We start from the raw sequence: 144,179 nt of genomic DNA, 5'->3' as shown, positions 1-144,179 counted from the left end.
CGTTAGCTGAAATGATATTTAAGCCACCTCTGAATGTTACTTATTTTTCCCCAGGTATCTCCCATATATACATCATGTATATACGCCAATAAACTTCTGTTTGTTTTTTTCTTGTTAATCTGTCTTTTGCTTTCAGGGTTTCCAGCTAAGAATTTAGAAGAATTATAGGCATTGTTTTTTCCCTCTTCTACAATGTCATTAGATTGTGGCCACTAAAATAATCCAGTATATTCTTCCCATCTCAAGGACCTAATTATATCTGCAAAGTATTTTTTCATGTAAGGTGATATATTCACAGATTCTGGTGTTTAAGGCATGGATATCTTTGGAGGGACTATTATTCTCCCTAATATAGGCTGTTAAATGATGTTAATTGCTAAGAGAAGTAGAAAAGTTTGATGAGTGCATAGAATTTCTGAGGGAAAATACTTGTAGTTTGAGTGTAATAGAACATCACTGGTGTATTACTCTCCTATAAGGGCAAACATTAATTTTCTAGGCAATGAGTTATATAATCTGTGTAAAAGTTATCTGTCAGAATGATGGGTACCAAGCAGTATTTAGGAAAAAAGAAAAGTACTTTGTACAATCTACAGTTTAAAATATAGGGAGGGGATTTTTTGTTGTTGTTGTATTTCTTTTATTGTATTACCTTTTTGAGTTTTGACTGCATTCACTAATTGGCTACTCTAGGCTCAGGGTCTACAGAAAATAATGATGTCCAAAAATTAGCAGATGCCATGAGAGTTAATAAATATGTTTACAAGTAAATAAACAGACTCTCAGTCCCCATGGAATTGTTTATTTCTTTAACTCATATTTGCATGGACTTATGAGAAGCTATGTGATTTGATGATTAAATTCAAAAGAAATTTTTTTAACTTTTATTTTTTACCTACTTCTCCATAATTCAGGGTACATATGAAAGAAATATTGTTACCAAATAGGTAGGTGAATTATTCCCTATTCACAAATCATATACTTGAAAATTTAGGGCCACTGAAATGCTTTATACAAAAACAAAATTCCTTTCAAATTTCATCAAATTATTTGTGAGAAAAATTCTGAGGATATACAGTATTATATGCACTTTAATGAATTATAAGGATAATATTATAAACAATGTAAAAGCTAGTATGTATTATGTATTGATTTTTTCATGCCTCATTCCAAAAAAACATATTTTCAGGAAACATATAACTTCGAACTATTTAGAGTTCTAAATGCTGCCAAGATTTCCAGGCTGGGAAACTATAAATAATAACATTAAAAAATAGAAAAACTGTTATAGAACATAAACATGATAGATATAATCATGCATCTTTGGAAAAGCAGCAGACAAAGCAACTAATCTGCCTGAAGTAGTTGTAAAAACTTCTCTAAGGATGTGGCACTTCAGCTATCTTTAATAACTTCTGAGAGGTAAGGGAACACTGCATGCATGAAACAAAAAGAGGGTTCTAAAAACATCAGGCAACAGAAGAGCTCTCAGAAATTGCACATATGAGAGAAATGAAACACTCAGTAGAAAGACTGGAGGATAAAGTTGAAGAAATCTCATATAATGTACAAAAAAACTTGAAAAGTTTGAATATAAAAGAGGAAGAATTAGAATATTAGGGGACAAAAAGGAGGATTATTTTCATTCTACAGTTCTATACCCTGTCAAATTCTCACCAAACGTGAAAGTAGAATGGGGATAATAGATCAATAACTTCGAAATTCTGAGGGAAAATTATTTTTAATCTAGAATTCTCTACCTTGCTAAATAATTTTTCAAATTTAAATTTAGTATAAAAGCAATTCCATATATATAATTTCTAAAACTAAAACAAAAATTTTTCCTGCCCTCTCTTGCAAAGCTCCATGGGGTTATGCTCTGCCAAACAAAGGAATAAAACAAGAAAGGGGAAGACAGATTCAATGAAAATGATGATCCAATACAAGAGAGGGGTAAAGGTATAAAATCTACAGGATTCACTCAGCAATTCAAATAATATTTATTAATTATCTTTTCTGCACCAGTTACTGTTGTGGATGCTCTAGATACACCAGTGAACAAAATAGAAAAAAATTTCTACCCTGATGAAACTTACATTACATTGACTATTGAAATAATAGTTATGGGAAATTCCAATATGAGTGCTTAGTAGAGAGCTGAGAAAGAGAGAAAACTTCACTCCCCAAAGTGGAATTAAACAGATAATGCAAAGTTTATGCTATTTTGTGTTATAGAGATAAACATTAAAATAATTAGTTAATGTGGTTAAATGTGGAAAAAGCAGATGAGGTTGTCTTGAAATACTACTGTTTTTTTTGTTTGTGTTTTTGTTCTAGAAAAACAAAACTGTGGTTCTATTTGACTTGAAATTATGTACCTATTTTGAGAAAACTAAAAGTTAACTAAAAAACGAAAGAGAGAGATCTTTGACATAAACGCTAAAAGGCAGGGAGACAGGAATTTCAAAGGATGAAAGATGGTCAGAAGTGCAAAATTCAAAAGAGAAATCTAGAAGGATCTAGAGGGCCTCAAACTTCAAGGATACTAGCTAAAGGACCATCATACATCCAGAGACTTACCACTTACTTTGTCAACTCTCATCAATGGGACACAATGTTCCTGAGCCATCGCCTTTGATGGATAAAGCATTCTCTTCAACCAGATTTCATTTGCTGTTGAGTTCAAGACTTTTGACCTTTAAAATTTAACTCCTTTGCAGTTAAACATTGAATTTTCATGCAAAATAATATTAAAAAGTTTTGTAAACCAAAGTCTAAAAATTTTCACTTAGCTAATAAAGTTGACCTAAATAAGATTACCTTTTAGAAAAAAAAAATACAGATGAAAGGGGTTTATATTATACCCTATTCTCCTTTCTATTCAAGACTAAAATAAGTCTTTATTTTAGACCTACAGTGTCTTAAACTAGCATCATGTTTAATCCTCTAGAATTTACAGAAAGTGTAGTCACACTGCACTTTCCATTTCCATAGAGGTAGTGCACATCTGTTTATTATTCTCACTTATGAAAATATCAAAATCTTCTAAGGATTTTTCTCCAGGCAAGTTTCTATGTGTGATCTTTCTGATCTAACCATAGGCAATTGCAGAGGCATGGTAGGTGAAAGCTGCCCTCCTCACACCAGACTCAGTGCATAGCTAGTGCATTATAATCTCTGGAGGGAATTGTGGTCAAGCACTCAGCATTCCTCACTCCCAGGCCAGCCATGCTCATAAACTTATCTGGATTCTAGCATATGTGCCTCCCCTTGGAGGTCTCCTTATTAGGAGACTTTGATTAGGCCATTTTTCCCCACTCTGACTCAGTGCTTTTCTATTCCCTAGCCCTTCCCTTCTTGCTACCCTTGGTTCCCTGGTGTCTATAAAATGGCAGAGAATTTTTTCAGGGCTCTTCAGCAGTGAGAGGATTCCCTGTACTTACGTTGCCTGCAGTCTGACTCTTCTGGTGCTCTTCTGCGGGGAAACATGGAATATTAAGGAGCTGGCACTTTACTTTTTCTTTTCTCTTACCTGACCTATTGCGGTTAAATAAATAAGGCTTAAGTGTTATTTTCAGCTTGACATATTGTCCTAATTGACCACCTGGACACCTAGCAACTTGATATCTTTCTTATTCTAGTAAGTAGCCTGTAACTGAATGCTTACAGATTAAAAATAGAGGCTAAACACATTTAAATTTTTTTTAAAAGCCCTTCAGGTGAATATTCAAATTTCCACATTTATAAATTTGTCATTATTAGGAATTCTCTTTTCCACGCGTACTATGGAGAATCCGAAGTAAAATAATTATGTAATGCAATATTATGAAGGAAGACATCATATAATTAATACAACTAAAGTAAGCATTTTAGCAATGTGGCAACATTGGCAATTAAACTTTTGAGTATTTCAAGCTTATATATTTCCTATAAAAGTTCTTCAGGTTATGTGTTTGCTTCCTGAATACTGAAAATAAATAAGACCATCTCCAGCATTTATCATTTGTAGACTTTTTAATGATGGCCATTCTTACCAGTGTGAGGTGACACCTCATTGTAGTTTTGATTTGCATTTCTCTAATCATTAACGACGTTGAGCATCTTTTCATGTGCCTATTGGCCATCTGTATGTCTTCTTTGGAGAAATGTCTATTTAGGTCTTCTGCCCATATTTTGTTTGGGTCGTTTTCTGTTATTGAGTTATATGAGTTGTTGGTCACATCATTTGCAAATATTTTCTCTCAGTCTGTAGGTTGTCCTTTTATTTTGTTTATGGTTTCCTTTGTTGTGCAAAAGCTTGTAAGTTTGATTAGGTCCCATTTGTTTATTTTTGCTTTTATTTCTATTGCCTTTCGAGACTGACCTAAGAAAACATTGCTACGATTTAGGTCAGATAATATTTTACCTATGTTCTCGTCTAAAAGTTTTATGGTGTCATCACTTACATTTAAGTATTTAAGCCATTTTGAGTTTATTTTTGTGTATGGTGTGAGGGGGTATTCTAACTTCATTGATTCACATGTGGCTGTCCAGCTTTCCCAACACAACTTGCTGAAGAGACTGTCTTTTCTCTATTGTATATACTTGCTTCCTTTGTTGAAGATTAATTGTCTGTAGATGTGTGGGCTTATTTCTAGGCTCTGTATTCTGTGCCATTGATCTATATATCTGCTTTTGTGTCAATACCACATTGTTTTGATTGTTGTAGCTTTGTAGTATCATCTGAAGTCTGGGAGGGTTATGCCTCCAGCTTTGTTCTTTTTCCTCAAGATTGCCTTGGCAATTTTGGGTCTTTTATGGTTCCATATATATTTTAGTATTATTTGTTCTAGTTCTGTGGAAAATGTCATGGGTAATTTGATGGGGATCACATTAAATCTATAGATTGCTTTTGGTTGTATGGCTGTTTTAACAGTATTAATTCTTCCAATCCAAGAGCATGAGATATCTTTCCATTTATTTGAATCATCTTAAACTTCCTTTATCAGTGTTTTATAGTTCTCAGCATATAAGAAAAGGGAACCCTCCTACACTGTTGGTGGGAATGTAAATTTGTGCATCCACTATGAAGGTTCCTTAAAAAACTAAAAATAGAGTTACCATATGATCCAGGAATCCCACTCCTGGGCATATAACCAGAGAAAACTCTAATTTGAAAAGATACATGCACACCAATGTTCATAGTGACACTATTTGCAATAGCCAAGACAAGGAAGCAAACTAAGTATCCACAGACAGTTGAATGGATAAAGAAGAGGTGATTTTATGTATATATATATATATATATATATATATATATATAATGGAATCTTACTCAGCCATAAAAAAGAATTATATAATGCCATTTGCAGCAACATGGATAGACCTAAAGATTATCGTACTAAGTGAAGTAAGCCAGACAAAGACAAATATCATATGATATCACTTACATGTGGAATCTAAAAAATGATACAAATGAACCTTTTTACAAAACAGAAACTGATTCACAGACATAGAAAACAAACTTAAACAAACCAAAGCAAAAGGGAGAGGAGAGGGATAAATTAAAAGTTTGTGATTAGCAGATACAAACTACTACACATAAAATAGATAAACAACAAGGACCAACTGCATAGCACAGGGAACTATATTCAATATCTTGTAATGCAAAATAATCTGAAAAAAATATGTATATGTATAACTGAATCACATTTCTGTACACTATAAACTAACACAACATTGTAAATCAACTATACTTCAAATAAATAAATAAATAAGACCAAATTTTTCTCCCTACCGTGGGGACATAGTTTGAATAGTAGTGTCAAAGAGTTGAATTTTTCAACATTTTCCTCAAAATTTGAATACTTATTTTTGCAGGGTGTGCATATTTATTCTTTGCCATTCACTGTACCTTCCATATATTAATTCATATGATTTTCTCACTAACCTATTTATTCCCATTTTAGAGATGAAGAAACTATAGCACCAACAACTTAAACAATTTGCCTAATCAATGTCACACAGCTAGTAAGTGGTGGAAACAGGATTTGTCCCAGCTAAGTTACTTTTCCAAATTCCTTAAAAAAAAGAAAATAGAAGTAAAAAGAAGTATTAATAGAGTCACATAAACTTAGGGGTTAGAAAGGACTTTAAAATAATTTATTATTTATCCAATTTAGGGGTAACTTTATTCAAATCCTCTTTGAAGAGTTATTCTGCCTCTTTTGAACACTCCCAGTGGTGAGAAATTTACCACCAGCCAAGGAAGTTCATATGATGTTTCTCATCTCCAGGTCCCTCCAATTTTTAAAAGTCTATTAATGATTTCACTCCATTTGTCTTAGATCAACAACATCCCAGAGGCTATACAGGACACATGTAATATCTTTTTACATGACACCTTTTCACATGTTTGGAGATATTTGGCTTTACCCAACACCCTGATCTCTTTCTTCTGAACATTATTCAAGAGCCTTATACCTCCTTTGAGGTGTTGCATGTAAAACTAATATTTCTAACATTATAGGAGGAGAGATGAGTGGACCATCAATTTCAATGAGATTCTATTCATTTTTTTTCCAGAAGTCGGACCACATTGTTCATATTATATTGAAATTGCTGTCAAGTATAACTTCTGAGTCTCTTTCCTCTATCCCACCACTCATTTATATTATTCTTCTCTATTACCTTTGAAATTGGTTTTGAAGATCCAGAGGCTCTATATAATTTCCTCTTGTCAAGTTCACTGTATTGTTTTAGTTGATCATTCCAAGTTGATCATCCAATTGATATGCATTCCTTTATGATTTGGAGTCCTCCGTACACTTGATACACATGTGCATGAGGTCTTCAGCCAAGTCAGTCAAATGAAATCCTGAGCAATATAAGGTTGAATCCTTTGGAATATCCTTCTATACACTTTGAGCACTATTACTCACATATTGATTAAATATTCTTCATATAATGATTATGAGTTGAACACAGCATCAGTCACATGAGATATGCCTAAACAACAGAGACATGGTAACTTCCATCAGGAATTTACAGGCTAGCTTCCACTTCCTGCAAAAACAAACAAAAAAATCCCCTTCCAGATTCCAATAGATTTATTAATAATTAATTTTTAGATATGATCATTAAACTGGGTACTGATTTACCCAATTGCACTATAATTCAGTCTGAACTCTACACCTTGAAACTTAAAATATGAGACATTGTAATTTACCAAAGTTACTGAACAAGTTTTATTCCATATTTTTCCAGAGCTAAAGACCTTCTAAAAGGAAAACAAGTTTAATCTTATTACTGTATGGCTTATACTCATTTTGAATCTGCTTTTGCTGAAACACTTCTGTTTCTGAAGCCACATCTGCTTTTCTTTTGTTATTAGGTAATATTTCATTACCCAGCTCAAGTAAAGACAGTAACTCACCATCTTTGGGCCTCGAATATAAATCAAAAGTGTTTTTATTTGGTTGTAACATTGCTTTTGTTTGTTTTTTTTGTAAGCCCTTTTTGTGATTTCAGCCTTTTAACTTTCTTGCACTTACAGGTTCATGTGCTTCCTTGAAGCATTTAATTGTTTTTTTTTTTTTAAATCTTCAGTTTATTTATTTATTTAGGTCAATTCTAGGTAATTTCTTTTTTTTTTTTTCACACACACACTGTATTTTTTATTTTTACAAGAGACAAATAGACTGACACCAAGCATTGTAAATGGATGACCACAACAAAAGCAACAATGATTGCAATTACCAAACACGAAACACACTCATACTATGTCATAATTTTGACATTCAGTCCAACAATCCTCCACTGTAACAGCTCCTTTACTTTGCAGTGAAAATTGATTTTCATGTTTTGCCTCTGAGTCCTTGTGGGATTTTTTTTATATATATATTCAAACAGACAGTCACAAAAATTATAATCATCTTCATCAGTTCACTCAGTCCCATGTAATTAATTTTTTTTCTCATCTTGATCTTTTGTTAGTACTTTTATGAGTTCAGTTTTCCATTAGAGTTCTGAAAATGCTTATTCATTCAATTCAGCAGTATAGTCAGTTACCAGAAACCTGTACTTGTCAGAGTCTTTTCCATGAATTCCTTGAAGATGAAACCCTTCTATAGGGATATTTTTGCAAAAGCCTCAGAGTACACACAGAGTTGTCTGTAAATGACAAAAAATGTAAAAATGACCATGGTTAAAGATTTGATGAAAGTTCAAAATAATGCAATTGACAAGGAAATTTAGTTATATCTGAGATATACATTTTAAAGTAATAACTAGAATTATGACTTATAACATTGTACCAGAACATATAAGATTATTAGAAATTTCATGTAATGTCTGAAACATTTATATTAACATATTCCTATAAAAATAACCCAAAGAAAGCTTAGTATTAGTTGTTTCTTTGTTTGTTTATACTGCAGGTTCTTATTAGTCATCAATTTTATACACATCAGTGTATACATGTCAATCCCAATAGCACAATTCAGCACACCACCATACCCACCCACCACGGTTTCCCCTGCTTGGTGTCCATATGTTTGTTCTCTACATCTGTGTCTCAACTTCTGCCATGCAAACCAGCTCATCTATACCACTTTTCTAGGTTCTATATATGTGCGTTAATATACGATATTTGTTTTTCTCTTTCTGACTTACTTCACTCTGTATGACAGTCTCTAGATTCATCCATGTCTCAACAAATGACTCAATTTCGTTCCTTTATATGGCTGAGTAATATTCCATTGTATATATGTACTGCAACTTCTTTATCCATTTGTCTGTCAGTGGGCATTTAGGTTGCTTCCATGACCGGCTATTGTAAATAGTGCTGCAATGAACATTGGAGTGCATGTGTCTTTTTGAATTATGGTTTTCTCTGGGTATATGCCCAGTAGTGGGATTGCTGGATCATATGGTAATTCTATATTTAGTTTTTTAAGAAACCTCCATACTGTTCTCCATAGTGGCTGTATCAATTTACATTCCTACCAACAGTGCAAGAGAGTTCCCTTTTCTCTGCACCCTCTCCAATATTTGTTGTTTGTAGATTTTCTGATGATGCCCATTCTAACTGATGTGAGGTGATACCTCATTGTAGTTTTGATTTGCATTTCTCTAATAATTAGTGATGTTGAGCAGCTTTTCATGTGCTTCTTGGCCATCTGTATGTTTTCTTTAGAGAAATGTCTATTTAGGTCTTCTGTCCATTTTTGGATTGGGTTGTTTGTTTCTTTAATATTGAGCTGCATGAGCTGTTTATATATTTTGGAGATTAATCCTTTGTCCGTTGATTGATTTGCAAACATTTTCCCACTTTCTGAGGGTTGTCTTTTGGTCTTGTTTATGGTTTCCTTTGCTGTGCAAAAGCTTTGAAGTTTCATTAGGTCCCACTTGTTTATTTTCATTTTTATTTCCATTACTCTAGGAGGTGGATCAAAAAAGGTCTTGCTGTGATTTATGTCAAAGAGTGTTCTTCCTATGTTTTTCTCTAAGAGTTTTATAGTGTCCCGCCTTACATTTATGTCTCGAATCCATTTTGAGTTTATTTTTGTGTATGGTGTTAGGGAGTATTCTAATTTCATGATTTTACTTGTAGCTTTTCATTTTTCCCAGCACCACTTATTGAAGAGACTGTTTTTTCTCCAACGTATATCTTTGCCTCCTTTGTCATAGATTAGTTGACCATAGGTGCATGGGTTTATCTCTGGGCTTTCTATCTTGTTCCATTGATCTAAGTTTCTGTTTTTCTGCCAGTATCATATTGTCTTGATTACTGCAGTTTTGTAGTACAGTCTGAAGTCAGGGAGTCTGATTTCACCAGCTCCGTTTTTTTCCCCTCAAGACTGCTTTGGCTCTTCGGAGTCTTTTGTGTCTCCTTACAAATTTTAAGATGATTTGTTCTAGTTCCATGAAAAATGCCATCGGTAATTTGATAGGGATTGCATTGAATCTGTAGATTGCTTTGGGTAGTATAGTCATTTTCACAATATTGATCCTTCCAATCCAAGAACAGAGTATATCTCTCCATCTGTTGGTTTCATCTTTAATTTCTTTCATCACTGTGTTATATTTTTCTGCATACAGGTCTTTTGTCTCCCTCCATGGGTTTATTCCTAGGTATTTTATTCTTTTTGTTGTAATGGTAAAAGGGAGTGTTTCATTAATTTCTCTTTCAGATTTTTCATCATTAGTGTATAGGAATGCAAGAGATTTCTGTGCATTAATTTTGTATCCTGAAACTTTACAACATTCATTGATTAGCTCTAGTAGTTTTCTGGTGGAATTTTTAGGATTCTCTATGTATAGTATCATGTAATCTGCAAACAGTGACAGTTTTACTTCTTCTTTTCCAATTTGTATTCCTTTTATTTATTTTTCTTCTCTGATTGCCATGGGTAGGACCTCCAAAACTATGTTGAATAATAGAGGTGAGATTGGACATCCTTGTCTCGTTCCTGATTTTAGAGGAAATGCTTTCAGTTTTTCACTGAAAGCAAATGAGAATGACATTTGTTGTGGGTTTGCCGTATATGGCCTTTATTATGTTGAGGTAGGTTCCCTCTATGCCCAGTTTCTGGAGAGTTTTTATCATAAATTGGTGTTGAATTTTGTCAAAAGATTTTTCTGCATCTATTGAGATGATCATATTGTTTTATTCTTCAACTTGTTAATATGGTGTATCATATTGATTGATTTGCGTATATTGAAGAGTCCTTGCATCCAAGGGGTAAACCCCCCCACTTGATTATGGTGTATAATCCTTCTAATATGTTGTTGGATTCTGTTTGCTAATATTTTGTTTAGGATTTTTGCATCTATATTCATCAGTGATATTGGACTTTAATTTCCTTTCTTTTTTTGTATTATCTTTGTCTGGTTTTGGTATCAGGGTGATGGCGGCCTCATAAAATGAGTTTGGGAGTGTCCCTTCCTCTGCAATTTTTTGGAAGAGTTTGAGAACGATGGGCATTAGCACTTCTCTAAATGTTTGATAGAATTCATGTGTGAAGCCATCTGGTCCTGGACTTTTGTTTGTTGGAAGATTTTTAATCACAGTTTCAATTTCATTACTTGTGATTGGTCTGTTCATATTTTCTGTTTATTCCTGGTTCAGTCTTGGAAGTTTTACCTTTCTAAGAATTTGTCCATTTCTTCCAGGTTGTCCAATTTATTGACATAGAGTTGCTTGTAGTAGTTTCTTAGGATACTTTGTATTTCTGTGGTGTCTGTTGTTACTTCTTCTTTTTCATTTCTAATTTTACTGATTTGAGTCCTCTCCCTCTTTTTTTTTTTTTTTTTTTTTTTGATGAGTCTGGCTAATGGTTTATCAATTGTATTTATCTTCTCAAAGAACCAGCTTTTAGTTTTATTGTTCTTTGCCATTGCTTTCTTTGTTTCTTTCTCATTTATTTCTGCTCTGATCATTATGATTTCTTTCCTTCTGCTAACTTTGGGTTTTGTTTGTTCTTCTTTCTCTATTTCCTTTAAGTGTAAGGTTAGATTATTTACTTGAGATTTTTCTTGTTTTTTGAGGTAGGCTTGTATAGCTATAAACTTCCCTCTTAGAACTGCTTTTGCTGTATCCCATAAGTTTTGGATCATCATGTTTTCATTGTCATTTGTCTCTAGGTATTTTTTTTAATTCCTCTTTGATTTCTTCAGTGACCTCTTGGTTATTTAGTAACGTATTGTTTAGCTTCCATGCGTTTGTGTTTTTTTATGTTTTTCCCCCTGTAATTCATTTCTAATCTCATAGCATTGTGGTCAGAAGAGATGCTTGATATGATTTCAATTTTCTTAAATTTACTGAGGCTTGATTTGTGACCCAAGATGTGATCAATCCTGGAGAATGTTCCATGTACACTTGAGAAGAAAGTGTATTCTGCTGTTTTCGGCTGGAATGTCCTATAAATATCAATTAAATCTATCTGGTCTATTGTGTCATTTAAAGCTTCTGTTTCCTTATTTTCATTTTGGATGATCTGTCCATTGGTGTAAATGAGGTGTTAAAGTCCCCCACTATTATTGTGTTACTGTCGATTTCCTCTTTTATAGCTGTTAGCAGTTGCCTTATGTATTGCGGTGCTCCTATGTTGGGTGCATATATATATATATATATATATATATATATATATATATATATATATATATATAAATTGTTATATCTTCTTCTTGGGTTGATTCCTTGATCATTATGTAGTGTCCTTCCTTTTCTCTTGTAACATTGTTCATTTTAAAATCTATTTTATCTGATATGAGTATAGCTACTCCAAGCTTTCTTTTGATTTCCATTTGCATGGAACATCTTTTTCCATCCCCTCACTTTCAGTCTGTATGTGTCCCTAGGTCTGACATGGGTCTCTTGTGGACAGCATATATATGGGTCTTTTGTTTGTATCCATTCAGCAAGCCTGTGTCTTTTGGTTGGAGCATTAATCCATTCACGGTTAAGGTAATTATCGATATGTATGTTCCTATGACCATTTTCTTAATTGTTTTGCGTTTGTTTTTGTAGGTCCTTTTCTTCTCTTGTGTTTCCCACTTAGAGAAGTTCCTTTAGCATTTGTTGTAGAGCTGGTTTTTGTGGTGCTGAATTCTCTTAGCTTTTGCTTGTCTGTAAAGCTTTTGATTTCTCCATCGAATCTAAATGAGATCTTTCCTAGGTAGAGTAATCTTGGTTGTAGGCTCTTCCCTTTCATCACTTTAAGTATATCATGCCACTCCCTTCTGGCTTGTAGAGTTTCTGCTGAGAAATCAGCTATTAACCTTATGGGATTTCCCATGTATGTTATTTGCCGTTTTTCCCTTTCTACTTTCAATAATTTTTCTTTGTCTTTAATTTTTGCCAATTTGATTACTATGTGTCTTGGCGTGTTTTCCTTGGGTTTATCTTGTATGGGATTCTCTGCACTTCCTGGACTTGGGTGGCTATTTCCTTTCCCATGTTAGGGAAGTTTTTGACTATAATCTCTTAAAATATTTTCTCTGGCCCTTTCTCTCTTCTTCTTCTGTGTCCACTATAATGTGAATGTTGTTGCTTTTAATGTTGTCCCAGAGGTCTCTTAGGCTATCTTCATTTCTTTTCATTCTTTTTTCTTTAATCTGTTCTGCAGCAGTGAATTCCACCATTATGTCTTCCAGGTCACTTATCAGCTCTTCTGCCTCAGTTATTCTGCTATTGATTCCTTCTAGTGTAGTTTTCATTTCAGTTATTGTATTGTTCATCTCTGTTTGTTTGTTCTTTAATTCTTCTAGGTCTTTGTTAAACATTTCTTGCATCTTCTTGATCTTTGCCTACATTCTTTTTCCGAGGTCCTAGATCATCTTCACTATCATTATTCTGAATTCTTTTTCTGGAAGATTGCCTATCTCCACTTCAGTTAGTTGTTTTTCTGGGGTTTTATCTTGTTCCTCCATCTGGTACATAGCCCTCTGCCTTTTCATCTTGTCTATCTTTTTGTGAGTGTGGTTTTTGTTCCACAGGCTGCAGGATTGTAGTTCTTCTTGTTTTTTCTGTCTGTCCTCTGGTGGATGAGGCTATATAAGAGGCTTGATGGCAGGGACTGATGGTTAGTAGAGCTGCCTGTTGTTCTGGTGGGCAGAGCTCTGTAAAACTTTAATCCACTTGACTGTTGATGGGTTGGGCTAGGTTCCCTCTATGTTGGTTTATTGCCTGAGGCAACCCAACACTGGATCATTCCTGGGGCCTTTGGCGGGGCTAATAACACACTCTGGGAGGGCTCACGGCAAGGAGTATTTCCCAGAACTCCTGCTGCCAGTGTCCTTGTCCCCAAGATGAAACAGTGTCACAATCTGCCTCTGCAGGAGAACCTCCAACACTAGCAGGTAGGTCTGGTTCAGTCTCCCCTGGAGTCACTGCTGCATACCCTGGGTCACGATGCACACACTACTTTGTGTGTCCCCTCCAAGAGTGGAGTCTCTGTGTCTCCCAGTCCTGTCAAAGTTCTGCAATCAATTCCCACTAGGCTTCAAAGTCTGATTCTCTTGGAATTCCTCCTCCCGTTGCCGGACCCCCAGGTTGGGAAGCCTGACGTTGAGTTCAGAACCTTCACTCCAGTGGGTGGACTTTTGTGGTATAAGTGTTCCCCATTCTGTGAGTCACCCACCCACCAGTTATGGGATTTGATTTTACTATGATTGTGCCCCTCCTACCATCTCATTGTGGCTTCTCCTTTGTCTTTAGATGTGGGTTTTCTTTTCTGGTGAGTTCCAGTGTCTTCCTGTTGATGATTTTCCAGCAGCTAGTTATGATTCTGGTGTTCTTGCAAGAGGGAGTCACATTTAATTGATTTTTGAAGCATTATTTCTTTGGGATATCTCTTAACTTTATACGAAAAAAGAAAGTGACTAAGAAAAATTAATCTGCATATAGTGTACCATGAAATTTTAATTCAAGTTACTAAACATTAAGCTATAACTAATTCAGGCTATCCATCTTCAAGGTAAAGAAATCATTCATCATCCTCTAGAGCAGAGAAAGAAAATACAAACAAGAAAGAAAAATCAGATAAGTCACATAGATTTTCTGCAGCAATATTTAGTACCTAAAGACAATGATGCAATGTCTACAAGGAAAGGAAAAGGATTGTAATCCAATAATTTTATAACCAGCTAAAACATCTTTCAAGTGTAAATAGAGCATGGAAACGTTTGAAAAAATGAAAAACCCAAAGATTTAATGCAGTGTATGACTGGCATAGAATTAACATATAAACACTACTGTATGTAAAATAAACAACAAAGACCTACTCTATAATGCAGGGAACTATACTCAATAGCTTTTAATGACCTATAAAGGAAAATAATCTGAAAAGGAATAGCTATATGTATATATATAACTGAAACACTGTGCTGTACACCTGAAACTAACATGATATTGTAAATCAACTATACTTCAATAAAAATTATTAATTAATAAAAAAACAATTTAAGTATAGAAAGCCTTAAAAATTGCCACTGATGAAAATCTATTTCCCTTAAAAAAGGACTAAACATCCTTGGAAAACATAATAGTATAAAAATTAAACATGAGTAGTGTAAATATAATAATGTATCTCACAAATGTTGAGATATAGGCAGATAAGAGTTTGAAATATGTGACATGTTTAAATTTTCCTCATTTATAACAGGGAGTTAATAGATTTCTTAGAATGAAACTCTCTGGTTAAAGCTATTGATTCATAACTCTTAAATTTATGAATAAAATATTTTCTTAAATTCTAGTTTTTTAAAATATATAATAGCACTGTGGTAAAGAAACATTTATATGAACTCTGATAATATATTTATATTTCATTTTCAATGTCTTTATTCTTAAAAATTAAAATAAAATTTAATTTAATAATTTTACTATAATGTTTTAATGGTAATTTCCTGTTTTCTTAAACAAATTTGTTTTCCATTATGTTATATATCTGTATATGTGCATAGAAAAATACCTGAAATGAAGTTCAATTATAGTTAAAATTGTTTATTTCAGTGTGAAAAGATTTGCAGTGATTGTTGTACCTTTATTGTGATTATGCATTTTTTGAAATCTTTAAAATCAATATGGGATGTATTGGGTTTTCTTATTTTGCCATCTGACCCCAATCTGCCTTCTGTCTTTGTATGCTCTTTTTTCTGCACTGGGAAACTGATTCCTTGGACTGTTACCTGGTTATTTTACTGTCTGGCATCAGATTGCTGGGTTCAGCCAATGGGAGTCGCTGGTAGGGGAATCATAGAGCAAGAGGGAAGGTTGGGGTATTTGTTCCCCACTCCCTACCATGTTTGACAGCATTTTCTCTTTGTGTTTAGTGCCCTCCATGACTGCAGCTGCAATCAGGCAATCCCTACATTAAGCCTCCCATTCTCCTCAGCTTTAGTTTGACCTTCCTTTGCCCTTCAGACTTAGGGGTGATAATGGCATCTCACTGTTGCTAATCTCTGGATGCTTCAACATCCATTGTCCATGCCCCTATTCTGGTGAAGCTTTTCGAACTATCTGAGCTAGATTCTGTTTACTGCAGGACTGATAGAATAAGTAACTAATGACATTTTGTTTTGTATTTTTCTGATATTTTTAGTTTAAAAATTGAATTACAGAAATTGCTTGCATACATTTATTGTGACAGGCTGTAGGTTTTTTCTTTAACGTTGGAGTTGTGTAAACATAACTCAGTTCTAGGACACAAAAATGAGCATTTTTACAGTAAATAGCAAAAAATATTTTATGCACATAAATATAGTATTTCACAAAACTGTGCAAGTACTTTATTTCACAGATTGGAAAATTTATTTATTCATTTCATTTTAAAGTGCTACTACTACTTATTATTTTTTATCATGTTATAGGTAAGATAAAGTAGGATAAAATTTTGCTTGGCCAATTAGTCATTCTCTGGTATCTAATATCTGGTTACTTAATCTACACAGAGTTTTACAAGGATGTTTCTCCTCTAGTATCAGGGCCTTTCACGAATGCTATAGTGAATTTATATATGCTGAAATATTTCAGGTAAACTGACAGGAGATAACACTGAATGGAACCTTTTAATTCTTGCCCTTCCCCCACTGCCATCAAACCCTTTTCCCCTTTACCTCTTAAAGTCTTTGAATTCTGCTGGGATTTTAGGTAACTGCTGGGAAGTATTAAAAAGCATTATTTGGTTGACCAGAATATTTGCCCTCTCTTATTTTCCAATAATGCTCTCTGAGTGGTTTCCTTAATACTTTTAAAAGATGTATGGAAGTGAAGCAGAGTACAACATAGGACAGGAATTATACTTATCGTTTCAGATGAGGTGTATTGAAAAGGTTCAGGATGACGCAGTTGGCAGTGTTCAGGCCTAACCTCCTTATTATTACCATCTGTGTCAACTTGGAACCTCTATTACAGAGAGGACAAAAATAACGAAGCTGTGGTTGTGTTTTGGGAAGATTTTTTTTCATTATGATTGACCCTGGTATACACACTAAGTAGATGAATGAAACAGAAACATTGCTCCAAGCTTTAAAAATCCTTCCCCTGTACACAACTTTTTACATGCATCTCTTTAGAGTAATAGCAATAGTGATGATAAAAATATATCACTTTCTTTGTGGGACCTGGTGAAATTTACAATATAACCTTTAGAGCAAATATATTATTACTGGAAAAAAAATGTGGTTAATTTTTATAACAACGCACATTGGCAGTGGAAACGAGCAAAGAATAAGGATTGTGCAGACTGTATGAAGTGCTTGGAATGCTAAACTATTTGGAAGGAACCTACTCATTTCAGGGAATTTATGTAGGTCAGAATCAACCACAAAATGAAGAGAGCAAAGAAAATGCTGAGAGTCAATTTTTAGGTTTCTCATGTTGGATTTATAAATAAATGACATCATTTAAAGCGTTTGTTGTAAGAGCACGTGGAAAAACATCAAATGCATATTTAAGTCATAGGGATAAGAAAGCTAAACTGAGTAGTTTATTCTTCTAAACAATGAACACTAAATCATTTTCATACAGTAAGACCAGAATAAGATTTTTTTTTCAGCACCAGATGATAGGAAGTAATGTTTCATATATGAGGAAGGTATGGAATTTAATACCAGAAATACACTACAGAAGTGTGTTTATATATATTACACTTAGCTTAAATAATCAATAAAAGGATAAATTTCTTTTTGGAGAATATGGGTCCAGTCATCAATGCATATTTTCATTGCTAATAAAAAGTCCTGAATACAGAGTGTTAAATATGAACTATTAAAACCAGGTTCACCTAAATAAGAGATAGTGTTAAAATTCAAATGTGTAAACATGTAAAATTTAACTGGTGTTAGTCCTAACATCATGTGTCATGTGATAAAACAGTTAACAAAGAACCCTATTTCATATGTGAAATGATTCAGTATTAAGATCAAAGAGATAGACCCCTGAAGAATCAACAAGATCTCTCTCAGCAGTGGATCCCACTATCATTTATGTCTGACAATTTTACAATGTTTTATGGTTCTTTTATGTTTTAACTTATTAAGTTAAATTTTTAATTGAAGTATAGTTGATTTACACTATTAAATTAGTTTCAGTGGTATAACATAGTGATTCAATATTTTTATAGATTATACTCCATTTAAGGTTATTACAAAATAATGGCTATATTTCCCTGTGCTATGTGATATATCCTTGTTGCTTATTTATTTCATACTTAGTGGTTTGTGCTTCAATCTCACACCCCTATCTTGCCCCTTCCCTCTTCCCTCTCCTCACTGGTAACCACTACTTTGTTCTCTATATCCATAAATCTGTTTCTGTTTGTTTTATTCTTTAGATTCCAATATAAGTGATAACATAAAGTATTTTCTTTCTCTTTCTGACATTTCACTTATCATAATACTTTAGGCCCATCAACACATGGCTCTTTCAGTTAAAAAATAAAATAGAAATGCCAAAATATTCACTCACAAAAATCATCATAATTTGTAAAAAATGTCTATTTTGTGCTAGAATACAAATTCTACAAACATGGAAATAAATACTGGTGGGAATGCTGGTTGAGTTGAAGATGTTGTTCTGATAAACCATTATATGAAGAATATAATCATATAATATCTCCTTCCTAAGATATCAATGGACTCATTCGTTGCTTTTTTTTTTTTTTTTTTTTTTTTAATGGAGACGTTTAGCCCATGAGAAGCATGAATCCTACCCTTGAGTTCATTCTCAACTACATATTGATATGTCTCTGGAAACCCAAATGATGTCTTTGAAAGACAACCTATAGCAGAAAGATACATCAGGTATTACAGGCTTTATGAGTAGATGGAGAATTGCTCAAATAATATCTGAGATTGAAGATTCCTCACAGTGCCAAGTGTTGGGCTGAATGAGAGAGTCATCAACATGATGGATGGGTACAATTTTAAGTGACAGGAATTGGATGATAAAATGATTCTAATCACCAAATTCCAGTGTGTGTTTGTGTGTGTGTGTATGGTGTGGGAGAGAGGGTTCTCCACAATATGACAATTCTCCAGGCGCCAGCCGTATGTGTTCAACTCAGTTCTGATACTATATACCTGGAGAGAGCATCAGATTTTGCAAGTTAAAGACTCAGTCCCACAAGAATGCCCTCCACTTCAGACACCGTCACAATATCAGTGCTTCTTATTTATACACAATATTGTGCTTCTTATCAACTGGCTATAAATCAAAGGTTTCCATAACCAGCTCCTTGGGTTCAGTTAGTTTGCTAGAGTGGCTCACAGAATTCAGGGAATCCATTTACTCACTATATTACCAGTTTATTACCAAGGATAGTAAAAGATGTAAATCAACAGCTAGATGAAGAGACACAGAGAGTGAGGTCTCCAGCAAAGGAACTTCTGTCCTCATGAAGTTTGGGCCCAGCATGGGGGCACATTGAATTGTTCTGGTTTCCCAAATTCTCTCTGAACCCTCTCCTTTTGTGTTTTTATGAAGGCTTCATTACATAGGCATGGTTGATTAAATCAGTGGTCGTTGGTGTTCAATTTAACATCTAGCTTTTCTTTCCTCCCCAGAAATCAGGGGAAGAGACAAAAAAGTTCCACCCTCTATTCATGGTTGGCTGCCCCCAGCCTTAGGTGTTTTCCAAAAGTCACCTTATTAATATAAACTCAGCTGTGGTGGAAAAGGGTTTGTTGTGAATAACAAGACACCCATTTCACCTTTATGGGTTTGAAGTGATTTCAGGAACTGAGGGCAAGAGACCAAGTATTATATAATAAAAGATGTTCCCATTGTCCTTTTCACTCAGGAATCTAAATGACCAAATATATATTTTGTATAAAACATAATATTGCAGGTGAGCACTGCAAAACTCCTGGTGCAAATGCTTCTGTTCAACCCCCTACACTGAGAGGGAATGCCAGCCTGGCTTCTTCTGGTCCAAGACCATTTCCCTAGGCTGACCCCAGTTCTCTTAAAATGGACTGCTTGAGAAAGTTCAGCATTGCCAAAAACATTTACTATTTGTTCCAGCCAAAACTTAACTATACAATGCTAACTTCCCTTTTCTTAGAACATTTACTTTTGAAAATTTATGATTGTAAATTCTTTCTCTTCCCCTTTGAGATGTAAATCTCCTACTACTCAACACTGTTTCCTCAAAGATCTGGGAGCCCTGTCTTTGAAATCCAAACATCTAGAGAGATAGCCTCCTAATTTCTTAGATCCTGTGGGAGTGCAGAAGTCTAACTTTGATGTACTTTGCAAAACTACCTTCTGTCATGACGATAAGATAAGTCTGTTTCTCCTCTTTGGATAAATGTCAATTAACAAACACAGGTGGCCTAATCACATTGTCCAATCTTGCCTTCCCAGTATCCTTCCGTGCTTTATCTTTAGCACATCCCAGTGTTTAAAAAGCCTCCTGCCTTTTTTTTCAAGCTCTGTTTATACAGAAGTCTCTCTCTCCTACTGCAGTAGTCTGAATAAAATATGTCTTGCCAGGTCCAGTGCAAAATTCTTCTTTTATATAATGAAAAAGTTATGAGTGAGACTCTGAGAGCTTCATTGTGAGAGCCCTAGTGATCATGGACAATTTCCAGGAGGCCTGTACAAGCAGCAGCTAAGACCAACAAGTAGCTGTGAAAAGCTGCATCAAAAGATACATGTAAAAACCATTCTGTGACCCTTTTGGCAACTCCCAGAATTCAAGGATAAGTAAATACAGAGGCATAAAAATAAATTTGATTTTTCTTACTGTATCCATCAAAAGGGAATAGAATTGTAATTGGGAAGAACAAAATCTGACTCCATGTTGCATCTTTTTCTTTTACTTTAAGCTTTGCTCTCTGTTGCTGTTTGTTACTATAATCACTAAAAGGATGTGGTCTATAGCTGTAAGCACGTGTAATGGTCTGCTTTGGGGAACCCTACCCCTCTGATTGAATGTTAAACTAAAGTGCCTTTGTTCAGCTCACAGAGAGACATTCTGACCATGCCCACCTATGAATGGCTGCAGAAAAGAAGAAATTAATACATCCCCTCCTGAATGCTGATCAAGCCAGGAGATATTTTGTAAGACTAATGACCTTTTTACTTTACTTCCTCACTGCCTCCCCCTGTCTGTTCTATAAAAGAAACTGACATCCAGACCCCACTAAGATGGTGCTCTAGGGCATTAGTCCACTATCTTCTCATATGCCTGGATTTCTGAATAAAGTCACTATTCCTTGCCTCAACACCTCTTCTCCCGATTTATTGGCCTGTTATATGGCGAGCAGAGAGAGCTTGGACTTGGTAACAGGGTGACATACATATTTCAGGTGCTCAGTAAAGTTTATTAGATAAATAACTGTTTTGTGTCTGTGTCAGCCTATTGATAGTGATGCCATTGGCTGGAAATGCCTGTGGGAACTCACCTGGGTCAATACTATGTGTAGGAAGCCCTCACAGAGATTTCCTTCCCTGGTGCCAATGCTGTGGCTGGACTGGCCCGTGTGGTTCTTGTCGTGATTGCAAGATGCACCTCTCAACAACCATCAGGGAACTTTGAAAAGACAAGTTTATTACTTACAAGTCCTAGAGGGTACAAGTCACACCTAGGGCTAAAACAGAGAGGTTGCAGATAGAGAAAGAGAGAGAGAGAGCAGATCCATGATTCTGTTTTTATTGGGGTCAAGGTTGGGATACCTATGGTTTTGTGAGTTCACTTTTTTTGGTGAATTTAAAACATAAGAGCAGTTGTTAAAGTGCAGGAAGGGAAAAGCAAGAAGTCAGTCAAATGGTCAATTAAGTCAAGCAAGGCTCTCAAAAAGTAGAATAAAATAAAAAAGGAACTTCATAGGTGGATGGCCTGGCTCTTTATCTAGTTGTGTAGTTGGCAATGTGTTTATTCCAGGTGAATATATTTGACGTGAATGGATCAACAGTCAAAAGTTTAATGTCAAGCACTTATATTACAGTCAAAAAAGCTAATTGTCAGACAGGTACACTACAATAAAAATCTATGCTGGACAGAAAGTGAATACACTCACTTCAACTGTGAGCATCCATAATACAAATAGGAGTTTGTGCTACTCTATTAGAGTTTAGTGAACAGATGTGTATCCCATTAACTTTCTTAAGACTTTATTTTTTTAGAGCAGTTTTAGGTTTACAACAAAATTGAAGAGGTAGTATAGAGATTTCCCATATACTCCCTGCCCCCACAATGTATAGCCACCCCCACTATTAACATCATTTGCTAGAATGATACATTTTTTACCAAGGATAAATTTACACTGACACATCTTAATCACCCAAAATCCAATGTTTATACCTTAAGTTTTACTCTTGGTGTCGTACATTCTATGGGTTTTTACAAATGTATAATGACACATCATTATAATGTCATAATATCATATAGAGTATTTTCACTGCCCTAAAATTCCTCTGTGCTCTACCTATTCAACCCCTACCCCTCACTCCCCCAGGAATCACCAATCTTTTTATTTTCTCCATAGTTTTGTCATTTCCAGAATGTCATATAGTTGAAATAATATAGTATGTGGTCTTTTTAGTTTGACTTCTCTCACTTAGTAATTATGAACTTAAGGTTCCTCCATGTCTTTTCACAGCTTGATAGCTTACTTATTTTTAGTGCTGAATAATTCCATTATTCCATTAATTATTCCAATAATTCCATTATTGAGATGTACCACATTTTATCTATCTATTCACCTACCAAATGACATCTTGGTTGCTTCCAAGGTTTGACAGTTATGAATAAAGCTGCTATAGACATCTTGTGCAAATTTTTGTGTAGACATAAGTTTTCAAATCCTCTGGGAAAATATCAAGAAGCATGATTGCTAGATTGCATGGTAAGGGTATGTTTAGTTTTGTAAAAATCCATCAATCTGTCTTCCAAAGTGACTGTGACAATTTGCATTCTCACTAAGAGTGTAGGAGAGTTCCTGTTGCTCCACATTTTCTCCAGCATTTAATGTTGTCAGTGTTCCAGATACTGGTCATTCTAATAAGAGTTTAATGGAATTTACTTACTGTTTTTATTTGCATTTCCTTGATAAAATGATGTGGGGCATCTTTTCATATGCTTAGCTCTCATCTGGCTTTTTTGGTGAGGTGTCTGTTAAGGTCATTGGTCTAGTTTTAAATTTTGAAGTTGTATTTAGAAAAGTATCACTATACCCAAGGTCACCTAGGTTTTCTCCTATGTTATCGTCTATGAGAATTTTATAGTTTTGTGCTTTACATTTAGGTCTCTGATCCATTTTGAGTTAATTTTTCCTAAGGGTGTGACATCTATGTCTAGATTCTTTTTTTTTTTTTTTTTTTGCATGTGGATGCCCACTTGTTCCAGCACCATTTGCTGAAGAGACTAACTTTTCTCCATTATGTTGCCTTTGCTCTTTTGTCAAAGATCAGTTGACTATATTTATGGGGGTCTATTTCTGGGCTCTTCAGTTTCACTGATCTCCTTGTCTATTCTTTTGCCAATACCACACTGTCTTGATTACTATAGTTTTATAGTAAGTCTTGAAGTTAGGTAACAACAGTTTTCCAACTTTTTTATTCTATCATGTTCATTTATTACTAACTCTAGCTTAATCAAAACCACTTTTAAAATACAAAGTTACTTACAAACAGCCAATGAATGCATAGAAAAATGAAAGAAAAAGAATATATGTACAATAATTCAGGTCATGCCCTGTCATAAGTCATGGTGAATTACTAAAGAATTGATTCAAGGTTTTCCTGATTACTACCAGCTGGAAAAAAGAACCAATCCAGCCTTTCCCAGAGTTCTCTATCTCAAAAATAGAACTGCTACTGATCAATTCTGCACCGAAGGAAACACTCTTGATATTTCTTTATTACATCATCCTTCATATCAAACGCATCGTGGAGTCCTACCAATTTAACCTGCTGTATGTCTCTTAAATCTATTCACTTCTCATTATCTCTATCATCACTAACATGCCAAACCATTGCCTCTGTCCTGGACTATTTCAAAAGCCAACATTCAGTTCATTTTTCATCTTCCCCTGAGAAGTGCATCCTTACAAGGCAAAGTAGAGTATGTCATTGCTCACTGTTGCCCCCACCCCACTTACTCCTGACCCTTTATCCTCATCTACATTTGCATATTATTTTTCACCTGCAAACATATAACATCATTTACGTACTTATTGTCTCTGCTAACACATATTTGCAAATATCCAAATGATGGCCTATCATAGACAGGCAATAAATATTTGTAGAATGGCTGTTGAATGCTCTTAGAATGAAAACCAAAGTTCTTTACATGGCAAACAAGTTCCTGCATTGTCTCATCTGCCTTCTTTTCCATTCCCATATCACCAAAGCCAACTTCTCATTTTTTCTACTCTAAACTCACTAGACTTCTAGATTTATTAGCAAGAATTGGGTAAAGGATGGTGGAGGGGGTTGGGGGTGAGGGAGAGGAATTCTTACATTCCTGGGCAACAATCTGTGATGGTGCAAAAAACCATACAAATGCAGTGGGTAGTAGGTAATTAGAGAGAGCAAAATTACATTATGCTATTGACAGAAACATTTAACCTCAGAAGTACCACTGCATCTTTTTTCTTTGACAAATCCCAATTTTTTGTCTTAATAAATTTCAAGGATTTTATACTTCCCCTATCAATCATCAATTTCTTTTCTGTGTGTGTGTTTCCCTCTTTTTTTTTTTTTTTTTTTAATTGGGGTTTAGTTGCTTTACAATGTTGTGTTAGTTTCTGCTGTACAAGGAAGTGAATCAGCTATATGTATACATATATCCCCTCCCTCCTGGACCTCCCTCCCACCCCCCCATCTCACATGTCTAGGTAATCACAGAGCACCAAGCTGAGCTCCCTGTGCTATACAGCAGGTTCAAGAACAGAGTTTCTCTTCTCCTTTCTTAGTTATTTCCTTTCTTAGGACACTGTTTCTTTCCAGAAGAAATTATATTTCTACTTATAGGGAAACATGATTTTATGAAATTAATAGTAAAAGAGTTGTCATCTGTATTGGAATACAAATTTCATGAAAACAATGGCATATTTTACACTTCTTAGCACTAGAAAATAATTAATATTTATTTATACCATTTCCAAATATTTGAGGACAAAGGGAAGAAGGAAAGAGAGAAAAAAGGAGAGAAAAAAAAATAAGAGCATATGGCTCACCAATCATAGTTCTTAAAGAAAACAAAGAATGCCTTCTCTTAACTGAAAGCAAAGAAATAATTGTAGAGAAATTATCATGGATATTCATCTATTTCCTATTCATTTAAATTATTTCTTTGGCGATGCTAACACAGCATAATAGAAATGATGAAAATAAGGAAAGTCTTTTTGTTTCAATGAAATCTCATTACGAACCTCATGTATGAGAAGGACAAAAGAATGTGAAAGAGAAATGGCAGCTTGGAAACCTCATTTAGTTTCTTCATCATCCATAGTTTTATTTTATTTTTAAATTTTTTTTTCGGTCTGTGGGCCTCTCACTGTTGTGGCCTCTCCCGTTGCAGAGCACAGGCTCCGGACGCGCAGGCTCAGCAGCCATGGCTCACGGGCCCAGCCGCTCCGCGGCATGTGGGATCTTCCCGGACCGGGGCACAAACCCGTGTCCCCTGCATCGGCAGGCGGACTCTCAACCACTGCGCCACCAGGGAAGCCCCATCCACAGTTTTAATACCATTAATCTGAGTAATATAAAGAATCTACGTTATATATCTGGGGAGTAATATGGTAGATACTTGCTATTAACCAATAAAGACTGCATTTACACATGTATTCATGGTGCAAATCTTTTCAACAGTCAAATTTTGTTGCACTGAACTTTGGAATACATGAGGGATGGCCTCCTTGAAGGCTGATAATACTTTAAATGTAATCTCAGGGTATTCTCTCTTGGCTTCATGTCGTTCTATAGTCAAGTCCCTAAGAATGCAGGAAATCAACAAAGCTAGCTGTGGGCATGAGGTATCCTTCTGATGACCTCCACACCTGAACTCACACTGAAAGAAAGCATAGAGAATATGAAGGTTTGAATGCCTGACAGATACAGCAACCAAACACTGTTAGGATAAAACCTAATGTTTTGAATCATTTTCCACAATGAACAGAGAGACAGTTAAATTTGCCTCTTTGACTTTACTTCTATGGACTAGTGCTTAATGAATTTTTATTTTTACACTCAATTAACTATTTCTTTCCCATTGGATAATACCATCTCTATGAATTTTATTTCTAATTCATTTCATCTGAAAGTTTCTGAATTTTTACTTCTTGGTCTCTTTTATTTTGTTTTTGGTTTAAATCTCCCTCTATTATTTTTTTTCTTCAGGCTCTGGATATAATCTATTTCTATCATATACTCAGTTTGGCTTGCTTTTCTTATATTGTCCTAGTATAACTCTCTTGTCTCTTGGTGGAAAGATAAAAATATTGGTCAGGTTCCTTTTATGGACTGGAAACTGCTTATTTCATAGGATAATTTGTCCTCTCTTTGCTTCCAAGAATCCTAAGCAATACCCTTCAATTATTGAAGACTGTGGAGAAGATGTATTCATATAAAACAACAAGATAATAAACTTTCTCCACTGCAAACCCCAATAATCACTGCTGAGGAGGGAGGATTTCTAGCAAGCCTTTTTGTTTTGCTGAATTTGATGAAAGGTAGATATATAATTGGGAAAAGGTTTGGTTGGTCTTAATCACAGAATATTGAAAAGAGGTTGACTGAGAAGATGGTTGAAAAGATCTGGGAGAAAGCATAAATGTGGCAGCTGTCATGAGAAAAGAACACTTGAGAAAGACAAAAGAGTTTAAGGGAATTTATAGGAAGTGCTTTAGTGTAAAGTAATTTTCTCTTCCATCTTTCCATAAAGCCTTTAGAATTTTTAATATATACATCCATGAATGCCTTCAGTGTTGGATGTGTGTATGCACACATGTGCGTATATGTGTGTTATGTGACAAGTTTCATAAGACAGTCTCCTAGATGCGAGCTGGGTGAGAGCTCGCATATTCCATACCTCTTAGCACATAGTCTCCATTACATAATAAGCATAAAATCAACACTCATTTCTCCCACACATATTAATTGAGTGTCTACTACATACCAGAATATTTTTCTAGGTGCTTGGGATACACCACTGACAGAACAGACAAAGCATTGTCTTTGAGGAGCTTTTATTCCAACTGGGGAAGAAAGACAGTAGAAAATAGAGATCATAAAATAATAAGTAAATTAAACAATAGCTTAGGTGGTTATGGTTAGTGTGAAAAAAGGAAAAGGCTTGCAGGGGAAGCAGGATAAGGAATTTTGAGGGGGAGGAGATGGGATGGAGTTTTAGATAGGTCCTCAGGGTTGGCCTCACTGAGATGACATCTGAGAAAATTCCTGAAGGCTGTGCAGAAGCAGGTCCTGAAGAGAAACTTGGAGAAGAATTCTCCATGTGAGGGAGCCATCAGTGCAAAGGGCCTGAGGTGGGTGTATGACTGGTATGTTTGAGAGAATCAGGGACAGGGTGGCTGGATTAGAATAAGAAAGGGAAGAGTAGTAAGAGATGATGGTAGAGAAATAAAAGGGAGGGAGAAGGGCAGATTATGCAGGGCTCTATAGGGCATTTAAAGGATTTTAGCTTTTGCCTTGAGAAAAAGTGAGTCATTGAAGGTTTTCACTAGAGTGATATTACCTGGCTTACGTTTTTAGAGGATCTCCATTAACTAAAGCACTGCAAGGTATTACACTGACGCATATGTCCAAAAGCATTTTGCTTGTAAAACAGCTATGTGAAAATGCAAAATCTAGTTAAAGCAGATATAATGATGTGCTTCAGTTTACATGTACTTGGCTTACTAAATCAGCACACACTGGAGATCAGGTAGATCTGCATACTAGTCCTGACGTGGCTCCTAAGTGGCTCTTGAATTGATCCAATCCTTTCACCTCTGTAGGGCTTGGGGCTTTCAACTTCAAAACAAGGGTGCAGGGCCAGGTTGCCTCCCATGAATTTCTCACTTTCATACCACACTTAACATGAAGTGTAAGCTCCAGGAAGTGTTGGATTTTGTGGTGTTCTTTGCTGTACTTCCCAGGCAGAACTTTCTGTTCACCACCTAACAAGTGCTGAATAATCTTTGTCAAGTGAATTCTTGGTTTGATTATTTAATTAATATTTGTAAATAAATGATTAGTGTTGATGAGTATATTCTCCTTAATTATGTTTTTTTTTTTTTTTTTTTTTTTTTGCGGTACGGGGGCCTCTCACTGCTGTGGCCTCTCCCGTTGCGGAGCACAGGCTCCGGACGCACAGGCTCAGCGGCCATGGCTCACAGGCCCAGCCGCTCCGCGGCATGTGGGATCTTCCCGGACCAGGGCACGAACCCGCATCCCCTGCATTGGCAGGCGGACTCTCAACCACTGCGCCACCAGGGAAGCCCCTATGTTTTTATAATTGTTATAATTATTATTCACAGTGAAGTACAATGTATTTCATAAATGAAATTAATGTAAAAAATTATTAGCACCTTTAACTGAGTCATGTATATAATTTTTCACCAATGCACAGAATTTTGAAGTGCACACATCTTATGAACTATGTTAGCAGTCATATCTAATCACTGCATTTGAAAAGAGCAGCTGTAGAAAAATATGTACAGTTTTTATTTTCTTATTTTTATCCTGGTAATTGTCCCAAACATGTGATGTGTATCCAGGAGAAAAAGTTGCCCTCAGCACAAATGAAACTCGTGAGTAAAAAAAAAGTTCTCAGTATCCTTTTGAAACTAAGAGTACATTTCTGCAACTAAGTTTAACTGGTAAAGGCAAGTAATGAGTCTGTGATGTAAAGTTTCAAGGCTACCAATAAAGTTTGCATCTGATTCCTGTACACTCTTTTCAGCTGTGTATGATTTTATACAGTAGAATGTCAATAGGAAAAACAAAACAGAACAAAACCTAACACTTTGATTCTTAGCAAAAGCATGCAAGCTATAGTGGTTCTGTGGCTCCTATAAGCAGTAAATAAATGGAAGACTGTGTTTTTGGAGAGATGTCATCTACCATCTTTGAAGGTCTTTGAGACATTATTTAATATTAGAAATATGTATGGTTTCTATTTTAAAGTTAAAAACTTCTTTCACATCTCTTACTGTTTTTGATCTTAATAGTAGCAATTGAGAGCTTATTAAATAAGCTCTATTTTCTTGCCTTGACAGAGTGTAATAGCATGTAACAGGCTGCCATGATAAACCTGAAGGAAAGTATTATGAGACCCAGAGAGACAAAGCAACTCTTAAGATACACAGCTCATAAGTCAAAGCTCAGGGTTTCTTTCTATTATACTACAATTCCATATTTACTGATAAGAAAGTGGAGAATCAACTGACTGTAAATGATTTACCCAAAGACCTGATGTGTTAAGTTTGGAGCCAGTACGTGAACCACCATCTCTTCATTTGAATTCCAGAGCTTTGCCTACATCTGAAAGATACAGTCTTAGGTGCTGGAAAGACAGAAGGATATTTAATATATAGACTTAAAAACTAATAAGACAAAATTGAATAAAAAATCTTTCAATGATCTAGACACACAGCATATTTTGACAGTTCAGATAATAATAGTAGTAATAATAATAAAAGTTTGCATAGACTGGACTTGTAGAAAGTATTAAATGTTAATACCATAAAATGAATAAATGCAAAAATGGCAATATACACATAGAGTAAAAACATGAAAACATGCTTAATTATAATTCAATAGAACAAATCAGGAGGTTAGCAAACTTTTCCATATAGGGTGAGATAGTATATATATTTAGGCTTTGCAAGCCAAGAGGCAAATGGAGGATGTTATATAAATATTTACAATACCACTTAAAATGTGATCACTTAAAAATATAAAGACTATTCGCAGCTTACAGGCCATATGAACACAAGCAAAGTGCCAGATTTTGGTCCATGGGCTGTAGTTTCTGACCCATAGAAATTGTATCTAAGGGGGTGTTCATCTGAGATCTGTATTCCCATTCCAATGGCTGTATTCCCATTCTTGTAGCTGAGGTTTTGATTCCTGCTTTTGAAGTTAGACAGTCAGAGGGCTACATGTACCATATAATATTGTTCTCTAACTGATATCTGTGCTCTCTGCTCTAATGTATTGGCCTGGGCTTACTTTTATCTCCACTGAGGAAAGGGGAATGCTCTCTAGAACTGTCTGTTTCTGGCATATGGTAAATCATTGAGAAAGATTAGCTATTTTTACTATTATTAGTCACTATATTAGTTAATGTCTATGGATGGAAACTGCTGTGAGAGGTTTTTTCTTAGCTGTATTAGGAAAAGCTTTGTTTCTGTGGAGGAAAAGATGAGCCCAGAGCTAGCTTGGATTCACAGACATGTGATCTGTATACTAGTACTGTGTCCCATGCTTAGAAGGTCTGCTCTTGGTTATAATGTTTTTCTGTTTCTGTCTTGAAATACTACATAACTTTTGCATCTGCATTTTTATTTTGCACTGAGCTCTGAAAATCATGTAGTAGATCTGGATGAATCTTCATGGTTAATGTACCTTGTACAGATGATCATTTTTCCATTTTTGCATTTTTGTGTTGGTTACCCTGAAACTCAGAGTGAAGTTTGCAGCTCAACATTAACAACAATTTAAGAATCTATGAGTCATATACCTAAAAACAAACTTTCCTCCTTGATGCCATGTCCTTTTCTATCTATATTTTCCTAAGCATCTTTTTTTTTAAAACTTTATTTTCATTACATGTATTTTGGAATGCCACTGACAATTATATATTGGAGCAAGGTACACTATAAATATAAATGCATTTATAAATTACAAATGTGTATAAAATTGAAATACCATGCAAAAAAATTCAAAATGGATTAAAGACTTAAATATAAGACCTGAAACCATGAAACTTCTGGAAGAAAACATAGGTAGTATGCTCTCTGACATCGATTACATTGATTAGTAATATTTTGGGTATGTTTCCTCAGGCAAGGGAAGCAAATGCAAAAATAAATAAATGAGATTACATAAAACTAAAAAGCTTTTGCACAGCAAAGAAAACTATCAATGAAGCAAAAAATACCACTTACTGAATGAGAAAATATATTTGCAAATGATATATCTGTTAAGGGGTTAATATCAAAAATATACCCAAAACTCATACAACTCAACATCAAAAAGTGAACAACCTGATTAAAAAATGGTCAGAGGATATGAAGAGACATTTTCCAAAGAAGACATACAGATGGCCACCAGGCAAATGAAAGATTTTCAGCATCACTAATCATAAGAGAAACACAAATCAAAACTACAATGAGATAACACTTCACACCTGTCAGAATGACTATCATCAAAAAGACAACAAATGACAAATGTCGGCAAGGTTGTAGAGAAAGGGAACTCTTGTACACAGTTCGTGGGAATGTAAACTGGTGCAGCCACTATAGGAAACAGTATGAGTACTGCTCAAAAAATTAAAAATAGAACCACCATACGATCCAGCAATTCCACTCCTGAAGGTAGGGGGGGAAGCACTAATTTGAAAAGACCTATGTACTCCAGTGTTCATTGCAGTGTTAATTACAATAGCCAAGATATGGAAACAACCTTAGTACCTATTGATAGATGAGTGGATAAAGAATATATTAAAATATATATGTATATACACACATATTTATAATATATGCAAATATATGTAAAGTAGAATATTACTCAGCTATAAAAATAATTAAATCTTGCCATTTGTGACAACATGGATGGACCTAGACAGTATTATGATAAATGAAATAAGTCAGATGGAGAAAGTTAAATACCTTTTGATTTCACTTATATGTGGAATCTAAATGAGCAAACTAACAAAACAGAAACAGTTATAGATTCAGAGAACAAGTAGGTGGTTGTCAAAGAGAATCGGGGGGAGAAAAGAAAAAGATGAAGGAGATTAAGAGGTACAAACTTACAGTTGCAAAATAAATAAGTCACAGGTGTGAAATATAGAGTGTGGGGAATATAGTCCATAACTACATAATATATTTGTATGGTGACATATTGTAACTAGACTTATCATAGTAATCAGTTTGAAATATATAGAAATAGCAAAACACTACATTGTGTAACAGGAGCTAGCATAGTGTTGTAGGTCAATTACACTTCAAAAACAAACAAACTCATAGAAAAAGAGATCAGATTTGTGTTTACCAGAAGAGGGAGTTGGGGGAAGGGAGAATTCCATGAAAGCTGTTGAAAGGTACAAACTTCCAGTTATAAGATGAATAAGTACTAGGGAATGTTATTTACAACATGATAAATATAATTAACACTGTTCCATGTTATATATGAAAGTTGTTAAGAGAATAAATCCTAAGAGAAGAGTTCTCATCACACACAAAAAGTTTTCTATTTCTTTAATTTTGTATCTATATATGAGATAATGGATGTTCACTAAGCTTACTGTGATAATCATTTCACGATGCATGTAAGTCAAGTCATTATGCTATAAACTTTAAACTTACACAGTGCTATATGTCAATTATATCTCAATAAAACTGGAAGAAAAACAAAACAGAAAAAAATAGAATTTATCATTGATGAATAAATAATGCAATTAATACTGCAGTCATTCAGGTGAGCCTAAAGCCTACTAAAATAGCTGAACTAAGTAGATGACCCTTAAGAATCTATTTCTTATGTTGATATGCTTGAAGGAAGGGAAAATATCATTACTGACTGATGCCTAAAACTGAATGAGAGAAGACTTATGTGGAATAAGGTGTAATGGTACTTACTTCCATTCTCACTTTCTTTTACATTTTTTAGTGTATCTAAGAAGGTAGAAAACTTAAAACTACATTGCCCATATCCTCTGATAGCTACATTGTTTGATGCAAATTAGGTCTGCTAATATATCCACTTATATTTTAACACTGAAGTCAAGTGGAAGCTATTTCCCACTATGGCTGGTGTTTAGAGACGTATGCAAATTTTCTGTGATCGGTGCTACATTACAATGTTTGGTAAAGGGTATAATGGCAGTGATAGCCACTATAGCTTCTTTCCCTCTGGATCAGCTATGGTCACACGACCATGGATCTATCTTCCATCGACAATCCCTTGAATTCTGCTTTTGTAGCCCTTTCAATTAATTTTTAAGTGCCTAATTACTCTTATTGGATTTTTTTTCCTGCTTAAAATACTGAAAATAGTTTATGTTTTCTTCATTGAACTCTTAATGAATTGGAGATATAGGAAGAAAATTAAAGAGTTGTTTTATTAAATAAAACTCCGTAAGACATTGTGGCATGAGTAGAATTCGTGGGCAACCATACATCTTAAGGAAGTGAAACATACCAATAGTAATGCATTCCTCCCTTATTTCAACACCAGTGATCTAACAGTTTAGGCACTAGGGCAAAATTGGCCAGGTATTCACCAATGTTATTTCTTCATCCTGGACACATAAAATCATTACATTTCTCAATCTCTTTGCAATTAAAGTGAGGCCAAGTGATTGTGTTCTGGCCAATAGGAGGAGAGTGGAAATGATGTTTTGCAGTGTCATGCTGGTAAACCAGCTTCCTGGAAAAAGAAAAAAGGAAAAAAAGAAAGAAAAAAAAAAACCTTGTTTATAGTATTTGCTGATTTTCCTCGTATAAATACACCATGGCTAATAGTGGGCTAAAAATGTGGCATCAATAAACTTGGAGTTGGGAAGAGATGCACAAATTTAATCTTTCAAACCATGGTGAACTAGCTGCAGCACACCACCGGACTTATGTAAGTTCAGGTTTTGTCATTAAACCCAAGAAATGACCACCCATGCTCTCTTCCCCTATCATGGATACCACTGAGGTCATATTTTGAAGGCAGGCAGCATCACGAGTTGGAGGGGAGCTAGAATCCTAAGTCCTGTACCAGACTGTGGTGTGAGAAAGAGATCCCATTGTATTAAGCCACTGGAATTCTGAAGATGTTTGTTGTTGCAGCATAACATAGCCTGGCCTGACTCTATCCTGACTCACGCTGCTGCTGTGAGACATTGACACATATTGATGGTGATACCCAGTGGTAGTCTTTAGCAAAATCTGTAATATCTGGAAGGAAATGGAGCATCAACCAATCCTCAACTAGACACTAATGTCATATGGAACAGCAATACAGGCCAGCAGAGAAACAATAGATTCTGGGTTTTAAAAAAACCTGCGATGACTGGAAGCAAAGCAGAAACCTTCAGTCACAATAAACTTGTTTATGAGTACATGTTAAATAGCACGTAGAGGATTCCCAGAACACTTAGGAGTTGGGCTCCAGAGAAGCTTACTTTTTGTGTTATGTAGGTTTGGTTTTGAATCAGTGTTTCCATTCTATGAATAATATTGTTTATACCTACAGCATGTTAAGAATGTAAATCATGCTTGTTATTTGTTGTCTTTTTGATGATAGCCATTCTGACAGGTGTGAGTTGGTATCTCATTGTGGTTTCGATTTGCATTTCCCTGATGATTAGTGATGTTGAGCATCTTTTCACGAGTCTAATTTCTCAAATGGTTCTAATTTTAAGCAGGAAAAAAGGTGCTGTTATTTTGGCCTCACTCCAAAAATAAAATAGCAAGCTGTGAATCTGGTTTATAGTTTTTAATGCAGTACATTTGCAAGAAGAGAAAAGTATCCTCTCTTTAGGCTGCACTCCAATGGCATACAAACTACCAAATAACAGTAATATTAAAGTGAGTGAACCAAGTGCAATCAACATCAAATGACATAGTTGAGGGTCTAATAAAGAAGATAACACAAGTTCCTGATACACAGATTTTGTTGGGAATGCATATATATAAGGGGCTGTTACAATCACATGGAAATGTCATCTTGCTAAAATGCTTAGAAGCAGGAAGAAAGAGAGCTTAGAGAGGAATAATAAAGAGTTCTGCCCTGTTAGATTTGAAATTGTGATCAAGAAATGTGCTAGGAGATAACTTATCTGTTATGGGTCAGTGTTACCAATTAAGGAATAAAAGTTGAAGTGGATCTTTTCATTCAGAAATATAGTGGAAAAAATGAAAGTACTGATATTTAAGGTTGGGTATAAAGAAGAAATATATCATACTGGTGTTTAATATTGAAGTGAAGCTGGAAGTTGGTGAGTCAATACATAGCAATTGTCCAACTCAAGACAACTAATGACAACTGCTACAGAAATAGAAATTGATTTCTCTTCCTCATTATTCTGAGTTAAAGGGAAAAATATTAAGCAGATGGGCATCTCAGAGACATTGGAGAGTAATTAATTTCATATCCATTTCATGGTTAATATTTCTTTAGCTGATTAGCAACTTGATGAGAAGTTAAATAGAATTTTCAAAATGGACATGGTGAATATAGTAAGATTAATAGATTATCAAAACTAAATTTGCAGAAGACTCTGTTTTCAGCTCTGATATGTAAAGATTAAAAGACATAATTTCCATCTCCACAAGAAGAAAAAAGCTGGAAAACTAAAATTTAACAATTTATGTTAGACACATCAGAGAACTGAGTTTGCAGGGCAAACCACCACCCTAAAATCCAGAGAGACACAGCCAATATATGGTTATCTGGAAAATAAGTTGATGGACCTATGAACAGGTGGGAACATTTAAATAGTAATTTTGACAAAATGATGGACACTGAGAGTGCTACCGATGATAGTGAGAAACTCTCAGTGGACTTCACTCTTAGAGGAGCCCCTCCCTGCTTTCATGGCTTTACCTCCAAGGGCTCTATTAAATTCTCACTATGAAGAGCTGGGAAGAGTCCCATGGTTCTGGCAAAGATAAGGGAAGAGTCATTACTGCGACATAGATCTAGAGCGTTTTCAAAAAAAAAGTATACTCCAGAAATAAGTTAGAGCTTTATCCAGAGGGCAGGGGAAGAGATAGGTCAATAGGAACTTCCCAAATTGAAAAAAAAAGAGAAAACAGAATTATTTTAAAAAGAGAGAAGAGAATAACAAAATCCCAGAGCAGAACATGAAAGACCTGTAGAACAATACCAAAAAGACCTGTAGAACAATACCAAAACAATACCACTTGTTATAAATACCAAAAGGAGAAGAAAGAGAAGACAGAGCTGAAGAAATATTTGAAGTAATAGTGACTGAAGACTTTCCAAAATTAATGTCAGACACCAACAGGATATCAAATTAACTTAGAATACTAAGAATGATAAACACTGAACAAAACAAATCCCTCAAAAAACCCTAGGCACAACGTATTCAAACTGCAGAAAACCAAAATATGAGAGAAAATCCTCAAAGAAGGCAGAGGAGACAACAATAATCTTATTTAGCAAGAAAGAAGGATAAGATTACAGTGCACACATTGTCAGAAAATATGGAAGGATGCAGAAAGAAGAGAAACATTTAGAGTATTGACAGGAAAAAAAAAGCACCATCTTAGAATTCTATATTCAGTGAAATTATCCATCAAAAATAGTAAAGGAGAAATCAAGACTTTATCAGAGAAACAAAAATGCAGGGAATCCGTCATCAGCAGATCTGACCCACAAATATATATTAAAAGACATTTTTCAGGCGGAAGGAAAATGAGGTGCATCAGAAAACAGATTTATGTAACGAATAGGAAAGGTGTTAGAGAAGGAATAAATGAGGGTAAATTTAAAACATTTATGTTTCTTATTCTTAACTTATATGAAGGATAATTGTTTGAAGCAATAATAATAATAGCTTTGGTATTTGTAGCTTTATGGTAAGTGAAATGAATGTAGTAATGTGACACTGGTAGGATGGAGAGATTAAGAATACTCCCATAACCCCCTGGCATCACAAGTGAAGTGGTATATGTAGTGCCGTTTGAAGGTAGACTTAAATTAGTTTAAAATGTATAACATAAATCTTAAACCATTAAAATAAATTTTAAAAGAATATAAATGCTAAGTGAGGTGATAAAATGGAATAATATATAATGCTTAATCGTGAACACAAAAAACAGAATTAAGATAAGAATCTTAGGCGCCTCAGAACAATATATACAACTTAAACAGTGGCTAAACAGGTGACAGAAACGTACAAAAAGGAGGCGGGGGAACAGCAAAGCCAATAGGGAAAGAACTGGGTACCCCTTTGTCAGATGCTAAGAGTTTTCTGGAACTACAGAGGCAAGTTGTGGAAGAGATGAGATGGAGGCAGTGGGGGCAGGACACACTCAGAGCTCCTCACCTATCCTTTGCTACAGATCCCATCCTGCAGGACCTGGGACCCCTACAGGCTTGGCCTGGCTCTCACGATGGGGGAAGAACAAGAGTGGGGAACCCAGCCCCAAGCCAAGTCACAAGGTATTTTTTGCCTTGGGAACTCTGTCCACTGAACTAAAGGGAAGCAGTTACAGAGGGGGCTAAGCATGTTGACACCATGGCTCATGCCAACCTAAGATGTTTATAACATTATTATAAACAGAAAAGTCAGAAAAAGAGCAGAAATGAAATATATGGCAAATACAGGAAATAAAACCAGTTACACATGGTGGATATTAATCCAAATATATCAATAGTTACTTTAAATGTAAATGGTCTAAATATGCTGTTACAGGCTGAATATTTTTGTTCCCACAAAATTCATATATTGGAAATTAAGCCCCAATGTGACGATATTTAGTTGCAGAGGCCCTTGGGTCCCCCGACCTTCCAAAAAAAAAAGAAAGAAAGAAAAATCCCTAGGTCTAAGGGATGCTGAGAAACTAAAATTCTCATTCCTTTCTGATGGAAATGTAAATGGCACTTTCATCTTGGAAGACAGTTTGGCTGCTTCTTAACAAAGATATGTTTATAGCGGCTTTATTCATTACCATCAAAACTTGTAGCAATCAAGATGTACTTTAACAAGCAAACTAGTATAAACAAACTGTAGCACATCCATACGAAGAAATATTATTCAGTGATAAAAAGAAATGAGCTATCAAGTCATGCAAAGACGTGGATGAATTTTAAATGTGTATTACTTAGTGAAATAATCCAGTCTGAAAATGTTACATACTGTATGGTTATACTTATATGTCATTCTAGAAAAGATAAACACTTTAGAGATAGTAAACAAGTCTAGTGTTTGACAGGGGTTCAGTAGGGGTGGGTGAGAGGGAAGGTGGTTTTAAGTAGATGAAGCACAGGGGACATTTTAGGGTGGAAAAGTAATTCTGTATGATATTGAAATGTTGGACACATGCACTATGAGTTTTTCAAGGCCCATAGAACTTTACAGAACAAAAAATAAATCTTAATGTACACAATTAGAAAGATTATATAGAAGGTAAGGAGATCACAAGAAGAAATGCAGCAAATGCAGTCTGTGACCAAAAAAAAAAAAAGAAAACATTCTAACTGCATTACAGAAGTACAAAACAATCTCTGAAAGGGGTTGGGGTGGGGGGAAGTGGTGATCTAGATAACTTTGGAAATAAGTGGAATGGAGTCTTTAATACTAAAGCAAAACTGTACATAAACACTATACTCTAGTTGAAGAAGTTATTTTCACATGGGTATGGGTTAAAAATTCTCATACCATTATAGAAATATAATGGAATTGAACAAGTATGTAAATGGTTGGCAGAGAGAGGGAGGCAGATTTTTTAGTTTTGGAGTGGGAGGTTACAGATAACTAAGGTGATATGCTCCATGTGGTAATTGATTACAATTGGATACATCAGTATGAACTCGTGTTTTGCTTAATATAGATGCTGATGGATACATATAAAAATACAGACATGCACATATATATGAACTAGTAAACACACATATATTTTCTTGCTCTGTCAGCTGAGATGGTCTAGAAACATCAACACTCCAATAGCAATGTGTAAACTTAGCACCTAGAACATGGTTCCTAACTGCATTCTCCAATAAAAGGAACTAGGACTCTGGAGAAATGACTGACTCTAGGAGTGAAGTAGCAGATATAGATAATAAGCTGGGAACATCTTGTAGTACCTGAAATAAGGATAGTGCTAGAAAACAAAACAAGTGAAAACATCAAGACAAGGATGAAGATAGGTCAGAGACATGCAGGTAAGATGGAGCCAACTGAAAGAGCTCCCAATGACCCAAACTGAAACAATTTGAGCAACAAACTAATACTGGAAATCACCCAGAGTTTAAAATCAAAATCTATGAGTCCATATTATATAACTATAAATAATTGAATGTATAAATAAATAGGGGTGAAGGGAGAAATATCTATTTTATTTCTAAAAAACAATGGTGGGTGCAAAGGAGGAAAGGAAGGTATGATCACTCTTCTCTTTTGATCATTCTATCTCATTTATATTAGATATTAATATATTATATTGTATTACAATATTAGGTGAATGACTGGGGAAATGGTGAAGTACATGACAAAACGTTCAAGTCCAGATCAAGCCTAAGATTTTACATATCTATTGCTCAATGTTCCCTATTTAAAGATATTTTCCCTAGGAAAAAACTCTCCAAAGAAGTACTTGTTTTCTTTAGGCTCATCAATATATCTAGATAGTGTGTTTTATCAATGAATGAAATATTTTTACTAATACATTAAATTTTATAGGAAAACAATAAATATTAATACAGGCTGCTTCTATTTTAAAAAAGTAAAACATAAAATCACCAATACTTTTGAGGGGAGTTAACCAATGCAAATATTTTCATTTTTTATTGGCTTTCTAGACTCATTCAGAATTTATATTTTGTGTGTTTCCTTTACTTATTGATATAACACCATTTAAAATACTTTCAGGGACATTAAATATTTTTCAACACATATTCAATAGCTAGAAAATATTGCAATATTTGAATAGATCTTAATTCAAATGTTACTTTTAAATCATTGGCTATTTAATTATTTTCCAATTATTTGCAATTTAAAGTAACGCCAATATTTATACATAAAATGTGTCTATGTGGTGGTGAAGGCAGAGCAGTATTTATTCAAATGGTATTGGTGAGCTCTTCTCCCCTGATTGATTTGGAAATGGGTAGCTGAAGAATCACAGTGGGCTCTTTAAACTGGTTTAAAGGCAACTTAATATCTCTGACAGGCTTTAAGGACTTTTTGGTCCTAATAAATCTATTTTCTTTGCCAGTTTCATGTTTTGTTACTTGATTTTACTTTAAAATATCTCTTTAAAAACCTTTCCCTTTGTGTCAATAAACTCCTTATTACCTATAGAAAGATGCTGTGTAACATCCAGTGATCAATCATAATAGGCACATTTGTGATATACGTTTTGTAATTCATACTACCAAAAGTTTGAAAATATTGGCTGAAAATTTTATAATTTCATTCAGTTTTTTGTTCTTTTTAATTCAAGGAATGAATAACTTTAAAACTAGCAGTTAAGTGTAAAAACAAAACACAACTATTTTTCACACATGATCTTAGCCAAAAGGCCGAGAAGTAATGCAACTATTCTTAAAAGCAATCATTTAGGGGCTTCCCTGGTGGTACAGTGGTTGAGAGTCCGCCTGCCGATGCAAGAGACACGGCTTCGTGCCCCGGTCTGGGAGGATCCCACATGCCGCAGAGCGGCTGGGCCCGTGAGCCATGGCCGCTGAGCCTGTGCGTCCGGAACCTGTGCTCCGCAACGGGAGAGGCCACAACAGTGAGAGGCCCGCGTACCGAAGAAAAAAAAACAAAAACAATCATTTAAAAGGCAAGTCTCCACTGTAAGTTTGACTGAGCTTTCTTATTTAATAACAGGAAAAAGAGTGTGCAGTGATCGAAGAGGGTATAATTTTTAACCATACAGTAAATGCTTAATAAATGTTCAGATTTCTTTCCAAAAAAATGATCCAATGTCATGAATATATATATTCAGCAACTTTAATTCATTGTGTACATTGACTTAAATGCCATCATTTTAATAAAGCCAAGTTAACCTAGGTAACTAGTCTTTTCACACATTGTAAATACTTTATGTTGGTTATACAAATACGTTTCATTTAAGTCACTGTTAGCACATTAGGAATAACTCAGCTAGTACATTGTAAAACCCATAACTCTTCTTACAAAATCTTGACCTGAATTTAAGATTATTGGAGGACAAAGAACACTAGAGAATATATACAAGCAAATTAAACATAACAATCATATATTTGTTACTGGGCACATCTGTACTTTGTTTGCAGATTCTACTCAGTATTGTGTGGAACTAAAACATAATTTCCACATGTAAATGAAACGAGAGACCTGACATAGTCATTACACGAATTTCAGCCTGCAAGTGTGCTGGTTTCATGTTTTCCATTTCCTTTGACCTTTTCCTTTCCATCAGAACTATAAATGGTGAACAGCTTGCTTATTTTTATTTGTTTTACTCTTTGAGGCTTTTGATATTCAATGAAATCCATTTTAGGCATAATTTTGACCCAAATTAAAAAATAAGAAGTCGTAATGAGAAAGGAAGGAATAATTATAGGGAATAAAATAGTTTAAGAGAGTTTGGAGATTGCAAAATGAAGAAGGAAAGAAAGCAGGAGAACAAAAAAATAATAAATAATTTAGCAAATGAAAATTCCTAGAGACTAAGAGTGTTTAAGCATTTCAGTGAAAGTAAGATGGAAATTATAGGATTTGGAAAATCTAATTTATTTGTGCAAGAGACAATGATCAAATTATTTTTTAAAAATCTCAAAATAAAGGAACCACAAAATACAGAATTTCAAGTTATGCCAATGACATTTTCAATGCAGCAGGTAGCAGGATGTTATCTTGAAAGAGAAGTAGATTTAGAAAAGGCTATTAAGACATTATTACCACAATTTTTCTATTACCATTATTGCTAATGCATTTTTAAATTTAAAAGTATTACTACTTTATTTGGAAACATAAACACACATCAAAGGAAGTCTTGTTAGAATAATTTTGTCACAAACATTCAAGGAGAATCATAATTTATATATGATATAAAATAATTAAATAGCATAAAATTATAACATTTCATAAGTATGTAAGGTTTGTTAATGTGCAGTGTTCATTTGATGGGGGGTGGAGAGTAGAAAGCAAGTTCCAGAATACTACATGCTAAGTGCAGACATTTGAGTATAACAATTCTTTTTTCTTTTTTGCAGTATGCGGGCCTCTCACTGTTGAGGCCTCTTCCATGTGGAGCACAGGCTCCGGACACGCAGGCTCAGTGACCATGGCTCACGGGCCTAGCCGCTCCGTGGCATGTGGGATACTCCCAGGCTGGGGCACGAACCCGTGTCCCCTGCATCGGCAGGCGGAGTCTCTCCCACTGCGCCACCAGGGAAGCCCCCCAAAATTCTTTTACATTTACAGAATTTCTTTGGAAGGATCCATAAATGCACACATATGCAAACCTACACACACAAAGCTGGTTTTAGTGGTTGACTCCTGGGCAGGCTGTGGGAGAGAAGTAAAAAGGTGTTTTGATTTTTACTTTGTATCCTTTTATGGTCTTGTAAATTCTTTTAAGTGAACTACTACATTTTCTTAATTAGAATAATTTTTAAAAATCTTGCTGCCAATATATTTATTGTATTTGCTATCAAAATTGTGCATAAATTTGTAAAAAATAACTTCTATTGTATCATTATACCTAACTACACCTTATGGTGTAAAGTAACTGTCCAACTTCATTATTGTGAATGTGGATATCCACTTCTCTGAGCACCATTTATTGAAAATATTTATTTTCCTTTCTTTTCTTTTTTTTTTTTTTTTAATTTTTTGGCTGTTCTGGGTCTTTGTTGCTGCACGCAGGCTTTCTCTAGTTGTGGCTAGAGGAGGCTACTCTTTGTTGCGGTGTGCAGGTTTCTCATTGCGATGGCTTCTCTTGCTGCGGAGCACGGGCTCTAGGCTCGCGGGTTTCAGTAGTTGCGGTGCGTGGGCTCAGTAGTTGTGTCTCGCAGGCTCTAGAGCACAGGCTCAGTAGTTGTGGTGCACAGGCTTAGTTGCTCCGCAGCATGTGGGATCTTCCTGCACCAGGGCTCAAACCCATGTACCCTGCATTGGCAGGCAGATTCTTAACCACTGTACCACCAGGGAAGTCCCTCTTTTCCTTTCTTTGATAACCTTACCAAAAAAAAAAAAAATGATTGAATGTAAATAAATGAGTTTATTTCTGGATTATCAATTATATTTCAGTTAACTATATGTCTATCATTATGATAATTCTACAATTTCTTGATTAATATAGCTCTGTAGTAAGTTTTGAAACCAGGAATTGAGGGGCTTCCAACTTTGTTCTTTTTCAAGATTATTTTGACTATTGTGGATCTCTTGCATTCCTTATTAATCTTAGTATAACATTGTTAATTTCTGAAAAAAAGAAGCTTGGATTTTGACAGAGAATGCATTGCATTCACAGATTAATTTGGGAGTTTTGCCATTTTAACAATATTAATCTTCTGATACATGAACATGGGATGTCATCTTTTATTTAGGTCATCTTTAACTGCTTTTAACAATATTTTTTACTTTTCAATGCACAAGTCTTTTCTTTGTTTGTTAACTTCATTCCTAAATTCCTTTTTTCTTTTTAATGTTGTAAATGAAATTGTTTCCATTATTTCATTTTTGGATTTTTCATTGAAAGAGTACAGAAGTACATTATTTTGGCATATTCATCTTGTGCCTTGAAATCATACTGAATTTATATTTTAGTTCTAAGAGACATTTTTGTGTGTCTTCATTAAGATTTTCTGTCTAATATCATGTCATACACTAATAGAGTTTTATTTCTTCCTTTCAATCTGGATGACTTTTATTTATTTTTCTTGCCAAATTGACTTGGCTAGAACCTGTACTACAGTGTTGCATAGAAGTGGTGAAAATGAACGTCCTTGATTTGTCCTGCACTTAAAGGTAAAGCGTTCAGTCTTTCACCATTAAGTATTATGTTGGCTTTGGGTTTTAGTAGATGTCCTTTATCATATTTAGCAAATCTCTTCTAGTTATATTTTGTGGAGTATTTACATTGTTTTTAGTTTTTTGACTGTTGGATTCTGTCAAATGCTTTCCCTGTGTCTATTGAGATGCTTATGTGTTTCTTGCCCTTTATTCTCTTGATATATTATATTATGTTGACTTTTTAAATGTTAAACCATGTTTGTATTCCTGGGATAAATCCTACTTGGTCATAATGGATAATCAATCCTTTTTTATATATTGCTCCATTTAGCTTGCTAGTTTGTTTGTTTGTTTGAGAATTTTTGTGTCTGTAGTCTTAAGGTATTTTAGTGTGTAGTTTCTTTCTTTATGATATCTTTGTCTGCTATTGGAATTAGGGTATCAGTGGCCCCATAGAATCAGTTGAGAAGTGTTTGCTCTACTTTTATTTTTAATTTTTGCCATCGTTTGTGAAGGATTAATACTACTTTCTAAACATTTGATAGAACTCACTAATGAAGCCATTTGGGCTGGGGTTTTTCTTTGCAGCAGTGACTTGATTACTAATTCATTTTCTTTATTATTAGTTTATTTATATTTTCTATTCCTTCTTGAGTGAGTTCATTAGTTTTTGTCTTTCTAGGAGTCCATTTCATCTAGGTAATGTAATCTGCTGGCATACAGTTGCTCATAGTATTCCCTCATAAACCTGCCTGTGTAGTGCCTGTAAATTCAGTAGTGATATTTCCCGTTTTCATTCTTGATTTAAGTAATTTGAGTCTCCTTTCATTTCCTGCTCAGTCTAGCTAAAGCTTTGTCACTTCTGTTAATATTTTCAGAGAACTATCTTTTATTTCATTGGGGCTTTTTCTTTTCTTTTTTTTTCATTCTCTATTTTATTTATTTCCATTCTAATCTTCATTATTTGCTTCCTTCTGCTCATTTTGGTTAGGGATTCTTCTTTTATTAGCTTCTTAACAAGAATTGTTACATTATTGATTTGAGTTATTTTTCTTTCTTAGTATAGGCATTTACCACTATAAATATTTCTCTACACACTGTTTTAGGTATATCTCTTAGGTTTTAGGATGTTTTAATTCCATTTTCATTCATCTCACAGTATTTTCTAATTTTTCTTTGATTTCTGCTTTGACCCATTGATTATTTAGGAGTATGTTTTTTTTTTTTTTTTTGCTGTATGCGGGCCTCTCGCTGCTGTGGCCTCTCCCGCTGTGGAGCACAGGCTCCGGACGCACAGGCCCAGCGGCCATGGCCCACGGGCCCAGCTGCTCCGCAGCACGTGGGATCCTCCCAGACAGGGGCACAAACCAGCGTCCCCTGCATCGGCAGGCGGACTCTCAACCACTGCGCCACCAGGGAAGCCCAGGAGTATGTTTTTAATTTCCACATATTTGGAATGTCTTAGTTCAATTCGGACTGCTACAACAAAATACCACAGACTGGGTAACTTATAAACAAAAGAAATTTATTTCCCACAGTTTTGGAGTCTGGAAGTCTGAGATCAGTGTGCCAGAATAGTCAAGTAAGACCTCTGTTCCAATTTCTTATTGTATTCTCACATGGTGGAAGGGCTAGGGATCTCTCTGTATCTTCTTTTATAGGGAACTAACCTCATTCATGAAGGTTTCCTCTTATAATTTAAGCACCTCCCAAAGGCCCCACCTACCATCACCTTTGGGGCTTAGAATTTGAACATACAAATTTTGCAGGGACACAAACGTTCAGACTATAGCAGGAATTTTCCAAATTTCCTTCCGTAATTGGTTCGTAATTTCATTCCACTTGGTCGAAGAACATGATTTCAATCCTTTCTATTTATGGAGTCTTATTTTATGACCTACTTTATAATTTAGGAGAGAGAATGTCCCAGGTGCACATGAGAAGAATGTGTATTCTGCTGCTTTGGGATATGGTTATTCTTACGTCTTATAGTTCTAGCTGGTTTTTAGTGTTGAATCTTGTTAATTTTTGCCTAGTTGTTCTAACCATGATTGAAAAGGGAGGTATTGAAATCTCCAACTATTGTTGAATTGTCTATTTTCCTTTTCAATTCTTTCCATTTTTGTTTCATATATTTTAAATCTCTATTGTAAGGTGCATATACATCTATAATTATATGTTTTGCCAACAAATTTACTGACTCTCTTATCACTCTAAAATGTCTGCCTCTAGTAACAATTTTTATCTTAAAATCTATTTTGTCTATATTAGTATAGCCACTCCAGCTCTCTTTTGGTTACTGTTTGCATAACCTTACATCCTTTTAATTTCAATGTACTTGTGTCTTTGAATATAAAACATGTCTCTTTTAGACAGCATACAGTTGAATAATATTTTTAATTTATTCTTCTAATCTCTGATTTTTTTTGTTTCCAGAATATTTTTATAAAATGTAAATCTGATTTTGCTGTTTTCCAATTTAAATTAACCAGAATAAATTAAACAAGATAAAATCAACATTAGTTAGAATAGCATATTGACTTATTAAGACCAGAACCTCACCTGTTCTGCTTTACTTTTCTATATTTTTACCTTTGTTTACTGTGGTAGAACATACATAAAATAAAGTTTGTCATTTTAACAATTTTTATGTCCAATTTAGTGGTTTTGATTACATTTTTTTTTTTTTTTTTTTTTTTTTTTTTGCGGTACGCGGGCCTCTCACTGTTGCGGCCTCTCCCGCCGCGGAGCACAGGCTCCGGACGTGCAGGCTCAGCGGCCATGGCTCACAGGCTCAACCGCTCCACGGCACGTGGGATCCTCCCAGACCGGGGCACGAACCCGCGTCCCCTGCATCGGCAGGCAGACTCTCAACCACTGCGCCACCAGGGAAGCCCCTTGATTACATTTTTAATGTTGTGCAACCATCATCGCTATTTCTAAAAATCTTCATCACCAAAACAGAAACTCTCAACTCAGAAACCCATTAAGCAATCATCTTCATTCTCTTCTTTCTCTAGCCTCTGGTAATTTCTAATTTATTTTCTATCTCTGTGAATTTGCCTATCCTACATACTTCATATAAGTGGAATTATACAATATTTGCCCATTTGTGTCTGGCTCATTTCACTTAGCCTAATGTTTCCAAGGTTCATCAATGTCGTAGTATGTGTCAGAACTTCAACCCTTTCTGTGGCTGAATAATGTATGTATATACCACATTTTGTTTATTCATTTATCTGTTGGTGGACATTTGGTTTGTTTCTACCTTTTAGCTATTGTGGATAATCAACATTGGCATACATGTATCAGTTTGAAACTTTGCTTTCAATTATTTGGGGTATATACCTAGGAGAGGAACTGCTGGGTTATATGATCATTCTATGTTTAATTCTTTAGAAGCTGCTAAACTATCTTCTACATAGGCTGCACCACTTTACATTCCCATAATCAGTGTCAGAGGGTTCAAATTTCTCTACACCCTCATCAACACTTTTTATTTCCCCTTTTTGTTCTAATTATAGTCATCCTGGTAGATATGAATGGATATCTCACTGTGGTTTTGATTTGCATTTCCCTAATGACTAACAATGTTAAACATCTTGTCATGTGGTTATTGTCCATTGTATATCTTCTTTGGAGAAATGTTTATTCAAGTCCTTCACCAAATTTTTAGTTCTTTTCTTTTTTTATTGTTGCACTGTAGGTATTCTTTATATAACCTGAATAGTAAAGCCCTATTAGATATATGATTTGTATATACTTCCCTTATTCTGTAAGTTATTTTTTCACTTTCTTGATAATGTCCTTTGATGCACAAAATTCTTAATTTTGATGATGTCCAATTTGTGTGTCATATTTTTTGTTGCTGCTACTTTTGGCACCATACCAAACAATCCAATGCCAAATACAAGACTGGGAAAACCTACCTTTATGTTTTCTTCTAAGAGTTTTATGGTTTTGATCTTATATTTAAGTCATTAATCAATTTTGAATTAATTTTTTATACAGTGTGAAACAAGGGCCCAACTTTGCTCTTTTGCCTGTGGAAATCCAGTTGTTCCAGCACGATTTGTTGAAGAGACTATTCTTTCTCCATTGAATATACTTGGAGCCCTGTTGAAAATCAATTGTCCAGAAATATATGGGTTTATTTCCGTACTATTAACTTTATTCCATTGTTATTTCTGGACTCTCAGTTTTATTCACTATGGGTAGTACTGGAATCATAACAATATTAAGTCTTCCAATCTTTCCGTTTATTTAAGTTTCCTATAACTTCTTTCACAGCGTTTTGTAGTTTTTAGTGTATAATTGTTTACCTCTTTGGTTAAGTTTATTCTGAGATGTTTTGTTCTTTTAGATGATTTTGTAAATAGGATCATTTATTAATTTCCTTTTTGTATGTATATTCATAATGGATATTGGTTTGTAATTTCCTTTTTTCTTTTATAAGTCTCTGTCTAGCTTTATTATCAGGATAATGCTGGCCTTCTATAATCATTTAAGAAGTGTATTCCCCTCTTTTATTTTTGGAATAATTTGAAAAGGATTTGTTAATTCTTTTTTAAAAGTTTAATAGAGTTCTCCAGTGAGACCATCTGATCCTGGGCTTTTCTTTGTTGTGGAATTTTTGATTATTGGTTCAGGCTATGTAATTATTATAGGACTATGAGATTTTCTATTTCTTATTGAGTCATATTCGGTAATTTATGTACTGTTAGGAATTTACCCATTTCATCTAGGTTATCAAATTTTTTGACACACAACTCTCCATAATATTTTCATAATCCTTACTGTCATTAAAAGCATATTTTAATTGATAAAGAGAAAAATGTGGGTTTTTTCCAATTTCTACAACTGTCAAGAAGAAATCATTCAGTTTTTAAAATTTTTCATTATGCCCTATGTCTCAATCTTAACATTATCCCTTCTTGAAGGTTTTGGTGGGTGAGTGTCATATAGAAGGTCAAATTGTGGAATCTGATTTTGGAAAATCATTGACAAAATTCTGGCTTGTGACAGACACTAGTGAAAATTATTGACAAAATTCTTGCTAGTGTAAGAGAATTTTATTCTTAGTGAAAACATTCAATGAATTTTCATCTTTTACTCTAGTATGATTAGTGTTCAAAAGCAATGTGAAAACTGATGCTATTATATTGGTGGTCAAAGATGAAACACAGAACAAGGACATTCTTTACCTTCAGCCACCATTCAAGGAATTATGAAAAATACAGATGATCTGTGATAAATCTCTCTTGTAAACTTATCATTTGATTATGTATCACAAATGCCTCCCAACACACACACACATTTATCTCTCTCTCTCTATTTCTTTCACTCTCGCTCTGACTCTTTCTCTTTCTCTCTCTCTCTCACACACAATCTTAACCAGAGATTAGTGTCTTAACACAATAAAAAGTGTCCTTCTTTCAAAGGTCTTTAATGAGTATCAATGTAAAAAAAATTTAAAAAAAGCAACATTTGCTTGGGAACCTTTGGATGGATAATTATGTGATAAGGGATGCTAGACATTCAGAGGTATTGATTTGTGCCTAGCTAGAGAAATGATTTGAATGCTTAACTCTGCCACCTGTAGAGCATCCTGTCATGTCCCTAAACTGACCAAATCCAAGATGATCAGTAAGTTTTCCACTGGGTGGAAAACTCTGATGGTAGAATGACTCAGATTTTCTTCCAATCTTAAGTTTCTGTCATTTAAAATAAGTCTGTGTTGTCTAGGGTTATGAGATCAAATTGTGTTTCTTTGTCACTGGAAATCCCCACTATAAACCTAAGAACAGGCCATTCAAAAGCTCTCACTGAGGCAACACACTTAGTAGAAAAGCATGACTTCATTTTGGCATGGTTTGTCTTCAAAGCAGGTCAGTGAATTGTATGAATAAGTGGATTGTTCATGGGTGCTGGATCAAATTAGACTTTCATTTATTTTTAGAAATTCATTAGACCAATTATGACAACCACAAAGGGATGTCTTATGACTGAGAAGTGCAAATTATAAGAACAGTAATATTCATTGTTAAGTGTGAGATGAAAATTTCTGTGTAGCTTACTCATTAAAACTTGTTTCCTTTAATGGAAATGTCTTTTATAAAATGCAGATTACAGGTAAAAGTCACTGTACCAAAACATAATTATTGAGCTACAACATGCTGGTAAATTCAAACTGTTTGTAAAATAAATTCAGGTCAGAATTTATAAAGGAAACTGGAAAAAAAACAACTTTCTCTTTTACCATTGTGTTCTCAGTTGTGAAAATTCACTCAATGAGTTTCATATATGTAGAAACAGAAACTAAAATTATTATACACTTGGGATTTTGATGCCCACATTTAAGCAATTCAGATAAAAATACTTAATACCTATCCTAGTCTAGGAAAATTGGCATAGGCTTTGTAGTCTGACTAATTTATGTCTGATTCTAGTGCTTTTTGACTTTTGGCATCTCTCTTATATTCCTCAACCTTAATATACTCATTGGTAAAATAGGGACAACTGTCTTTATTTTTTAAGAATAAAACATCAATCAAGTGAAAAAAAGATGTGTGTTATATACCTGGAATATAATTAATTCTATATAATATTAGCTAATTTAATGTAACATCACATAATTAAGCACATATCTGTAAATGGGAAAATATTAGCATTGAATTTATACTTTTCTTTACAAACCCTTAGAAACATCACAAAGCAAGCATACACTATTTATACAACTACTTTTCATTTGCCATGGTTAATCATTCCCTAATCACTTAAATCTCTCCTTCAACAAATAGCAAAGTATGTATAAGGATTTTTAAAAACAAAACATATTGGCATTGAAAAAAGACTTCCCTAGATTTTATATTTTGTTGTAATTGAAATGTTTCAGTTAAAGACAAAACATTAATCATTTTGCCAGACTGAAAACAACTTACTAACATATTCGCAGCCCACACAAAAGGGTTTGGTGTTTAGAGAATTATTTTTAAGTTTGAATTAGCAACTTAGATTTCTTCATGTTCATCACAGCCAAATTACTTAGGCAACTAGAAAAATAAATTTCTGAATAGTATTAGTCTCCCTTAGCTAAGTGTCAGATTATGGAGACATCTTGACGCTTGTTTGTAAGTAAACAATTTAATAAAGAACAGTTTATGTAATAATATATTTTTTATTTGGTGATTTCAGTGCAAATGCCTGCACATACAGATCTTGCAGTACAGTTGCGCTGTATATGTTTGATTTGAGGAGTTCTCTCGTAATCTGAGAACTCTGTTTGTTAAGCAAATGTTTTGTTTTATCTTGAAGAAACAAAACCAGGCAGCGGCAGCACTTATGGCAACTGGAAGCCAATATTACTGTATAAGGTAAAGTTATCAAGTGAGATTGTCTTGGTTTCTTACAAATACAGTTCTAGGCTCTAGTTCCTTTAATTGTGAGACCTGTTTCACATTAATATTAATATGTATATAAAAATTGATGATATTATGAGATAGACTTTAGAGTCAGATCAATATGATCTCAAATCAGGGGTTCAAAGGATTCAATTTCTATCAGCTTCCCTTTCCTGAAACTGAATAAACTTCTGGTTTTGTTGAGGAATATGATGATTGATGATGGTCTTGATAGAATTGTTAGACAGGTCACAGATTAAAAAATAACAACAGAGACTAAGCTCCTTTTACAGCTCTAGAATGACTACTCAACTAAATTTTTCTTGGTTTGTTGTTTATGAGTGCGTCAATTATAACTCTCACTAAAATTTCCAAAGCCTTTACAACTAACAAAGAAGCTGTGGTTTCCATTGATCGTACTTCTGGGTAAGCCAGTAAAAATGGAAAATTGTTAAAAAAAAAATCCTGCATGAATAGCCAAGACAGTAATCAGAAATCACATTTTCATGTAGATTTCTCAATTGGATTAACTTGGCAAGAATGTACCAAAAACCAAGTTACACTCTATTGGGTTTTTTTTTTTTTTTTAATAGGAATGGAATAATATCTTTAAACAAAGCAGACTCAGTGTCTGCTTAGGACCTTGTCTAATTACCTGCAGCAAAACAAGGAAGAGTGGGAAAGACCCAGAGATCAAATCACCCTACACCCTGTAGAACAGAAAGCACTGAAAGGGCAGACACTGCCCTTTTGAAAATAAAAGCATAAGGTGCCAAAGTTTAACAGAATATAAAATAAAAGCATAAGGTGCCAAAGTTTAACAGAAGTTTGAATTCCAGATAAGCACATAGAAAATTCTAAGACAGTCAGAGAGTATAGTCCTCTAGAAAAGAGGGTATTAGCCAAGAATTCAAGGCCACAGACAGAAAGTATGTCCTTTCACAAATGACAATTAACATTTGAGAAGAGAAAGTAGGGACTGAGGTGTTCAGTCCTCTACTAAAACAGAAACTCAGACCTAAGCCATAAGATTGAGGTCAGGGGAAATTTTACAAAATCATACACTGTCTTTTGTGTCTTTGCTGATTAAAGAGGATGGCATATTTTCTATCACGGAGACAAGGTGTCAGGAAACTATTTCTGTAGAGGCCCAGATAATAAATATTTTAGGATTTGTAAGTCATGCTGTTTTTATCACAACAGGTACTTGGTAAATGAACATTCTTGGCTGTATTCCAGTAGCAATTTATTTACAAAAACAGGAGGCTGGGCCAGACTTTGCTAGTGGGCCATCATTTGCAGACCCCTGATTTAGATGCTAGAACAAAAACATTACCTGTTCTATGACAACTTTGGTCTGAGCTAGTTAGACTAATGTGATCAGCAGAATTCTGTGCTGGATTTTGGAACCAGAGGAATGGAGTGCCAGGAGTAGTGAGTTATCAGACCACATTTATTCTCTGGCTTTACCTCTTACTGCTCAAATTCTTGGTTGCTCTAATTGGCCATGCTAGCCTTCTTGTTGCTTAAATATCCAGGAAAGCTATAATCTCAGAGTATTTGATCTTGCTGTTGCCTTTGTCCAAAATAATCTTCTCCTAGACAACTTCCCTTAAATATTTTGTTCAAATATGCCTATATTTGTTAGGGGTATGTCTGGAATCAGATTTCACCTCAGATGTTCAAATGAGGAGCATATAGTCAATAATCTACTAACACAGTTGTGGGAAAGATGAAAGGAACAGGCAAAAAATGATATGCAGGATCTAACAAGAGCAGAAAGGGAAGATCAAGGGAGGAATCCCAGTACTTTGAACTAAAAGAGCAATAACAGAGTCACAGTACTTGAGTGAGATTCAAGAGTGGAATAGACACTGGTCTTCATTAAATTGATTTCCTTGATTTTAGAAAAGAAAAATCATGTAGATGAACACATGGGGTTGGGTAGAAAGTGTGTGAATTGTTATCTGTATCCCTTAGAGACACCCACTGAGAGTAGACCTTAAACAACTGGGAGAATAGGATGATTGGCTCAGCAAGGGTCAGCCAGCATCTCTTTCAGGCCAACCCTGCACATGCACAATTGGCTTATTTTAGAGGTAGCCATGGTGGCTGCTGACAACCTCAACAGCATGGACTCCTTCTCACAGAGGCTGATATAGCTATTGCTGATGCAAAATATCCATTATGCTGTCATCAGAAACCAATGCTGCTGCCTCGATATGACACTCCCTTGAAGAGGCCAACCAACTCCTTGGTTGCAAATTGATTATTCTGGATCCTTTCCTAAAAGGTCAGCCATTGGACTCAGGTGAAAGTTTGTTTTTCTTGCTCCCAGTGCATAGGATAACACTACTTACTACCTGAGGATTCACAGATACTCTGATACACAATTCTGTATTATGTAACCTCAGGTAAGGAGCCTATTTTATGGTGAAAGAGGTATAACAGTGGACACAAGCCATTGCATACTAATGCCACATCATCCAAAAAGAGGTGGCCTGGGAAAGTGTTGTAATAATTTTTAAAAGTGAAGCTAAGCAGAGTCTTGAAGGTAATATTCATGCAGCTGGAGTGATGTCCTTTGTGATACAGAATGTACCTTCTTGACTCAATGGTCATTAACTAATAAGATAGACCATGAGATTCTAGGAACCAAACGATAAAAGTAGAAGTGTCCCTATTTTCCTTACTTCCAGTGCCCAGTGCTTAATTTTCAAGAGCTGGCCAAAGGCCAGTCCTGAAAACTGGCATTTTGGGAGAGTGTGAATGATTTGAACGCCTACACCTATTAAGTTAATTCTTTCTTATACAGTTAGGAATATGGAGATAAATATCAAATGAATACCAAAAAAATCAGAAAATGTGGAAGTGTTTGCTTCTATGTGGAAAACTGAGGAGATGTAAAGGGTTAAGAATGATATTCCTGGTTTGGGTAATAACTCTTATGAGTGGCAAGGCCAGAAGGCATTATGGTACAAGCCATACATAAAACAGTTGTGTATTTCTCTATTACACACTCTAAAATAAGCTATTATCTCGTGTCTGTTCATAATTGAGATTTGTATCTTTAAAATGACTTTCTTATAATAGTTAAACTGAAATTAATAAATAGTTTTTTTTTATGGTAAATTATTTCAATGTGTTTAACCCACTGGCAATTTTCTAGACATTGCCTAATCTCTTCCTTGATCCCACTTCCATATGTACACAAAATACTGTACTTTGGAACATCAGAATCATACCTTGGTACTTTAGTATGCATATAAACCTTTCTGAATATGTTTAAACAAACAATTTATATTACTAGCCTTAATATTGGTTTTCTATGCTTTTTAAACAAAACTACTTAGATATCTAATGTTATCAAAGGTATGATGTAAAAACCTTTTCAATCACTATGTAAGCTGTTGGAAAGAGTGTCAATAGAAAAAAAATATGTCATTCTAAATCTTTCCTTTAGCAAAATACAACCTATAATCTGTGATGAGTCTCATGCTAACTTCTCAATTCAAGCATTTGCACTGAAAAGATACTGGTAACATTATAAAGTAAAAGGTAATGGAAAAATAGTTTTGCAAATCACTGTCAAGAGAAGAGTCTTCTTATGGTTTTTGCCAACATATCCATTTCCTTTGCCAGCAAATCTTCTTTAGCATTAGGTAATCAAATTTACATTTGCCACAAGGAGAGAAATGCTTTTGATCTCTTAATAGTGAAAGGATTCTGGTCTGTAATGGAGCAGAACTTTAATTGGACTCCACAAGGGGTATTATAATAGTTTGTACATATAGGTTTCAAATGAAAAAAGGAATAGAGAAAGAACTGCTTTTGTGGCTTGATAACACATTTTTATATAGTTTTTATAATGAGCAATGGTTCTTTCACAATATTTTATATAATTTATTTGACCTTCTCTGAGACTAAAAAGAACTTGAAATATAACCCTATCATTTTAATATTTGTGTCTATATGTGAAGAAATGAGGCTGAAACTTTTAATAAGAATGTAAATTATTTTATTTTTGTGTTATGTATTATAATACATATCAAAATAGATTTCTAGAACCAAATATTTCTTGGAGAAAATACTTTTTTCCTAATGCAAAGGATAGAAGTACTAATAAAAGAGACACTCTCATCCAGTTGCTGGAAAATGTTAACACTCATACATACCAAAAGGAACAAGTAGACTTTATAATGGAACAGGATTCCTAGTATGGTACATAGTTTTGTGTTTTCGTTAGTTCTTTTACTTTTATTATGTTTTGAATTAATTTTCTCTTCCTCCCAGGTATTCAACTCATCTCCCAGGTAATCATCTGAGCTAATGAGTGTAATAAGAATAAATACAGGCATGTGGCAAAAATGGACTCCGGAAAATTACAGAAATGCTGGCATGCCTTCATTTCTTATGAAGGCTAATGCCCTCAAATGATTAAGTCACCTTGAAGCAGAAACAAAAATGTTTATTGGAATGTCAAATATAAAACACTTTTACAGAAACAGCAAATGTAATCCCAGATTAGTTCCAGTGTACCACATCTCAGTTCCAAAAGGTTTTCTTTGTTGGAAAAAAAGAAAAAAAAAAGAAAAACACTTTAGATATGTTATAGAAATCAAATATCCCACAACTGGTGACTTTGCAATGGCTAGGTTTTTAAAGAGCCGAGTTTATTTTTCTCTGTGTATGCTTCAATAGTGAAATGATTTATTTTCTTTTCATTTAGTGAGGGAAGTGAAAGAAGAAATATAATGCAAATTCAGCAAAATAGAGCTAGATCAAACTTGCATAAAATAACAAAAAATATTGACTGATATTTTGTGTAATGATTTAATATAAAGGGTCATTCTTGTTCTTGTGACTCTCTAAGAAGATGAGTAACTATTTTTTTTATTTGTAATAACAAAGATCATTTTATATCAGTACATTAGATTCTTGTCTGCTTGTGGGTCCTATGATTTTACTTACTTCCATTTCAATGTGACTGAGAGACTAAAATATGCCCTTTACAGCAGATTGAGACTAATTAAATCAAATGCAGAATCAAAGGTCTTTTTGCTTTTGGGTGTTAAGAAGGAACATGAATTTGAAAAAAGCAAATTATGTTAAATAGTTGAAAATTGTCCTAACTACTTTGGGATGCCAAAGTATCCATTCAGTTCTTACTTTGTCATCTGCAAATTCATTCCCTTGAATAACAGGGCACTAGCACTTCTGAAACATGAAGCCAAGGATAGCTAGTATGCTAGGATAAAGTGTACTTCCGAAAAGAATACAATTTCCCTTGTAGATTTTTGTTGACCTGTTTATTTTTAAATATTGTGTATATGTACAAGAAAGCAGGATCTCTCAAGAGCTGTCTGCCCCTTTGTCTGATTCTTGTTTGATGCTACTCAGTAGTTTTGGACTGGTTTTGAGAGAAATTGTATTTTTATAATTGCCACCTATAACTGGCAAAATCACATAAATATCAGTATTTTTACTGTCTAATAATTTACTCCATCTCTCTCTTCTTTCCTTCCTTCTTTCCTCGTTCCTTCTTTCTCTTTTTTTCTTTCTTTTTCCCTTTCTTTCTTTCCCTGTGTCTGACGGATGGTATGCAGATCTTTGTGAAGACCCTGACCTGCAAGACCATCACCCTGGAGGTGGAGCCCAGTGAGCCTGAGAATGTGCAGGCCAAGATCCAGGATAAAGAAGGCATTCCCCCGGCCAGCAGAGGCTCCTCTTTGCAGGCAAACAGATGGAAGATGGCCGCACTATTTCTGATTACAGCATCCAGAAAGAGTCGACCCTACACCTGGTCCTCTGTCTGAGGGGTGGCTGTTAATTGTTCAGTCTTGCATTCATAATGCCCAATGATGATATCACTCTGCGATCTAGCCATTTGCCCCAATTTAAGATTAGAAATGATCAGTTTCAGTAATAGCTGAACCTGTTCAAAATGTTAATGTTTTTCTTCCTTCTTTCCTTCCTTCATCTTTCCTTCCTTCTTTCCTTCCTTCCACTTTTTTTTTCTTTCCCTCTTTCCAAGGCTGTCTGAAAAGGAAAATATAGGCAAGCAAACAAATATTTTGTGATATCATCACAAGTCATGAAAAAGACTAATATCATTATAAATCACTATAAATAACAAATCAAACATGTCACTATACAGTTGTGTTACAGCAAAATCAATACAACATTTCTTATTTGTATGGGTTTTCCATATCTTTGGAAATAAAACTACAACAGGAAATAAGGAAGAAACATTCTTAAATGACATATATTTAATTCTTAAATGACATATATTTACACAAAATCATACATAAAATAATGATTTTATAGCATCACAAAATTCATCTTCCTCAAATAAAGATTGATAGTAAATGTAGTCTGCATTTTAGTCCATGTCATTTGCAGTGAATTAAATTATTTCCACACATGATAAATGCTTGAATAATTTGTAACAGAAAAATTTCCTGATTTTTACCCTTTATAACTTTACATGGCACCTACATATAATAATTTAAATAGTAAGATTTGGAAGCTGGTCTAACAGGAATTTTTCTGATTCTTCCTTTTATAAGAATACTTAACAGTCCATATCCTTAATAGTTTTATTTTGCTTTTACCTTTTATTGTTCTTTATAACATCACAAATAATAGTCTCAATGTAGTGTAATTTATGTGAAAAAATTATAGAGTGAAACATGCATGTCTCTTGGAGTGTGAAAATGAACTTTTCTCCCCCTTAGAGAACATTGTAATATTCAGCTTTAATAGTCTCTCCTCAGAGTAAAGAAAACCTGTTTTGTTTCTTACTATAAAAGAAAGAATTTGTCTATGTCAAGATTCTTTAATAACCGGGACCTGCTTCTTGCTGTCTTTATATGTACCAGGGTCAAGGGTTCATGAGGTTTAATCATAGCATGGCACATTCTCTCCCGGGGACAAAAATCATGAAAAGCTATCCTGAGAGGAAAATCTACTCTATGTTTAAAGTAAGTTTGAAAATATCTTGTCTTTTTCCAATTAATCTGGGCTAACATGGAAATTCATATTGATTTTATTTGACTTACATGTACTTCAAGGAAGAATATCATATTTCATTTTATTTTCCTTTTGAAAACTCATGTGTACATTCCAAAATATACTTATTATCCAAAGAAACCACTGAAAAATTTGGAGAATCAGGGATTAAAATTGAGACAAAATTAATGCAAGCTAAAGTAATAAAAAATGAAATAGTATTGAAATTATTTGCTAATTGAATATTAAATTTCTCTCAAACTTCCCCATATAGTATATGAACTAACTTCAATTAAATCTTTCAGACTTGTAAGAGTTACCTATGTTCTAAAAACTCATTTGATGGTCTTGGTCCACGTAGAAAAGTGCAAGATACAATGGCAGTGGCAGCCACACCTAGAACAAGGGAGAGTCAATTAACAGTTGATGCATCGCCTAGGATGCTAATCCATGAAGACATCTTCTACGTAATATAGCTGACTAGAGAAAGTTTTAAATATTTTTGCTTGGAAATTCCAAATATCTAGCTCCGGGTGTGTTAGTGCAAGTTCATGTGCCCAACATGCAATGAGACCAAACAAACTGAAACATCGGAGTTTGGAGCAGAGAAAGGTTCACTGCAGGGCCATGCAAGGAGATGGGTGGCTATGATCTAAGAAACCTCGAGCTCCCTGAAGGGTTTCAGTAAAGCATTTTTAAAAGCCAGGTGATGGATGGGTGTTGCAGGGTATGTGATCAGCTCACGAACAATTCTCTGACTGGCTGATGGTGAAGTAACAGGGTGGTGTCATAGGGGTTAACATTCTCAGTCCTTAGGCTCCAGGAGGCCTGAGGCTGTGTGTTCATGGTCATCAAGTAGTTAACATCATCCATTTGGTGGGGGGCTTTCACATCTGTAAAATGACTCAGGAAATGTGCATCAAATACTGTTATATAGGTACTTCAGAGAGGAACTAACTGAGAGGATATGGGAGAAGGGCCTATCCCTGGAAGGTCCGATAGGGTCCTGCTTGGTTACAGGTGTGCATGTTCTAAAGGCCCCCAAACCTGGAGGGATGGGATGGCTTTTTTGAAATCATGTGAGATTAACTTAATAGGAACCCTAAATTTTACTGCTAATATACTTAGTTTAAGACCCTGGTAATCCCCATACAATTTTGGGAGTAGATTAACAATAGAGCAGTAAGAATGCAGACATAGTCAGTGTAAAGTTGTTGGATGGGGTTCCCAGACAGACCTTCTTCCTGTTTACTCCAATTTTAGACTTTGTTCTTAAACAAGACCATGATTTGTTACAGAAAAACATTTTCCTCCTTTTTTCTTTAAAGAGATTGAGGGTGTCAAAAGATTTTGAGTATGAGAACCAGTGGATTTCAATAGCACATTTAATAGCCATGCATCCCTACCACTCACCCACACTCCTTCATTATATGGGGTTCCTTTAACTTACCCATACATGGATTCTTTCTGCTCATGTGGCCCTCATCAGATTTCAGCTTTTTGTGAAAATTTATAGACAGAACACTGTGCTGGGCTACTCTTGGCAATCCCTCAAGCTAAACAAATTTCTAAAATTTTTGTAAATCTTATTTTTCTGTTATTTCAGATTCTCTGTTGTGAAGTGATAACTTTATACTATATTATATACCACATATACTATATTTTAATATGTACTATATGATATATAAAATAATAATGCTGCCATTTATTGAATATATGCATATAGATATATGCAGGCATATATTAATATATGCCACGTACTTTTAAAGATATGTAGGTATACTTTCATTAATCCTCAGAGCAACGGTATAAAGAAACTCTTGTCTGGAGGCAGTGCTTCATTCATAACGGATGCTTACAGCCATAGTAGATGTTGTGAAGGACTTATTTCTCCAACTACTGGGAATGCTGTCCAGCAGAAAATCTCTCAGCTGTCAGCTTTCTCAAGAAATTGTCCTCTAGAAAAGAACACTATCTTGTCCAAGGCAACTTCCCACCTTGGGGCCAGACCCAGTGCAATGAGTGGGTTGATGCAGTAGCATAATGGCCCAGACCTCCTCTTTGCACCAAGTGTAACAACTCCAAAGGGCCATTCCAACTTCAGAGCTCCCTGTGGGGTTGGCTTTTGTTCCTCCCTCTGCCCAATCTTGCTTCCTTTCCTCCCACCTTTGGTAGAGATCCAGAGAGCATATCCCAATAAACTTCCAGCAAGCTAATCTTCAAGGCAACTTGGTCACTGCAACAGTGATCATACAATTTGCTGTCCAATCTAAGACTTTGCAAGTGAAAGAGTGTGATAATCAGATGGAATGCAGGTACAACAGGCATAGACTAAAATTGTCCAAGTGAACTGAGACTTAACAGTCACTCTAAGTTTGATATAAAATAACCATGAGTTCAGTACCATCTGACTAGTTGTGGAATGTTAGGCTGATTATTAACCTCACTAAATCTCACTCTCCTCATGTGTAAAACTGAGACAATACCTGTTTCGGTGGTGAATGGAAGATGCGATTAAGATAATGTATATAAAATATAGGAATAATGCATGGGACTTAATACATGGTAGCTCTTATGATCATTATATCCAATTTACAGATGAAAATGCAAAAATCAGAGTGACTAAGTAAATCCAAATGTTACCCACCTCATTAAGTGGAACAGCCAGAATTCAAATTCAGTTTTCTGACTCCCAAACCCATCCTAATAACCAAGTTGCTAGCATATCATTCTAATATACTTCTCTGGTCATTTTAAGAATTAATCCTTTAAAACCTCATAAATTACTTCTTAGTGATCTGACGTATTAAGTACTCTTTTGATTGCAAGTGACAAAAACAAAACAAAACAAAAACAAAAAACCTCAAACAAATAGTCAAAAAAGGAATGTGTTCACTCATGTAACAGAAAAGTTCAGGGGAGTTCTGTATTCAAGCCTGGCTGATTCCATATTCTTGAAAAGTAATATGAGAATTTTACATTTCTCATTTTGTATCTGGGCTGCTTTTTTCAGTCCTGGTTTGTTTTCTGTCACACTTTTCTGCAAGTTTGGAAAGATGGCTATTAGCAGCTTCAGGCCAGTGTAGCATGTAATTCCTGAGCTGGGAAAAGCAAAACCTTCTCCTAATCCCTTACAAGACTGTTTTGGTCTTATTTGGCATCTACACCCTTCAGAATTTTATACTTTTCCTTCTCCCTTTAAACCTCCAATACTTCCCTTTCCTTTCTCAGGTAATTGCCTGATTTTTCATTTCACTGAGAAAATTAAAGCAATCAAAAGAGAAAATTTCCTGATGCTTCCACACCAGATATGTCAGTCAGCATATTGCATTTGAAATCACATATTTTGCTTTCCTTTCTTTGAGAGTGGTTGGTCTGTTCATGTTCCTACCAAAGACCAAATGACATCCCATCCTCTTACTAGAGAACTTTTCCTGAAAATTATACTTTCTGGCTTCTTACCCATGATTTCTAGCTTCTCCCTCTTCTGAATCATCCCCATCAGCATTTGTTTTACAGATGTACTGATTCAAATATCTCTTTTAATTCAATAAGTGAAAGAAAATTGATGCTTAAATTTAGTCTTAATGATTGTTTCAGAATTTAAAAGTACCTTTTATACTGAGTTTGATTCTATTTAAATACTGTCTTCAAAATATAACTCTCCAAACATGCATTTCATTGTTTCTTTTTTTTTTTTCTGCTTTTCTCCCTCTAAATAAATGTACCTGCTACTGTCCTATTTTCTATTCCTTCAGATCCTCATTTTTCGTTAATTGAGAGTAAACAGTAATGATAATTAAACAATTGGGTGAAAACCAACTCCAGTGATTGTGCTAGCTACTTAATAGGCAACACCTCCTGCTCAGGTTACTGAGATTCAACCTACTTTAAAACTACTGACTCCAAAAGAAGCTTAAGGAACAATTATTAAGGAGATGATTTTAGGTAATGCTTGTGAGTTTGTGAAACAATGTGTCCAGGCAAGGTTTTAAGACCTTATTTTTACCAGTGTAGAGAAGTGGTGGGTAGTTAGTTAGAGGTGGCTGCTTTGAAAAGTGAATTGAATATGGAAATTTTCTCTTGAGTACCCATAATCATTGAATATAATAATGATGAATGTGGAGGATAAGTTCACATGGTGCAATTTAACCTAAAATTTATAATTTCTGAAGATGGAGAAGGTATCAGTGAAGAAATGGTTGGTTTTCAAAGAGAAGAAGTTATATCCCATACCTATATTATTAAAAAATGAGATCATACTTTAGACTTTGTGAAGGTCATTCATGTTGGTTATCTCATTCAAAACTGACATAATTATGTGAAGAGACACTTGCTATATGTTCAAAAGGTATAGAAACTGAGGCCAAGTGAAATGAAGCAACTTTCCTAAGGTCATCCAATAAATAAGCCAAGCCTAGCCTATGGGTAAAGAAAATGGTCACTGAGCTGTAGATGTATGCGCTCATCATTACAGCATGCTATGATTAATCTAAATGTGATTATCAATGAAACTGAACATAAAGCCTGGCTCCCTTCAGGGTCTCAGGCGAGAAACTTTGGTGTTTTAAATATTTTTGTAAATTGCAAAATTTTACTGATATATACAGTATTATTATGGGTAAAACTACAGAAGCAGGAGAGTGTAGTCCTATGCACAAGAGGCAAATTATGTTTGAATTAATGAATAGAATTAGAGCATGAGAGTCATTCACCATATGTCATTTAGCAGCCGTTATGCATGAGGAAGTGTGCTCAGGTGTGGGCATCTGATGCTGAATAAAACAGATACAGCTATTGCCTACATAGGGCCTACAGTTTAATGTTTATTAAACGAATGATGTCTATTTATGCAGCTATTCCTGACATAAATGGAATCAATATTTTCCCTCTGATTATTAGTAGTCATCATGATAATGCTTGTGATATCAAGGATGCCATATAATGTGGGTACAGTGGCAGAGAATTTCTATTTGGGAGAGTCATAGCATAATGAGTCATTCACTAATTCCTATAATAAAGTTTCAAAATTCTATCATATTGTTTGATCAAGGAGAAAGGGAGAAATTGCCATATATTTCTTAGAAAATAACAATTCCCCAAGTTGACCCTAGTTTAAATATGGTGAGATAGAAAATTTGATGCTGCTTAGGGAAAAATAATGAAACAGATACTCATCTGCACAGATTGCTTCCTTCCTATTATAAATATTGAAGTGTATTTCCTAAGATGCCAAGTTTAAGACTGTCTTGATTATAAATTAGACTTAAATCATGTATATATACATACATATATATGTGAAATCTTATTTTTATCTTATAATTAGCACCTATTTGCAAGTGCTAATGAAATATTTTCATTTCATAATAAATTCTACCATAATGTGAAAGAAGTGATATCAGTGAAAATAGTAAAGTAAGGGCATCTGAAAATGATTTCCTCCATAAAAGCAATGAAAAAACTGGCAAAAATAATCTGAACCAAATTTTACGGAATGGTAGAAATTAATCAAATTATTTTAGGAGTCTAGATAGGGTTTATTAAAAAAATTTTGAAAGGAAATTTTAAAAGGCTTTATTTTGGTAAAAGTGGTGAGTTTTTAAATGTTTTAACTTGCTTTACTCTCATTCTCCTGTCTATAGTACCATGATAGCTCTAAAAACAAATAGCCTTCAATCACTGAACACTAATGGTCTGGCAGCCACAAGTCTCGTTCCCAGAGAATTATCATTATTTGACCTGGTGGGTAACTCACTGGAAGACCCCACTTACTTCTGTCTTTCTGTGACTTAACTTGGGCCTTGCCTAGTGCAAAAAGCCTTTACCCCAGGACACTTGTTGAAAATATTTAGAGGTAATTTTTAAATTTCATAGTAGCCTGAGGTGGTAGATACCAGCAACAACAAAAACAGGCAAACCATGAAGTTTAAAAGAAAAAGCTGTTGGGATTGACATATATACACTACTGATACTATGTACAAAATAGATAACTAATGAGAACCTACTGTATAGCACAGGGAACTATACTTAGTGCTCTGTAGTGACCTAAATAAGAAAGAAATCCAAAAAAGAGGGGATATATGTAAACGTATAGCTGATTCACTTTGTTGTACAGTATATGTAAACGTATAGCTGGTTCACTTTGTTGTACAATATAAACTAACACAATATTTTAAAGCAGCTATACTCCTACTCCAATAAAAAAAAAAGAAAAGAAAAAGCTGTTGAATGAGATGTCCACTGGGGTTTTGAAAAATTCTGACAAGTTACTGGGAATAAAATAAAATTAAATAAATAAAAGTTCACACACAGGTGTATGGTGGTGTACATTCCAAGCACAGTGCCTACGTTCAAGAAAGATATGAGAAGCCTAAGCTCTCACCTCTGGCTGACCTGGAGGCTCTGGGAAAGCTGGAAGTGAGGGCTAAGCAGTTTCCAACTGCCAGTCTGGGTAATAGATGTTTGACTCAAAATGCACACAAAGCCTCTCAGCAAAAACTGGCAGAATGATTGGATCCAAGCACTTAATGAAATCTCTGTCTAATCATTCACTAACCACTAAGCTCACTGAACAGAGACGTCAGTGTCCAAACATGACAAAGAATAAATTATTGGCAGAATTGGTTCAGAAAAGATACTAAAAAGCAACAACAAACTGCAAAACCAATAGACCCTAGGGAGAGGGAAGAACTTAATTTTCAGAATTGTGAATTTTTATTATTTAAAACGCTTTAACATTTTATTATTTAAATGCAACAAACATGTACAAGACATACAAAGAAAGAAAGTATGGCCCATAAATAAGGGAAATAAAGCAATAAGTAAAACTGTCCATGAGATAACTTAGATTTTTCTTATTAGACAAAGATTTCAAATTAGCCATCCAAAAAATGTTTAAAGAACTGAAATAACCATGTCCAAAGAACTAAAAGAAAATATGAGAATAATATCTCACTAAATGGAGCTTCTCAATATACATAGAAATTATTAAAAAGAAACAAATAAAATGATGGAATTAAAAATATAATAACTTAATAAAAATTTTCCTAGAGGAGCTTAACAGTGAATTTGAACAGGCAGAAAATAATGAATCAGCCAACTTGAAGATAGGTCAATGAGATTATCTAGTCTAAGGAACAGAAAGAAAAAAAGAATGAAGAAAAACAAAGTCTCAGAGACTTGTGGGATATCATCAAGAATATGAGGATATACAAAACAGGAGTGCCAAAAAGAGAGGGGAGAGAGAGAGAGAAAGAGAAGGGTATAAAGTATATTTGAAGAAATAATAGTTGAAAACACATAAGTTGATGAAAAACATTACCTACACATCCAAGAAGCTCAATGAATTCCAAGTCATAAAAACTCAGAGTTCCACAGTTAGATAAATCACAAACTGTCTGAAGTCAAAGACAAAGAGATACTCTTGAAAGCAACACGAGAGAAATGACTCATGATGTACGAGAGTGGATAAGAATTTTCATTGATTTCTCATTAGACATTATGAAAGCTAGAAGGCTCCGAGTGACGTATTCAAAGTTGTGAAAGAAAATGATGAATAACCATCAACAAAATTAAAAGGTAACCTATCAAATGGAAGAAAATATTTGCAAATCATTTATGTGATAAGAAGTTAATATTCAAAATATACTAAAAACTCATGCAACTCAATAGCATAAAAACCAAACAATCTGATTAAAAAATGGACAGGGGATATGAACATTTTTCCAAAGAAGTTATGCAGATGGTCAACAAGTACATGAAAATGCTCAACATCACTAATCATCAGAAAAATCAAAACCACAATGAGATATCACCTCACACTTGTTAGATGGCTATTATCAAAAAGATAAGAAAGCAGTATATCCAAGACTGTGGAGGAAAGGAAATACTTATGCACTGTTGGTAGAAATGTAAATTGGTGCAGCCACTATGGAAAGTAGTATGGAGTTTCCTCAAAAAGTTAAAAACAGATCTACCTGGGCTTCCCTGGTGGTGCAGTGGTTGAGAGTCCGCCTGCCAATGCAAGGGACACGGGTTCGTGCCCCGGTCCAGGAAGATCCCACATGCCGCGGAGCGGCTAGGCCTGTGAGCCATGGCCACTGAGCCTGCGCGTCCGGAGTCTGTGCTCCACAACGGGAGAGGTCGCAACAGTGAGAGGCCCGTGTACCGCAAAAAAAAAAAAAAACAAACAAACAGATCTACCATATGATCTAGCATTTCCACTCCTGGGTATTTATCCAAAGAAAATAACAACATTAACTCGAAAGGATATATGCACCCCCATACTCACTGCAGCATTATTTATAATATCCAAGATATGGAAGCAATCTAAGTGTTCATCAATGGGTGAATGGAAAAGATGTATATACTTATATATATATACACACAAGAGAATATTATTCAGCCACAGAAATCTTGCCACTTGTGACAACAATCTTGCCAAATTTTGAGCACATAATGCTAAATTAAATAAGTCAGACAGAGAAAGAAAAATACCATATAATCTCTCTTATAAGTGGAATCTAAAGAACAAAGACAAAACCAAATAAAATGAACTCATAGATACAGAGAATAGATTGGTGGTTTCCAGAGGTAGGAGGTGAAGGTGGTCAAAATGAGAGAAGGTGGTAGATGTAGTTGACTCTGCACAATAAGCTCCTACTTAAGCAGGAACAAATCAATAAAATGAAAGCCCTTTCTTCTGGTCTAGCAATTTTTATCAATCTGAGTGCAGGCAGGAAAAAATAGGGACACATACATTGGGTAACTGACAAATATTTAATAAAGGCACTAATTACAAAGTTGTGGCAGAGTTTAGTGAAGCCAAAGTGGGATGACCAGTAACCTTGGGCAAGGAAGGCAAGGGGATCCTTACTACTCCTTGGCCTGACAAAGTTAGAGGAAGGAACAGTTACCAGAACCATGTGAGAAAGAAACTATACCAACTGGGCTGGATAATATGAGCCATTTTTTTTAGTAACGTGACACAGTCAACCTACTGCTATCTAACAAGGAGAGAATTCAAGGGATAAATACTCCCTTTCTCTCTTCTCACTCTTCACCTTCCTGCTAGTGTTTCCCATGGGCAGCCTGAAGCTATCTGGAAACAAGAAGTTGCCCACAAGGTTAACTTCCCCAGGCAAGGAGTGGAGTTACCAAAGGCAAAGTGAAAACATAGGGCACACCAACAAGAGGAGGTGGGCAATTTGGGACCAAGAGTCTCTTAGAAGTCTGAGTCCCAGATGTGGAGGAAAGTTGCTGTAGAGCAAGTCCTACTTCCTCAGATTAGGTATGGAGATTTGATTTGCACCTTGCATTTTCATGAAGAAGCAGTTGAAGTCAGGATTCTGCAGCACCCAATCCCTGATTGGAGGGGGCTCACTCCCAACTTACTCCCAACAATATCAATTCTGTGTGTAGATGCCTGGCTTAGGAGTGCCCTGCCTTTTATCAAGAGAGGGAAATTAGGATGGGGGAATATATGCTGACCTTTTGTGCCTTTAGTTGGCCAGTTATTCTCAAAAAATAGCTTTTAAAAAATCTGTTTGCTTTTTTTTAAATCTGGAATTAAGATTTTTAACATGGCCTTCTGATACCTTGATTTCAGATTTCTGATCTGTGTCACTGTGAGAGAATAAATATCTGTTGCTTTAAGCCTCCCAGTTTATAGTAATTTATTACTATAGGAAACTAATATACTAGATATGTGAGAGAATAAATATCTGTTGCTTTAAGCCTCCCAGTTTATAGTAATTTATTACTATAGGAAACTAATATACTAGATATGTGGTCTTATTAAAACAAACCAATGAACATAGAGATAGTGTCCAACATAGTTTCGTGCTTTATTTGTACCCTCATGATGAATAAGGGACACAGAGTTAACTGTTCTGTGGGCCTTCACTCACTCATACTCTTGTCCAAACACGAGGGGAACCATCCAAGTCACAGCAAGTAGGTCAGAGGATGATGTTTTGCAAGGGATGCTAATACAACTCTTTACAGCATCTCTGCCAGAGGGTATGTCATGAGATCTTCTTCCATTGGGGCCTACATCAAGCTGGGATTGACCTGGAAGAAGCTTCTGTGTCTGCTGGCAAGTAGCACGCTTGCATGGTTTACTCACTATCTAGGAGGTCATGGCTTTGAATATCCAAAATTCTTCATATGAAGGATAGATAATGAGGATGTTACTCAAGCTATCCTGTTCCAGGTTGGGAATGCTGCACTGGGCATCTGAATCCAAAGCCATGCAGGAATAAGCCATCCTCTTGGATAATCAAGTTACTACACGTGACTGCAGTTGGTATGTGAGACTGAAAAAGAAAGTTTACAGCAACAAGGCCTAAATAGAAAGGAAGATGTTCATGAAGATCTTGCTAAAATCACAGAACACAGGATTAATGACACCAGAAGTAAATAAATAAATATACCCACTGCCTCAAAAAAAATCAGTTAGAGATTTTTTGTACTATACTCCTAATAAGAGAAGCTAATAGCTGATAGGTATTTAGTTTCATAGCAGAAACTCTATTAATGGCTGAATAAAACATTACTCTTTACCTAAGGAAGAGGTTGATAGCTGTTCTAGGATGTTAGCAAAGGTCACATAGCTTAAAAAAAGGACTATTGGGCCCTTCCTCAACATCTGCTCTCCCGCCTCCATGCCAGAGCACACAGCTGTCTTGATACCCCACCCATTTCTACAGACATAACGTTAATGCTTGGGTTAACTGTTGGGCTTATCCTTTTCCTCATGCATGAAACTACATGAGAGGACATTCTGTGTCTCTTATGTATTAAAGCACTTTGACCTTGCAATTAATTTCCAAGGTGATAGTAGTTACATTGCTAGATGATAATAAAAGAACAACAACAAAAGTCAGCAGTGTGGATTAATACGAGAAGAGCCATGGCACCAGGAATGGAGTTGCAGACTGATGGACTGTACAGCATATGCAGGTTGCCATGGAAATTATGCAGAAATGGAACTCTGGGCATCCAGCACAATTAAGAGCTGTTACCAGCCATAACCAAATAAAGAACATGTTTTAAAAATCAGAAGAGAAAAGGAAAAGGAATTAAGAATGTGAACTGGGAGAATGGACATGAAACGACATGTTTCTGATAATAATATTGAGGGAAAATCTTCCATTTTCTGAGACCAGCATCCAGAATGCTTAAAGTTTGAAAATGATGGGCTTGAGTTAGATGACTAGGTTACACTAAAACCCTCTCATTAAAATAAAGATCAACATCCATCCTCAGTCCCCTGATGATAATTTTTGGCACTGTGTCTACATCTCAAGGTTAGAAAACTCACTTGGAATTCTCATGACTAAGTTAATTTCACTGACTTGGTCAAAGGGGTACTTTCCAATATTATTTTACAGCACAATCTTTGCTAAAGACTCGCTCCTAAGGTTTAATATCCTAATTCAAATCATACACTCCATAATTTCCTGGTACCCAAACAAATCCAATTGGCAGGCATGAACAAAATTTGGCCACAAACACTAGCAATCACTACTTCTTTTCCCAAGCTCTAATAAGAGGCCTGTGGATACAATGCCATTTGCCAATGGACAGAAGCCTTCATATCAACCACAGCCATGAATTTGATTTAGTTTAAAAAGGAGACATCTGGCTAAAATCCACTGCCTGTGGTATGAACCTTGACCAGCCTAGCAGAGCCACCATCCAGCACCAAAATCCCTGAGTAAAGGAAAAAAAAAAAAGACTAAATAATAAAGAAAATATGGGCAAAACGTGATAAAGCAAAGTTTTTTTTGAATACTCAAGTGTCAGAATTAATGCTCCTTGGCAATAACAATTTTCTTTTCTTGAAAAGTAGAATATTAGTCCTTCAGTCCTTCCACTTTACTTTGTCCAGAAAGGATGCTTTAAATAGTTAATGATGATGATGATGATGATAAAGTAATGACAACCGCTAATGATTATCGGATCCAGGAACTATATTTGTTACTTTATGTCATAACTCTTCTGACCCTCACTAGTCTACCCTCAGAACCAGTAAATATTCATACTGGTGGATTCAGATGGTTTGGTTCCTGAATGCTCACTCTTAACCATTATGTTTTACCATGTCTCACATAATCAATGGGAATCCACATAGGAGATGGGAATTAACTTTGATATGTAAAAATAAATGAGAAAATAAAACTATTACTGAAAGGAGTTTATTTACTCTCTAGAACTGGGACAAGTCCATTAGCTTAGTGGTTCCAAAATGTTACATGTCTTATGCTACATCTTTGGAATAGAGGTGATCATTCTAAAGTATCTACCAGATGCCCGACACTGTTCCATGAATTTCAACACAATTTCTCTCACTGAATCACATAAAAAACTGTAAGTTTGAAGAATGGTTAAAGAAGTAGGTGAGCGACCTTGGTGTTTTCCTGTTTTATATATATATAGTCAGGAATATATGTATTTGGTTTGTTTTCTTTGTCTTTTTTTTATAATTGAGCAATAATGAAAAGTTCAATAACAACAGCTAGATTTCAAAATCTGTGTTCATTTTTAGAATGTATCCAATCACTTGTTTTTACAAATATACTAGGTATTGTTGGAATAGCTAGGATTCCCTCCTTGACTGTATAACAATGTATTTAAAGATATGTATACTTTCAGGTGCCTCAAATTTAGTTACAAACATGATGAGATTGAGGCTTCATATTCCCAGTGGGCTTCTTTAATAAATATATTTTCTTAATTTCTGTTATTATTAATGTTCCTTATTTAAGATTTAGCAGTAACTAATCGTTGTCCCATCATGCAAAATAAAATATCATAATATTAATGTCAGTTGTGCAGTGGCTTTTTGCCAAGTTCTGCTGTAAGTCAATTAAGTCTATTAGTTGAATTAGCCTCCAACTGCCAAATTATGTAGGTACTATTACTATCATTCTTATTTTATCTTACAGATGAGGAAAGAAAGATAAGGGGAATTTAAGTAACCACAAGAGTTTACCATTGGAAGACGATGGGACCAAAGTTTGAACTCTAACAGTTTGACTTCCGAATGGGAAATCTTAACTTCCATACATACATATTATCTTTGGATCCTCATCAAATTTGAAATTATCTGATTTCAGACAATTTGAGAGTCACTCAATTTCTTTCAAAGTTCTCTAAGAAAAGTATCAAAATGGTAAGTAACTCCCAGAAGTTGAAATAACACTAAAACAAGAGTACATACCTGCCGGTCACATTTCTAGGAGAACACTGGTTTCTATGAACCTCTGTCAAACTCATGAGGGCAAACCCAGGAGCACTTTGAGCACTCTCTCAACTAGGTAAGATCCATCATATGTCATGGCAACAAGGATAATTTTGTTTAAGGATAGTAAAGGGCAGCTAGTTTAGAAATATAATACCCAACTAGATAATTTTAAATACATAAAATCCCAAAGTATGCTTAGACATGTCATTTACTTTCTATTATTATACATCAGAGTTTAATTCAATCTTGTTCTCTATCCTCATTTACAGCTAGGAAACTATGCTGTGGCTTTATCAATTGACCTGTGTAAATTCCCTCTCACAATTTTGTCTTTATGCAATTCTGGGAAAGTTTCTGTCATGACAAAGTTCAATAGGATAGCATAATTGAGTTGCTGGGTAATCAGTGAGTAATTAGCATTCAAGCATTTTTTAATCATTATAGCTAAGACTCTAAAATCCCCTTGGTTAATTTTAACAATTGTTTAATAATAAAAGAAAAATCTCATTCTTCCTCAGTGTTTAACTTTTAGAAACAGGATCTAAAAAATGTTTTTAAAAATTTTTGACATATACACATTACTATATATAGAATAGATAACTAATAAGGACCTACTGTATAGCACAGGGAACTCTACTCAATACTCTGTAATGGCTCTATGGGAAAATAATCTAAAAAAGAGTGGATACATGTATATGTATAACTGATTCGATTTGCTGTACACCTGAAACTAACACAACATTATAAATCAACTATATTCCAATAAAAAATTTGAAAAACTTACATGTCAAATTATTCCTCCACACAAAATTTCCTGACACTTATCTTGTGCCAAAATCTCGAATGTAGATATTCAAAATTGTCACATGAATGTATGTAAACTAGAGACTAGGAAATGTGAAGATTTGTTCAGGTGATGACACCCCTTTCCAAAATTCACATTCTCTTTTACCTCAGAAGTTTTGTTGTTGATGATATTACTGTTTAGGAAAACTGCATTCTGTAAATTCCTGGCGAAAGTGAGTGGTCAGAGTGTTGCTTTAGAACACTGAGAACAAGATTGAGGTTCTCCATAAGCTTCCTAAAGATTGCTCACTGTATAGGAATACTTCTAGCTCAAAAAATCTCTCAATATTTCTATGGCTGAGATGGAAACCTAGAGCACCCTAATATTTTGGCTGTCCTCTTAACTGTCTAAGAAGCTGGAACGTCTCACTAATAGTCTTTGCTGGGAAACACATTATTTTCAATTAATAATTAAACTGTTGTTATTTGATTTAGATAGAAGGACTTTTGCCAATGCTTGTATTGAACACATGCCAAAACACTTATGCCTCGTGAATATCCAGTAATAAGAATGCTTTGTTTCAGCATCTACCAGAAAACAAAATTAGAGAAGCATCACTCCCTACTGCCTTCCTTGAAGCCATACATTTGTTACTTATCTGAGTTCACCTTAGAGTAAGTGCCTTCCTCCTATATAGGATAAACCTAGTGTAATAGGCTTGCCCTAGAATGAATAGCTGAATAGCTTTAGAAATAATTTCAATTGTCATGCAGTTGCACCTCAGTTTTATGCAATTGCTAAATAGGAACATAACTGAAAGGAAAAGTATAATCAATCAATCAAACTATAGTAAACATTTTTTAGGTGAGAAAACAGTCAAAAGAGTGTAGATTTGGAAGTTTGCCCTACTTGTCAGCTATATGTCTCTTTAATCTATCTTGATATTTATCATTAGTCATTAATTTTATCTACTTTTCTGTTCTTAATGCATCAAATCACTAAATAGGAAGAAGTAAGTCTGCATCAAGGGACCACCTAGCCCTTGATTTAAAAAAATATAAGCATACAGTCTAAAATAAAGGAGAAATATGCACATGTACCAACTTTCTTTGACTTTGACGACATTCTAGAGTATGCTAATATCGCATGTGAGTTAACTTTCCCCACTCCCAAATAATAACAGGGCATATAAAATTGAAACATAAAATTGTACAAATCCATATTAAGGCTATCAAATTTAAACTAAGCTTTAAAATTTAGCAATATTGTGAGATTCAGTGCCTTCTAATAGAAAAAAATGCAAGTGAATTCAAATAGAAGATACTCTATATGTTGTCATAATATGACAGTAAAACTTATTCTTTAAAGAAAGATCAGGCTTTTAAAAAAATGGTAACAAGACCAAGCATCATTTAGAAGCCAGTTTTTTAAAAAAATTTCTCAGCACTGTGGACAACTTTTATAAAAATGAGAAAACTGAATTTACTGAAAATGAAATTTTGATGAAGTGCTATTGAAGTATAATATTCTATGAAATGCCATGTTATGTTAGAAGGAGCTAAATGACAACTTTTAGATTATTATGAGACAAACACAATTTAAATTTACATTTTTTCCCCTAAATTTTCGGGTAGTGACTATCTTGGTGTTCTCTGCAATTTGTAAATCATACTACTCAAGTTTTAAGTCTAGATCTTAACCCAGTGACTTTCTGAAACTTGGCTTGGCTACAAAAAACAATCCATGTTCTTTCTTAACCTCTGAAGGGCAGTAGGCTTTACAATTAATATCATACAAGTGTCTTCTACTCCGTGATAATCTTTCAAATCTTCTCTTGGTTTCTCAACTTGTCTGTAAACTCTTGGGCCAAGTTTCATGCCTTATATAACTTCTTTCCTTTTGTATCACTTCTGTGTTGCTTAATTATAGTAATTTCTTAACAAGGATTTTTAGAGTCATCTGTCAATTTATTAACTGCATTATTAACAAGAAGAACAAAGCCAATTCACACTAAAAGGGCTCTTGGTTAGGAAAATTGCCTTCCTCATGAATATAAGGAAGAGTTTTTGTCCTCATTCCCTTGATAGGTAGACTCAACTACATTTCCCGTTTCATAAAAAAACAGCTTCATTTGGGAAACATCTTTTAAATTGCTTTGGTCTAAACATTACCACCTTTAAATATTTACTTAGAGTCTTTATGAAGTTTGCACAGGATGTAAAATAAAGATCACTAAAGATGAATGGTTACACTTTAGGTGAATGGTTTTATTATTTTTTTCTTTTAGTGTTATTGAGATATAATTGACATACAGCACTGTATAGGTTTAAGGTATACAGCACAATAACTTACACATATTGTAAAATGATTGCCACAATAAATTTAGTTAACATCCATCATCTCCTACAGATTCAACAAATAGATGGATGGTTTTAAATGCTTAGTGGTCAGAAGTTAGCTGGATTTTTTGGTTTAAAGTAAGTATAGAACAAGACATGAGAATCTGTATTTTAAATGAATTCAAAGTGTATCTTAAATGCTCACCTTAAAAGGTGATTTTATTACTTGAGAAATGTCACTTGTGATGGTTACAATCAGTGATAAAAAGCTAACTACAAGCTTAGATATTTTAAAGAAAAGTGTATGAATGAAACATGTTCAGTCAAGGATGTCAGTCTCCGATCATTTTTTTTTTTGCCTCTTTCTTTGTTCAACTTTATTGTTCTGTGCATTTGCTTATGACTTTCATGAAAGCTCCAGCCATCTTCATCAATCCACATAATATGTACCTTGCAAGGACCTTTTTGAAGGCTTACTTAAAATAGTCCAAAGCTGGATGAATCAATTGTCCCTCTGTCCTTTGTAGTGATTAATTTGAAGCAGTCATGACACTTATTTATATGAAGATTGATGGAAGATTTCCTTATTTTATTTTTTAATCTCCTTTACCTTAACTATTTTTTCTAGAAAAATAAATCATATAGACATGCACACAAAGATAAGGGGTTTCAACATGATAACCCTGAAATAAGTTTTACTTTAATGCTATGCATATAAATAAGGAATGTATGGAGTAGATATAAAGTAATCTTAAAATTAAAAGGGAATATTATTAAGCAAAAGGCACACTTTTTTTTTGCCAGAGATTAAAACTTTTTGTTTTTAACAAATTCAAAACCTCAAGGATTTCAAAATCTTTAGTTATTTATCTTAGCAAAAATTTTCAGACCACTTATTTTTAAAATTATAGTTACTGATTTATTTCACTTTTATATAGTTAACATAGAAAGTGAAGGCAAATTCAAAGATAGAATTACAAGAATAAGAATACCACCAAATGATTTAATAATTTACTGTTCAGAGCATTTATACTTTGTCATCATACATACAAATTACTAGTAAAAGGAGGATAGATAATGAATCATATGTAATTAAAATTATTATTCAATCTTGAAATGAGTGTCCAAAACCATGGACACTGTAGGATACTGAATAAAAAGTTTACTTCTCACTCCTCTATTAAAATCTACTGACAGGAAAAACAAAAGAAAATAAACATATTCAGAGAGAGAATTATAGCCCCAAATCATAAACTGTGTAGCAAACCTGCCAAATACCATGATATCCCAACTAAAACAAAGCAAAAATCTGAGAGATGTCACATGCATAGTCAATCTATATTCAGAATTTTCATTTTACCAAATGTCATTGTCACTATTCTGGGAGGTGTACCTCAAAAATCTTTTTCTTAAAATAATAAGATCTTACAGAAAGGTTTGATCATGATTAAAGTAAGAAAAACACTGTACAGTAACTCAGCGTCTAATCATAAATTGGAAAGTATTTGAAGTTGAAGGAGAATTCAGGGTAATGTACCATTTTTATTTCATGTACTCTGGGCTCCAAATGAAAGGATATTCATAGAGGTAAAGAGAAGTAAAAGGAAGAGAAAAAGCATTAAATGGCAGGTGATAATACAGAGATTTCGTAGCCCCAGGAAACTAAATCTGTGTCACACTACCTCTGGAAAGGTGAGTAATGGGAGATATTTGACCAGTGCTTAGGTAGGAGGAAAATTAGTAAGACAGTATTCCATAACAGAAATCTAAATAAAAGATGATACAATTTGAAACACCATACCAGTCCTTCCAAATATCTCTTATCTGATCTATTCTAACAGGTATAATGAGAAATAAATCAATACAGGGTCTATGCATGCATTCTATTCACAAAATATGAAAAGGAAGAAACAAGCATAAGCAGAATGAAGCTGACAAACCTCTATCACAAAAAGTTATCAAAGTAATCAGAGAAAGAATTGAAGCAATAAAGCAAGTTAACTGATCTCAGGATAGAAATTGAAGTAAAAAAAAAAAAAAATAAGGAATTATAGAAAAAAAATCATAGACCATAACAGGAAAATGGTAAATAGCTAGAAGAAATCACACAGAATAAAATGAAACTGACAAAGGCACATTTCAAGTATGCAATATAGCATTATTAACTGTAGTTACCATACTGTACATTAGATCTCCTGAGTTTATGCATCCTATATCAGTTTGAAGAACATCTCCTCATTTCCCTCACTCTCTGACCTCTGACAGCCTTCATTCATTCTACTCTCTGGTTTTATGAGTTTGAATTTTTTGGATTCCATATATAAGTGAGATAAACTAGTATTTGTTTTTCTGTGTCTGGCTTATTTTATTTAGTATAATGTCCCTCAGATTCATCCATTTCATCACAGATGGCAAATAAACATATGAAAAGATGTTCTACATTGTACCTCATCAAGGAAATGCAAATTAAAACAACATTGAGATACCAGTCCACACCTATTAGAATGGCCAAAATCCAGAACACTAACAACAACAAATTTTAGCACGGATGTGGACTAACAGGAACTCTCATTTCTTGTTAATGGGGATGCAAAGTGCTACAGCTACTTGGGAAGACACTTTTGAGAGTTTATTACAAAACTAAACATATTCTTACTACACGTGACCCAGCAGTCATGCTCCTTGGTATTTACCCAAAGGTGTTGAAAGACATGGAGAAAACTTAAATGCACATTACTAAGTGAAAGAAACCAATCTGTAAAGGCTATATACTATATGATATGAACTATATGACTTTCTGGAGAAGACAATAAAAAGATTCGTGTTTGCCAAGGGTTGGGGGGAGAGGGAAGGATCAATATTTGGAGAACAGAGTATTTCTAAGACAGTGAAAATAGGTGACACTATAATTATGGATGCATGTCATTACACATTTGTCCAAACCCACAGGCTATACACCACCAAGAAAGACTCTAAAGTAAACTATTGACTTTGGATGATAATGATGTGTCAATGTAGGTTCATCACTTTCAACAAGGATACCACTGTGGCATGGCATGTTGATAATGAGTGAGGCTATGCACGTGTAGGGGCAGGATTATGTGGGAAATCTCTGTACCTCCTCTCAATTTTGTTTTAAACCTACATTTTGCATATAGGCAATAGTGATGGAAACATAACAATCAAAAGAGGTAAAGGGCCCACATTCTTTTAATGTAAGTAAAGGGTATAAATTATTGCATGCACATAGAGATATTAAACAGAAGATAAGGGCTTCCCTGGTGGCGCAGTGGTTGAGAGTCCGCCTGCTGATGCAGGGGACACGGGTTCATGCCCCGGTCCGGGAAGATCCCACATGCTGTGGGGCGGCTAGGCCCGTGAGCCACGGCCGCTAACCCTGCACGTCTGGAGCCTGTGCTCCGCAACGGGAGAGGCCACAACAGTGAGAGGCCTGCGTACCGCAAAAATAAATAAATAAATAAATAAATAAATAAATAAATAAATAAACAGAAGATAAAACACCCCATTGGAAGAGTGGACTTCCAGGTGTTTCATCTTTATTTATTTATTTATTTTTAACATCTTTATTGGGGTATAATTGCTTTACAATAGTGTGTTAGTTTCTGCTTTACAACAAAGTGAATCAGCTATACATATACATATGCTCCCATGTGTCTTCCCTCCTGCGTCTCCCTCCCTCCCACTCTCCCCATCCCACCCCTCCAGGCCGTCCCAAAGCCCCGAGCTAATATCCCTGTGCCCTGCGGCTGCTTCCCCCTAGCTATCTACCTTACTACGTTTGTTAGTGTGTATATGTCCATGACTCTCCCTCGCCCTGTCAAAACTCACCCTTCCCCCTCCCCATATCCTCAAGTCCGTTCTCCAGTAGGTCTGCGCCTCTATTCCTGTCTTATCCCTAGGTTCTTCATGACATTTTTTTCCTTAAATTCCATATATATGTGTTAGCATACGGTATTTGTCTTTTTCTTTCTGACTTACTTCACTCTGTATGACAGACTCTAGGTCTATCCATCTCATTACAAATAACTCAATTTCATTTCTTTTTAAGGCTGAGTAATATTCCATTGTGTATATGTGCCACATCTTCTTTATCCATTCGTCCGATGATGGGCGCTTAGGTTCTTTCCATCTCCGGGCTATTGTAAATAGAGCTGCGATGAACATTTTGGTACATGACTCTTTTTGAATTTTGGTTTTCTCAGGGTATATGCCCAGTAGTGGGATTGCTGGGTCATATGGTAATTCTATTTGTAGTTTTTTAAGGAACCTCCATACTGTTCTCCATAGTGGCTGAACCAATTCACATTCCCACCAGCAGTGCAAGAGTGTCCCCTTTTCTCCACATCCTCTCCAGCATTTATTGTTTCTAGATTTTTTGATGATGGCCATTCTGACTGGTGTGAGATGATATCTCATTGTAGTTTTGATTTGAATTTCTCTAATGATTAATGATGTTGAGCATTCTTTCATGTGTTTGTTGGCATTCTGTATATCTTCTTTGGAGAAATGTCTGTTTAGGTCTTCTGCCCATTTTTGGATGGGGTTGTTTGTTTTTTTGTTATTGAGCTGCATGAGCTGCTTGTAAATTTTGGAGATTAATCCTTTGTCAGTTGCTTCATTTGCAAATATTTTCTCCCATTTTGAGGGTTGTCTTTTGGTCTTGATTATGGTTTCCTTTGCTGTGCAAAAGCTTTGAAGTTTCATTAGGTCCCATTTGTTTATTTTTGTTTTTATTTCCATTACTCTAGGAGGTGGGTCAGAAAGGATCTTGCTGTGATTTATGTCATAGAGTGTTCTGCCTATGTTTTCCTCTAAGAGTTTGATAGTTTCTGGCCTTACATTTAGGTCTTTAATCCATTTTGAGCTTATTTTTGTGTATGGTGTTAGGGAGTGATCTAATCTCATACTTTTACATGTACCTGTCCAGTTTTCCCAGCACCATTTATTGAAGAGGCTGTCCTTTCTCCACTGTACATTCCTGCCTCCTTTATCAAAGATAAGGTGTCCATATGTGCGTGGGTTTATCTCTGGGCTTTCTATCCTGTTCCACTGATCTATCTTTCTGTTTTTGTGCCAGTACCATACTGTCTTGATTACTGTTGCTTTGTAGTATAGTCTGAAGTCAGGGAGCCTGATTCCTCCAGCTCCTTTTTTGACCCTTCTTATGAGAAAGAGATTCCCCCGGACTCTCATTGCAAAATTCCCATTTCTGTTGTGTTAGTTTTGGTTTCCTTTAAAAGCAGACTGGGGAAAAAAGACTTGGGGACAGGTAATTTATTCAGAAATTGATCTCAGAAAGCATTAAAGTGGAGAAAGTGAGACAGGAAATGGAGAAAAGCCAAATATGAATGTGTGGTTATTACTATGTGCTTAGTCTTGCTGGGGACATCTAGAACATGTTTCCAAATCATTTCATAAGGAGACAGGAAGACTGGAGCATTTCCCAACTTAGTCTCACGTTTCATTGGTTGAGGGGTGCCTAAGAAGCATTAACTTCCCATCTCTAACTCCCTCTTTGATCCTGCTTGAGACTGAGCAGCACTGAATAGCTGGAAGGAATTCACAAACCCAGAAGCAGAAAGACATGGGCATGAGATGGGAAGCTGTCTGTGAGCTGGAAACAGGTGAGATTCAGGTAAAAACAGTGGGCCCAGGAGATAGGGTGCCAGGTATCAACAGTGTCTGTTGTAGCCAGTTTTATTTTAAAAATTTTTTCAAATATATACACTCTGTTTTGGGGTCCCCAAGTCCACCCTCAGGTTTGATGATTCTCTAGAAGGATTCACATAACTCAGAAAATCTGTTTTGTTTTGTTTTCACAGTTCTAGCTGATTACAATGAAAGGATATGGATTAAAATCAACAATGTAATAAAGACATGCTGAGTGGAGACCAGGAGAAACGAGATGCAAGCTTCCTCTTAGTGAGGTCTTAAGACAGCATTTAATTCTCATAGCAACAATGTATGACAACATGTGTGAACTGTTGTCTATTGGGGAAGCTCACCTAGTCCTTGGAATCCAGGGTTTTTGTTTTTTGGGTTTCTTTGAATTTTATTTATTTTTTATACAGCAGGTTCTTATTAGTTATCTATTTTATATATATTAGTGTATTTATGTCAATCCCAATCTCCCAATTCATCCCACCACCACCTCCCGCCCCCTGCTTTCCACCCTTGGTGTCCATATGTTTGTTCTCTACATCTGTGTCTCTATTTCTGCCTTGCAAACTGGTTCACCTGTAGCATTTTTTCTAGATTCCATGTGCAAGCTGTGGAATACGATATTTGCTTTTCTCTTTCTGACATACTTCACTCCGTATGACAGTCTCTAGTTCCATCCACATCTCTACAAATAACCCAATTTCGTTCCTTTTTATGGCTGAGTAATATTCCATTGTATATATGTACCACATCTTCTTTATCCATTTGTCTGTTGATGGGCATTTAGGTTGTTTCCATGACCTGGCTATTGTAAATAGTGCTGCAGTGAACATTATGGTGCATGTGTCTTTTTGAAGTATGGTTTTCTCTGGGTATATGCCCAGTAGAGGGATTGTTTTATCCAGGGTTTTACTGGGGATTCCTCACATATGCATAGTCCATGTGACTGACCTTAGCTACTGAGTTTCCAGCCTCCCCACCCCCAACAGAAGTTAAACTGATAGAGCATGGTGCAAAGCTCCAGCATGCAGAAACATATATTCACAATAAATTACACTGTTAGCATAAACTATCTGGTGTGGTCTACAGTTTCAGGTCAAACACTTATCAGGCAGAATATTCCTAGGGATCACAGGTTGTCCCCCAGGAGTTGGTCAAGGGACAGTCCTGAAGACCTTTAGAATGTTCAGGGTGTGAACAACCTAGGTATATTTCGTTAACCCTTTAGTGTATACCTTTCAAGACACTTATGATCTTTTCAAGCCTTTGACAACTTGCCAACCAAGATTAAGTAACTAGCAACAGCAGTGTACTCATTCAAATTTGAATCATAGGGCAGTTTTCCTGATCTATCTTTCCTTTGCATCTTGCAACTTAAAATGTGGTCTGTGAACCAGCAGCAGTGGCTTTACAATGGAGCTTGTTGGGCATGTAGAATCTCATGCAACCTTACTGAATTTACCTAAGCAGAATCTGCATTTGAACAAAATCCCTAGGTTAACATACCTGAGTTAAGATTTGAGAAGCACAGTCCTAGCAGGCCCATCTGTTAAGCTACTCTGAGTTATATTGCAGTAACCATTTGATACTGTTATCTTAAGCAAGTTGTTTGATCTCTCTGATCATGTTATCTCATTTATAAGGTATATTTTACACACACTCAGACTCACAAGTATATATATATATATATTACATATGTGTGTAATATATATGTATATGAATCTTTCAGTGACATGTCAAAGATCAATTTTAATATATTTAAAGGGTCTAGCACAAAGATTGATTCTGTAGTGGTAGATATGACAATCATGATCATGATGGTCCCCATGAATACAGGGAACTGAAGGAAGACGTAGGGTCACAGAGATTACTGCTGTGCAGAGAGGTAGGTAAAGAACAAAGATAGAAAAATGTAAGAGAGATCAGCAGTAGAGTTTTAAGAAGGAAGAGTAGTTGTATCTCATAAAACAGTTCAAAAATAGAAAAAATTGCAATAGATTTTTACAAGTAGGACATGGAGCTAGTTTTAAAGGTTTAATTCAGCATATGACTTTCAATATAATAGAGATTTCCCTAGAAAAATGCACTCCTCTTCATCCCCAAATGAGTCATGCCGTGAACTACCTGCTTCTGACTTCCAGCTGAATCTGGGTCAATTTTCTAATTCTAATGAAGCAGAGCTGTGGATGTATTAACTGAATGAGTGTTTTTTGCCTGATCCTGGTATTGTTTCCCCTAGATCTGTATAAGTGAGTATCAGGTAGGACTGCAAGAGTCCTTCTTCATCCCTGTGACTTAAAAGTTTAGTTTTTATATAAAAATGATAAAATTCCTATTGAAAATGTGCTTGAAATACATGTAAAATAAAATATTCTTGCACATAGATCTGAAGTGCTTTTATCAATGTACTAATAAAGAACTGAATTAAAGTGGGTAGGTTCTTTTGAACGCCTGTGTTTATCACATTAACTTCTAAGAACTGTCCTTTTCATTTTGACATAGCTTAGAAATAATGCCTATATATTTTGCCAAAGTATAATTTTAAAAAGTTAAAACATGATTCACATTGAAAGGTAGAATGGACAAGTGTCAAAATGTCTTCAACTGATCAATAACAGAGATTTTGAGGAAATGGGTATTAATAGGCATTTTGAAAAAAAGAATATTAGAATAAGACTGCTATAGGATAAAATGAACTGGTTAATGTCTTAAAGAGCAATAATATATAGTCGTTAGAAATATATACTCTTCTGGGCAGAAATCTCCCAGTTCATATGTGATTTCACAGTGTCTGATCTTTGATTAAATAATAAATCGAAAAGTCAAGAGCAGATAATGCTTTCTAGGAAATTAAATAATCACGTTAAGCAATGCTGCAGTACAATATCAAAAGGCCATGTTACTCAATCTTGGTCTAATTTTCAAGTGCTAAATAATTTTTTATGTGCACGTGATCTTCAGTACATTTCAAGTTACACATCTTTGTAATAGTATCATAGATACTGCAAGTGGACTCAGGGATTTAAATTTCCGTCTTTATTAATTTATCCCTTTATTTTTGTCCTGTAGTAGTGAATTTGAAAACTGCTTACTAACCATTAACTCACAGAAGTATAGGCATTTAACTAATTTCAGGAAAGCCGAGGCTGACTAACTTGCTGGAGAAATAAAATTAACCCTGGATATCAAGTTTATAGATGTATTCAGATAGTCCTCACCTTCTAGTTTTCTTGTTAAGAAACCAAATCGCCTAAAGTAGCACTAAATAGAAGTTGCCTTTTAATTTCAATGCATTATAAGGAAAAATAACTATTTCCTTAGCATTCTTCTCAATAATGAATACATTTATTATACGTCCAAGTATATTCCAAGTATCATATTTTTCTAATGAATTAAGAGAAATGATCAGAAACTTTGGAGATAGGACTCAGCTTTAGGAAATGTTAAAAGATTCTTCGGTTATTTTAGTTCACAGCAAGGACTGCAGTTCACTACCTGTTCATCATACCCCTTTGCATTCTTTGCTGAGAAGGAGTAAATAATTGGCTTTGGGCAGCTCCAGCCTTCTCCAACAGCACAGACATTTGAACCCTTAGAACTCTGCACATTATTGATGCCCAGATACCCTCTTTGTAAGGGCCCAGTATCATTGGATCATACTCACTTACTGAAACAGAAAGATAGTCTGATAATTCAAGCATGATTTAAATGTTGTTTAACTCTAGTAGACATTTCTCAATTTACATCTTACTGGCCTGTGTGTGAAATAAGTTGATATGAAGATAAACACTAGCAAGTTCTATATAGTAATGGAATTTTCTTAGAATAAAAACATAAAATGAGATTAAGCATGCATAGAGAAACTAAAAAGTGAAAATGAAATGCTAAAAGTTCAATCATTTAGCATTAACTTTTCTCTTTGCTACCATGACTAAGGAAAAATCTCAGAGAATACATACTACATAAAATTAACATTTAATAACATATACTGTTAGAAGAGAGACCTTTTTCCCCCTGAAATTACAGGCAGAGAATTTCCAAAAAGCTATGCTATTTAATTTCAATGCTTTTAATTTTAGTCATTTTACCTAGTTCCTTCTCTTGCTCCTTCTTTCTTTTTTTTCTTATGCTTTTAAAGACAAGGCAACATCTCAAGTATGTAAAAAAAAAGTTTAAGCAAACTTGTGTTCATTCTAGAAAAAAGTTGAATTAAGAAACTGAGGGGGCTTCCCTGGTGGGGCAGTGGTTGGGAGTCCGCCTGCCAATGCAGGGGACACGGGTTCGTGCCCCGGTCCGGGAGGATACCAGATGCCGCGGAGCGGCTAGGCCCGTGAGCCATGGTCGCTGAACCTGCATGTCTGGAGCCTGTGCTCCACAATGGGGGAGGCCACAACAGTGAGAGGCCCGCATACAACAACAACAACAAAAAAAAAGTAGAATTTGAGGTTTAGTTAACATGAAAGAATATGTTAAATTATTAATAAAGAAAAAACAGTGTGTCTGCTTATTATAACACATATCCTGAAGTAGGCAGAGACAGGTCCTATAAAAGCCAAGATTCTGCCTGCATTGGCTTAGAAGTTTATTGTAAAACATTTCTGAGCCAAGGAGATTTAGAGGAGCAATGCCAAGTTAATATGAAGATGCCAATGTAGAATAATCTTTCAAAGATGGAGTCTCCAACACTGAAGTTACTGAAAGTACAATTCATGTCACGTCGATTTAATTGGAGACATCTGTTACAGAGATACAGAAGCATATCTGTCTATTAATTTCTGAGTTTAACTGTTCAGGCTGTGCTCACCCACGTAATTTTAATAAAGGCTCTATAACAACTTCTTTTCAAATGCTATTTTTTATGAAGCCAAGTTTAAATCTCTGATATTTTTGGTCATTATGTCAATTTTAAAGTATAGGTAGAAAAGGAGAAGGATGTTCAAAAAGAAAATCCTCACCCCTACTGGAATCCTGTTGTTTCTCAAGAGATGCTGTTTTTATTTTACCACAGCAAGACCTGAGAGCCTCCATGTTACCAGATGCCTTATGCATTCCTCGCTAGTCTATTTTGTACATTTTGAATCTCCTTTGCACTGGGCTAGAAATACAAGTTTTCAATAAGTGTTTGCTCAGTGAGTATCAGTGAAAACTCCAGGCTTTTCATAAGAGTAGAAATAATGAATAGGTTAATGATAGAGTTTCTGAAAAATCAAAGACTTGTTAAATAAGATAATGAATTAAAGATGAAGCGAAACATTAACAGCAATAAATACAGTGTTTGGACAGATAAATATTGGAGATACATCAGTGGGTAGAATCCCACATCTCAAGGTATAAGTAGTTCATACAATTTTTTTTTTCCTTCAACAGTTTATTCATCAGCATTTAATTTAGCTCACCAACTGGCACTTAAAATAATGGATCTTCCCACCATATGATATGGTCTATAACTTACAGAACAAGCAATAAGTCTATTACCCATCATGAGACGCAACATCCCATGCCTCCAAAACACAAAGGCAGCAATCATTCAAGAGCTTCCTAGCAACTTAGATGGGTCAGATCTAATACTGGTTTCAATCACTGCTTCAGTCAAGTTCTTCAGTGAAGGCACTGGCATTGACGTTGGACAGGTAACTCGTAACGTACGACTCTGTTCTAGTGTCTAATATCAGTAAAAACTTCACAAATTGTGTCTGTATAGATTACATTCATTCAGGATTAGTCTGTTTGAAATAAGTCAACCTGACTTATAAGAGCTCTGCTGGACCTCCATATGTGCAGTGTTGAATAGAGGATTATCTATTTAGCTTATTATAGGACTAGAATAAATCATAAAACTGCCTATGCTTTTCTTTGGTTCTAAAGCAGACTTTTCTAAACCTAGCATTTCAGTTATATAAAATTATTTTAAAGTATCAATTAAGACATTAAATTATCATAATTTTCTCATTAGGTCTATTTGGATATTACATATTTTTGTCCATTAATTTGAAGTTTTTCAGTTAAATATGGAACATAATGTTAAGTAGCTGTCAAAATCCAGGTTTTCTCAAACAAAGATATTACTTGATTTTGATTAAAATATCTTAAGTAGAAACATGCTTTTATTCTTTCTGACTTTAAACTATGATGCTAATGCCCATTGTTTTGGAAGTTAATATTTAGTGTTAGATGACTGAAAACTCTGCTATATATTTAGGTAGTAATAGTTAAATACAGGTTTGTACATTACATTTAGTTAGTTGGGCTGAAAAGTGACCTCAGATTTAGGGGGAAAAAAATGTACACTTCCAACTACTTATGCAAACTACTGCTGTGAGGCCAAGGCTAACTCAACAGAACAAGACATGATTTTTATATTGCACTAGCGTTTACCAATTTCTAGGCCAAGGGTAAGCTTATATATTAAAGTAAAACTGTGTTTTAGCTTTAATTTTTAAATGTTATTTTTCAATTAATCAGAAAGCAAATTTGAAGAAAAAAATAACTATTCTTTTAATATCAAGTTTGAATCCAATTTTCCCATGTAGTCTTTGAAATTATATTTTTAACACTGAAACTACATATTTACCAACACAAAGTAGTCATCATCAATCGCCATATATTAGCAGAAGCCCCTTAATTTCACTGGGGAGATACATAAATTAAATAATAAAGTATTTTGGTATGCTTTAAAAGAAAACACTTTAGTAAATTATGTGGAAAGCAATCCTTTAGAAAATACCAATATCAAGATCAAGCTATGAAAATAATTTTAACTTTAGGTCCACTTTATTATTAATAGGTAAATTATTTTATTGTAACTGTATTTAAAAGTGTAAACAAGCTGTGTTTTTGACTTGTGACCATTTCTCTCTCTTATGCTATAATTGCCAAAACCACTGATGTCAGGAACAGCAGCTCAACTGTTCTCCAGACTCCCTTTGGGACTTGGGACACAGAAATAAATTGTTAGTTACTACCCAGTATGCAGGTTTTGAATAAGAAATTGCCTAAAAGTCACCCCACCACTAAGGTGACAGGAAGTGCTCCAAGTTAACCCTAAATTCTGGTTTAACCCCTAGCATAAATACACAGGTGTTGACATTATAAATAATCTCTTATTAGAGGAGACGTGAAAAAATAGTTCTGTTAAATAATGTGTTTGGGGGGTGAAGAGGACAAGGGAAAGTAAAAGACATCATAAAACCTTATATCATTGTGAAGTTAAAAGAGTAGAAAAGACCTACCTTAGAACCACAATGGTGGTTCTAGCCCCTATCTCCTGCTCACTTATTATACATCATTCAAAAAAACAAAGAAAGAAATCCTAACTTTATAATAATTTTCAGGGATATAAACCTTATATGGAATCACGTAAGAAATGAAGGTAGTATATAAATCAGAGCATTAATATTAGAAATAAATTTATTGTTTTGTTTAGCTGGTAAAGAAGAGAAGTTAGCCGTTACATGGAGTGAGGTGTGGAGGGGTACATAAAATATGCAGCCAGAGAAGCAACCTATTCCTCCTAATTAAACTTGGTTTTGGTCTGAACTATGCTAACATGTAAGGTCTTGATAATCTTTTCTTCCCAGCGTCTCTCCTCTTTATCATCTTTCAAATGAAGTTCTCGGTTCAGATCATCAATGACTCTACAGTCAACTTCAGCCAAACATGTGAAAAGTTTAATGTTAGTCATTGGTTTTCAACCACTTCTTTCTGAGTTTTCCTTTTTGACATAATCTTAGGATACTTTAGGCTCTTTTCACTTTTTCACATCTAGAAAATGTGGATCTAGGTAACCATCTAGAAAAGGTGAATCTAGGGGTAGCTCATTCACATTTGGGCATAATGTTTACCCTTTAAGCACACACATTTATGATAGAATAACAGATATTTTACATTTGTGAAGAAGTTTTAAACAAAACTGAGGATATTTTGAAGATAAAGCCCACTAAATTAAGTATTGCTAATGCAGTTGGCTTCAAGGCTTACTTCAAAGTAAACTTAACTTTATTTTGAAGGTGAATTATATAACAGAATGCTTCTTTCACTCTGGGGGTCTTTCTTCCCCACTCCCTAGGCAAGTGAGTGCTTTCCTGGGGAGATTGGTGCAAATTTATAGGGGCTAAATTCAAATTTCTGTTTTGAGTTTCTTTAATTCTTGATATCCTCTTAACCCTGACCTCAACATAGAGAGCACCAATCTTCCTCTGGTTGTCACTCCACTTTCCCTATTCATAATACAAGACTCCCTCCCTTATATATATATATATTGATTCTTTTGAAAATATTTTCTCCCATTCTGAGGGTTGCTTTTTCATCTTGTTTATAGTTTCCTTTGCTGTGCAAAATCTTTTAAGTTTCATTAGATCCCATTTGTTGTGATTATATACTTTATTTAGTAATGAAGTTAATTGCTTCAATTTTTTTTTTTTTACAGAAAAAGCATAAGTGGTCTGATTATGTGTGGTATATCACACAATAGATAACTATTTTTAATATTTGGCCATAGCTGGGTTTACTGAATTTAACCTTAATCACTACCAGTATCCACCTAGTGGCAACTAATCTTAAAAACACAAAATAAACTATAACCAAATTAATCCTCTCATTTATAAATCATTCCATAATGCTTGGACTATTATGTACCAAGGCTATGCTAACCAATGGGAATATAGCCATGAATAAGATGTGATCTCCATGCTGGAGATGTTTATTACACATGTGAGGGGACCTTTATGTGGGTGAATTCATGGCTGTAACATTACATAAGTGATGGAGTTGTCATAGCAGATATCTATCAAAGCCACAACATTAATGGTTCAGTAACAGTGAGCTTCCATTTATCAAACAGAGTGTTATTCGTGGTTCAATTTCTCTAGGTAAAATGTTGTGGGATGGTATAAAACTACGTAATTGTCATAACTTGGGTTCCCTAAAAGCTGCAAAAGGAACATGGCATAGATATTTTATTTAGGTATTCTTGGAAGCATAAATAAAGGAGTAGGCAGAGTAAGACAGCACATAGAGAAAAGTCAGTGAAGGAGGAATTACTGAGTTGGTTACCAAAGAGGGCAAATGGTATTTATCCTGTTACTGGACCTCTTAGGAACTCTGTAAAATTTACCTCAGGATTATTCCCCTGGAGAATGGAGAGGGTGACCTTTTATTTCTTGATATTGGGACTCACACTGTTGAGTTTTGCTCTCAGAGGCTCTAACTTCCTAGCACTTCCTGGCTGTGCCTATATGCAAACTGAGTGGTCTTCTGAGTTTCCAAAAATACCTGAGACAGAGAAGCTTAAAAAGTCTTCATAACACTCACTGGGAGTAGAAACTTGAAAAACTACCTACAAATAAACAACACAGCTTCACTGAAGCTGGTGGACCAAGGGAATGTGGCCGTAAGTACCAGGAGAGGTCTGTTGCTATCATCTACCTTAATGGTTGCATTTATGTGGCCATCAATAGTCATTTCACTTGTTACACAAAGCATGCATTGCTTAATGAAATAAAACTCTTTTAAAAGCTCTTACTTTTGAAAATTAAACTGTCTTTTAACATTACATATTTCAAGTTTTATTTTCACCAAATGCAATCAACATTATATAGTAAAAGCTAAATTAATAAAGGTGTAACACTCCAATGACAAATACATTTCTCAAACTTAAAAATCAAAGCATATAGCATTTGTGGTAATCAGTTCACAATATATGAAAATTAAACCTTCATGTTGTATGCCTTAAACTTGGGGATGCATGTCAATTATTTTTCAATAAAACTGGAAAAAAGGTAAAATAATACCTAATTAGTGTTTTAGTAATGCATTACAGATTATCAGATAAAGGGAAAAGAAGGAAATATAATATTAAAAATATCTTTAAATGTACATTAAAATTTTTGGACATGAAAATGTGACTTGAAAAATCAACAATAGTGGTTTTAAAATGTAAGGGAGGGAGGGCTTCCCTGGTGGTGCAGTGGTTGAGAGTCCGCCTGCCGATGCAGGGGAGACGGGTTCGTGCCCCGGTCCAGGAAGACCCCACATGCCGCAGAGCGGCTGGGCCCGTGAGCCCTGGCTGCTGAGCCTGCGCGTCCAGAGCCTGTGCTCTGCAACGGGAGAGGCCACAACAGTGAGAGGCCCACGTACTGAAAAAAAAAAAAAAAAAAAAGAATCAATGGACAAAGGATTAATCTCCAATATATATAAACAGTTCATGCAGCTCAATATTAAAAAAAAAACAAACAACCCAATCCAAAAATGGGCAGAAGGCCTAAATAGACATTTCTCCATAGAGGATATACAGACTGCCAACAAACACATGAAAGGATGCTCAACATCACTAATCATTAGAGAAATGCAAATCAAAACTACAGTGAGTTACCACCTCACACCAGTCAGAAGGGCCACTCTCAAAAAATCTACAAACAGTAAATGCTGGAGAGGGTGTGGAGAAAAGGGAACCCTCTTGCACTGTTGGTGGGAATGTAAATTGATACAACCACCATAGAAAACAGTATGGAGGTTCCTTTAAAAACTAAAACTAGAACTACCATATGACCCAGCAATCCCACTACTGGGTATATACCCTAAGAAAACCATAATTAAAAAAGACACATGCACCCCAGTGTTCATTGCATCTATTTACAATAGCCAGGGCATGGAAGCAACCTAAATGCCCATTGACAGACGAATGAATAAAGAAGATGTGATACATATATACAATGGAATATTACTCAACCATAAAAAGGAATGAGACTGGGTCATCTGTAGAGATGTGGATGGACCTCAAGACTGTCATACAGAGTGAAATAAGTCAGAAAGAGAAAAACAAATATCGTATATAAACACATGTATGTGGAATCTAGAAAAATGGTACAGATGAGCCAGTTTGCAAGCCAGCAATAGAGACACAGGTATAGAGAACAAACATATGGACACCAAGGGAACAAAACAAGGGCTGGGGGGGCAGTGTGGTCAGGGTGTTATGAATTAGGAGATTGGGATTGACATATACACACCGATATGTATAAAATGGAAAACTAATAAGAACCTGCTGTATAAAAAAATAAAATTCAAAAAGAAAAAAAATAAAATACCTGGAAAAAAATGTAACTAAGCACAGTCTGAATTCAAACACCTAAAGCATAGTGCTATTCCTAGTAGTCCATATTTTATTAATATTATTATGCACTTCTTTAACTTTGGATTAGCAAATTTATTTTAAAATACTTTTCATAGGCAGAAGACATCTCATGTTCTCATGTGCAAACCATATCTTCATTCACATCAAAACAAACTTTCAACAATAAAAAAATTTCAATAACTGTTGAAAAAAATAGAACATGTAATACACAATTTAAAGAAATATTTTTAGAACTTCACCAAGGTTGCCTCATTAGAGGAAGTTCACTTATGGTGTACATCCAAAGTTCCAGATTAAATGTTGTGTTGAAATAGAATTGAACAGGAATATAATCTTGAACTTTTCTTATTCTCTTAAAAATTTAGCTTTGAGTTAGCCTTTATATTCATTATTTTTAAAAATTGCATGCATATGACCAAACCAATCACAAGTATGCAAAAATACATTTCCCCTTGAAATAATATATAATAACCTAAACAGAATAGCTGTGAGTGATAATATTATGTTTATTTCATTTATAATCTATAAAATTACACAGTTTGAATATGAAGAAAATGCTATGCCATTTATTCACCTAGCAGAAGTGATTTCAAATGTAAGTAATATTTTTGAATATTTTTTCAGGTAAAAATATAATTTTTGAATGAGTTTGGATTTTGAAGACAGATTCATGAAGATTGCAAATATCTAAAAAAGTGCATATATTCATAGTAGATAATGGCAAGATGTGAAATGATGAAGCTGCTTGTGAAAATACCGGTTTTGCAGATTCTCATTTAATTTCTGTGACTTAAGTGTATAACATACTACACAAAATATAGTAAGAGCTTAATAAATATTTGCTACTTTTATTTATTTTTGTTTCATGTATAGGATATCATAATATTTATTCTTTTGCTGATTGCTAATCATTCTTCAGAACATTTTTTTAGTTTTTATTTTCACTTTTTTCCCTCAAAAGCTTTTGGAAGATATACTGTATGTATTATTAATTTAATTGTATACAGAAAATATTTTTTTAATTAAAAAAAAGAAAATTACATTTGTTAACAATCTAATATTGTCTACTGGAGTAGATAATGTAGGTCATCCAAGTTGAGCTGAACGTTTTGGTCTTAGCTTCCCATTGTCAAACTTCATGGCCAACCAGGGCAGCTGTTCATTTTATAGGAACTCCATCAATTTCAATTTATGTACTTAAGAGTGTTCCAAGAACTATCTGCCAAGTTTTTTTGTTTTTTTTTCTTCAGTTTGTCAGGTTTTTTCTTTTGTGTTAAATGCTACATTAAAGTCTACTGAGATTTAATTATTAGAGGTTATACATTGATTGTGGATACAAATGGCAATGGAGTAGTCAATATATTTGGCAAAAGCATTTGAGAATTTACAGGAAATGACAGATGCTCACATGAGTATAGAAAACTAGGAAGTCAACGAGAAGGATGGTCAGCTCTTCATCTTCTGCATAGTTTTATATTTCCCTAGAAGACTAAATAATTTCTGTAAATATAATTAAATAGGATAATAGGTCTAAGAAATGTTTAATGAGGAAATAATTTGTCAATTTACTAAGTTATTACATTATAATTCTTATCATTAAGGCAAATAAGACTTGAAAGGTCTAAAATTTTATGTGAGGAAAAGATTTAACTGTATCTAAGTATAGTATATATATATGAGTTATATCCAAAAAATTACCTATAAAATATTTGATATTTGATCTATTTTTACTTACATTTTATTGATCTTAAGTTTGATGTATGAAGGAATCCATTGTAAGAAAATCTGTATAAAAGACATACTTTTTCATGTTTAATACATCTAACTCTAAATAAACTTAATTCTTAGGAAAACTATCCTCTTCCAAATACTAAACACATAAAAATCTTGGAAAAGTTTGGAAGAATTTATATGGTTAAAATTTTCATATCTTCCCTATGTATTTTATAACTTACATCTTTCTTTTCTCTTATTGTGTATATTTCCTTAATCTGCACTAGTCCAAAATTTGTTTCATGGGAAGCAAGGAGATAATGTTTCATGACAACAAAATGAAAAATTTGTCTCTACCTTCTGCACTAAATTGGCACAGATGTCTCAAAAAATTTAGTTCTTTTAATAAAATTAGTCACCTAGATCTTAGGATGTGCTTTACAATTATTGTCAATTAGAACATGTCTTCACATCCTTAGTAGCCTCTTAAAAATTTTTACTTTATCTCAGCTCTCACAGTACAATGGTACTTGTTATATTAGTCAAGCCAATCTTATTTCTTTTTCATTTCTTTATTATTTTGACCCTCTAAGATTCCCACAATCCAACTTTCTCTGGAAAAGTTACAAACCCTCTTCCTAGTCAATAATGTCTTCTCTTCCTTAATGGTATAGTGAGTTGCGCAAATGTTCCCTTTGGGCAATTTGGATTGTTCCTCTTGGTTTTTTTCCTTAATTCAATAGCTGAGAATTAATTTTCACATTCAGTTATATCTTGCTTTCTCTGCCATAAATCAGCTTCTCATCTCACTTAAACACTCTCAGTCTTTTTCTGAATAGTGTTTTCTGCATCTACGTTCTCCACTTTCAATGTCTTCTTCACTTTGTCACTGGGATCATCTTTCTAAAACACAGAACAGTCGACAAAATTAAGTTATGCTTTCATAGCATGAAATATAAGCCTTTCACAATCCCACCTCAAAAAGTGCTGAATCCTAATTTCCCACTGTTCCTCATCTTTTATTTTCCCATTTTCTACAAACACAACCAGACTACAGAGCCATGGGGTTATTAACAATATTTCTGGGACTTCACATGCCTGTCTTCATACTTTTGCATATGTTCATCTCTATGTTGAAACTGAGTATTCTTTTTTGAACCATTCACATGTGGCCCACTCCCATGTAATACTTTAAAGCTCAATGCAAAATCCCTTGTCCATAGAGCCTTCACTTAATGTATAAATATAATTGGCTCCTTTGTCTTCACTTCAAAGTTTGAAGTACACCATTGTAGTGCGCACATTTAAAAAATAAATACTAAAGTGTTTTAAATATTTGGACTATAGTATTATAAGCATCTGCTCCATTAAATACTGGCACTTAACTGGTGTCATTTTGATTTTCAATTTTACATGTATGAAATCTCACATGATCTGAGAAAACATGCATATGGTCTTCTTCAATTCCTAAAGTCTATGAAACAAGGAGCAAAGATTTTCAATTTGGAAAGACTAACATCATTTTCATATGTATTCATATATACTTCATACACATTCAGAATATTTTATCAATAAAATCAAGAACATTAGAGAAAAATGCTTTGATGCATTTGAGTAAAATATAGTAAAAAGTTTGGGATCAATAGCTTTTTCAATATCATTCTGTGAGAATTTCAGTCATTAAGTGGATTCTAGTTCTACAGCTTCAAGGAGATCTAATTCTATGTGAGTGAAGAGAAGAAAATCTGGCATTCAAAAAACTGGAGAAAGTATGTTTATTCCAGAAATGACTCACGTTATGTGACCTGTTAAAACATCTTTCTTGGCCCATTCAACAGTTTCACTTTACCTCATATCACTACACAAATGACTTCAAAATTATAACAATACTCCAATATATGGGATAGTTTTGTGAGAATTGTTATACTTAATATTATTCTAAAAATGTGAGTATATCTGGAATTTCAATTTCTGTTAATGTGAAATAGGTTAATTTGTTTAACTAACTATTGTGTTCCATTTAAATCCGTGCTAGAAATCTATATGTTCATCCACTTCTTTTATGTAGGAAAGAATTAAAAGAAAGAGAGATGGATGTATTGGGGGTATAAGCCAAATAAATTACTAACACTGCTTAGGAATTGAAAGGTCTACAGATAAAGTTATAGAGCATCCTCATTGCCTACATGCTATTTATAGTTTTGTCTGCAATGTTATCTTCATAAAAGGAACTGGCTGGAGTTATTTTGGATTAAATAAAATGGTAGAACTTCATGTAATTTAGCTTCTTATTTCAGTGATGATGAGAAAACATTTCATAAACATTTGCAAGTACATGGCACATTGTTAATTGACATTTTCTTTGACTGCTTGAGGTCCAATAATTGCCAGCACAGGTTATTGTCAGAAGTCACTCATGTCTTAAGCGTCTTGATACCTCAGGTTTCTGAAGATGGATATTCAAGCAATCTGCCCACAATTCAACTCACTCCACTGATCAGATTGATCTGAAAGTCTCATAAATAAATCCAGTTAGATTTACAGCCCAGATCTTCTTATGTCTTCTATAAGTTGTATATAGTACTGTTTTTGGACTTTCAGCTTTTTACCTGATAGCAGTGCCTTTAAATTTCTCATAACAGAGAGGTATAGTGAAAACCTTTTTTATACATTATTCTTTCTTACAATTTTGTCTATATTGGTCTATAGTGCTTCTTTAGATATAGATTCTGTCACTCAAAAATATAGGATTCTGTTTTAATGTTTGTTTTTTTTTTTTTTCTGTACGAGGGCCTCTCACCATTGTGGCCTCTCCCGTTGCGGAGCAACAGGCTCCGGACGCACAGGCTCAGCGTCCATGGCTCACGGTCCCAGCCACGCCGCAGCATGCGGCATCCTCCCGGACCAGGGCACGAACCCGCGTCCCCTGCATCGGCAGGCGGACTCTCAACCACTGCGCCACCAAGGAAGCCCTGTTTTAATTTTTATAAATCTGCTGTGCTTCATCTAACTTAGATGCCATCTGACAGTGGTAAAGCCAGTTCTTGTCACTTTCAGCAACCTAAAGCTTTAAGTCTGATTAAGAATGAGATGCCAGGACAGAATTTCATAGCATTAGAAGATTGAAAGGATCTATATTCTACATCCATAACTTACACAAACTTATAAATAATCAGTTGGAATTATAACCAAAATTATTAAGTGGACTGGTTTGGGTCTCTTAAAGAATGTGAGCAGAAGCAGCATACATGTCAAATATTTTGCAATGTTTTGAATTTCATCTTTTTACCTGTAGATGCACCTATGTTTTTTCTTGATTTTTCCTTTGGCTCACTATGCTTGTGACTAACTTTACCATTTGCAAAAATGTCACCTTTTCAGAAGTCAAGTGCTTTTCCTTATGGAGTAAAATTAGAAGTCTTTTTTGAATGATAACCACATAGAAAGATAAAATAAAAGCACTTAATGACTAGAAATAATAGTCTTTGGAGATGTTAGCTTCTCTTACACAGGAAGAGGGCAGGGTAGGGTTAGTTTTACTGCTCCCATCTGTACAATGTAAGATGGAAAATGAAAAAGAGTGATCTCATATCATATTCAGCACAGAGTCTTTCTTAGGCATTAGCTTTGCTTTAAAATCATTTTAGTTTTGCTATAATTCTCCTTTCATTCATTTATTTTTGAAAAATAGTACTTGAATGATAGAATTGTCTAAGCTCAAAAAGATTTTTGTTTACTTTTTTCTTTTTATATGTTCAACTATTAAATGCTTTTATTTGTCACATATAAGTGTTTTAACTTTTTGCAAAGGAGAAATATTATACTGTCGCCTTATAAATTTCATAATTATTGCACAAAAATTCAAAAATTATCTTATTAGTAAGAGATCAGGTTGGTAGATTTGTGGTAGATCTACTTTTGCAGTAGGTATAATCCTAAAATGACCCTCAATGGCCCACATCTTTGTGTAATCTCCTCTTATTGAATGTGGGCAGGACCTGTAACTTGTTTCTAACCATTAGAATATTATGAGTTATAATTCCTATGATTATGTTACATTGAATGACAAAGGTGAAGAGATTTTGCAGATATAATGAAGATTCCTAATCAGTTGACTGTATGTTGGTCAAAAGGGTGATTACTGTATTATGAGTGTGCCAGTCATAATCAGTTGAGTTTGTTAGAAAAGGACATGGCTATTAGAAACAAAAGAAGTCAGAGACTTCCTCTCTTCAGCTATCCTTGAAGAGGCAAACAGTTATTGAGAATAGGGCTACATGTTAAGGAATGGCAGGAAACTCTAGGAGCTAAGGGCTTTCAGTCCTGTAATCACAAGAAATAAATTCTGTCAATGACCAGGTGAGTATTAAAGAATACCCAGAGCCTTGGATAAGACCCAACTCCAGCTGATACCTTGATTGCAGCCTGTAAGACCCTGAGCAGTGGACCCAAATACGCCATCCTGAATCATGGAAAGTATAAGATGTTAAATAGGAATTGTTTTAAGCTACTACATTTGTGATCATTTTTAATGCAGTATAGAAAAGTAATATCTACAGGAGAATCTACTCTGGGAATCAACAACTTTGATGTTGAGATACATTATATACATATTTAAAATACAAAGTAAAATTATGTGAGGCATCATGGGAGAGGTTGATGGAAATTTAGAAAAAAGAGTGAGAAGTTCTTTCTTAAGGAATCAAGACACTTCATAAAGAGGCAGTTAGTTCTGTGTTCATTTAAAAATGAAAGAGTTCCTCTAGGTAAACATGGAAAGGGCATCAGAGCTGATGACTTCTTACATAAATAAAGGCATCTTGGCAGCTGCATACAGACTAGTGAGCTATTTACATGAGTATGTGAAGTATGTGAAGAGGAATAGTGAGCACTCAAGTTAAAAAGTAGTTTGGAGACTTTTAGATACCTTACATAGTGGGGGTTATTACTGAAGATGATTTTGATGAGGAGGAAATGGAGATGGTTTTCCACTTACTACTTTTGTGACCTGGCACAAATTACTTCCCTAAGCCTCATTCTTTTTATCTATGAAATGGGTAAAAAAAAAAGACCTACTGTGTAGTGTGGCTTGCAATGACAAAAGTACTAGTTCTCAATGCAGAGAAGGACTGGAGGTTATTATCTATAGCATCTCTGGACATAGCATGGAGGTTAAATTAGAGGGAAGAGGATGATAAAGGCAAGTTAGAAGGAAGTGTGATGGTTTTGGACCAGTCTCTGTTAGTAACAGTAGGAATAACATGTGAGAGATAGATATGAGACTCTGGAAAGATACAAAGAACCAACATTTCTTGCCAATGTAAAATATTTCTAAATGTGAAAAGAAAGCATTGCAAGACATTAAAAGTTCAAATTAAAAAAAATCTAAAACATCTTTTCGTTTCTGGGTCCAGTTGTTGTTTGATGTCATTAATATATCCAATATTTTCATTTTCAGAGCTGCCCCAGGCATATTTGGTTCTTTTGCTAATGGAAGTGATTAAATATTTTGAAACATGGAATGATGTGACCACATCTGTTCTTGAAGAACATAAACATGTAAAGGGCAGATAGGAGCCAAGTGTGGCAGCAGTGGGTAGAGTGGTTAAGTACTTCTGTGTAATCTGGTAAAGATTCCGTGAGGCCTATAGGAAAGCCATGATGGTGAGAATAGAAAGGAGGTAGTAGTTCCAGCCATAATCCAAAGGGAGAATTTTAGGAGTTTGGTGAATGAGAGAATATGGGATATAAACATGGAAGAAAAGGAGGTGATTTTAGTGATATCCTATGGACAGTATTTATTGGCTCCCAAGAGCAGATTTTGCACATCTGTCACCAACTTCCTGTTTAGTGATATCAAAGAGTTACTTGAATTAGCCATGGTGTGAATAATCATACAAATATAATCCCTATATTTATGGGAAACTGGCTGTTAAACATGTACCAGCACACCACTGAATGATTCTGAGTTTTCAATTGAAAACTAAGCAGCTAGGAAGATAGTAGTTCTATGAATTCAGAAAGGTTAAGTCAAGAGTAGGAAAATTTGAATTGAAAAAGGTAAGTGTAGTAAAAGAAGCATGACTTTCTGGTGGAGGAACGGGAAAAAGATAAGTTTGCTTGAGGACCTCTTGGATTGAGATTCCAGAGGTTAGCATCATGCTTGATACTTGGTTCTATATTCTTCTACTATCAACTGAATGACTACCTTGGGAGCCATCCAAAAGATCTATCAGGAAGCTGGAAAAGTGAAATCTGAAGTTAGAACTACATACACAACTACACACACTCACACACACACACACACACACACACACACTATAGAATCATCTATATGGGATGGTATTTGAAATAATAAGATTTTATTAAGAAAATGTGTGGATTTATAAATGGGAAAATAAAGGACAGAATTCTAAGCAGTTTGTGACCAAAGGCATTTGAGAGGAAGGAGGTAAAAGGGCATTGTCACAAATCTAGTCGGGGAGTCGGGAGCTGGAATGAAATGCTTTGGATGAGACAAGGGATGAAATGTGAGAATCTGTCACAGGATTGGATGAGTAGTGATTGGTAAGATGCAAAGTTATTCAGACAGTTGGAGCAGAATCTACAGTTAAAGTTTGTCAAAATGTAGCCATTCATAAGAATCACCCAGAGGGTTTGTTAATGCAGATTTTGAGGCTCCACCCTCAGTGATTCTGATCCAGTAGTAGGTTCAGGCAGGAAATCTGCAGCCTGTTGTTTTGGAAACATTGTAGAAGGATTGAGAAATAACAGGAAATAAAATATGGAACTGCAAGGTGAGGAGCATAGCTTTCTCTTTCCTGCATTACAGCAGTCACTGGAGAAGAGAAAAGCATTGGAATTTTGATTGGAATTGAGTTCATGAAGCACACTTTCAGGTTAGGAGTGAATGGAATATGTTGATTAAACGAGTGTGCAGGGGGCTTCCCTAGTGGCGCAGTGGTTGAGAGTCTGCCTGCCGACGCAGGGGACTCGGGTTCGTGCCCCGGTCGGGGAGGATCCCACATGCCACGGAGCGGCTGGGCCCGTGAGCCATGGCCGCTGAGCAGGCGCGTCTGGAGCCTGTGCTCCGCGCGGGGAGAGGCCACAGCAGTGAGAGGCCCGCGTACCGCAAAAAAAAAAAAAAAAAAAAAAAAAAAAAAAGAGTGTGCAAATTAGAGAAGAGAAAAAGACCAATGATGGGCAAAAACATAGAGAAACAAATAAGTGGAATGGGGCTATGGAGGCGGGGAGAAGTGGTTACATACTTTTGGAGAAGGCCAGGGAGAGGAAAAATGATGACATTTAAACTAAGTAAAGAAACTTTTGTTAAAGGAAACACTTAAATGTGGAGCACATTGTACCATATTCAGTTGATTAAAGTAACAGTTATCATTTAATTTGTTTACGTTAATACCAAATAAAATATATTTTACAGGAAAATGAGAGATTTTCGTTTTAAAACTTAAATTGATTAGTTTTCCACTAAGGCTTAAAATTCCATTCATACCCCAAAGGCTTTATAGAAGATTTTATAATACTCCCCCCTCCCACCGAAGGAATACAGCTATAGGCAAAGTTCTACTCTTTTCCTAAAAATGGCTGTATAATTAGGAAATCGCTGCTTAGATTAATTGATACCATTCTGAAGATTTCAGAGAGAAAGACATATTGTGTAGGGAATTGGTTAGAAAGGTGTTAGAAAGTGGAGGAGCAAAGGGCAGAAGGTGTTTTACTCAGTTTAGGGAGGATAGAGGCCATCCACCTGCCATGGGCACTGAGCTAACAAAAGATGCTGGTGGCACTGCCATTCGTGCCAAAGAGGAGCCACCCTGCTGCCACGGCAGAAACTGCTGATGGTCCTGGTACCCACAGTCCCAACTATTGCACCTGCTAATGTTAGAAACATAATCATGTCTCCCTTCTTCCTGCTTCTAATCTATTACTGGTATTTCTACAGGCCAAATCCAGCTGACTTCCATTTTGCAAAAGAGTCTTGGGAATACAGTTTGCAAGCTTCTAACCCTTGTGATACTGAGAAGAGTACAGGGTTGCTAGAGTGGGACTTAATGCCCAATGACAGACAATATCTGGTATACTCACCTATTCCTCCCCAAAGGGGAACAGTAGAATGCTTGAAAACATAAAAGGACAATTCGAATAATATAAGAAATGCTATAAAAATAGTGTTATAAGAGATTGGCTGTATCATAAGATGTCTCTTTCTGCCTTTTTTTTATTATATTTTTATTGGTGGCCGAATCCAGAGCTTTTCTGTGGCCACTGAGACACACACACACATATAAACACACATAAACATGTCTATCTATCTATCTATCTATCATCTCTTTATGTGTCTTCATATTTGTGAGGCAATGCATTTAAAAATTTATTTTATTGAAGTATAGTTGATTTACAATGCTGTGTTAATTTCTGTTGTACAGCAAAGTGACTCAGTTATGCATATATATACATATTCTTTTTCATATTCTTTTCCATTATGGCTTATCAGAGGATATTGAATATGGTTCCCTGTACTATACAGTAGGACCTTGTTGTTTATCCATTCTGTATATAATAGTTTCCATCTGCTAATCTGAGGCAATACATTTTTCGAGAAACTTTCTTAGAAGTAGTTTATTTACACAAGTCATAGCACAGATTTGATAACTCATTAAGTTATTTAGGAACCATTTATGGATAGTTTGCTAGGTCCAATGGGAAATAAAATTGTCAATAATATCAGCTAACTTTTACTGAGAACTGATTTTGTGCTTGGAAATTTTCTAAGTGGTTAATATGCAGTCTCAAGACATCCTTACAGCTACCCTATGAGGTAGATACTCTTATTATACCCATGCTCCAGATAACAGCAAAGAAAAAAATAGACAGCAGCCAAAGTGGAAGCACAGAGAGTTTTTGCAGCTGGCCCAGCATGACATTTCATAAGTGGTACAGTAGTCAGGACAATAAGGATTTTACAGTATTATAAGGAAAATGTATTACACATAAAAACATTTTAATAGAAAGTAAAAGCTTCTATGCATCATAAGTATTAAACGGAATGGGTTGAGAAAGTACTTACTTAGAAAAAATTTTCCCATGTCAGTATGAATTTCATTTGTGTAGTCAGTATCCAAATATCCTAGTTTTATTCAAATATATTTTATGAAATGTTCTTATTAAAACCACCTGAAAGGTGTGTGACTGTGTATGGGTATGTGTGTGTGTTGTGTGTATGGCAAAATATAAATAATTTTTCAGGACTTTTTCTGAAGTGCTTACTTCAGAAGTGATTGAAAAAATTTGCAATATACTTTTAGAAGGACAATGATATCATATTTAATGTTGATACCACTATAGAATTTCTAAATTTAGAAAAAAGAAATGTTTTTGCATATTTTAAGATATGTTGAAATTTTGCCATGTGGCGTGGAGACCAACCACAGACGAGCACAGGGTACCACTCCACCCGTTTAAGATCATACCATTCTCTGTAAGTTCCTTCATGTTGACCTTTGAATGCTAACCAGGTCCCAGATCACCCTCTGAGACAGAAGGAAGTTGCTTGATTTAATTCTTTCTGACAGTTTGTGCAAACATCAGGTCAGGATGTCTCAGGTAAATTAACCAAATCCTGTTCAACTGTAATATGTCTAATTAAATTACAATATTTAGACAATTAGACACATTCCCACTGATAAAGTGTATTTTCCCCCAATTTTAAAATTGTGATCATCTACATAACTCATATACCAATTCATGGGGGCAGATTTTCATGGAGGCAGATTTCATGGGTCTTTTCTTTCTTGGGATGTGAACAAAAAAAACCCAGAAGCAATTATTTAAATAGATTAGCCATATGGCATCAAATAATTTCCTATAGCATCCTAACAAGAATTAGGATGGATAGTAGAACTTAGAGAAATTGTGAAAGAGGAAAAAAAATAAAGTAGTGGAGAGAATGGTAAATCTTGGATTTCTGAGAGAAGAAATGGGGGTGGAGGCTGATGTGTGCGTGAGTGTAGGGCTAAAGCTATGTGCCATAAAACATTCAAGTGCGTATATTTGTCCAAAGAGTAAGCAGGATAAGTAGGCTTGAAAATCAGAGAGGAAGGGCAGGAGAAATTTCCTCTGAAAGTTTGATCAAATGTAACTGGTGTTTTGGTTTTTCCATTATCTCAGACCTTGGGTTACATCTTATGTATAATACCTAAGAATGAATCATTAACTTGGAGAGTTTCTAACCTTCAAAGAAAGGACCTCTCCCTTTTAAGGATAATAAGATGGAGTCTGAAGAATTTTTGTTCTATGTAAGGGTCAAGGAGAATCAGTAATTTTTTTTTTTTTTTTTGTGGTACACAGGCCTCTCACTGTTGTGGCCTCTCCAGTTGCGGAGCACAGGCTCCAGATACGCAGGCTCAGCGGCCATGGCTCACAGGCCCAGCCGCTCCATGGCATGTGGAATCTTCCCGGACCAGGGCACGAACCCGTGTCCCCTGCATCGGCAGGCGGACTCTTAACCACTGCACCACCAGGGAAGCCCGAGAATCAGTATTAATGTCTGTACTATTTTATATATCTCTCTGGGGAAATTTCACAATTGTTTTTTTTGTTTGTTTGTTTGTTTGTTTGTTTTTCATGTTATCTTCACCATAACTCTGTGAAGTGGGAAAGACAAATATTACACTCCTCATTTTATAGATGGGAATCTGGGGTCCATTAAGGTCAAATGACTTGGCCAAAGTTGAACCATCAAGATTAGAACCCAAGGCTCCTAAGCTTCGTCTAGAACTCTTTCTAGCACACCCCAATACCTCCTATTTAGGCCTCTTGAAAGCAGCTTTGTGACATAAGTATAAGACAAGTTTTCTTCTTTTGGACAAGTTCTTTTTGTTTGCTTTATTTTCCTGAAATAGGAATTTTGAGAGAGCTAACACCTTAGTGTATGTACAATGGATTTTTCCTATTAGGTAACTCTGCCCTTTGCTTCACCCATCACACAGCTGGGCTAAGTAATTCTAAAGGAATGTTGTCATGCCAAAGACTCAAGGAAAAATAGGTTGGGTTAAAATCAATTTATTAAAACAAATCCAGGGTTTTTTTTCATTCGTTACACTTAAGAGTCCTTTGGTTACACATTAAGGTGTCCTTACCACAGAAATAAATAATAACCTTATGTGTTTGGATACACAGCAAAAAAGTAAAAAAGATTACACTTTCTGAAAATGTGACTGTTTACAAACCCTAGAATGTGTACTTTCAAAAAGCTTAGAAACCAAGCTCATAAAAACACAAACAACAGTGCTTTAACACATAGAAGTATTAGACTGTTAAAGAGTTATTTTGACTATTAAATAATAATGCCATCATTTTTTCTCTTAATGATTGACTTAGTTGGTTTATTTGGGAAGTCTCTATCCATCTCAGAGATGGATTTGTTCCAAGTGTTCATTAGAAAAAAAATATATTCATCAAGCAAAGATTAAGGTCTAGTTTTGTTTTCCTCTGGCCTAGAACTTGGTTTGTTTTGCCCCACATGAGATGAAACTCTCCCTGCAATCTAATCTGTTCTTGTACAGAGGATTCATAGCAGTCAGTTCTAAAAGATCTGCTTCTCCCAAAAGTCTGTTCTCTTTAAATAGAATCCACTGAAATAACACTGGGGTTTATATTTCACTCATAACACATAAACATTGACAGTTTTGAATTAGAGTACTAGATTTTCTTAGATGTTTCAGTGAACTTACAATGTTGAGTGAACTGAAACCTGAAAAAGGAGTGACTAATACTGCTGCTCTAATAAGAGCTGTGGAATAATATGGGTCCCTTTAATGGTCCAAGGATAGGTGGTAACGTATAACAATTTCTAAACACATAATGTGACTCTAGGACCAAACTCTTTACTAGGTGGTATACTAAGCTTTAGTATTTGGAAAGCTGACTCAGCTCTCCAAAGCAGACAGCTTTAGCCAGAATGCCCAAAGAAGGGACTGATAGACTGTCAGAACAGAATGTAGACAAAACAAAAACTCAGAAAATGGAAATATTGTGTTTGTCTGTGTGTTTGTTTTGATTTGCTTGATAAATATGTTTATGTTCATTGAGTAATTGAGGTACTAGTGAAGAGTGATTTGGTCTTCTATTTGTTTGCATGGGTAATAGCTAAATGGTAAATTTTTTAAATTCTATATTACAAAGTAGGTTTGGAACCACAACAGATATCCCTTGAGGGTAATACAGTACTAGAAAACACTATGACTTGCTCAATAGATACAAAAATACAAAAGAAATTTCTATTCAAAAAGTACTAGAAAAAAAATTCTCATCTCTTGTCATTCTTGGAAGTCATAACTGGGCATGGGTTTCCAAGAAATCTCTCTGTCCACCTGACAAAGAATCTTAGCTAGCGATTTTCAAATCATCTTGCTCCTCAAGTCAGCCTAGTGGCCCTGAGATGACAGCAACATACTTCTCTGGTGGAATAAAGGCAGTTTCTCCAAAGATGGCTCATCTTCAGTTTCCTGGCATTTATTCCTACTCTTGAAAGGACCTGCATATTACACTGTGAGATTATGGCAGCTTGGGTAGCAGGCACTTCCTTTGAATTGTTGCTTGGAGATGAGGAAAATGATGATAACTTATACATAATTTACATATAATAACTCGCCCTCAAAATGACCACATATAACAGAGAAGGCAATTGAGACACAGAAACTGGGGTGCTCACTCAAGCTAATTCTTCTGCCCAGGCAGTCTGGTGCCAGAGACTGTGTTCATCTGCAGTACTCTACAGCCTCGAGGGAAGTGTGGGAAGAAGTTCTGGTGTGTTTAATGGCATCCTACTTCCCCTGTGATGACGTTATAACACTTCCTCACACACTCTGTCCTCTAACTTGGAGATTTCTATACTAAATCTGCTGTTTTGTCTACTTAAACTTCCCTAATATTATCTCATGTAGAAGTTTCTACTCTTCAAGTGTTCATTCTTTAGAAATACAAAGCATAGGAGAACTCTACTCCCTCTGTAAAATGGAACCCAGTTGCAGGAAGGAAAAGGATTTTGATTAAATGTATTCACCCTGAATGAGAAAAGATATGGGCAAGCTTGTATTTGTATTATCAAAAGGAGCAAGTGTTATTCAATTAATCTTGAATGGATTGAATTTCAGGCAAGATTTACAAGGTTTAAAACATACAGATATATTAGGTTAAGCTACATTTAATGGTCATTTTTAGGGCAACAATGATCAAATATCAGTTATCTTATTTGGTTCAACCTAATCATGTAATATCAAGGAGGAGTTTCTTGATGCTCCTTGAAACCAAGTACACCCAAGCAGATTCACTTGATGACATGACTAGTGCTTAAGATCAGTCCAGTCACAGGCAAGAGCCTCTGGTGCTGTCTCCTAGGTCCTCAGGGTGAGTTTTAGAGAGCTACCACTTTGTGCTACTCACCTGCTTCATTAGCCAAGGGAGAGAAAAGGGATTATATGTTGTGAAGTAGCTACTCCACCAGCAGGAGGCTACCCTGAGAAGTGGTTTTCTGAGTACTGCTTGCAATGCTGAACCCTTGTTCGGATCACAGAGACACTTCCTCAAGAGACTGCTAGCAGTAAAATCTGCTATTTGCCCAGCTATTTTACTTGATCCATTAGAAATGCTTCAAGTCACATTTAGATAAATCTGTAGTGAAGTGTACACAGGGAAGTTTGTAAATGTGTTAAAAATTTCATAATGTCTGTGAAAAACTTCCCTGTTTTAACTTGATAATATTTGGATTTTAAAATATGAATGACCATATATTTGCTTGTGTGTGAATATATATGCACACACACACATACATATATACACACACACACACACACAATGTTGTCCTTGAAATGGCCCCCAAATTAAGAGGTAAACATCCATGTATCCGGATGTTCAACACCTAAACCAGATTTTTCTGTAGTATGTTCAATGATAATCCAGCTTCATAAGGGTACAAAGATGGTTTTGTAACCCTGTTGAATCATTGAAGAAAAACTAAATTGTTTTCCGTAAGACTTAAATGTTAATTTTATCTTGAACAACAGTATTTAGGGTTTTGAGAGGATTACATTTTCATCTACTCATCACACCTCCAGAAATTTCTGTCCCTGAATCATTCTTGATCAAAGAGCCTTTTGTTCTGTCTTTTTCCACAGGTAGATAGACTGTAGCTGAGAATAGTAGGTATGGTCCCCTGAAGTCCTGTTTTGACTTCCAAAAGACTGTCTACTCCTTATCTTATGGAACATGTTTGACTTTGGCTACAGGCCCCAATAAGGAACACATCAAATGCTAGGAATAAGCACGTAATCCTCAAATAAACTGATACCCACCCAGCTGAACTTGTAAGAAAAACTCACAGGCACACAGTCAAGTAAATAATCACAAGAGTAGTATTTTTTTATATATGTGTTTGCTCTAGTCAGTCACTCCCTCTATTCATCTTGGTTCCTTTTAGCATCTGCTAGATGATTTCTCATGAAAAACATTTCCAATGCTATTCAGCTATTATTATTATCTACTGAGATAAGTTTGCGGGCCAAACAATTAAATTTTTTTTTTTAAATAAAGAAATAGATCATTTCAAACATGTAATTTTTCTAGGCTTATTCAGACTGGGGGAAGTGTTAGCTTTAGAAGAAGGTAAGGAAAAATCTATGACTCTGGCTTTTTTTTTTTCCCTCTGCCTTGCTTTCTCTACCAAAAGGAGCATGTGGTAAAGTGCTTGTGCCACAGACACTGGCCTTTTCTTCTTGTGGAAAAAGGAGCTGCTGTTTTATGGTGGCCTGGAGGCCTGGAGGAGATTGCTGCCAGGGGCTGCTGCCCTCATGGCTTCACCAAGCAGGCAGCACCAGCTGGGAAGCCCGTGGGCTTGGGTCTGCTCACCATTTCCAGTAACCTGGAGCTCAGGCTCTCTGCTCTCTGGGACCTTCCTCTTTCTTTCCTCTTCCCTTCTCTCTTTTCCTCTGGTGCCTCTTAATCAGAAACTTCATGAAAAGTTTATCAGAGGTTTCCCGTTGCAGTTGGAAAGGGCAGTTTTCTGCATTTGTATTGGACTTGACGTACCTGGCATGTATGTATAGGTGTGCCAGTTTATTATATTTAAACCCTCAGATTTTTAGGTCGCATACAGAGCTTTGATTTCTCTGCTATTCCTGCAATTTTATTATTAATATTAGCCATAAGATTTAGTGAGAAAAGTGTTTACAGGAGTGTCAGACTCTGAAAGAAATCTTGGTTCTGCTACTTAAGGACCATGTCAACTTTTCTGGGTCACGATTGCTACATTTGAAAAATGCAGGACTAAGATAAGCACAAGAAGATTATGGAGGAAAGAGCCCAGTTCATATTTGGCATTCTCTGTTATTTGTGTTATTATAAAACTATTTGTATGGCATGCTGGATAAAAGTGGAACTATCTTGTGGTTCTTATAAAATATTAACTAAATGCATAAAATATTTATCCCATCTAAACTCACTTCACTTTATTATGTTAAAATATTAAATGAGGATGCATTTTGGCAATCCTTGGAGAAATAAAGGTTATTTTAAATCAGATTACATTTAGAGGTAAACTTTCAAATAAATGATTTCCTAAAATTAAAAAAAAAAAAAAATCTTAAGTGTTTTTTTTTAAGCCTTAACTCCAAGTGATTTTTACCTAAAATTGCAAAGAGATTTTCAAATTTGGAAATGTATTTAAAAACCTCAGAAACTAAGAATGTGTTTCATATTACTTGATCCTTGGTGTTCAGAGTATGACTCTTGAACCAGCAACATTGGCATCACCTGGGACCTTGTTAGAAATACAGTATTTAGGCCCAAATCAGGACCCAAGTAGCAGACTATGCATTTAAGCAAGGTGATCAACCCTAGTTGATTCATATGCACATTATCTAGCCATGTGTACAATATTACATTTGTAGATGGACACTCATTCAGCATTGCTTGAATTTACCAAGTGATGAGAAAGTCTTGTGTCCTGAGGCAGCTCATACCATTAGTAGGTAATCTAATTATTAGAAATTTCTTTCGTGTTGGTCAAACAGATAAAAATATCTCCCCTTCTGTAACTTTTACTAATTTAATTGTCTTCTTATTTGTAAGCAAAACAGTCACAATTCTAGTCAGAAAAGTGGCAGTAAAAGATTTTAAGGGAAAAAAAAAATCACATTTTCAATTAGTCTGTTTGGTTTACACTAGGGATGGACAAGCTACTGCCCAGGGCCAAATCTGGCTGGCTGCCTACTTTTGTAAATAAAGTTTTATAAAACCACAGAAATACCCATTTGTTTACACATTGGCTCTTGCTGCTTTCATGTTACCATGGCAAAGTCAAGTAGTTGCAACAGAGACACTATGGCTTGAATGTCTAAAATATTTACTATTTGCCCCTTTACAGAAAAAAGAAAAAGACTTTGAAATCCTGGTCTACATGAAGCATTCCCATTTCTCCAACAACATTTTTTTTATCAAACCTCATGCATGTGTCAGGTACTGTGCTAGCGGTTGGGGTTTCAAAAATGGAATGAGACCCTGCCTTCAAGCAGATCATCCTCAGCATATTCTTTCTTTTATACTATTACTTATAAATATCATCTTAAATATGGTGCCTAGATTTAAACCTCAAATGAGATTTAATGAGTATAGAATAGGAGTATCTTTATTAAAGCAGAATATGTGCAGAAACAAATATTCATTCTGACATAAATTTGCAACTTCTCTTGCTGATACCTCATATCATTTTTGTATATTTAGCTCGTATCCAAATTTTTGAACAGCAGGCATTTCCAATTAGTAAATGTATGTGTATGTGTGTGCACATGTGTGTTTTGTGAACCTCTTTTTTGGCCAGTTCTCTTTCATCCTGTCTTTGCTGAATTAATTAATTTTAAAATAAATGCCACATAGTTAAATGGAAGGAACCTGTGGAATTAGGTAGAACTAAACCTGAGATGAGGGTTGACTGTGCCTCTTTGTATTTTTATTTTTGGGGAAAATACTTACTTTTTAAGAAACCAGTTTCCTAATTTATGTAAAGGGAATAAAACTAGTAACTGCCTTACAGGATTTTGGGAAATAGCAATAGAGATGGTGCTTACTTGTACAGAACTACTGCCTGGCCCTAGGAAGACCTCAATAAATAGAACCTATCTTAGCATGTTCAGGTACTTTTTTCTGTTCTGCGTAATAATAGTGAATCTTGAATGCTAACTCAGTTAGCTTTGTATGCAAAACTGGATGAGTTTTGTTCCTAAATATTCAATCAATTTAGCTATAAATGTTCACTGAAAGGAGGCCCAAGAGCAGAACCTTAAAGTACATCAACTATTTCTTTCTTCTGGGCAGTGATTTTTTTTAACATTTTATTTTGATATAATTGTGGATTCTCATATAGCTGTCAGAAATAATACAGAAAGGTCTCTGTACCTGTTATCCAGCTCACACAATAGTAACTAAGTATAGTTAAATATCACAGCAAGGAAATTGGCATCCATTGATGTATTCAGATATCACCATTTTACAAGCATTTATTTAAGTATATGTTTGTTCCTATGATTACTCATGTTTTTTACCACATGTGTAGATTTGTGTGATTACCCTCACGTCAAGATACAGGATATTTCCATCCTGTGCTACTTTTTTGTAGTCACATTTATTTCCCTACTATCCCCTCTTCCTTTTTAACTCCTGAAAATCACTAATCAATTAATTTCTATAAGGTTGTCATTTCAAAAAGTTGTATAAATGAAACCATACAGTACATAACTTTTTTAGGTTGGCTTTGAGATCAATTTAAGATGCTATGTGTATCAATAATTCATTCCTTTTTATTGCTGAGTTAGGTCAGTAATAGTAAAAAAAAATTCCTCTTATTTATTTATTTATTTTACATCTTTATTGGAGTATAATTGTTTTACAATGGTTCCTCTTATTTAGAAACTCCAGTTATTGGTAGTGCTCCTCTGAGTCGTTCTGGATAAAGGGCTCTGAGCCCAGTTTAATTGTTTCCTCCTGGCCCCTATTCAGGAGTACAGCACGCTTAAACAAAATGGATAAAATCAACTCCTCTAGGCTAATTAGAATATATTTCAGCTTGAAATTAAGAAACGGTATTCTCTGTTTTATGTTTAACAACTCTATTAAAAAGGCAGAAAAGGTTAGTTTGTCCTGACTTTTTCTTAGTCAACTCATCCTGGATCCTAGTGACCTTCTCTTATTTCTTTCTGCAGAAAGAGAGTGCAAAGGATCATGAGAGAGGAGATACTTAGCATTGTTCAGCAACTTGCCCAGCGTGATGCTCATGATTCTGACTCCACACCACCAAGTAAATCTCTGATACCAGCTGAGGATCCTACAATTCAACCAAATTCTGACCCTTTCTACCTGGGGACAGCATCATATTCTACAAGGTAAGGGCTCAGTCCCATAAGACTGGCGTCTCCTTCAGATGAAAGTCCAGGTTGTTACCTGTGATTTTTTTCAACTGGTTATAGATCAGAGGATTCCATGACCCCTTCCTTGGGTTCAATTAATTTGCTAGAGCAGCTTGAAGAGCACAGGAATCCAGTTTACTTATTATATTACCAATTTATTTCAAAGGATATCAAAGGATATAGAATCAACAGCCAGATGAAGAGATACCATAGGGTGAAGTCCCAAACAAAGGAGCATCTGTTCTCATGGAACCTGGGGCCTGCCATGGTGGCATGCAGAAGCATTCTAGTTCACCAACCTGGAAACTCTCTGAACCCATCCTTCTGGGTTTTTATGGTTTCTTTGTTACACAACCTTGATTGATTAAATCCTTGGCCAATGGCAGTTGATTCAACCTCCGTTCCTCTCCCCGCTCCAGCTCTCAGAGGGCAGGGAGTGGGAATGAGAGTTCTAATCCTCTAATCACAAAGTTGGCTCCACAGGCAACCAGACTCCATTCTTAGATAATTTCAAAAGGCACCTCATTAAGATAACAAAACACACCTTTATCACTCTCACCACAGGAAATTCCAAAGGCTTTAGGAGTTCTGTGCCAGGAATTGCAACTATGACCAAATATACATTGCTACTGTAAATATCACAGATGCAAAAAGCAAACCAGTGAATCTAAATAGGCTCAGTAATTTAATCTATAAATGGTAGAAATAATTACTGCTCTATGAGGTTAGGAGGATCAGAAAAATTAATATATGTGGAATTGAGTCATTGGCCAAAACTTGTAATAGAAGTATGAATATTGATATACATGGCAATAATAACATCTCTTCAGGAATTATATGTGCTTATGCACCCAACTTACCTTTGAGCCCCAAGCCAGGTCTCCTTCATTCCCTGTTGGAGAAGACTTTCCCTTGCACAGGTCCTAGGGTTCAGCTTTATACTGGATTCTTCTTTATACCTGCCTCTACCTATTTTTGTTTCTCTGCTCTCCTCCCTTAAAGACCGGCTGTAGAGTAACAACCTATGTATTCAGTTTCCTCTCTTTGAGACCCCCAAAGAAATACATAAGAACTCATGTTGTTTCAATAGTTGTAATTTATAATCAATCCCAACTGAGAAACAATCAAGGAATAAACCACTAGCAGCATCTACAAATTTAGAGTAGTTTCAAGTTTACAGAATCTTACAAAATTGTCTGCATTATGGATCCTGGTTCATAGTTCTTGACTTCTTTTTGAAGCATCAAATAGAAGCCCTTTCAGATTTGTTATCCCAGTTTTTTTTTTTTTTCCTGAGGTTACTACTTGCTACATTAAATACCCTCTTCTTAAAGAAAACCATAGCCTAAATAGTAGTTAAAGGGGTAAAAACAGATCTTGTTCAGGAACTACTGTAATGGAGGAAAAGTAACCTCATTATAGAACTGAGCTCAACTCTGAATGCAACAGGAACAAGTGGGGATTTATAGCTAAGGAGCAGATTGGGATGGGGGTAGGGGTCAGTGGATGGAAAATGACAAATAGGAGACATCAAGGGTAGAAAGGATTCTTCCTAAACTGACCTAATAGGATGCTCACTGAAGGCAGAGTAGGGTGATCAGATATGGAGGATGATTAGACACCAAGGATGAGGGGTTCTCTCTTTACTGACTTAGCAGGATTCATGCTAAAGCTGGGTTATGCTGTCCCAAGAAGGATGAAGGCCAAGCTTAGTGAAAAAGTGGGTGCAGAGGAGCCTGACTAAAGTTTGGTCAAGGAGAGAGTCTTTGTCACACCTTAATTTTTTTTTTTTTTTTTTTTCGGTATGCGGGCCTCTCACTGCCGTGGCCTCTCCCGTCGCGGAGCACAGGCTCCGGACGCGCAGGCTCAGCGGCCATGGCTCACGGGCCCAGCCGCTCCACGGCATGTGGGATCCTCCCGGACCGGGGCACGAACCCGCGTCCCCTGCATCGGCAGGCGGACTCCCAACCACTGCGCCACCAGGGAAGCCCTGTCACACCTTAATTTAATTGTGTTCCTTGCCAAAAGCAAGCCTGAAGAGCGAATTAGGGAAAATAATAAGCAACCCCTTATCTCATGCAGATAATTTATATTTCTAAACATCTTCAGAGTAAGTGACATCAATCTAAAAATTATAGCGCTGTTGCTTTATGATAACTCACACAAAAAAAGAAAGAGGGTTTATTAACTATGATTTAAAAAAGGAAATGAACTTCCTGAAAGAGTATAGTATTGATATACTGATGCAACACAATTATATCTTTCAAAAACCTGAATCGTGAAAGAATATTTATTAAATTGACTAAGACAAATAATTTGGAGTACTTAGCTAAATGGACAGGATTTATTATTCACTAAATTATTATAGACAGCTGGCTGAGTATCACTACATTATTATTTCCCCAAATTGTATATTAATAGGCACTGAACTGCTTTTTATTGAGCTATTATATATGCCAAATCCATTATATTCATTATCTCATGAATATAAGAACCAAATTAGATGGATGCCGTCTCCATTTTACAACTGATGATAATGAACAAAACTGGCATTCAAATCTAGGTTTATAGGCTCTGAAGATGGCGATCTTCTTATTCTGCTAAGCTGTCTCCCTGTCATAGATTGTGCAGTTGGACCCAGCACCTCTTTTCCCTCCTCTATACCCATAAAGCAACCTTGTTGTGGCAGAACACGTTTGTTTGTCTGTTTTTCTCATGACTTTGGACTTAGCCATACAACTTGCTTTGACCAATGGCATGGGGGTGGAAGTATTATCATACGTTACTGAGCCTACATTTTAAGAGGCCTGTGTGCTTGTGCTTGTTCTATTATATCTTTTTCACCTTGGCTACTCTTCTAGTCCAAGAAGGATGAGAAAACAAATCAATAAATCTAGGAAAATTCCAAATATCCTAACATTCAAGTGTAATTATCTTCAATAGATGAACATTTGGACCAGATTTAGAGAGGTTGCCTAGAGCTGATCCAAGCTCAATTGTAAAATACTAGAATCATTATGAATTGGACATAGTTTATATGTCTTTTTAGCACTTGAAATCTTCCTACATGGGATTCCCCACTTTATGTATCGCAGTGGACGCTAAAGATTGACTTTCACTGTAGAAGCCAAATCCCAAACAAAATTAAACAAGTAAACAAAGCAAAAGAGTCTCATTTCTGTACACACATGCCCCCACTCCTTGCAATTGAACATGGCCAATTAAACAAAACCTGGCTCAGATTTAGAGTAGGGACCTGGGAATACAGAGAATTCCTGCCCTGACAATGATGACAAGGAAGCAACAGCTCCCAGATCATAGGGAGACCATGGCCATGATGCTGATGATGGAATTCAGTGATGAGCAACCAGTGGCTAGGGCCAGGGTCAGAGTTTGGAACAATACAGTCTCCAGTATCTAGGTTTCGGCAGCAGTATCATGATGTCCTCACTGAATTTGCTTTGTGGCACCATTCTGCCTGACCTCTCTGGTCTCTGCCTGTTTTCTGTCTGTTCACCATTAGATCCAGCAGTTCTGTGAGCTAGTCAATATCTTCTCAATAAATTCCTTCTCTGTCAAAATTAATCTTGCTATTTACAATTAATAATCTGACATATTCTCATTACAGGTGTCAAAAAAAAAATTCTCTCTGTAACAGATATTATTTGATGTCATTATGGAAGTATGGTCAATACACCAAAAAGTAAAACAAAACAAAACAAAACCCAAGTATCATTCAAAAGTTTGAAGGTCAGGTGGTTGCCAGGGGCTGGATGGCAGGGTAATGAGAATTTGTTTTTAATGGGTATTAAGTTTTGATTTGCAAGAAAAAAGTTCTGGATATTGGCTGTACCACAATGTGAATGTACTTGACACTACTGAACTGTACACTTAAAAATGGTTAAGATAGTAAATTTTATGTTATGTGTATTTTACCATTTTTTAAAAACTTAAGTTAGTTAAAAAAATGTTTGAAAGGCCAAATTACTGCAAGTTACAACATATGTGATATATATTTTCTCTGGAATCAATCAGTCAACAAAAATATGAACAACAAATTACACAGGACAAGAGATAAATGGATCTAATATTAAAACATAGCTATTCTTTATAAAAATAATAATTGGAAAGATAATATAATGAAAAGAAAGCCTTACTTACAATAATAGCCAAAGAGTTTAAATACCTATTAAACATGGTGAATTTATAAAGTAAAACTTGAATAAAGCAAAAGAGAGACCTCAATTCTATTTATTTAGATTCATTCTTAGGTAGGTGATTCACTAGAGTAAGAATTACAGTTTGTAAATTATACTGTAAATTCAATACAATTGCAGATAAATAACCAACAGATGTTTCCTTTTTGGAATTTGAGAAAATAATATTAATATTTATTAAGAAAAATAGACATGCAAGTTAAGAATTTTTTTTAAAAAGAAAATAATGAGGTGCAAGTAGGCAATATATTATACTACAAAGCTACAACAATTAAAATGGGTTAGCACTTGTATAGATATAAACCAGCTGTCAATGAAAGAAAATAGACTGACCAGAAATGAAAACATGTAGGAATTTAGTATGTGATAACGATAGCACTTCAAATAAGTGGAGAGGGAACATATTATTGAGTAAATGATGTTGGGACACACGATTAGCCATTTCAGTAATTTCAAAATGAATCAAATATTTACCTGTAAAATATGACACCGTAAAATTGCTAGGTGAACATAAGTAGTAGGTTAAAAAAAAAAACATAAAGGAAAACATTGATAAATATGACTACTAAAAAAAGAAACAAACTTGGAATAACAATGACACCATAAACAAATCCCTCAAATAAACTGACAACTGATAATCTAGTATCTATAACATACATCTGGGAAAATTGCCGATTTTCCTTATGTACAAAGAGTTAATACCTATGACTAGGGAGTTCATACAAATATGATTTATAATAAGCATAAAACTTGCTCAGATTTATGTATTACTTATTAAAATAACCATAAAACATGAGATATTAATATATATTACATAGGAAACCTGACAAAGATGAAAATGTCTGTTGGTCTCCTGTATCAGGAGTGTGAGAAAATAAAACCTTTGTATACAGAGTGATGTAAAATTTTGAGGTGGCAAAATTGTATTATCCATCAAAATTTTAAATGTTGACTACCCTCAATGCCATTTTGAGATATTTGTATGATGGATTTACCCACACAAATTCACCAAGTTATATGAATAAATATGTTCACTGCAGCTTAGGTTGTATTTACAAAGAATCCTGGAAATCACCCCATTCTCCATGAACAGAAATTAATCACAGAAGCTGACGTCCATACCCTGTTCCTATTAAAAAGAGTGAACTGTTGTCCATTGACAGATAAATGGATAAAGAAGATGTGGTATATTTATACAACGGAATATTACTCAGACATAAAAAGGAATGAAATAATGCCATTTGCAGCAACATGGATGGACCTAGAGCTTATCATACTAAATGGAGTAAGCTAGACAAAGATAAATATCATATGATATCACTTATATGTGGAATCTAAAGCAAAAGATACAATAAACGAATGTACAAAACAGAAATAGACCCAAAGACATAGAAAACAAATTTATGGTTACCAAAGGAGAAAGAGGGGAGAAGGATAAATTAGGAACTTGGAATTATCATACACACTATATATATAGAATAGATAACCAACAAGGACCTACTGACAGGGAACTATACTCAAAATTTTATAATAACCTATAAAAGAAAATAATCTGAAAAAAATAGGTATATATGTATGTATACTTGAATCACTTTGCTGTACACCTGAAACTAACACAACATTGTAAATCAACTATACTTCAATAAAATATAAAAATAAAATTAATAAAAATAAAATTAAAGCTTAAAAAAGAGTGAACTGTATCTGAAAGAATCAATTTGCTAATATGCCAATGATATATTATTGAGTAGATAAAGAAGCTGCAGAACAGCATAAGTATAACTTTCTGAAAAGATAGACAAAAACAAAGAAAACTTTGGGATTTGCACTGGATTGAGAAAAGGGTGACTTTCATTCTTATGGTTAGTACATTTAATAATGTGTATTTTTTCCCAAGAAGCTGTATTATTTTTTGATGAAAAAATCAATTTATGATTAATTATTTAAAATAATCCCACAATTACCTAACTACAGAGCTTGAGTGGTAATTCATCAGAATTTACTGACTATCACTTCTAGGATTACAGTAAAAAGTTTTAAAGATAGAGATATATTTGCTTTCTCTGTCTCAAAATATTGCAGTCTGTCATGTGTGCTACTTATAGAGCACTTTTTCTCCCGTAACCCACAGGCAGTCGATAACACCACTCAGTTATTGCTCAGACGTTGTCTTACTTACTTACTTACCTTGCAGAAAATAGGACTAATGTCATAACACCCACACTTCATTTGTCAATAACCTGGACTTGCTGTTTCTTTCTTGAGCTTGTTAAGTCCATTGGCAAATTGTTTCCCCAACCATTTAATGAGAACTTGGAATTATCTCACATTCTTTCTCATGTGTGTTTTTACCTCTTCTTGCTCTGAAAACAATTCTGAAAACCAGTTTTGACCATCAATAGCTTTGCTTCCAATGCCATCATAATATTTCATAACATTTCTTTTTGCTGACATCTTGAACCCTTTAAGATGTCTGCAAGTAGTATCTCTTTTCTTGCTTGATATTCTTCATTTATGTGAGGTATACCTGTACAAATCTATCCTTCTATACTTGGCTGTGTGATACCAAGCCTGGCCTCTGTGAACCTCTTTCCTGCTTTGGCAGGGGGCTCACTAATAAACTTGGCCATCTCTCTAAGAAGATCGAAATGTTGAAGGGACTGGTTAAGGAAACAGAAACTATCTTATTTGTTTTATTTTCCAGTTTTTGCTTCCTATTTCTATTAGTATCAATGCAAGAACAATTTCTCACCTTATAGTGCTGTTGTTTAAATAGTAGCATTTGTGGTCTTTCCCGTACTCACAACCACACCTCAGTGTTTTCTCTCAGAGACACATGTACCCACCAAGTGATCCTTCTTCCTTAGAGATATGGATTTCAGCTTTCTGGGGGCACTTTCCCCAGGACTCTAAATTTTAATAATTTCAAATGCTTCTCTTTGCCCCACAAGCCCTAAGGACGATACTTTCTTCCTACAGTTGATCTTTTCAGTTCTTCAAAACCCAATGAGCAGCTTTTGGTATTAACTTAAAATGCACACACACACACACACACACACACACACACACACACACACTTTTTTGAGGTATGATTAACATACAAAGAGCTGTATGTCAACATTAAACATGTACATATTTAATGTATACAACCTGATAACTTTGTGTATAAGTATATATCACAGCAACCATCACCAAAATCAATGCCAAAAATATATCCACCACCCCAAAAATTTCCTCCCATACTCTTTTATTTATTTATTTATTTATTTGTGATAAAAACTACCCCAAAGATTTTCCCTCTTAGCAAACTTTTAAGTATACAATAGAGTATTTTTCACTATAGGCACTGTGCTGTACATATCTCTCTACGACTTATTCATCTTGTGTAACTAAACTCTTTACCCTTTGACCAACGTCTCCCCATTTCCCCTTCCCTCCAGCTCCTATTAACCACCCTTCTATGCTCTGCTTCTATGAGTTTGACATTTTAGATACCTTACGTAAGTGGGATCCTAGAGTATTTGTTCTTCTGTGTTTGGTTTATTTCACTTACTCTAATGTCCTCAAGGTTCATCCATATTTTTACAAATGGCAAGATATCCCTTTTTTCTAAGGCTGAATAATATTCCATTGTATGTAAATACCACTTTTTCTTCATCCATTTATCCACTGATGAACATTTAGGTTGCTTCTAGGTCTTGTTTATTCTGAATAACGTGGTAATGGACATGGGAATGCAGATACCTCTTTGAAATTATGATTTCAATTCCTTTAAATATCTACCCAGAGTGGGATTGCCAGATCATATGATGGTTCTATTTTAATATTTTGAGGGAAACTCCATACTATTTTCTATAGTGGCTGAATCAATTTACATTCCCACCAACAGCGTACAAGGATAAATGGATTCCTTTTACTCCACATCCTCATCAACACGTTATCTTTTCTTTTTTCTTGATAATAACCATCCTACAGATGTGAGGTGAAATCTCACTGTGGTTTTGATTTGAATTTTCTTGATGATTAGTGATGTTGAACATCTTTGCACGTACCTGTTAGCCATCTGTATGTCTTCTTTGGGAAAATGTCTATTTATGTTCTCTATCCATTTTTCAATTGGGTTATTGGTTTCATTGCTACTGAGTTGTGTGAATTCCTTGTATATTTTGGATATTTACCCCTTATCAGATATGTTGTTCGCAAATATTTTCTCTCACTTTAGGTTGCCTTGTCATTTTTGCTGATGGTTCTCTTTGCTGTGCAAAATGTTTTTAGTTAAAAGAAAATCTCATTTGTCTATTTTTGCTTTTGTTTCCTGTGCTTTTGGTGTAATATGTGAAAAAACAAACAAAAACAAACATTTCCAAGAACAATGTCAAAGAGATTTTCTCTATGTTTTCCTCTAGGAATTTTATAGTTTCAGGACTTAGATTTAAGTCTTTAGTCCATCTTTAGTTCTTTTTTTGTGTATAGTGTAAGATTGGTCAAATTTTATCCTTTTGCAAATCTTTTCAGCACCATTCCTTGAAGAGACTATCCTTTCTCCATTGTGTATTCTCGGCACTATTGTTGATGATCAGTTGACAGTGTATGGGTGGAGATGTTTCTGAGCTCTGTATTCTGCTCCATTGGTCTATATGTATGTTTTTATGTTGGTATATACAGTTTAGATTACTAGAGATTTATAATATATTTTAAACTCAGGAAGTGTGATGCTTGCAGCTTTCTTCTTGCTCAATATTGCTTCAGCTATTCAGGGCCTTTTGGGATTCTATATGAATTTAGGATGTTATTTCTATTTCTCTAAAAAAATCCATTGGAATTTTGAAACATGGAACACCTCAATATTTTTATTTTAAATTATTTATTTCTGAATGTATGAGCTGAGGACGAAGCATTGATGTAACATTGGTACATTTTGGACTATATCATCAATCACTTTTGATAGGCTGAACTACCTGCTTGTACAGATTGCTTATGTCTCTTCTGGCTCTGCTTCTGTCTGATCCTCTCAGTATCACTTTCATTTTATGATGGACTGCTGCTGGGTCATCCAATCTTAGAACATAGTTAGTCTGAGAGAACACACCTAATGGTGGGTAGCTCAGATTGCATGGTCACTTTCTATCCATGGTCATTTTGTCTCTACATGTCCCAGTAACACAACAAAAGTTCATTTTCAAATCGTACTTAGTTTTCTACTGAATATGGCCTTCCTACAGAATGCTAGGGTTCTATATTTTTATACCCTTATTGAGACTAGACATAAGCTCCTCAGGGTATACTTCTCCACCACAGGTACCTCTAGAACTACAGAAACTGCCAAGTCCTGTGAATGGTTGGCTGGCCCACAACCCACTTCAGGGTCTTTTCTTGCTCTGGTTAACTCAGAATTGTCAGCCTTCCGTTGCTATCCAGAAAAGATATCCATAGAAGTAATACTTTTCAAGAGTAGTATGTAGTGCTCCTGAACTCTAAGGTACATAGCAAGCTTTGGTCTTCCTTCTTAGTGCTGGGAGGTGCAAGATGCAATAATTGGTTCCTTTCTTTGGAGGGTGTGTTTTGGAATATCCAAAATCACTGAACCCTAAAAATGTTACTAATATGACAGGTGGTAGGAATGGAAGCCTCTGTCCCAAAGGCAGGATCTGAGTGACATACTAGAGCATCCATTAGAGTCTTACTACTTTCAGTGTTGTATGATAGACTCTTGTATGTATCATGTCCTCTGCTAGATTGAACAAAGATTTGTTTCTGATTTACTAAGGTATTTACCAAAGTATGTAATTAGAATATACTTTCTTACACATGGTGGTGCTCAAAGAAAATTGCTGAATTAATAGTAAACATCTGCCCAGCCATATTTAACTATGTAGTCATGGGTTGTCCTGTTATGAGTATACATAAAATGAGAGGTTGTGTTGTAAATATATTGCCACAACCAGATAGTTTATTAAATAGATGCATAATAATGCTATAGAAATTGAGACAAAGTTAATTTAACTTTGTTTTCAGTGAATATATTTAACTATTATTTTTTAAATAACATTATTTTAGAATTGACTTAGTTTTACAGAAAAGTTGTGAAATAGTACAGAGTTCCAATTTACCCCACACCCAGATTCACCTTTTATTAACATCTCACATTAGTATGATACATTTATCCTGATTAATGAGTGAATAATGATGCATTATTATTAACTACAGTTCACATTTCATTCAGATTGATTTCTATAATTTTTACCTAAGTCATTTTTTTTTCTGTTCCAGGAGCCCATCTAAAATAGGACATTCTATTTAGTCACGTCTCTTTAGGTTGTAACAGTTCCTCAGATTTTCCTTTTTTTTTGATGACCTTAACAATTTTGGAGAGTACCAGTCAGGTATTTCGTAGAACATCATGTGAATAAGCTTTTGATGTGCTGAAGTGAAATATGATGACCTAAGTGCCGGTTTCCCTTTCGACTGACTTCTTTTCATCAGTCTTCATGTTCTCTGAGTGAGGTTTTCCTGTTTTATTTTGGCTCTGTTAACATTTCTGGAAGTGGTCACAGTGAATAATGAAATAAAAGCAAACCAGCTGTTACACTGACTTTGCAGTTAACGAGTGTCTAAATTGTAAAGGAGTGAAAAACTCTGAATGTTGTGTTCTCTGTCATAGTTGATCATTAAATGTCTATTGATTTCATAAATAAGCATCCCTTTCCTGGCTTCTCAATTTTAAAGCCCAAAAGCCTTTCAATGGTTTTTAAAGGAGCCTCCCCTCTTTTTGGTGACAGTTATAAAGTGAAAACATTTTGCAATCCTTACCCAACTCTCATTGCTTGTAAATCCTTTTCCATATAAAATTATTACTTAATATACTCACATCTTACAAAAACTATCTCAGACTGTTTCTCCATTTACTCAAACACTTTCTTACAGTGTTTATCAACATATTTCTCCTAGCCATTGTTAATGTGCTACTTTTTGGGTAGTCAGCTACTTTGTTCACCATTTTTAAATATTCTAGCTTCTGCCAAAGAACAATATGTTTTTAGAGTGCTGGCTATTTATTATTATATGAAATTTCAGGTGAGTTTGCTGGTGGAAACCTACTACTCACCTGCCTTTCTCTCCAGGGTATAGGACACTGGTGTTTACAAGTAAAAGATTGAGGTCAAATGGGCATTTTGGTATAAGATTTATTCACATTATCTATAGACTCTATTATGTTGGTCTCTTTAGCAACAACTAGATGGGGGAATGTAATGGAGCTTCCACCCAGGGTTGAATTTAGCTGACCAATAGCCCTGGGATTTACCCAACTAATCATGGTGGAGAAGCTGGAGAAGGTGACCCTGCAAACACACCCTACTTATTCTGCCTGCTGTAGAGAGAACCCAGCAGCCACATTGCCTAAATATACCATAAGTGTGCTGTGTATGAATAATGACCTTTATTACCTTAACTCTGTCCATCGGGAAATGTGGCCCATATCAGTGCCACTCCACACATTGTTGTACATAGTTAATTCCATTCCCCAGGGTTGGGTAATGCTCTGCCTTCAAGGTTGTATGCCCAACCTTAAAAAATATGGTAATTACTTAAGAATAACCAGGAAGCCACCTCAAGAACACAAGTCTAGGTCAAGAGATTTATTTTACCATAGTTAAATTGTTAATAGGGTTATTCATACCAATAAATTTGTGCCAATAAATTAGAAATTTTAGGTGAAATAGGCAGATTCCTAGAAAAACACAATTTACTAAAGGTGACACAAGGATAAATAAACATCTGAATAGTCCTAGATCTATTTTAAAAATTGAGTTCATAATTTAAAACTTTTGTTCTGAGAGAACCCCAGACCTGGATGGCTGTATCAATACATTCTTTCAAACATTTAAGGGAAAATATAGCATCAATCCATACATATCAAAATCTTCTAAATAAGAGAAAAAAGAAAATACATCCCAATTTGTTTTATGAGGCCTGTACTTCCCCAAACCAGACAAGGACATTATAGGAAAGGACAATTATAAGCCTATTTCTTTTATGAACATGTATGCAAATATCCTAAACAAGATATAAGCGGACCAAATGCAGCGATATAAAATCAGCATGGACTTTCAGTATTAAGTAGTGTTTATTCAATGAATACAAGATTGGTTTAACAGTTGACAGTCAATTAATGTAATTCACTGCATTAACAGAATGAGGGAAGAATCATAAGATTGTTTCAATGTAGTAGAAAAAAATGATAAAGTTTTACTCCCATTTGTTATAAGCTTATGTCATATAATTGGAATAGAACTTCTTTAATTGGATATTTAAAAATAAACTAGCACATAGGTATTTAAAAATAAACTAGCACAAATATCAGACTTACTATTGAAATATTGAAAATTTAGCAAATTAGAAATGAGTCAAGGATATCTTCTATCACCATTTATTTTCAATGTTAAAAGCTCTGTTTAGGGCCAGGAAGAAAGAAAAATAAATAAAAGTTATAAAGATGGGAAACCAAAAATAAATTTTCATTTTTTTCATAGGCAACTTCAGTTTTACCTAGAAAATCCAAAAGAACCCAGTGATTAATTATTAGAATGAGTTTAGCCATCTTCTGGATACAAGATTAATAAACAAGCATCAATTGCATGAACATATTAAAGGGCTATTACAACTGCATCAACCAATTAAACAATTACTCTACACAGCAAGAAGGATAAATTTTATCAACATAAATTGATCAAAAAGTTCCAGACAGGAAATGGTTTAATATTATTTGATTCAATTTGTAAAACATTCAAAAACTTGTAAAACATTCAAAAACATGCAAAACCAGTATATGTTGTTGCAAGTCAGGACAGTGGTTATATCTGGGCAGGAAGTGAAGAGATACCTAGAGGGGAGAGAGGAGGCTTTGGTGATGCTGGTAACACTTTCTGGTTCTGGGTGATTAATACACCCATGCATGAGATTTGGAAATCTCCTCCAGTTGAGCATTTATTATTTGAGCAGTTTCCTGTGTTTGTGTTAAACTTCAGATAAAATTTTTCTTGAAAAAATTTGTACAATCTCTCTCTCTCTGTGTGTGTCTCTCTCTGCCTTTTCATTCCTACCCTTAACTCTTAACTTTTCTCTCTACTTAGGCCCATGATCACCACTTTCCTATCTCAATATATTACCCAAAGCAACTCTGTTAAACCAAAAATCAGATCACTTTTCTCCATTGTTCAAACAACTTAGTAATTTCCCATTTCACTTCTTATTCTTATTATGAGACAAAAGGCCCTCCATGATCTGCCCCCATGTTTCCCATCCTCATCTCTTTGGACACTGGTCTCGTAACTGTTCCTCAAACCCTTTTTTTTTGTTGTTTTGTTTTTTTGTTTTTTTGTTTTTTTTCTCAAACCCTTTTAACATCCCTCCACCTGGGGTCTCTATCCCCAGACAGCTCAGCATCAATTCCTCCCCTCTTCCGGTTCTTTATTTAAATTTCACCTTTTCAATAAGGTCCCACTAAAGTTCGACACTATGGTGTGAACACCATATATACTGCCCCAAATTTCCTATCACCCTCTTCACTTCTATTTTCCTTTAGCACTTATCAGCTGGTAATCCGGTATCCAAAATTTACAGTGTTAATTTTCGGTCTATCCTATAGGAATGCAAACTCTATGAAGACAGGGATTTTTTTTTTCCCTGTGATTTTGCTGTATCTGCAATGCATCAGATATAGAAATGTTTAAAAAGCATTAGTTGAATGAATGAAGGAAGGAAGGAGCAAAACAAAAGATTAGACATGGGCTAGCACTGGGTATTCAGATGATGACTTGCAGATGTTCAGGCAAAACACCTTATATGCTGCCTCAGGTTAGAAGCATTCTAGTTACACAGGCAGGGATAAAACCTTAGCTGAATCATTTGTATAATTTTTTACTGTTAAAGGTAAAAACAAGTGAAATGTTTTGTCCACAGCTTGTAACTTTATTAGCTACAAAGGAGCCTCCTGAAGATAAATTCAATGGCTTAATTTCACCTTTTAATAATAAAAATGGGGTTAATATACAACTTCTAGTTAATCTGGGATTCTAATCTGCTGAACTCATTTTGAACTTTAAATGAAAATACTCACAAAAAAAAAAAAAAAAAAAAAACTAGCAAAATTGCCTGACCTTAGAAGTCTGCCTATTCTTGGAGCTAAATACTCTTTTTCACACATATGAAAAAATCCCAAAGTAATTGAATTACTAGAGGGATTTTTAGTATTAAAATGATATTTTTTGAGACTCCAAAATGCCATTTTGAAAAGAACTGATAATATAGCCTGAAAAGTTCTTTGCTAAGCAGAATCTTTCAAGAGTGGTAATTTGGATAGGACTGAAGCAGAATTAAGTCGCAACAGGAGTTAGGAAAAAAGAGCCAAAAGCCAAATAACATGAGCTTTACTGGAATTTGGTAAGGGAGTAGTTGAGAAGCTTGTCTGATTCATTTCCAGTTATAAAAAGAATTTTTGCATTGCCCTTTCATGGAGATTTAACTTCAAAGAATTTATTAGCAACTGTCCCTGGGAAGGTGTAGGAGAGACCCCTTGTTCACACCATAGTTTTCAAGAGCATGAACCCCTCACTATTTCATACCAATTAATTAGATTTTTAGAACAGGATCTTGGCCTCTGTATGAATATTTTAAGTGTAAAACATTCTTTAGAGCATTTTTCAATCCAAGATGCCAAGATGCACACTTGGGGAGTTAAAAAAAAAATAGCTGATGGCCAGCTTTCTACCTCTTTATTCTGATTTTATATTTTCCAGGAGTAGGGCCCAGGTATTAGAATTGTTCTCAGTTCTTTTAAGACTTTGAAACTACAGCATTGTTTCTATTTATTTAATTGTTTTTATGTTCAGGCTTCTGAGTTCTTCAACGTTTAAAGAAGCACCAGGAATTGAAATCCACTGCCTTGATGGGAGTTGTGATTTCATTTCTGAATAAAATATTTGAAACTCTTTGTTGGTTAATGCCAATTGTGGTTAATGCACCTGTATGTGTAAAGGATAAAATGGGATAATAAATCTGTTCCATTTTAATACAAAATTTGAAAGAATCTAATGTTTTCTCAAACGTGTTAGTTTTTATATATAAATAGATAGTTTCCATTTACTGATTTTTCCATGTAATTAACCACTACAGTGGTAGATAAGAATTCTTTCAAGGAGAACATGAAGATGATTTGCTTTTTGTAACAGTTTAAACGTTTCCTTTTCTTGTCTATCATTATGCATTCTTACTTAGCAATGGAATAATTTTATTTACAAGAAACGTAACTCGAGTCTTTTCCTAGAATTATTATAAAAGATTAGGACTAGAATTTAATAAAAAACAAATTGAATGCATGGCACAGAAAAGCTACCATTAGTGACCATCTAGTAACCTTGTTTTCATCAGAAATGCAGGATGTAACTGAAGACATATGTGAGGAAATGCAGTCATTCTTAGTGGTGTCAATTACAACTACTCGAGTACCCAAGGCTCTGCCCTCTTGTATCATTCCCAGTAAAACGGTTTCATCCTTGTTATTAAATTTCTCATCATGAACACATTACTCAGGACAAATCTTTCTCTGGAGCCAATGAAAAAATCCTCTGAATTAGAGTCTTAACACCTTTCCATGACATAAGACTGTCTTTTGGAAACTTCTTATGTTTCAGATCCCTTTCATGTCATAACTCCTCAATGCCAACTCATGGGCCATACAGTTAATTAAGGTTCTGAACGGGATTTACTCCTCTGTTCATTGGCACACATGCTTATTTCTCACCTTGTGGAATGCTTTGGCATTGCAAATCTAGTTTCAATATTTTCTTTGTCTTTGGACATATAATTGCTGTCTAAAATCTCATGAGAGAATAGACTGAATTTGTTATTTTTCTCTTCTGTGAAGGAAAGTTTGGTATGTAGAGCAGAATGTCATTGTTTAATCTGGAATTTGGCCAGAACTCTGGGACTTGTGACCTGGTTTGAATGAAGTGTGGAGGGATTTTTTTTTTTTTTCTAATCACAAAGAGTCAAAGATGCCTTACATAACTCATGGAATATTCATATAGCATGCTAGGGATCTAGCTTAGTGCTAACTTGAATGGGAAAATTTCAAAGACAAGGTTATACATATACTATTCCCTAGAGAAGTGAACTTTGCTGTCTAAGTGTGATAATTTACTATAGTTTATGAGATAATTGCTCCATATCATATATCCTAGGTGCCTGGAGGCAACTGAGTATTCTAGGAGAGTAAGCCTTTTTTTTAAAACATATATTTACTGGCTTCTACAGAACTAAAACAATTCAGTTATGACGGAGACTTATGATCATAAAAATAATACTATTGACAAGACAGTATGTACTTTGGTATGATCCAAGCATAATATTTATATTATTGTATACATTTACAAAATCTGAATCTTTTCCCAACTTTAATTACCTGGACCAGATTGCTTCACAGGCAAATTCTATCAAACCTTTAGAGAACAGCTGACATCTATCCTTCTCAAACACTTCCAAAATACAGCAGAGGGAGGAACACGCCCCGGCTCATTCTACGAAGTCAGCATCACCCTGATACCAAAACCAAACAAAGATGTCATGAAGAAAGAAAACTACAGTCCAATATCACTAATGAACATAGATGCAAAACTCCTCAACAAAATACTAGCAATCAGAATCGAATAGCACATTAAAAGGATCATACACCATGATCAGTTGGGGTTTATCCCAGGAATGCAACCATTCTTCAATATATGCAAATCAATGTGATATACCATATTAACAAATTGAAGGAGAAAAACTATATGATCATCTCAATAGATGCAGAAAGAGCTTTCAACAAAATTCAACACATATTTATGATAAAAAATCCAGAAAGTAGGCATAGAGGGAACTTAGCTCAACATAAGAAAGGCCATATATGACAAACCCACAGCCAACATCATTCTCAATGGTGAAAAACTGAAATGATTTCCTCTAAAACAGGAACAAGATAAGGTTGTCCACTCTCACCACTATTATTCAACATAGTTTTGGAATTTTTAGCCACAGCAATGAGAGAAGGAAAAGAAATAAAAGGAATCTAAATCAGAAAAGAAGAAGTAAAGCTGACACTGTTTGCAGATGACATGATACTATACATAGAGAATCTTAAAGATGCTGCCAGAAAACTACTAGAGCTAATCAATGAATTTGGTAAAGTAGCAGGATACAAAATTAATACACAGAAATCTCTTAGATTCCTGTACACTAATGATTAAATATCTGAAAGAGAAATTAAGGAAACACTCCCATTTACCACTGCAACAAAAAAAATAAAATACCTAGGAAGAAACTTACTTAAGGTGACAAAAGACCTGCATGCAGAAAACTATAAGACACTGATGAAATAAATTAAAGATGACACAAACAGATGGAGAGATATACCATGTTCTTGGATTGGAAGTATCAACATTGTGAAAATGACTATACTACCCAAAGCAATCTACAGATTCAATGCAATCCCTATCAAACTACCAATGGCATTTTTCACAGAACTAGAACAAAAAAATTCACAATTTGTATCGAAACACAAAAGACCCCGAATAGAGAAAGCAATCTTGAGAAAGAAAAACCGACCTGGAGGAATCAGGGTCCCTGACTTCAGACTATACTACAAAGATATAGTAATCAACACAGTGTGGTACTGGCACAAAAAACAGAAAGATAGATCAATGGAACAGGATAGAAAGCCCAGAGATGAACCCAAGCACATATGGTCACCTTATCTTTGATAAAGGAGGCAAGAATATACAATGGAGAAGACAGCCTCTTTCATAAGTGATGCTGGGAAAACTGGACAGCTACATGTAAAAGAATGAAATTAGGATACTCCCTAACACCATACACAAAAATAAACTCAAAATGGATAAAAGACATAAATGTAAGGCCAGACACTATAAAACTCTTAGAGGAAAACCTAGGCAGAACACTCTATGACATAAATCACAGTAATCTCCTTTTTGACTCACCTCCCAGATAAATGGAAATAAAAACAAATATAAACAAATGGGATCTAATGAAACTTAAAAGCTTTTGCATAGCACAGGAAACCATAAACAAGATGAAAACACAGCCCTCAAAATGGGAGAAAATATTTGCAAATGAGGCAACTGACAAAGGATTTATCTCCAAAATATGCAAGCAGCTCATGCAGCTCCATATCAAAAAGACAAACAACCCAATCCAAAAATGGGCAGAAGACCTAAATAGACATTTCTACAAAGAAGATATACAGATTGCCAACAAACACATGAAAGGATGCTCAACATCACTAATCATTAGAGAAATGCTAGTCAGAACTACAATGAGTTATCACCTCACACCAGTCAGAATGGCCATCATCAAAAAATCTACAAACAATAAATACTGGGACAAAGTGAGAGAGTGGCATGGACTTATAAATACTACCAAATGTAAAATAGATAGCTAGTGGGAAGTAGCAACATAGCACAGCGAGATCAGCTTGGTGCTTTCTGACCACCTAGAGGGGTGGGATAGGGAGGGTGGGAGGGAGGGAGACGCAAGAGGGAGGAGATATGGGGATGTATGTATATGTGTAACTGATTCACTTTGTTTTAAAGCAGAAACTAACACACCATTATAAATCAATTATACTACAATAAAGATGTTAAAAAAATGCTGGAGAGGGTGTGCAGAAAAGGGAACTCTCTTGCTCTGTTGGTAGGAATGTAAATTGATACAGTCACTATGAAGAACAGTATGGAGGTTCTTTAAAAAACTAAAAATAGAACTACCATGCGACCCAGAAATCCCGCTACTGGGCATATACACTGAGAAAACCATAATTCAAAAAGAGTAATGTACCACAATGTTCATTGCATCTCTGTTTACAATAGCCAGGGCATGGAAGCAACTTAAGTGTCCGACAGATGAATGGATAAAGAAGATGTGGCACATATATACGATGGGATATAATTCAGCCTCAAAAAGAAATGAAATTGAGTTCTTTGTAGGGAGGTGGATGTACCTAGAGTCTGTCATACAGAGTGAAGTAAGTCAGAAAGAGAAAAACAAATACTGTATGCTAACACATATATATGGAATCTTAAAAAAAAAAAAAGTTCTGAAGAACCTAGGGGCAGGACAGGAATAAAGATTCAGACGTAGAGAATGGACTTGTGGACACAGGGAGGGGGAAGGGTAAGCTGGGATGAAGTGAGAGTGTGGCATGGGCTTATATATACTACCAAATGTAAAATAGATAGCTAGTGGGATATTTAGCTGCATAGCACAGGGAGATCAGCTTGGTATAGTACAGGAAGATCACCTCAGTGCTTTGTGACCACCTAGAAGGGTGGGATAGGGAGAGTAGGAGGGAGACACAAGAGGGACAAGATATGGGGATATATGTATATGTATAGCTGATTCACTTTGTTATACAGCAGAAGCTAACACAACATTGTAAAACAATTATACTCCAATAAAGATGTTAAAAAAAATTGGGTGATCTGGGTTGATGAGTATTACTTTTCTGACTCCAAAGTCTATGCATATTTCACAATGAGGTTTTCCTATTATGTCTTGTGTCCTGTATCTCACATTTCCAAGGGAGACTAAACATTGAGTGTAGACCTTCCTCTAATACTATGAGCATAACATTATTTAGTTAAATACTGTTTATAGAACAGTATTTATAGTGGAGTGTGCATACTGATAAACATCTTGAAAATATGTTACTATCATTTTCTAAACACATTTTTAGCTTCATTTTTTTCATAACTTTTGAATTCCTTATTAAATACTTAAGGAATCAGCCCTCTAAAGGAATTAACTTCAGTTATTTGTGAATGTAGGCAGCATATTATTACCAACAGAATATAAAAAGAACTGTAAGAAATGGTCAGTTTAATGATTTTGGAATTTAATATGCTTCTAAGAAAGCTATCTATCATTTGACAAATATTGTCTCTGGACAAAAATTTTCACTAAGCAATTATCTGTTTAAAGTGCAAGAATATTAATTTTAAATGCTAGTACACCAAAGCACCACCTGCAGGTAATTGAACTGTACAGTAAGATTAATGACAAAGTAACCTATTATGGAAAAAAATAATTGATCATTTTTCTCTGAAACATGGCCTTTTTCTTCTGTTCTAAAAACAAACTTATGAGTTTCCATCTGTAAAATATTCAAGATATGCACTGTAGTTAAAGTTTTTAGTTGCTTAATGTACAAACAATATTCCTGGCACAATTTAATTCCTCTTTGTCCTCTTAAGCCTGACAGAACTATGGCAGAGTGATTTGATAAATTATTTGATACACTTATTAAAATTATGTATTATACATATATGCTGACAATTGAATTTGGTTTTTGCCCCAAAGCAAGATATATAGACATAAGATATAAATTAAAGAATATATAATAATTAAAACTATATAAAATTTTTAAGTATGTTAGAGTGCCATCCATTAGTAATTTTACCATTTCCTCTCTTTTATTTACTTCCTTTAGAGTCAATCTTGGTTTGCTTTATAATTAGGTGAAAACTGTTACTTAACTTTTGCAATAGATAAATTAAATTCAAAATTGAATTTGAACTCTGCCACTTAATCATTTGCTTTCAAAGTATATGGCTGTGGTCTCAACCAATGGCGTGGAATTTTACAATGGCATTAGAATGGCACATTCATCTCTTGTCAGCAAAATAAAGCATGGAGCTGTCTGTTCCAAAAGGCTAGAAAAGGGAAACATCAATAATACCCTTCACTGATTTGACTGCTGTAATCGTTGTCTTTATATTAAGATAACCGTATATTTTTATCACTTTGGCCTTGTCTCTCCATTTGTAATTGCCTTTACTTTAAGTCGTATGTAAATGTTCTGCTCTGTTATATTGCAAGCCAACAATTTTTTTTAACCACCAAAGAATGTAGCAAAAGTTGAATGATTCAGAATTCTATCAAAAAGTATAATGCACAATTTTTAAAGAAGACACTACTTTACAGGTACATTTTAGAAAAAACACAAGAGTTGAAATCATTTTAAAAGATGATGCAAGTGAGTGCCTACAACAAATGTGACTTGGTGGAGGAACTGAAGTCACATGAGACAGTGATAAGGTTCCCTGGAAATCTGGAGGGCAGACGAGGAATCATGTGTAGTATGTGAATAGTTTAGATTGTAGTAAAGGAAATATTAATGAAAATTTGTGGAAGAATAAACATCTTGCTATGCATAGTGAAGGGCCCCCATCCCTGTAAGATGGGGAAATGGAAAAAGAGTTTTCTCTGGAGAAGGAAAAACAAATCTAATATTTGTTGTTTACTAGATTGTTTACTATTGTTTCCTCTTTGACCAGCACATGCTCATCTCTGTGTTGCAAGTGAGTTTTTCATTTTTCATCTATTAACAAAACAATAAATTGGAAAAATGCTTTTTAAAAGCAGAATTGTATTGTCTTAACCTTCTTTCATTCTGCTATCCTATTTTCTTTTTTGTAAACTTTCTCCTATTAGTGGTTTATTTCTACTAACATTATTATCATTCCCTAACTCTTTAAAATCTGATTTCTCATCCATAACATTTAGCGGAAATTACACTAACAAAAACCAGCAGTGGTTCTTGAATCCACTGATCCCACACCTACTTCAAACTCAGTAGACAAAGTTAAAGAATGCATTTGTGAATATCTTTGGCTCTATGAAATCACACTGTGCTTATCTGATTACTTCTCTTTGTCCAGTTTGTATATGACTCATTTATGAGCTCATAATTCTGCTACTTCCAAAAGTCTGGTTAGTCCCACACTGACTTACTTTCTACCCTTAAAGAAATGCATGTGAAACTCACCACATCTGTTTTCAAGAATTTAAATGCACACCGCTACCTTCAAACTCACTGAAGCTGTGGTTTCATATTTCCCCCTACCTATGGAATATTCCACTGAAATATTAATAAATATCTTTTTATAAATGTATTAATAAATGTATCTGTTTATTACCTTGAGATCATTAAATCTGAATTGAATACACTGCATTTCTCTTCCAAACCATTTACAATTCCAAATTTTACTATTTCTGATGATGTCACCACTATTTTTTCAATATCCATGTTTAAAAACCTTGGCATCATTTTGGCCTCCTTATCTTTCTTCTCCATCCTCCAAAACCATCATACATTCCAGATGTGAAGACCATGTCCTCTTTATTCCATAATGAAAATCTGGATACTATTGATGGATAAAGAGTCTATTACATATGTGTAATTAATATTTATTTGCTTTATTTTTATTTCTATGTCATTGCTTCATAATGGCCTCCTTTCCATAAAGAAGCCAAGACTGCAGACTTCAGCTGCAATTTTGAGGTTCTTTTCTGGTCCAATGTTCCTTATATTTCCAGCCCGAGCTCCCTAGGTGTTGGGATCAATCCAAAATTCTTGGATTATTTTAGCCTCTCATTGCACGTAAAATCATGGCATTTTGAGAGGTGTGTGGTAAACAGGAGGGGGGTGTTGCCAAGCACATATTCCCAAGCAATTTCTTAAATGGCACAGATTAATTTCTACATTTGGGATATAGAAGTTGCCAAGTCAGCCTATGAGCATTCCAACTTCAATACCTGGCCCAGCTAATGTGTAACAGTGTTACTATTTTTAAGGTAACAATGAAGGCGTGAGCAGTGTTAGCTGCTCCTTACAGTTTTTCAAGATGGCAATAATGAGAACAGAGGTCAGTTTCTAGATTCCAGGACAACTTAGCAGGCAAACTTCAATAAGGATTTTTTCTCTCCACCATTACAGCCTCTGCTTTTACCTGAATTTCTATTCAGGTCTCTTCTGACTATTAATAGCAAGATTTCCAGAGGGAAATTTTTGCTCTGCACTGTTGGATTTGATATTTTTTTCTTCTCAAGCTATTTAGATGCCATTTTTATCAATTTCAATCTCTATTTAGCAATAGAAATTCTGACCTCACAATTTTCATGTTCTGTATTCTTTCAAATCTTCTTAAAACTGTCTTTCATTTAAGCATTGTAAGCTTTTCTACAGAGGAAAATATAATAAGTCAAATTTGGTTTCATATCCCCCATGGGAATTGGTGTGACTACAGCACTTAACAGCTAACAGAAAGCAAATGGTGTCAGAGGTAAATTGACCTATCTACTAATTTAATTTTAGCTGAATTAAACTATAAATAAGATTGAAATTTTCTTCTAAATTAGTAAAGGAATCAGGCAACTAAGATAAAGCTGGGTTTGAGAAAATTCAGGAAATGAGAAACAAATCTATTTCCATTCTTATTGCTATTTGAAACAATAAGTTCCTTCCTAGTTTGGACCTGTATCATTATCCAAAAAAAAAAAAAAAAAAAAAAAAAAAAAAGCACAAAACCCTTTTATATCAAAGAGTTTAAGACAAAGGCATAGCTCACTTAAAATTTTTTTGAATGTGTATTTACTTCCTGCCTGAAATCAGTTCTTGAATGAGAAGTTGCTGGTAGAAAGCTGGGCCATTAGAACTAGAAGAGGCAAGAACTCTTAATTCCAACTTTGTCACGGACATTCTGTGTGGTCTCATGTGAAGAACCCACCCTGAATCTGCTTATCTACATCAGACAGGATTCACTTGTATCTGAAAAGCGATTGAGGGTGTAAAACCTTAACTACCAGGGATATTATTTTCTAATTAACCATTTTTATTTTCTTTTCAATTCTCTTTTCTCATTTTCTCAATAAAGCAGTAATGCTCACAAAATGTGGAATCTAATTTTTTTTTAAATAATGTTTTATCATTAACCTACAGAGGAGAATATTTCTTCAAAACCATTTTAATATATGATGAAATCTCTTTAGAATCATTTTCTTTATTTTAATATGACCTGATTCTCTACAATAACAATTTGTCTCTTAAAATAACAATGGCGCCAGAGAGATCCTTTCATAGGAGTAAACTCAGAAATAATTTCTGTATCTTTACTAGCTGGCTTTCCTTTTGAACTTTGTGCAGTCCTAAATGGTTCCTGTAGGAAATTATAAAAATAACTTAGGTCCTAATGAGAAAACAAGTCTACAAAGCATTATTCAGAGATTGTCATCCCCTGAGTTGTGTTTATACATGACAGGGTTCTATTGTTTTATGTCATTATTCATGATCTCAAACTGTCTGTTCTAATTTCCAAGAAATACTAAGTAAAAGGAGGGTTTCAAATTCAGGAAGAAGTTTTTCCCCTTTCACTGAGAATGGAATTATAGCTGGAAACATGGTCGATTAGTTACATGACACTTGTTTACTTGTGAGTTTCTATAAATGCTGCTGAGTATTCTTTGTTTCAAGGATGAAAAGGTACGATTTGGGCAAAAGTTAGTCATAAGACATTCTCCTAATAGAAATGAGAAACAGATGAGAAATGTTAAGTTTTCTTATTGGTTTCACATTAAATCTGTTGTTTTTAATGCTATCTTTGCCTAGGGCATGCATCATTATATTTTAAATATATGCTCAACTGAGTCTCAGAAAAAAGAAAAATAAGGTTGTATTATAATATGGGAAATGAAACTATATATTTTATTTTCTGATAAAGCAATTAAAGAGCATTCTAGATTCTCTTAAGAATATTATTCTTTTAATGCCAATTATTGCAGAAAAGTGTATTTGTATAATTTTGGAACATCAGACTATGAAAAACATTGGGATGGTGCTAGTCAGCATTATTTTTTTTTGAAAGAATTTTAATGGGTTAAATCATACTTCAGTGAACATAACTCTTCAATTTTACAAAATCTAAAGATTTGTTCTCTTGGTATTTTTTGTCATTCTGGGCTGGTTTGTTATGCCAAAACCAATTTTAGTTACATGCATAGCCTTAGGGGAAAAGGTAAGGAAAGCATCATATTGGGTAGCCATTGGTATGCAAAGCTATCTGGTGGGATAATTTTTTTTTTAACATCTTTATTGGGGTATAATTGCTTTACAATGGTGTGTTAGTTTCTGCTTTATAACAAAGTGAATCAGTTATACATATACATATGTTCCCATATCTCTTCTCTCTTGCGGCTCCCTCCCTCCCACCCTCCCTATTCCAACCCTCCAGGTGGTCACAAAGCACCGAGCTGATATCCCTGTGCCATGTGGCTGCTTCCCACTAGCTATCTACCTTACGTTTTTTAGTGTATATATGTCCATGCCTCTCTCTCGCCCTGTCACAGCTCACCCTTCCCCCTCCTCATATCCTCAAGTCCGTTCTCTAGTAGGTCTGTGTCTTCATTCCTGTCTTACCCCTAGGTTATTCATGACATTTTTTCTTTCTTAAATTCCATATATATGTGTTAGCATATGGTATTTGTCTTTCTCTTTCTGACTTACTTCACTCTGTATGACAGACTCTAGGACTATCCACCTCATTACAAATAGCTCAATTTCGTTTCTTTTTATGGCTGAGTAATATTCCATTGTATATATGTACCACATCTTGTCCTCATGTCTAATTTGTCAAATCATTACATGGCCTCCAACATTCAGTGTACTGGAAGGAAAGGCAGTATAGATAAGCACCTCAGCCTGCATAGATAGGTTTATACCCATCCTGTAATCTGCATTATCCAATCTTGGAGAAGTTAAGACTTATTTTAAACAGTATTCAAAGATCAGAGAAGTTTAGGATCTGGCATTGGCAGCTGGTCATTTCAGTAAAACTTGCACTCAGTATCAAACCCGTCTTGAATATTTCTGGCCACAAGATTCAAAAAAAAGAAAAAATGTCACTGCTTTGTATAGTGTTTATTTATAATTTTTATCTGAATATAAAAAAAAATTAAAAATCCAAAGAACTTAGTGTGTATTCACTAAAAATTTAACCTTCCTTCTTGTGGATAAAATAGGAAGTTCTTCTAGGGCTGCTTGAAACTTACCTAGCCAGACTTTTCACTCTCATAAACCTTCCCCAATTTTGTATCTGGGCCCATAGTCTTAACTCTGTACCCTCCTACTTTTTCTGAACCTTTAGAAATTTCCACCAAGACCCAGCTCAAATGTCACTTCCTCTCTGCAGACTTTTCTGTCTCCCCAGGTAGTAAGTACTGCCCTCCTTTATTTTCCATCATTCTTTGCCAACATTTTATTTAACTTCTATGAAAATGCTTATTAAAATACTATCTCTTTGAAAAAAGTTTATTTTGTCCACTATACTGTGGGCTTTTCAAGAACTATGACTGTGACATTTTTTTTCTTTGCACCTCCAGACAGAAACTAGCAAAACACCTAAGGTATAAAATGTCAGTCATAGGGCTTCCCTGGTGGCGCAGTGGTTGAGAGTCCGCCTGCCGATGCAGGGGACACGGGTTCGTGCCCCGGTCTGGGAAGATCCCACATGCCGCGGAGCGGCTGGGCCCATGAGCCATGGCCGCTGAGCCTGCGCGTCCGGAGCCTGTCCTCCGCAACGGGAGAGGCCACAACAGTGAGAGGCCCGCGTAACGCATAAAAAAAAAAAAAAAAAAAAAAAAAAAATGTCAGTCATAAATGTTTGTGGATTAATATATGAATGAAAGAATTGTGAATGTAATTGTGTCACCTCTGGCAAAAACACATGGTTTCTACCTGGGGGGATGTTTACATTTTCTATTCTGTTTTGTAGCCATACAAGGAAAAGATGCTTAGTAATGATATTAACAACAATGCTTTAGTCAGAATATGGCCTGCAATCCATTAAAATAATTGAAGATCTTTGAAAATACTGTGTAAACAAAATATAGTTATAACCATGAACAACTTCAGTAGTAAGGTGGTGGCTGCCATAAGCTGCTCAGAGAGGAGCTGTTCATTCAGGAATTTTTGAAACAGTGGTGACCATGGAGATTACACTCTTTGTTAATCCTAATGGCACTGAAGCATTTCTATATTGATATGTCATTTATGAAACAACGGTTCCTTAAGTTTACTTAAAACACTGTCTTCCTACTTCCATTTCTATTTCTGACTTGGTGATGGATGATTCATCAACTTATATTAAGTCCAGGGATGACAATCAAATTGGGTGAAACTAATGCTAGGCTGTCACGTGTGACATGACTGACATCCTATGTCCCTTTTTTCGTTTATAATAATGAAGTTCACATCTAGCCATCACCCTTGTGACAATTCAACTTCTTCTAATTTAAGAGAATGTTTCTATCTTGCTCTTTGACCTTTGCTGCAGCTCTTTTGTCTCCTGTGCAGGGGCCATGTCTGCAGTGGCTGATGAATTGATGTTATACTTCTTGTCTCAATGACAATTGCTCTCTGAACTATCTTCCTTATTGTTACTTTGCTCATCGAATTGTAATTCTTAAAGTAGCTCACAACAAAGGAGCCATACTCTCCCAACTTCTCATGTTAAAATGTTATTCCACTTTTATTTATCCTGTTCTGTCCATGTTGATAGTCTCACATGGACTACTTCATAATTTTGTTTCTAAAAGTTCTCTGTAATCAGATATCAACAGTGACCTTAAAGTGAGCTTGAATTTCCGACTTTTCCATCTCTTGTGGACTGAGTAGTTTTATTTATATCTGTAACTACTTTAGCTATTAGTACGAGGTCTGGCTTGTGTCCCTTGTGCAATAAGAGAGTCTAAAGTGAATATTTACTCTGTATTGTGAGTCTGATTCCACCTGAGCTTCCTAGTTCTTCTGGACCATTTTTAACTCCAATACTTAATCCCACTCAGACTTCTACTTCTCTCCCCTTCAGTCACAACCTGACTTTTTTTCCGTGCACCTCTCACTGTCAATGTTCTTGGTCAGGTACGCAAAAGAGCAGCAAAGCTTTGAGAACGGCACCTGATTTGTGGAAATGATGGGTACAATTCTAATTCTCTTCATCTCACTATGTTAGCATTTCTTACCCAGTTTAGAGAGTTTGACATTACTTAGGATTGAAATAAATATCTATTTTATCAGACGTTATGTGTGTGCGTGTGTTCTGCATACCAGAGGTTATCTACAAAAAGTGTTTAGATCTGTTTAATCTTGCAGTAAAAGGCTGTAATGATGATAATTATCTGAATATTTACATTTATAAACCAAAAGACCAAATAAAACATTTTCTATAGCCAAAAGACTCTAAGCAGTGACAGTACTTAATATAAATATATGATGAAAAAAATATCATGCCAATGTTGTCTTAGAGTTTTAATGGAGCAAAAATACTCATTTCCCTTTAAATAAATAGTGTACACTGAGTCAATATCTGCCCTCTTGTCTTTCACATCATGTATTCATCCATCATTAACCATCAGGAGAGTTAGACTTTCACTCCTGTATGTAAAGACTGTCCAAGAACAACTAGTGGATCAAGTTGGCAAAAGTAGACACTTAAGACATGGTGTGCTGGGAGACTTTGTTTCCATTCTGACTCTCCTCCCCAACAGTCTGGATGATCTGAGACAGGTTGCCCACCTTTTGGTGTCTATATTCTATCATCTCTAAAAGATGGAGCTTGGATTAAAAATCTATAAGGCCACTTACAAGTCACTAAATTTGTGAGTTTTTCCATTTATTTTGTTGGGTTAGCACGAAGCTTAACCATTTTAAACTATATAGTTCAGTAATATTAAGTGTATCCACATTGTAGTGAACAAATCTCTAGGTTTTTTGTTTGTTTGTTTTTTATCTTACAAATCTGAAACTCTATACCCATTAACAATGACTCCTTTTTCCTTCCATCCCCCAGTTCTTGGTAATCATCACTATACTTTTCGTCTCTATGAACTTATCTACTTTAGATATCTTATGCAAGTGTAATAATTTAGTATTTGTCTATGTGTGACTGGCTTATTTCACTTATCATAAAGTCTTCAAGGTTTAACCACATTGTAGCATCTGTCAGGATTCCCTTCCTTTTTAAGGATGAATAACAGTTCATTGTATGAATATAACACATTTTCTTTACTCATTCATTTGTCGATGGACATTTGTGCTGCTTCCATCTCTTTCCAACTCTTTGCTATTGTGAACAGTGTTGTTATGAACATAGGTGTGCAGATATCTCTTCAAGATTCTGCTTTCAATTTTTTTGGATATACACCCAGAAGTGAGATTGCTGGATAATATAATTGTTCTACTATTAATTTTTTGAGGAAACTCCATACTATTTTCCATAGTAATTGCACCATTTTACAATCTCAAACAGTGAATAATACTCACCAACACTTATTTTCTATGTTTTAATAGCAACCATATTAATGGGTGCGAGATGATATTCTATTGTGATTTCAATTTGCATTTCTCTCTTAATTAGTGATCTAGAGCATCTTTTCATATGCTTTTTGGACATGTATATATTGTTTGAAGAAATTTTTATTTAAGTCCTTTGCCCAAATTAGGTTATTTGAATTTTTTGAAGTCATAAGTTTCTTTATATATTTGGGATATTAACCCCTTATCAAATATATGATTTGCAAATATTTTCTCCAGTTCCATAGATTGCCTTTGTTCATTGCATCTCTTAATGTACAAAAGTTTTTAACTCTGATGTATGTAGTCCTTTTTGTATATGTTTGCTTTTGTTGCCTGTACTCTTGGTGTCACATCCAAGATATCATTGTCAAGTCCAATTATTGATACACAAAACTTGTCCCCTGTGTTTTCTTCTAGAAGTTTTAAATTTGTAATGTTTAAAACTTTGTCCTTTTTTAAATCAGAGAAGAATTGTCTCATTTAGGGTTGGCCATGAAACTAAAGAGGAAAGTAATTTGTCAATGATTAGAATTCTTGTATATTTTTGTCTCATTGGTCATGGTTGTAAAAACTAATCAACCCATTTTACTGTGCATATAGTTAAAGTATTACTGGAAGTATTAATAATTTATTTCAGAAATGGAAAAATGCTTCAGTTGAATTATATATATCATTATGAGGTCACATAAAATTTTTGATTATCCTTATAAGAATTCTTGTACATTTCTTCCTCTGTACTTTTGTCAGTCTCTCTCCCACACCTCTCTGCTTATTAATTCAAGCCTTCCTATAAGGCCCAGATAAATCCCCATTCACTGGACTTCCCTGGTTGTCCAGTGGTTAAGACTCCATGCTTTCAATGCAGGGAGCAAGGGTTCCATCCCTGGTCAGGGAACTCACATGCCACGTGGTATGGCCAAAAAAAAAAGAAAATCCATATTCATGAAGTTTTCTTCTATTTCTTCATTCCATGTGTATCCCTTTTCTCTCTGAGTTAGTTCATACTTATTCTTTTTACGCTTTAACTCTCTGTATACTAACTTCTATTGTTACAGTTTTGTTTGTAAATGAAGCAAGTTGAATAAGGTAGAAATTTACTCCTGTGGGATTGAAGGGGATCCACACTATCTTCCCCTGAAATTTCTCTCTGAGTTATTAAACATAAGAATCAAACAACAAACTATTTCTAGTAGCCTGAGATTCCATTATGCCTGTGGTAGCAGTGCTATAGATAGATCAAGGAAATAGTTTCAGGGAAAGGTGACAACAGCTTGCCCATCAGCTGTGTCAGTGTGATAGCCTCTTGGCCACACTTAACTGAAGCCTTGGATAAATCAGAGCATCTGTTGTGGTAGGAGCAGCAACAGGTGCAAACCCAAGACCAGTCTAATTACACAGAGAGGAAATAACACAAAATGGTAACATGAGTTACCTCTGAATCATGAGTTTATATATGACTTTTAATTTCTTTATATGAATCTTTATTTTTCAAGCATTCTACGATAAGCCTGTATTGTTTTAATAGCCAGGGAAAAGTTAATTAAAAATATACAGGAATAAAGGAATTATAATAGCTGAGAGATTTTACAAAAAAGAATGTAGAATCACATTTTTTTCTACACTGCGTGAAATAGAAACTATTGTTGAAGAGTGGTATGGCAGTGTGTGTGTACATGTACGTGTATTGAAAGTGAAGTATGGAGTGTTGGGACTGGAGCTTGCTAAGATTTTAGTGATTATTTTATGCTAGCAAGGGCTCAGTCACCTGAATTTCCTTTTGTGTCCTTCTTAAACTGGTGTCTTGGGAGTAACAAGTTTAAATCTCTTGAAAATCTTCATCTAGATTGTAAATTCTTTTTACAATCATTTCATTAAGATAGAATTAATTCCTAATCATCTTTAAACTCTAAATACCTAGAATCTAAAGGAATGGATTTATTAATTCATTTTCCAAATAATTATTTAACAGCACTATATCAGCCAGGGTCCAATCAAGTTAGAGAAAGCCACACGGTTATTTGAACTGAGAGAGTTTAATATAAAAAGTTATTAACTATAACAGAAGATTGGTGTAATAAGAAACAAAGTAGTAATAAGTGAATGAACTTTATAGAATAGAGAATTAGCAGGTGCAAGGGGTGTGGAGTGTTTTTTATGCCTTCTTAAAGTGAGAACATTTAACATGCTCATTAACATGGCCACAAAACAAAAATACTATATTGCATAGGAAGATAAGAAACAAAAATATGCAAACTTAAAATTATGCTTAATAATTGATGTTTTGATATTCAATCTACTTGGAAATTATCCAGGTGCCCAATAACTTAGTGCTTAATTAAACAGACTCTCCAGCACAGGTTTTCATACTGATATCACTTCGACAGCTTTCAGGTGACCATGGTGACCTGCATTAGGATTTCTTGGACTATTCTCAGGTGTACTTTAATGGGAGTAGACTGCTGACCCAAGATCCATTAGAAGCAGGACTGAATAAACTAATGAGGAACATTTATTTGTCATTATTTGTTGGTCATTTGGCATTGTTTTAAATAGTCTATTATTTATAGATATTTGAGAAAGCTTTTTCTTCTTCAGCCATGCCTAACCCTCTGTTTAGCAGACTATGTGCTTAAAAAGTGAAATGAACTATTTTTTAATGATACCTGAGTCGAACTGACCTACTTAGAATTCAGAAACAGATACTTTTATTGAGTCTCCATTGTTTTCATGGTAATACATTTCTTCACACACTTTCAATAAGATCTGTCTTCCTTTTTACTAGGATATAATTGGCCAAATCAATTGTGCATCCAAGGCTTATGGGGAGCATTGTATTTGAGAAGGATTCTTATTTCATGACACATGACAAGGTCACTATTAAGAAAAGAAGTGCTTTGTGTTTAGAACTATTTCTTAGGAATTCTTACCCCAAACTGGCTTGGTTCCTGGCTTATAGGCACCCACTTTTTTTTTTTTTTTTTTTTGCGGTACGCGGGCCTCTCACTATTGTGGTCTCTCCCGTTGCAGAGCACAGGCTCCAGATGCTAGGCATCCAATTTTATAGGTGCTGAGGAGGGTCACCTCCTGGCAGGA

This window comes from Phocoena sinus, chromosome 4, assembly GCF_008692025.1.
Source record: "Phocoena sinus isolate mPhoSin1 chromosome 4, mPhoSin1.pri, whole genome shotgun sequence".
Taxonomy (NCBI): domain Eukaryota; kingdom Metazoa; phylum Chordata; class Mammalia; order Artiodactyla; family Phocoenidae; genus Phocoena; species Phocoena sinus.
Note: the sequence above shows the minus strand (reverse complement) of the source record.